General features: G+C 48.1%; 3 protein-coding genes and 3 long non-coding RNA genes across 26 annotated transcripts; 4 read left to right on the top strand and 2 right to left on the bottom strand.

Annotated features, from left to right (window-relative positions):
• Positions 1-10,715: 10,715 nt before the first annotated feature.
• Positions 10,716-29,435, bottom strand: RNASEH1 (ribonuclease H1). Of its 6 annotated transcripts, none has more exons than XM_055252581.2 (8): positions 29,170-29,435; positions 27,823-27,938; positions 21,747-21,917; positions 19,968-20,067; positions 18,650-18,704; positions 18,222-18,306; positions 17,501-17,625; positions 10,716-15,134 (listed from the first exon to the last, which is right to left on the bottom strand). In XM_055252581.2, exons 1-8 carry the CDS (start codon positions 29,295-29,297, stop codon positions 15,048-15,050), a joined length of 867 nt encoding a protein of 288 aa, XP_055108556.1. In that variant the 5' UTR covers positions 29,298-29,435; the 3' UTR covers positions 10,716-15,047. The 6 variants fall into 6 exon arrangements, with proteins under 6 accessions (XP_055108556.1, XP_055108560.1, XP_055108559.1 ...); XM_055252585.2 differs by having other exon boundaries at positions 10,716-15,154; positions 29,170-29,399; XM_055252584.2 differs by having other exon boundaries at positions 18,650-18,689; positions 29,170-29,399.
• A 71-nt stretch (positions 29,436-29,506) lies between these two features.
• On the top strand, positions 29,507-40,562 carry LOC129467561 (uncharacterized). 3 transcript variants are annotated; one of them, XR_010116969.1, is made up of 2 exons: positions 29,507-29,553; positions 40,425-40,562. It is a non-coding gene; the product is annotated as an uncharacterized lncRNA (long non-coding RNA). The 3 variants fall into 3 exon arrangements; XR_010116970.1 differs by lacking the exon at positions 29,507-29,553 and adding an exon at positions 33,466-33,521; XR_010116971.1 differs by lacking the exon at positions 29,507-29,553 and adding an exon at positions 39,663-39,744.
• On the top strand, positions 29,565-33,037 carry LOC134733480 (uncharacterized). Its single transcript, XR_010116966.1, has 2 exons — positions 29,565-29,785; positions 32,623-33,037. It is a non-coding gene; the product is annotated as an uncharacterized lncRNA (long non-coding RNA).
• Positions 39,973-51,200, bottom strand: LOC134733481 (uncharacterized). Of its 2 annotated transcripts, XR_010116968.1 has the most exons (4): positions 50,442-51,200; positions 47,778-48,059; positions 42,986-43,216; positions 39,973-41,958 (listed from the first exon to the last, which is right to left on the bottom strand). It is a non-coding gene; the product is annotated as an uncharacterized lncRNA (long non-coding RNA). The 2 variants fall into 2 exon arrangements; XR_010116967.1 differs by lacking the exon at positions 47,778-48,059 and having other exon boundaries at positions 50,442-50,999.
• Positions 51,201-51,281: 81 nt separating this feature from the next.
• RPS7 (ribosomal protein S7) lies at positions 51,282-57,207 on the top strand. Of its 3 annotated transcripts, none has more exons than XM_055252873.2 (7): positions 51,282-51,434; positions 51,684-51,776; positions 51,909-51,980; positions 52,586-52,729; positions 53,772-53,836; positions 56,372-56,522; positions 57,093-57,207. In XM_055252873.2, the coding sequence occupies exons 2-7, from the start codon at positions 51,702-51,704 to the stop codon at positions 57,168-57,170; spliced, it is 585 nt and encodes a 194-aa protein (XP_055108848.1). In that variant the 5' UTR covers positions 51,282-51,434; positions 51,684-51,701; the 3' UTR covers positions 57,171-57,207. The 3 variants fall into 3 exon arrangements, with proteins under 3 accessions (XP_055108848.1, XP_063478921.1, XP_063478922.1); XM_063622851.1 differs by having other exon boundaries at positions 51,403-51,532; XM_063622852.1 differs by having other exon boundaries at positions 51,428-51,582.
• An 11,557-nt stretch (positions 57,208-68,764) lies between these two features.
• On the top strand, positions 68,765-116,785 carry COLEC11 (collectin subfamily member 11). Of its 11 annotated transcripts, none has more exons than XM_063622850.1 (8): positions 68,765-68,857; positions 78,602-78,757; positions 87,321-87,392; positions 108,035-108,103; positions 108,920-108,991; positions 111,653-111,706; positions 115,491-115,586; positions 115,877-116,705. In XM_063622850.1, exons 2-8 carry the CDS (start codon positions 78,628-78,630, stop codon positions 116,266-116,268), a joined length of 885 nt encoding a protein of 294 aa, XP_063478920.1. In that variant the 5' UTR covers positions 68,765-68,857; positions 78,602-78,627; the 3' UTR covers positions 116,269-116,705. The 11 variants fall into 11 exon arrangements, with proteins under 11 accessions (XP_063478920.1, XP_055109179.2, XP_055109182.2 ...); XM_055253205.2 differs by lacking the exons at positions 68,765-68,857; positions 108,035-108,103 and adding exons at positions 89,612-89,614; positions 97,403-97,478 and having other exon boundaries at positions 78,618-78,757; XM_055253204.2 differs by lacking the exon at positions 108,035-108,103 and having other exon boundaries at positions 115,877-116,785.
• Positions 116,786-117,142: the final 357 nt, after the last annotated feature.

The raw sequence follows: 117,142 nt of genomic DNA, 5'->3' as shown, positions 1-117,142 counted from the left end.
CAAGGTCACACTGTCCCCAAAACGTTTCCCAAAATGTATGTCATGTCACCTAAGTTGTGAGATGATTAGCAAAAAGGGTTTTGAGGTTAAAAAACAAAATGTGATGTCCTAGCTTCATCCTGGGCAGCGGAAGGCTTGTGATGAAGACACTGTTTTGGGTAGCACAACTGTTGGCTCTTTGGGGAGAGGCATCTACTGACTCCGAACATGTTCCACAGAACATTCTTCCGTGAACACCAATGCTGGGGGCTGGGGAGGCCAAGGCAGGAAGCAGAAATCCAAGAAGGGCGAACGACTCGAGTCGCTTTAGGAACCAGAGAGGTTGGCCGGGCGCGGTGGCTCAAGCCTGTAATCCCAGCACTTTGGGAGGCCGAGGCGGGCGGATCACGAGGTCAGGAGATCGAGACCATCCTGGCTAACACGGTGAAACCCTGTCTCTACTAAAAATACAAAAAAAAAATTAGCCGGGCGTGTTGGCGGGCGCCTGTAGTCCCAGCTCCTCAGGAGGCTGAGGCAGGAGAATGGCCTGAACCCGGGAGGCGGAGCTTGCAGTGAGCCGAGATCGCGCCACTGCACTCCAGCCTGGGTGACACAGCAAGACTCTGTCTCAAAAAAAAAAAAAAAAAAAAAAAGGAACCAGAGAGGTGGCTCCACGCGAAGGCGGAATGACTCCAGTCGCTTTAGGAATCAGAGAGGTGGCTCCACACACCCTGACTCCGGAGCTTGGCGTCCCGGGACACAGGGAGGGCACAGGGCTCAGAGGCACCCCTCCCCCACCCAGCCTGCACTCTTCCCCCAGTCTGCAGGGCACCCCCCACCACCCCCCAACAGAGAAGAATCACACAGGGTGGGGCAGAGAGCGTGGCACAGGATGGGAGCACAGTGCTGTGTGTGCGGAAGGGGGGTTGCTGGTGTGTGGTGTGTGTATGGTGTGTGCTGTGTGTGATGTGTGTCTGTGGTGTGTGGTGTGTGTGTATACTGTGGGGTGTGTGTGGTGTGATGCCTGTTGTATATGGAATGTGTATAGTATGTTGTGTATTGAATGTGTGTGGTGTGTGTATGTTGTGTGGTGTGTGTGATGTGTGTCTGGTGTGTGTGTATACTGTGGTGTGTGGTGTGTGTAATGCCTGTTGTATGTGGTATGTGTACAGTATGTTGTGTGTTGAATGTGTGTGGTGTATGGTGGGGTGTGTATGGTATGGTGTGTTGTGTGTGTTGCGTGGTATGTGTGGTGTATGGTGTGTGTGGTGTGTGTGATGTGGGTGTGGTGTACTGTGTGGTGTGTATAGTGTGTTGTGTGTGGGGGTGTGTGTGGTATAGTGTGATGTATATGCGTAGTGTGGTGTATGTGGTATCTGTAGCGTATGGTGTGATGTGTGGTGTGTGTGGTGTATGTATGGTATGTTGTGTGGTGTGTTTATGGTATGGTGTGTTTGTGTGGTGTGTGTGTGTATGGTGTGTGGTGTGTGTTGCATGTGGTGTGTGGTGTGGTGTGTGGTATGTGTTGTGTGTGTCTATGGTGTGTGTGGTGTGTGTGCTGTGGTGTGTGTGCTGTGTGTTGTGTATGGTGTGTTGTGTTTGTGTTGTCTATGGTGTGTGGTCTGTTGTGTGTAGTATGTGTGTTTGTGTGTGTTGTCTGTGGTGTGTGTGGTGTTGTGTGTGGTGAATTGTGTGTTGTGTGTGGTGTGTTGTATATGGTGTGTTGTGTATGTGTGTGCGCGTGCGCGCTTGCGTCTGCACAGGTGCTGGAGGAGCCGTCTGCATCTGGGTAGCTTGTGGGCCGAGGCGGTGGGAGGCTGGTGGGGACGGCGCAGAGTCGGGAACCCTCGTGGGAGCTCCTGGCCAAGCGCTCCTCAGCCCGCGGGGATCCCACCCTCATCTCGAGCCTCTGGGAAGGACCGAGAGTGAAAGCGTCTCCAGCCGCGCTGCCTGGGTGCTCTCTCGGGTGTCGGGTGTCGGGCACAGCAGCCCGATGCCAAATCCCGGCCTGGCTGCTCCACCTCACGGGCCACCTCGGGGGGTGTGTCACACTGAGAAACGCCACCCGCCCGCAGAGTGACGCCTAGACCCTGGCCTCGCATCACGCTAAGATCCCCGCTGAGGCCTGCGCGCTGCTCCCTGACCATCACGCCTGTGCTAGCGTCACCCTTCCCGCGTGCGCTAGCGTGACCCTTCCTTTGTGCGCATGCCCTGCACTCTGCCCGCACGTGCAGGGGCATTCAGGACACTGGGGAGCTCTGCGCATCGCCCTCCTGGAGACTGCAGTGCACGCCCCTGGGAAGCCTGCGAGCCCCCCTCCCGTGTGCCACCTCCCTCCCTCATGCCCACCTTCCTGGGCACAGCTCTAAACGGCCTTGTCTGGGAAACTCGCTTGGCCGTATGTTGATTTCTAACACGCTGAGAGCCAAGAGCCGCATGGCCACACATGGACATCACTTCCTAGTGACCCACAGGACTCCACTGCAACACAGAGCCTTCGTTTATGTAAATACACTTCTATTGTTGCTTTTTAGATTTTTGCTGTTTGTGACTTTTATAAATAATGTTTCAAAAACATTCTTGTTCATGTTTTATCCACTCATTATTTACTTAAGATAAATTTTAAAACGCACTTACCTATACTTGTGCAAGACATTGCCCTGGGGGAGAAGTGTGTGAAGGAGACCCAGGGCCTCCTTGTACTTTTTCTGCACCTGCCTGTGAATCGATACTTATTTAAAAATACATAGTTGTAAGACATGTTAGCTTCAACAACGAATGGTGCTGGAACAAGTGAATATCCCACAAAATACGTATGCACACGAAACTTGGGTTATCTTCTTTAATTTAGCCTGAAGGAACTAATTTTCTGAATTTAAAATGCAGAAGCTGGATATGTAGCTTGAACCTGTGGTCCCTGCCACTCAGGAGGCACAGGTGGGAGGATCGCCCCCGCCCAGGAGGTCAAGGCTGCAGCGCGCCATGATCGTGCCGCTGCACTCCAGCCTGGGCCAACAACCACCACCACACCACCACCACATGTATGTACTTGTTTGCCATGACTGTTACTGTACAAATTGTGGAAGAAGGACATATGTACTAAAATCTCCAGTGGGACCTGCATGTCCCTATGTGACAGACATTTCAAGACATCTGAAACTCTGAAGCAGTCTCGTGATGGGCTCAAAAGGCCCCCATTCTGTGTGCCTCACGCAGTGCAAAGCTCTGGGCCTGGCAGCACTGGCCATCCTGCCAGCCTCAGGATCACCCAGGGCAAAGCATCGCCCTTCGCTGCCCCCGCCCTCCGTCTCCCATCTCACCTGCCTGCACTCCTCTGTGTATGGTGCCCTGGGACACAACCCCAGTGATCTCAGAACGGGCACCCATTCTTTCCCTCCAGCCCTGTCAGTCCACCTCTGTGCCCTGGCCCGGCCCTGTTGCCACCACTGCAGTGAGCCACAGGAAGGCCCCCAACCCTAGGCTGGGTGGTCCACACTGCACATGCCTCCAGCCCACTGCGGGGCTTAGGCAGGCACCATTTTCTGCTGAAATGCAAGGAATCCCTTTTCCTAAAGGCCAGAAACACATCTAACTGATGGTGCTTAGCTTGGAGGCACTCACCACCAATTTATCACCCGAATGGAAAATGTTGAGGGAGTGCTAGACGAGGCCGTGAGATGTGAGACTGTGTAAGCGACACAGTGCAGGGAAGAAGGAATGAGAGTATCAGTAGTAGTAGTATGGGGAAGAAGGAATGACAGTATTATTATTAGCAGTACGGGGAAGAAGGAATGAAAGTGTTAGTACTAGTAGTACGGGGAAGAGGGAATGAGAGTATTAGCAGTAGTAGTGCGGGGAAGAGGGAATGAGAGTATTAGCAGTAGTAGTGCGGGGAAGAGGGAATGAGAGTATTAGCAGTAGTAGTGCGGGGAAGAGGGAATGAGAGTATTAGCAGTAGTAGTGCGGGGAAGAGGGAATGAGAGTATTAGCAGTAGTAGTGCGGGGAAGAGGGAATGAGAGTATTAGCAGTAGTAGTGCGGGGAAGAGGGAATGAGAGTATTAGCAGTAGTAGTGCGGGGAAGAGGGAATGAGAGTATTAGCAGTAGTAGTGCGGGGAAGAGGGAATGAGAGTATTAGCAGTAGTAGTGCGGGGAAGAGGGAATGAGAGTATTAGCAGTAGTAGTGCGGGGAAGAGGGAATGAGAGTATTAGCAGTAGTAGTGCGGGGAAGAGGGAATGAGAGTATTAGCAGTAGTAGTGCGGGGAAGAGGGAATGAGAGTATTAGCAGTAGTAGTGCGGGGAAGAGGGAATGAGAGTATTAGCAGTAGTAGTGCGGGGAAGAGGGAATGAGAGTATTAGCAGTAGTAGTGCGGGGAAGAGGGAATGAGAGTATTAGCAGTAGTAGTGCGGGGAAGAGGGAATGAGAGTATTAGCAGTAGTAGTGCGGGGAAGAGGGAATGAGAGTATTAGCAGTAGTAGTGCGGGGAAGAGGGAATGAGAGTATTAGCAGTAGTAGTGCGGGGAAGAGGGAATGAGAGTATTAGCAGTAGTAGTGCGGGGAAGAGGGAATGAGAGTATTAGCAGTAGTAGTGCGGGGAAGAGGGAATGAGAGTATTAGCAGTAGTAGTGCGGGGAAGAGGGAATGAGAGTATTAGCAGTAGTAGTGCGGGGAAGAGGGAATGAGAGTATTAGCAGTAGTAGTGCGGGGAAGAGGGAATGAGAGTATTAGCAGTAGTAGTGCGGGGAAGAGGGAATGAGAGTATTAGCAGTAGTAGTGCGGGGAAGAGGGAATGAGAGTATTAGCAGTAGTAGTGCGGGGAAGAGGGAATGAGAGTATTAGCAGTAGTAGTGCGGGGAAGAGGGAATGAGAGTATTAGCAGTAGTAGTGCGGGGAAGAGGGAATGAGAGTATTAGTAGTAGTAGTATGGGGAAGAGGGAATGAGAGTATTAGTAGTAGTAGTGCGGGGAAGAGGGAATGAGAGTATTAGTAGTAGTAGTGCGGGGAAGAGGGAATGAGAGTATTAGTAGTAGTAGTGCGGGGAAGAGGGAATGAGAGTATTAGTAGTAGTAGTGCGGGGAAGAGGGAATGAGAGTATTAGTAGTAGTAGTGCGGGGAAGAGGGAATGAGAGTATTAGTAGTAGTAGTGCGGGGAAGAGGGAATGAGAGTATTAGTAGTAGTATGGGGAAGAGGGAATGAGAGTATTAGTAGTAGTAGTGCGGGGAAGAAGGAATGAGAGTATTAGTAGTAGTAGTACGGGGAAGAAGGAATGAGAGTATTAGCAGTAGTAGTACGGGGAAGAAGGAATGAGAGTATTAGTAGTAGTAGTACGGGGAAGAAGGAATGAGAGTATTAGCAGTAGTAGTGCGGGGAAGAAGGAATGAGAGTATTAGCAGTAGTAGTGCGGGGAAGAAGGAATGAGAGTATTAGCAGTAGTAGTACGGGGAAGAAGGAATGAGAGTATTAGTAGTAGTACGGGGAAGAAGGAATGAGAGTATTAGTAGTAGTACGGGGAAGAAGGAATGAGAGTATTAGTAGTAGTAGTATGGGGAAGAAGGAATGAGAGTATTAGTAGTAGTAGTGCGGGGAAGAAGGAATGAGAGTATTATTATTAGTAGGACGGAGAAGACGGAATGAGAGTATTAGTAGTAGGACGGAGAAGAAGGAATGAGAGTATTATTATTAGCAGATGATGGGATTGCATACCTGGAAAACTCAAGGAAATTAACTGAAGTGTTAAGACACAGTAGGAGAGTAAGCAGGTATTGTTACAAAAGACAGTGACTTTTCTGTATAAACAAGAACAGTTTCTAACAGCCTTAATAATTGCATTTAAAAGCAAATTAACTTGGAACAAACTTAATGTGCCCCAAAACTTTGCTGCCACCCTGTCCTTCCAGCATTTGCAGAAATTTGGATACAGCGGCTCTGTTCATTTTACTTTCAGTCCCTGCAAAACTCAGGGACACGCTTCCAAGGGCAGGATTTTCTAGCTCCCCATGCCTAAGGCATCATCTTTGGATCGAGTAGCGTACACTAGGATCTAGGATCCCATCGGCCCCAGCGTACACAATCACTCTGGGTGCCCTTAGGAAGGGCAAAAGCAGCTCCACAATGGGGCAGTAACAGTAATGGGTATATACGACCCAGCAATTCCTCTCTATCCCTCTCCTGGGATCTCAAAGACATCTAAGTAGGGGTCCTTCCCTCCATCTTGCTCAAAGCTTAGGGCAGATTCCATGACAACTGGTCCTCTTGCACTGTCTCCTTGTAGAAGACATGTTTTCTCACTCCCACCCCAAGATGAGAGCATCGCAGGCCTTCCTCCTGCAGGTCTTCAGGTAGGTTTGGAGGACAAGTGCACAGGGGAGGTGGCAGGAAGGGGATGCAGGACTCCCACTGCAAGCTACCCCATGGCATCACAGAGAGGTGCTGGGTGAGTCCCACCAAGGTCATTGCTACCAATGAGCCCCTCGCAGAAGCCCTTCTGAGGGGTCAACAACACTGCTATGTTTTCACACGTGCCGCACTGAATCATGACAATGTGGCAGCCAAGGAGCTATGGTTGAATGGTCCAAGAATCTTTCCCAGAGCCTTTTAGAAAAAACTTAGGGCACTGTGTTGTAGGATATGTTGTGAAGGGAACCAGGTCACCTTTCACATTCTTTCCTGTTTTGATTCATTCTCTTGTTACCAATAATCTCAATACAATACCTGCCCAGTAGACTCTAAAAAGAACAACAGGAAAACTTCTTACAATGGAAAGTGACGAACTTACACCTGCAGGCAGACCCTCAAGACACACGGGACGGTGGCAGGCTTCTGCTGAAGGTGCGTGTGAGGTTGGTAAGTGAGAAATTAGAACTGAAATTCATATTGCAATGTTCTGTCCTTTTAGAAAGTCATATAATCTTCTGTGACTCTCTAGAAACGAGTGAGCTTCTTTTGCAAAGAAAAGTTTATTTGACAATAACGTTGAATTAGAGATGAATTAGCGCATGAAGAAATAGAATAAAGCCCCTGATAGTGTTTTAGAAAATTACAAATTGAATAAAGTTATTTACAATCCTAGAACAAACCAATGTGGAGAAAGGTGACTGGATCCCTTTGTAAACAGGTGCGTTGCTTTCTCAGGGTGGAAGCACTGGGCCACCACCAGTGCCACTCAAACCCGCACTAGACAGTGGCCAGCCTTTGGCAGATATGACTTGGAATGCTGATCCCTTGGCCATCCAGGCAGCCGCACCGGGCCCGAGGTGGCCTGAGCCCCTGAACCAGGAGTAACTCTGCTCAAGACTCCCGAGAGGGAGCTGTGCAGGACAGACGGTCACTGAAGATGCGCACGTTGGGAAACAGCCAGCCACCGCATCCTGACGCACGTGCATCCTCATGTGGCCAAGGGTGCTGGCCACACCCAATTTCAGCAGCTGGCCCCAGACCATGAAGCACCTTTGGGACCAGGGCCTAGGGCTGCTGGGAGCTGGAGGTCAAGGAAGGAGGAGGAGGAGGAGGACAGCTCAGATGGGGGGCTTTGGGAGATGGCTTGGTGGGTCTCTGGGGCTCAGCTCCAGGCAGTAGCCCAAAAGCTGTGTTTTGGAGACTGTTCGAGGCTAATATGCCCTTTTAGAGACTCGTAAAGGAGTTGCAGGGTGAGTGACTAATAATGTATGTGTGTTTTGCAATGGAGAGCTTTGATGCTATGGGAAAATTCTTGATATGGAAATGTTTGAGTGGATATAAAATCTAATTTCAACTTTACATTTGTCCATAAAAAGAAAGGAAGGGCTGTTTAACATTTTCATCTATTTTTGCATACAAAGTTTCTTAACAATGGTGACTATCAAGAATTTGGGCCAGGCACGATGGCTCACGCCTGTAATCTCAGCACTTTGGGAGGCCAAAGTGGATCACCTAGGGTCTGGAGTTCGAGACCAGCCTCACCAATATGGAGAAACCCTGTCTCTACTAAAAATACAAAATCAGCTGAGCATGTTGGCACATGCCTATAACCCCAACGACTCAGGAGGCTGAGGCAGGAGAATCGCTTGAACCGAAGAAGTGGAGGCTGCAGTGAGCTGAGATGGCGCCATTACACTCCAGCCTGGGCAGCAAGAGTGAAACCCCGTCTCAAAAAGAAGAAAAGAATTTGAAGAGGCTGGGTGGGTTGCTCACACCTGTAATACCAGTGCTTTGGGAGGCCAAGGCAGGAGGATTGCGTGAGCCCAGGTGTTAGGACCAGCCTGGGCAACATAGAGAGACTCTGTCTTTACAAAACATTTAAAAATTAGCTAGGCGTGGTGGTACACACCTGTAGCTCCAGCTACTCAAGAGGCCGAGGTGGGAGGATTGCTTGAGCCCAGGAGTTCAAGGCTGCAGTGAGCTATGATTGCTCCCCTGTACTCCAGCCTGGATGACAACGTGAGGCCAAAAAGGATTTCAAGAGATCATCATTAAAAAGCTGTGGTTGGGAAGTTTACAGCTATTTTAATTATAAACCTGATAGGAAAAAGTTATGTTTCCAGAAGCTGCTCATTAAATGTTTTGAAGAGTGTTTATCTGGAAGTTGTATACAAGTTTTCTACCTATGGTTTTTGGTATTCCCTAACACTTTGTACTTTATTTGTGTTATAAGTACAGTTGTTGTAGAAGCCCAAATACCAGGTTCATGTACCTGCTGTGTAGCTGAGGCCAAACACTGCGACACAGGTGTCTGGAGACAGAGAAAGGTTTATTCCATTTGGCCAAAGCAAGAAGACAAGACAGGAAGATTTCTCAAATCCCCTTGACGAAGAGATAAAGAGAGGGTTTTTATGCAGCTGACGAGCCAGGGAGGGGGTGTTTCAGGGAACGGTGGGAAAGTCCGTGTGCCTTCCATGTCGGCTAACCCTTCCAGCAGCCAGACCTCCGGTGTCAGCACCTGGTCGCAGCACTTTCAAGGCATTTGCTCCGTCTGCAAACATTTCTTATGACCCTGACGTTATCTCCTCCCGTTTGACAAAGAAACAGTAGCTCAGCAGTTTATAATGATGATGTGGGAACAACAATAACGGGTACAAAGCGAGTGGTTCACAGGTGCCAGCCAGAGAGGGCCCGATCAGAACATTCATTATTTTAGTCACTCACTGAAACATGCTGAGTGCTGAACTCCCAAGGGGCCCCGTTACTCAGCCTCACATCCCTTGACGGGGATAGGTTCTAAGGAAGGTGTCCTTAGGTGATTTCACACCCCTACATGGTACAGCCCACTACACACCCGGGCCACGTGGTACAGCCTATGGCTTCTGGGCTATAAACCTGTACAGCAGGTCACTGCTCTGAATCCTGCAGGCAACTGTCACACAATGGTAAGGATTTGTGTGTCTAAGCATAGGAAAGTCACAGCAAAAACACGGTATTATCATCTGACGAGGCCACTGTTGAATATGCAGTGCATTGTTGACAGAAATGTTGCTATGCAGTGCATGATTGCATGTAAAGAATTTAGTGAAAGTGTTCATTGAGACCCAAAGAGATGCACCCAACAACGCCCTCCACTTGGCCCCGATGTGCTGTAGAAATCATATTTTCTAGCCATGCCCTGACATTATAAACGCTGGGAGGCACTGCACTAAGGTGCCCAACACCACACCCAGCTACTTTTTTTGTATTTTTAGTAGAGGCAGGGTTTCACCATGTTGGCCAGGCTGGTCTCCAACTCCTGACCTCATGTGATCCACCCGCCTCGGCCTCCCAAAGTGCTGGGATTACAGGTATGAGCCACTGCCCAGCCTGTATACTATCTTAAAAAAAAAAAAAAATTGCTTTAAGACAGAATTTCGCTCTTGTTGGCCAAGCTGGAGTGCAATGGTGCGATCTCAACTCACCGCAACCTCCACCTCCCGGGTTCAAGCAATTCTCCTGCCTCAGCCTCCCAAGTAGCTGGGATTACAGGCACCTGCCAAAGAGCCTGGGTAATTTTTGTATTTTTAGTAGAGATGGGGTTTTACCATCTTGGTCAGGCTGGTCTTAAACTCCTGACCTCATGATCCACTTGCTTCAGCTTCCCAAAGTGCTGGGATTACAGGCGTGAGCCACTGCGCCCAGCTAACATCATTTGTATTGTAAAAATCCCACAGACCGTAAAGTTTCTAGAGGCACAACTTTTCATCTATTTCCAATTCTGGTTCAATTTTTTTTTTTTAAATCAGATTCTCAGAAGACAGAGGCAGCACAACATGTTTTTTGAATCTTCTCAAATCCCCACCTAAAAACAGTACTAAACAGCAAAACCAAAAAACTTACGGACATTTTTAACAGAATGAGGCGACAAGTGTTGACAAGGATGTGCAGTGAACTGGAACTCTCCTGCCTGGCTGGAGGGAATGTAAAATGTGAAGTTTACACTTGGAAAAGTTGGGAGGCCGAGGCAGGCGGATCACGAGGTCAGGAGATCGAGACCATCCTGGCTAACACGGTGAAACCCCGTCTCTACTAAAAATACAAAAAAATTAGCCGGGTGTAGTGGCAGGCACCTGTAGTCCCAGCTATTTGGGAGGCTGAAGCAGGAGAATGGTGTGAACCCGGGAGGCAAAGCTTGCAGTGAGCCAAGATCAGGCCACTGCACTCCAGCCTGGGTGACAGAGTGAGGCTCCGTCTCCAAAAAAAAAAAAAAAAAAAAAAGCACACACCTGCCATATGACCCAGGCATTCCATTCCAAGACATTTACCCAAGAGAAATAGAAGACAAAGACGAGGATATAAATGTTCATGGCAGCTTTATTTGCTTTATTTTTATTTAGAAATGGGAAATAATCGAAATATCGGTCAACAGGTAAATAAACTGTGGTATATCCATGCAACACAAAATGTGGATTATTGATGTACACAAAATGGGTGAGTGCCAAAATAATTATGCTGAGTAAAAGCAGCAACTCCCCCCACAGTACTTGCTCTGCGATTCCACTCAGATAAAATTCTAGAATATATAAATTAACCTTTAGTGAGAGAGAGCAGACTAGTGGTTGCCTGAGCATGGGGGACACGAGGGACGGTTTACAAAGGGGTGTGAAAATGCTGTTGGTGGTGATGCACATGTTCTGGCCATAGCTTCACAGGCAAATGCATCGGTCACTTCACGTATGTGCAATTCATTATCTGTCAGTTACACTTCAACAAGGTGGGGCTGGGTTTGGTGGCTCACACCTGTAATCCCAGCAGTTTGGGAGGCTAAAGAAGGAGGATCACTTGAGGCCAGGAGTTTAAGACCAGCCTGGGCAACAGAGTGAGACACTGTTCCTATTTCAAATAACAAAACAAAAGTGGTACAATAACAACTTTTAAAACTCAAAAAGAAACGAAGAAAGAGATAAAAGAGATTCAAGAGACAGTGGCAAACACTGAAAACAGGCAATTTAGATTTCAACATACAGATAACAGGGATCCCCACAGAAAAAAGCCAAAGCAAGAAAAATATAACACAAAACTCCAGTTCAAGCAAATCTTCTTAAAATAACAGATGTGAAGCACACATAGAAAGAGCACACCATACACTTGCAAATATGGACCAGGACAACCAATACCCACACATGACACGTTCAAATAAAACTGCCGACTTGACAGAAAAAGGAAAAAATCCTTTAGGCATCTAAGAAAAAACAGCATATGACTGTCAGGGGAAGAAAATAAGATTCATCAGGCTTTTCATGCATCACTTTATGCTGGAAGAAAACAGAATAAAACAAGATACTCAAAGAAAATCTGGGCCAAGAATTTCGTATCCAGCAAAACTGAATTCAACATCAGAAAGTCAAGGAATACTGTCCCCAAGATGACACTGACTATAGACCGGTTATGAGAACTGAACACACAGAAATGAGTCAATGGCAGTAAAAGGGAGTGATTTTTCTGACAATGTAGACACAGTGCTGTTTTCATCATCACAATTAATGCTACGGTATTAGCATTTTTTTTAAATGCTAAAGAGGAATAAAACAAATGAGTGATTACGGGATATTCCATGCCATCGTCTTGTGTCTTGAGAAGCAGGATTCCGAGTGCAGGAGACACAGACATCATATAGAAGAGGCTACGTAAAGCCCCCGGGACCCTGAATTTGTATTGGGAATATCAATATAGGCTCAGAAAATATTTTTCCTTTAAATGTGTGTGTGCAATGGTTTTTTAAAGCTCTGTCCAAAAATCTAGAAACAATGACCAACCCGACAGCAATGAGCATCCTAAACTGGATCTGAAATACTATCTCTACCAGAGACTCTGGGAAAAATAATGGATTCCAAGTGTTAAACGGAATTAAGTTTGGCCTAAAACTGCCTCTGTACATAGTGACTTATAACCCCACTTAATGTATAAACAAACTGGGACGTGACTTGAGAGTACACTTCTGTAACAAGCAGCAGAGTCTCGCCAATCACAAGCTGAAGGCTGCCAAAACATACCTATGTGAGGTGGAGGCTGACCTGCAGTCAGTCTGGCCATGTATGTGTGTCTTTCCCTTCCTATGGCTATAAATAAATACAGCCTGCACACAACGCACAGGGGAGCGTTCTGAACCACTTTTGGTCCTGAGTGCTACCCAGCTGAAGAAACAATTTTCTGCTCAATTAAACTGCTAACTTGTCTAAAGTTTTTCTTTTAAGACAGGTTTGGAGCAGAAGCTATATAAAATGGGCCTAGAGCACCCTGACATGCCAGGCTGCAGGGAGCTATCAGTGACTGTGCATGTGGTCTGTGCACACATGTATGCACACGTGTGCACACTTATCAAAAGAAATCAAGAGCCAAGCTGAAGAGGCTCCCTCTCACTGACCGAATAAGCTAGTCTGAGCTAAAGAAAGATAAAAATCACAACGGATTGAAACCCACCAAATATGCTTAACTCCACAAATTCTTTTTTTTTTTTTTTAAGACAAGGACTTGCTGTCGCCCAGGCTGGAGTGCGGTGGCACGGTCACAGCTCATGCATCCTCGACCTCCTGGGCCCAGGCGATCCTCCCATCTCAGAGGATCCTCCCATCTCAGAGGATTGTCCAGAATAGCTGGGACAACAGGCAGGCACTACCACACCCACCTGATTTTATTGTAATTTTCTGTAGGGTATCGCTATGTTGCCCAGGCTAGTCTCAAACTCCTGGGTTCACGTGATCCTCCAGCCTCAGCCTCCCAAAGTGCTGGGATTACAGGCATAAGCCACCATGCCCAGCCCATGAATTCTTGTATATACGTAAAAACCCTTCACCACTCGCCTTCCTTGACAGACAACTAATGCGTTATCTTAAAAACTTAGTGTACAAGAGCAAAGAATCCAGCATTTATCCTGCCCTTCCTATATGAACTGTACCACTGGGTAACCAAATAAGTGTAAAAAAGAAAACACTTTCTTAGAAAACCATTCCAGCTAATAAAGGCAAGCAAAATGACAGAATGAGAATACCACCATTTTGCAACCCCAAATAATTAATGGATCTTGGCACTGAGCATCAGCTGCTATCAACATGGTACTTTCCTGAGGAAAGCTCCTAACCACCTATTCTCCTGCCAAAGGGATCAAATTTGAGGCTCATCAAGCCTCTGAACCCAGCTGCCAATGTGCAGGAAACATAGAGGGCCATGCTGAACTACACCATGACCACGTGGTCAGCAAAATCTACACTGTGGGAAGCCATGGGACAAACAGCCCAAGCTCTTCAACAGATAAACGGCAGGGAAAACAGTGAGGCAGACGGGACTGCAAATGGACACTGAAGTAGTTAAAAAAACAGACAAAAAAAAGCAGACAAGACTAAACTGCCACCAAAAAACCAAGAAAGTCATTTCTGTAAAAGTCAGGATTACTTCTAGGGGCAAGAAGGGGGAGAAGACGGAGGCTGCAGCTGGAGGGCACTTGGAGAGCCTTCTGGGGTATCTGGCAAAGTACTATTTCTTCCCCAGGTGGTGGACACAAAGGTTATTCACCTTACAATCATAATCATTCAATAAGCTATATATTTGTTTTGTGTCACTTCCTGTATGTTTTTATGATAAAAAGGTTTAAAACTAAATAAATAATCATGTCAAACTTTTATTACTTTTATTTTTTTTGAGACACAGTCTCACTCTGTTGCCCAGGCTGGAGTGCACTGGCACAATCTCGGCTCACTACAACCTCTGCCTCCTGGGTTCAAGTGATTCTTGTGCCTCAGCCTCCCAAGTAACTGGGACTACAAGCCCGTGCCACCACACCTGGATAATTTTTGTATTTTTAGTAGAGACAGGGTTTCGTCATGTTGGCCAAGTTGGTCTCAAACTCCTGACCTCAAGTGATCCGCCAACCTTGGCCTCCCAAAGTGCTGGGACTGCAGAAGTGAGCCACCATGCCCAGCCGGTGTCATTCTTTTTTTTTTTTTTTTTTTAATTTGCACAGTTTTTAACAAAGGAGCCACATAAATTTTTGAAAGTTCATGTATGCATCTTGGTCTTTACAAGTCGCCGCTGTTCTCAGAGAATGGCCTGGCAGCCAGGGTCGCCGCAGGCAGGCTTTGCCCTATACTAAGTGCCCAGCAAGCAGGCACATGGGGCTGAGACCCAGCACACATCCTGCCCACTGAGCTGCCTGCCCAGGCCCTGGGCAGCATGTTTCTCTAATGTCCCCATGGGCACAAGTCACCTACACAAGCAGGAGACTCAATTTTGTCGACTGGACGGTAAATGGATGCTTTCAGAATACTTCCAGACTTCTGAGTTGCATCTTTTAACCAATGGTTTTTTAATTTCTTATCAAAATATAAGCCACGGCATTTTAGGCCATTTGCCTTGCTTGCCTGCAATAAAACAAGCAAGGACAGTATTGAACCCAGTAAACATAATGCGGAAATCTCACATAATTCTCCAGTCTCAAAGATGTTCAATTTATTATATACTTAACCATTTTTTATAAAAACATGTCACAGAAGGCCACTGTGCCTGATTCCGTGTGAAAGACGCATCTGCCCATCACTGCAATGGTCCTACCTGCAGGCTATTTTCCACACCAGTAAGTACAAGTAGCAAGACCGCCACTGGCTCAAGTTCTCCCAAGGACTAAAGTCACATGGCTCAGTCTTCCGATTGTTTAGCTCCTTCTCTGGCCAATCTATCAGCTTCTTCATTGCCTATAAATCCCGAATGACCAGGAACATGCATCTGTTAAGATAAGTGTTTTCCTTTTATTTTTACTCATCTTTACATAAGCAACACATGACTATATTCTCATCATAAAAAACCATTCAGAACAGACTGCATAGCATAAGCTCAACTTCAACACTCCTCTCCCCAAACATGATCCTCAACAGCATGCTGTCGATTCTTCATGCGTTTACGCAATGGATGTATTTACAAACATTCCATTTTGTTTTTCCACAAATTGGATTTTACCGTTCATATTGCTATTTCCTACCCACTTATCAATGGCACTTGATAAGCTTTCCAGGCAAAACACATGTATGTGCAGATGGGTGGACGGATATGTATGCAACACACACACACGCTTCCGTTGCAGTGCTGTCAGAATGAATAATGTACTTATTTAACCACTGTCTACATTTATGTTGCCAAAGCAAATTTACACATCAGGCTACCAAACTGTTATCAGTGGTTCCGGGAAGGCAGAACAAGGCAGGGTTGAGACAATGGTTGCAGTTTAATTTGTTCTGTATTGCTTGAAAAAAACTTTTTAATAAAGATGATCTATGATTTTAAAAAATGGTCCATCTTGGAATAAAAGTTCTATTACCAAGGCTTTATCACACAACCTTACTATTGTTTAAAACAAAATACACTGATAGTTTTATTTAACATTATGATGCATTCCAAAGAAATGAACAGGGTGACATACAGCTGTCACAGTAATGCCACGTGCCCAGGTTGGGTGTTACTTCGTGGTTTTTTTTTTTTTTTTTGAGACAGAGTCTCGCTCTGTCGCCCAGGCTGGAGTGCAGTGGCGCAATCTCGGCTCACTGCAAGCTCCGCCTCCCGGGTTCACGCCATTCTCCTGCCTCAGCCTCTCCAAGCAGCTGGGACTACAGGCGCCCGCCGCCGCGCCCGGCTAATTTTTTGTATTTTTAGTAGAGACGGGCTTTCACCGTGGTCTCGATCTCCTAACCTCGTGATCCGCCCGCCTCGGCCTCCCAAAGTGCTGGGATTACAAGCGTGAGCCACCGCGCCCGGCCTTACTTCGTATTCTTAACAAAATGTAAGGATCATAGAACATCCCACAAACCACACTGCCTGTGTATTCCATGCCTAGTGATACTCTCACTAAAATTGTATTACTTGTGGTTGCAGTGAGCCAAGATTGCGCCACTGCACTCCAGCCTGGGCAACAGTGCGAGACTCCGTCTCAAAACAATAAATAAAAGTTTGACATGATTATTTATTTAGTTGTAAACCTTTTTATCATAAAACAAAAACATATAAGAAGTGACACAAAACAAATGTAATCCCAGCACTTTGAGAGGCCAAGGCAGGTGGATTGTTTGAGGTCGAGTTCAAGACCAGCCTGGGTAACATGACAAAACCCCATCGCTACTAAAAGTACAAAAATTAGCCAGGCGTGGTGGCATATGCCTGTAATTCCAGATACTTGGGAGGCTGAGGCACGAGAATCACTTGAACCCAGAAGGCAGAGGTTGCAATGAGATGACGCCATAGCATGGGGTGACAGAGTGAGACCTATCTCAAAAACCAAACCAAACCAAACCAAAAAACTGTATTACTTGTATGATAAGGAAAAGAATCAAATGTGTGTATGTGGGTGGGTTTGTTTTGTTTTGTTGAGACAGGGTCTCGCTCTGTCGCCCAGGCTAGAGTGCAGTGGTGCAATCTTGGCTCACTGCAACCTCGACCTCCTCAGCTCAAGTTATCCTCTCACCTCAGCGTCCTGAGTAACTAGACTACAGGAATGCGCCACTACACCTGGCTAATTTTTTATTTTTTCTAGAAACAGAGTCTCACCATGTTATCCAGGCTGGTCTCGAACTTCTCAGCTCAAGTAGCCCCTTTGGGCCTCCTAAAGTGGGTTACAGATGTGAACCACTGAGCCCAGGCTCAAATATGTTTTTTTTTTTTTTTTTTTTTTGAGACGGGGTCTTGGAGTCTCATATCATTGCTCAGGCTGGAGTGCAGTGGCGCGATCTCAGCTCACTGCAACTTCCGCCTCCTGGGTTCAAGTGATTCTTCCGCCTCAACCTCCTGAGTAGCTGGGACTATAGGCACACACCCCCGTGCCCGGCTAATTTTTGTATTTTTTAATAGAGATGGGGTTTCACCATACTGGCCAGGCTGGTCTTCAACTCCTGACCTCGTGGTCCACCCACCTCAGCCTCCCAAAGTGCTGGGATTACAGGCGTGAGCCACCGCACCCAGCCTCAAGTATGTTTTAATATACATTATGATATTAATTTCATGGAAATTGTTATGTCATTAAACCACTTACATAAACCATTAATCTCTAGTAAACTTAGCTTATTTGGTCATAGTAGCCATAGGACATGAACATTTAAGATACTCACCCACTGAATGTCCATCCCCTGGGTCAGCCTCTCCAGTGCCACAAAGTCCTCTTTGTTGATCACCTCTTTCCCTGCACTTGTCTTCCACCCATTTTTCTTCCAACCTTGAACCCAGTTAGTTATACCTACAAAAATGCATGATCACTGGTGAGTCAATCTTGAGTGTCCTGCCTTTTTCCACCTCCTTCGTCTTACCTCTTATAATTGATCCCACTTGTATTCTGAGTCACCATCCTTGACTATTCACTTCCTTAGCTGGCCTTAGTTGCTTTGGCCTTTAGCACAGCCTGAAATACCCCCCTCTCTTCCCTTTCCCCTAACTTGTATTCTACCTACAGCTGTCAGCTTAAGATGTCATTTCTCCCAGGAGCCTTCCCCAGCCTCGTAAGCATCCCCTACATGCTCCTATTCAGGGCATTTCCCAAAGAAGCAGTCAACACGCCGTCTTAAGTGACTTAGACACACACAGACTAGAAGTAACACTAGAGCAGAGCCACTTCCACTTCTGACTGCATCTCCAGTGCCTGGCAAAGAAATAAGCAGGTGGAAAATATCGGAGCAGCAGAAGGGAGACTCCGAAATCCTCACTCTTTGCTTGGTACCTGACAAACCAATGTCACCTTCCCTGTTCCCATTTGGGTCCTGCCCTGTTACAACACCTCCTACCAATTTCCCTTCACAGTTACTGGAAAAACAGAAGAAATCAAATGTGAAAGCTTACCATTTATTGTAAACATACTGTCTGTATACAGAACCAGTTTATTGATGTTTTGAGTCTTTGCTTGTTCAATGGCTTTGCAGGCTGCCTTGAAAAGACAAGTCGATAGTCATGCTGCAGAAAATGTTCAACTTTGACATTACTGAAGTTCAAAAGTACTTTGAAATGGAAAACATCCCCTCTGTACTGTGATGATTATATTCTCTGTAGGAAACATCACTATACATACAATTCTCCTGTGTAGACATGTATTTGAAATAAGTTTTTAGAATTTTTCTACAAAATTCCTATTTTTCAAAAATTGTTATTAAACCCAAGTCTCTTCTTCAAATATCTTATATGTATAGGTAGAAAAAAAAAGAAGCAGTTTATTTGATAATTTCATACTCAATGCTCAAAAATGAGAGGCTTAAACGTATCTGATAACTTACATGAATTTCTGCTCTTTGGTTTGTCTGCCGCCCAGGAAGTCTAATGCCTACATTTCTGTTTCAAAACAGTACAAAAGAAAATAAAAGTATAAAGTGAATTCTCAAAGTGATTCTTCTTAATGGATAATGATAAACTAGTGTGTATTCTTATTTGAAATATAAAAGCATCATATAAAAATCAAACTAACGGAGAGACTCCCAGAAGCAGAGAGGAGCACACAGGTTTCCACACTCGGGCACCTTCTGACTCTCATGGGTTCCACTAGGGCAGAGGAAGTAAAAGCTAGTTCTCTGAGGACCCCGAGTTCGGCCCTATGGCTGCAGTGGAAGAATCCCAGGAGAAAACTCAGGAAGAAGAATGGACAGAGTGAGGCTTCAGACTGAAACTACCAAAATCCTCCAGGAAGTAAAGGAGGAAAATGAAATCAAGGAACCAGAAAAACCCTCAGACGAGTTATTTAAAATCTGGGGTCACCAGGAGATCCAGAGTTTCCTAAAAGAATGAGCAATTTTTGGGCCAGGGGTGGTGGCTCATACCTGTGATCTCGGCACTTTGGGAGGACAAGGTGGGAGGATCGCGTGAGCCCAGAAATTTGAGCCCAGCCTGGGCAACGTAGTGAGACTTCAACTCTACTGAAAAAAAGACTCCTCTTGGGAGGCCGAGGTGGGCGGATCACGAGGTCAGAAGATCGAGACCATCCTGGCTAACACGGTGAAACCCCGTCTCTACTAAAAATACAAAAAATTAGCCGGGCATGGTGGCAGGCACCTGTAGTCCCAGCTACTTGGGAGGCTGAGGAAGCAGAATGGCATGAACCTGGGAAGTGGAGCTTGCAGTGAGCCGAGATCGCACCACTGCACTCTAGCCTGGGCAACAGAGAGAGACTCCGTCTCAGGGAAAAAAAAAAAAAAAAAGACTTCTCCCCAGGGCAAGAAAGAAACACCAAAGCCAGGTGCAGTAGCTGACACCCATAATCCCAACACTTTGGGAGGCCAAGGTGGGAGGATCGCTTGAGCCCAGAAGGTCAAGGCTGCAGTGAGCTGTGTTTGTGCCACTGCACTCCATCCTGGGCAACAGTGTGAGACCCTGTCTTAAAAAAAAAAAAAAAGAAAAGGAAGTAAAGCTGAGGCACCTGACGTTCTGAAAAGCAATGCCGCTTAGCCCCAACATGAACCAAAGCTGCTCCTCTGCTACCCCCTGGCAGAGCTACTTATCTGCAGGTTTTCCCAATAATCAACCAATGAGCAGATCCTGCCTCATGTTTCCACAAGTTGTGGAACATGATTCAGTAAAACTCAGCTTCCTTTGTTTACTTACAAAGGATGGCCTGGCCCCCAGTAAACGCCGATTCCTGCTCGTGGCCTTCTACGCCCATTACTGGAGCAGCAGCCATCAGTGTAGACGACGACGAAGTCTCCTGTGGGAAAAGGGAAGTAAACGCTGCTGGGCTGACCTTACTAAAAACTGAAATTCACCTCAAAAATCCACTAGGTCGACTCAGCATTTTAAACCGAGAGGGTATTTTACAATGCTGCAGACGTTGTCTCTCTAGGAAAACGTGCTCAATTCCTTACAAGGGGGCACCTATCGTTTATGCTTGGAATCCACTTACATTTTGATCTCGTAGGCCAGGCAAGTTCAGGGTGAAGGCAGTCACTTTGTAAAACTAGAGCCTGCTGCAGTAAGAACTACTGTTCACAGCCCACACCGAGGGTTCAAAGGACAATGACTGTCTCCATGGCAGGGTCACCTTCACTCCCAGGGAGCCGTCTGCCCAGAGACAAGCAGTGCCTCAGCATGACGGTGACCCTGCCTGCCAGAGGGCCCAGTCTCCTGACCAGTGCTGGTCTCATTTCTTCCCTGGCATATTTGCTGCTAGTTAAGTGTGGTTCCCGTCTTTGCTTCTTTCCCTCTAGATACAGGGTGTGATTGACACACCAAGGCTATGAAGAACAAGGTAAAAAAAGGACTGATGGGGACACTCTCAGGCCACTGGTGACCAGGACACTTCAGTAGTGTGGTGGGAGCAGAGGTCAGGTTGCAAAGTGTTAAAAGGGCTTGGCGAGAGGGCAAATAGAGGTGGTATGCGCAGGAAGTGGAAGTACTTGTCCGAAGGACGGGAGACTGAGCTCAGCGGCGGCGAAGGGGTGGAGATGGGGATGTGCTCCTCACAGGAGCGGGCCCGAGAGCCAAGGGGAGTGTGGGTGTCGGGCAAGGCTCCTCAGTTCAGCTGGAACTTGACTGTATCAGCGTGACTACAAACTTCCCGCCCAGCCACTGAACTGTCTCAGGAGCCAGCACCTGCTATCCGCCATGTTCCAGGCCACCAAGCCTCCAGCAACGGTCAGTGTCTGGAAACGGCTCATCTCCCTGTGACTCCACAAATCTTTGCTTCAATTCCTACTAGTAAATCACCAAATAAAGAATACTTGTTTGATCTTTTTTTACCTAACTGCAAAACGTATCTATAAATAATACAGCTTGGCAAAACATTTTCTACTGGTTTCCCTTGAATTAAATTAGAACCTATAAATATACTGATTTATATTTTTTAATGCTACTTATTTCTATTTTCTGCTCATATGTGTAAAAGACACAAAGGAGACTTCCATTCTGTGAGTCACTCAATACATACAACTGATTCCTGGAGTGAAAGGTAGCAGAAAAGTTCACTACTACCTTGCTTCTCAGGATAAAATAGAATCTCCTGTTTTCCAAAGATTGAGTAAGAAAGGTTAAAATGCTGGTGCTAATCAATTATAACAGGCAGCTGCGTGTGAGGTGTTTCTTATTTGAAAAAGCTGGAGTCTTCGCATTTAATCTTAACGTTAAGTACTGTATACATAGGGAATACTGGTATTTCAAAAGATTACAGTTGTTCATTTACATGTAAGGGTTTTCCTAAGAACATCCAAGTTTAATTCTGCACCACTTGATTATAAATAATGGCCTTAGTGATTTCTAAATAATCTTTACACATAAGAATGAAGATGATAAACACCAGCTCAAACTCCCCCCATTAAGTGGGAAAAACCTTTTACACATAACATTTTCATGATGGTTGTATTAAAATCTGAAACCCCAAGGAAGATGTACCCATGTAGGAAAACGTGTCTCTGCTAACTGGAGGCGCCGGCTCCACGCTCGGCTTCATGTGCTTTGCATACGGCTCTGCGCTTTCATCTCCATGTCCATCTCCATCCAGTGGCTCACGGAGTCGCTTGCTGGCTTTCGTCTCCGATTCTTGTCCATGTTGATTTTCCTGCCCTGAAAGAGAGTCCACTCGTGAGCTGGAAACAGTGAACATAATATGAAATGCTAGAGAATGAAGACATTCAGTAAATTATTTAGTATTATTAAATCAGACTTAAAAACACCCTCTGCATGTGGCCCCACAATGAGGGAAATGAGGGAATGACCCCCTCCACGCCACCTCAACCCCCTCCACGCCACCTCAACCCCCTCCACGCCACCTCAACCCCTTCCACGCCACCTCAACCGCATCCACGCCATCTCTACCCCCTCCACGCCATCTCAACCCCATCCACACCATCTCTACCCATCCACACCATCTCTACCCATCCACGCCATCTCTACCCCCTCCACGCCATCTCAACCCCATCCACACCATCTCTACCCATCCACACCATCTCTACCCATCCACGCCATCTCTACTCCATCCACGCCATCTCAACCCATCCACGCCATCTCTACCCCATCCACGCCATGTCTACCCCATCCACACCATCTCAACCCCTCCACGCCACCTCAACCCCCTCCACGCCACCTCAACCCCCTCCACGCCACCTCAACCCCCTCCACGCCATCTCTACCCCATCCACGCCATGTCTACCCCATCCACGCCATCTCAACCCCTCCACGCCATCTCAACCCCTTCTACGCCATCTCAACCCCATCCACGCCATCTCTACCCCATCCACGCCACCTCTACCCCATCCACGCCACCTCTACCCATCCACGCCATCTCAACCCCCTCCACGCCATCTCTACCCCCTCCACGCCACCTCTACCCCATCCACACCACCTCTACCCCATCCACGCCATCTCAACCCCCTCCACGCCATCTCAACCCCCTCCACGCCACCTCTACCCCATCCACGCCACCTCTACCCATCCACGCCATCTCAACCCCCTCCACGCCATCTCAACCCCCTCCACGCCATCTCAACCCCCTCCACGCCATCTCAACCCATCCACGCCATCTCAACCCCCTCCACGCCATCTCAACCCCCTCCACGCCATCTCGACCCCCCTCTATGCCATCTCCACCCCATCCATGCCGTCTTGACCCCCTCTAGACCACCTCAACCCCCTCCACACCACCTCAAGCCATCCACACCATCTCAACCCCATCCACACCATCTCAACCCCATCCATACCATCTCAACCCCATCCACACCATCTCAACCCATCCACACCATCTCAACCCATCCACACCATCTCAACCCATCCACACCATCTCAACCCCATCCACACCATCTCAGACTTACAAGGGAATGACCCCATCCACACCATCTCAGACTCTGATACTCTGTGAAATAATTCTAAATTTTTCAAGATAAGTTTGATAAAGACAATGTGAAGACAATAGCAAGGCTTCTGTTGAAAGTAAAATCTGGTTGGGCGGGCGTGGTGGCTCACGCCTGTAATCCAAGCACTTTGGGAGGCCGAGGTGTGTGGATCACCTGAGGTTGGGAGTTCGAGACCAGCCTGACCAATATGGAGAAACCCTGTCTCTACTAAAAATACAAAATTAGCTGGGAGTGGTGGCGCATGCCTGTAGTTCCAGCTACTTGGGAGGCTGAGGCAGGAGAATCGCTTGAACCCGGGAGGCAGACATTGTGGTGAGCCAATATCGTGCCATCACACTCCAGCCTGGGCAACAAGAGTGAAACTCCGTTTCAAAGAAAAAAAAGAAAAAAAAAAAAAAGAAAGTAAAATGTGGTGTTGATGGAGATAATGATACCAACGGTTTGTGACCCTTTAGGGATCATGGACAGTTTGAAATCAAAGGGGTTCTTTCTCCAGGAAAAACATGGCCCAAAATTGTGTATATAACATCAGTGGTGTTGCTGGGCGCAGTCATGCGTACCTATAGTTCCAGCTACTCAGGAGGCTGACATACGAGTATCACTTGAGCCCGGGTTTGAATCCAACCTGGCCAACATAGCAAGACCCCTTTGCTTAAAAATAAATAAATCTAAAAAAAGATGAGTTGTGTCCATGGTTCAGCCCCTCCCTGCCTCAAATACAACTACATGGACACTAAGTTAAGAAGCCCTAGGAGGGCTTGGAGGGTGCAGGTTAGTCTAGCTTGAATAAACAGATAATGGGACATATTAAGAAAGGGAAACAGGGCTGGGAAGCCGAGGCGGGCAGATCATTTGAGCTCAGGAGTTCAAGACCAGCCTGGTCAACATGGTGAAACCCCGTCTCTACTAAAAATACAAAAATTAGCCAGGCGTGGTGGCGGGCGCCTGTAATCCCAGCTACTCGGGAGGCTGAGGCAGGAGAATGGCGTGAACCCAGGAAGCGGAGCTTGCAGTGAGCAGAGATCGTGCCACTGCACTCCAGCCTGGGCGACAGCGAGACTCCGTCTCAAAAAAAAAAAAAAAAAAAAACAAAAAAACAAAAGGAAACAGAAACCAGAAACTAAAACGAAGCAACTGGGCCCCTTCGGGGGCAGTACTCTTGCAGTTTTTCTTTTGCAACGAAGTTTGTCTTCAGGGGGAACTCAAGGTTAATCCCAAATAGATTTTTTTTTTTTTTTTTTTGAGACAGAGTCTCGCTCTGTGCCCAGGCTGGAGTACAGTGGCACAATCGCGGCTCACTGCAACTTCCACCTCCCTGGTTCAAGCAGTTCTCTGCCGCAGCCTCCCAAGTAGCTGGGATTACAGGCACCCACCACCACACCCGGCTATTTTTTTGTATTTTTAGTAGAGATGGGGTTTCACCATCTTGGCCAGGCTGGTCTTGAACTCCTGACCTCGTGATTCACCCGCCTTGGCCTCCCACAGTGCTGGGATCACAGGCGTGAGCCACTGCGCCCGGCCCCAAGGAGATTCTTAATATCATCTCAGGGTTATCTGGGAAGGGCCCATATCTCACTCACTGGGTAATATTACGGCAGCTGAAGTAGAACAGCTAAATTAGACCAGGACTCAAAAAACCAGTTTCAATTTGTGCTATACCTTTTATCAGCTGCGAACTCCATCAACTGAATTAAACCCTCTGGGCTTCTGTAAAATGAGGCCCTGGGCTAGACGATCTGAAACGACTTTTCCTTAAACTATCATTTTATGGAGTGAAAATAAGGACACAGGAGCAACCAACTACCTGCAAACTAACAACCCTAACCCAACACTACAGGATTCACCTCCAGCTCTCAACTCCTAAACCAGGGATGGAGAAATGGGGCACGAACGTCACAGAACACCTACTAGAAAGGAACAAGAAAATCTCTGGAGCTTCTCAACCCACACCTCTCGGAACGCTAAGGGAGCCGGGCAAACTTGACCAGCATGACGTCAGCAACGGCTGGCGTTTCCACTGCCAGATTTTGTTTTCACACACTCATCTCCAAAACGTTCCTCTAGGTACTCTACTGAAGTAAATGCAAATACTCTGGTCCAGGTTAAAGTGTCATTTTGTAGAACCTTAACACTGATATAAATACTGGTTTTACTTACTATAACAGAGATGGACACTTTTTACAGAACCGATAAGACTCGGAAGGAGGAAAAAACCACACTTGTCAGTTAAGGTTTACTTCACAAAATAGTGGTTTTTAAGCAAATTAACCTTAAATCAGCTTATATAAACCATAAGAACCAATAAATAGCTCAATAATTCTAAAATAAGGATAAATGTAATATTAAAAAACAAAAAACTGTAAAGGCGGCTAACACTTTTTCTTTGATACAGATCTGAATCATTAAAGGCATTAAATCTCGATTTATAGAAGTCAGTCACTGACTAGGAGGTCTCTAAAGTTTAAAGAAGTAGATTCACAAAGAACTAGCTTGCTTTAAGATTTACAGTACTTAATAAAAACAGAAATACTTACATTGGAAGAACTGAGATACAAATAAATTACTGATTGGTTAAAAACAAAAAATTTGTGAAAAGGAAAATTATGAAAAGGAAGTATCAAGAACCCAGCAAAGAAGGAAAGAGCCATATTTTCAAACCTGCTTTCTGTCTCAAACTGATTTTTCCATCTGGGTAGAAAAATGAACAGCTGTAACAGTGAGGAGGCGGCTCAGCATTACTGCCTCCATTCTCCCCTAACATCCCCGTAGTGGTATCGTATAGGCCGAGTGAACTATGGGAAGAATTTATAGTTTAAAGCAAGGATGACAGTGGTCTGTTCCCAAAACTAACTCCCAAGGAGATAAAGAGGGAGTACACACAAGTAACAATGTTATGTTGAAGACTTATAGGAGGAGCATCATGGCCTGACCAAGGACAGAGAAGTTTCACAATCCCCTTGGACCCTCACTGCCATCCAGATGTCTGTGCTCATCGGTCACCTCCTGATCTCACCTCCGCCTTTCTTTCCCCCTCCCTTAACATAAAAGAAGTCTCAAGTTCTATTAACTTAAGATGGTTCTTCAGGACATTAGTCCACCATCTTCTTGGCTTGTTGGCTCTCGGAAAAAAGTCGCCTTCCTTGCCCCAACACCTTGTCTCTCAGCTTATTGGCTGTCATGCAGTCAGCAGTAAGAACTGTCACATCGATGAGCCTTTTTCATGTGTCCTCATTGTGAAACAGAACCTCCTTTAAAAGCTATTGAAGAGAGAGAGGGTGAAGCAGATGCACTGAGTGAGGGTCGACCCTGCTTTGCAAACTAACTCTTCAGGGTTCCATTCTGGACACCACCTGCCTCGCTCTAAATTGCGCTTTGTCCAGGATTGTTATGATGATTCAAAGGAGCAGTTGTTCAGGTTCAAGCATCTCAATGGCCTCTAGAGAGGCTGTTCAAGATACGGTAATTAAAACCATGCTCTGCTCAGTCTTAATTTGCTGTAGTAAAAAATTTGTAAGTAACATTTATGTAATATCACCTCCTCAGTGTAGATCCAGAAATATTTGTAAAATCTTGTGCTCTAAAGTTGTCCCTGCTCATCTGAGTCTGCATAATGGGCTTTAAACTTCAAATTATATTGGGCATTAATCTTATATTGGGCTTTAAACTTTGAATAACCATACTTTCTATAACACATACAATTGGAAGAAATTGGCCAGGTGTGGTGGCTCATGCCTGGAATCCTAACACTTTGGGAGGCCAAGGCAGGTGAATCATTTGAGGTCAGGAGTTCAAGACCAGCCTAGCCAATATGGTGAAATCCCATCTCTACTAAAAAAAAATACAAAAATTAGCCGGGTATGGTGGCATGCACCTGTAATCCCAGCTACTCAGGAAGCTGAAGCACGAGAATCACTTGAACCCAGGAGGCAGAGATTGCAGTGAGCCAAGATTGTGCCACTGCACTCCAGCCTGGGCAACAGAGACTTTGTCTCAAGGAAAAAAAAAAAAAGAAGAAATTCAGATTGTGTGACTCTGTCCTCAATAAAAAGGAAACACCACAAAGGGGCATGCCATGGAAAGAACCACACTCATTCCTGTAAACTGTAGCCCATTCAGTCCAATAACTATGCAAGTATTTTTTTTATTTTTATTTTTTTTGACGAGTCTTGCCCTGTCACCCAAGCTGGAGTGCAGTGGTGCAATCTCGGCTCACTGCAGCCTCCACTTCCCAGGTTCAAGCAATTCTCCTGCCTCAGCCTCCCAAGTAGCTGGGATTACAGGCGTGCACCACCACGCCCAGCTAATTTTTGTATTTTAGTAGAGACGGAGTTTCATCACGTTGGTCAGGCTGGACAAGCATTTTTTTTTTAAAGACAAGGAATTATGGCATAAAAGGCTGAATGGAACAGGAGAGCTGAGTCCTGGCTTATCCCTAATACTGTAAGTAATATGAACCACTATTTGTAACTGCTTTCAGCCTGTTCCTTAACTTGTAAAATGAAAACAATCACACAAGGTTCTCTACATGCCTAGAGGGTAGCTATACAGATCAAATGCCATCTGGCATATGAGAGCCTTTGAATAGGTTAAAATGTCACACTGACATGAGAGGTGACTACCTTCTGAAACTTCCAGGATTGCAGATTTCCTGACAAAGGCCCAGGCCTCATCCTCTGTGGCAAACTTCTTAAATCTGGCAGCAGGGAACCGGTCCACCTGTGCTTTGCACTCAGTCCTGGAAAAGATGTGCAATGTTATTTCCTTCTTCCCTCTCTAACCTATCCCTTTATTACGATTCTTAAGGTTGGAAATACAGTTGTCCCTTGGTATCTGAGGGAGACTAATTCCAGGAAGTCCTCCACCCCCATCATAGATACCAACATCAGAGGATACTTAAGTCCTTTGTATAAAATGGTGTATTTGCACATAACCTACACACATCTTCTTGTATGCTTTAAATCATCTCGAGTTTATAATACCTAACATAATGTATATAGTTCTTGTATTGTCTTTTTATGCGTATTTTAAAACTGTATTCTATTGTAATTTTTTCCAAATATTTTTGATCTATGGTTAGCTGAAACTGAGCATGCAAACTGGATATGGAGGACCAATTTTAGCGTGAAAAGGGCAGAGTCGCACCTTATAGTTTTATCCTGCACGTCAGACTCTACACCTGTGTTCTACTGTATGCCAGCCAGCCAGCACACCAGCACCATAAGGCTTTCGTCAAACTCAAAGCATAACAAAATACTGGGGTCTTTGAAAAAAATATTAACCATTTCATTACAACAAAAAGGTCAACTTCTGAGATGCTTCTTCCTCAATACTATAGCTGCCGTGCATGGGGAAACACAGGTAACGAACTTTGGGATCTTGTGGTGGAAGAATTCTGGTGGTAGAGTCGGAACAGCTGGGCTCAAGTCCTTTCTCTGTCAGTTACGTGCCCTGGGAACTTCCTGACCACAGGAACAACACCTGAAAGTGAGAATAATGCCTCTCACCTCCAAGGGTTGTTACAAGGATCCAACTGCAATATTGGCTTATTAGAATTTACCTTTTTAAAAAGGGAAGATTAGATGAGGTACTGAGTTCTAGTCCCAATTTAGCTGGTACGGAAAATCTTCTGGTAATGGGGGTTAGTTCTGATTACGTGTTACTTTTTGTTGCACTTTAACTGCAACAAAGATGAAGGATTAAACTTGGGGTTTATTAGGCCACCCCTAACCTTTACTCGACGTTTCTGGTATTTCAAACAAGTCTTCGGCGCAGTCCAGTCCCCGGCCGTGAGCCTCCTGGAACCCCGCCGGCCGAGCAGGAAAACGAGGCGGTCCCCCGACCACCCACAGCCACAGCTCGCGTCACAGACTCGGACCGCCAGGCTCCCGCCGCCGGGGTTAGCCGAGCTCCGGCCTCCCTCGACCCGGATGCCGGCAGGGAGGCGCCTCGGCGGGCGGGCCACTCACCAGGTCAGAAAGACCCCGGTCTTGCGGCCCCTCCTCACGGCATAGAACATCCCGAACCCGCGAGTGCCGCGGCGGCAGGGCACGGCGGCCAAGGCGACTCTGTGGGCCAGGAACAGAAGCCAGCTCATCACTTACTCCCGGCACCGGGAAGCATTTCGACTCCCGGCCCAGCGTGGGCGCGACCCGCCAGCGGTCACCACCGCACTTCCGTCGCCGGCGCGGGAAGATGACGCACGTCTGGGCGGAGTCCTGATGAGGGCACGGACCTAACGAGGGGCGGGGTAGTAGGGCGGAGTCCGGAGCCCAGCCCCTGACGAGCCCGAGTTCGTCAACTTCCTGTCGGTACTTGAAGAAGCGGAGCCAGGGCTGAGGTCCCGAAGGCGGGTGAGGTCTGGGATGGGGCGGGGCCTATGGGAGAGGGGCCTTAGGCGCACCTGGCCGGGCGGAAGCCCTGGGCCCGGCAGAGGAAGGTCGAGGTGGACCGTGTGGGGCCCCTTCTCTCCCTGCCCCCAGGCCGCAGTTCGGGTCATCTCGGGAAGCCCTCGAACCCCCTGGCGCCCGGCACCCACGTGCGGTAACCGCGGCTCCTCGAGAGCTCCAGGGATGCGGATCTACAGTAAGGGCTGTGGCCAAATGAATGAATGCACATTTTTTAGTGGGCAGAAAGATGTTAGGATTCATGAGTTAGAATAAGCACAAAGGAGGGCGAGAGGGGAAGCCGTAGAAGCCGCATTCCTCCCCTTGCCTTGGGCGCCCACCCCCGAAGGGGCGTGTCCCCTCCCGGCTCCACTGCACGTGGGTGTTTAACCAGGGGATGTCCAGTGCCTCAAGCACCACGACCCGGGAGAAAACTGAGCTGAGAAAGCAACTTTTAGAATTCTCCCTATTTGACCTTTTGCTCTGTAAGCAAATCAAGTTATTTTAAAAGTCTCTATGGGTTGGAGGGGCGCGGTGGCTTACGCCTGTAATCTCAGCACTTTGGGAGGCCAAGGCGGGTGGATCACCAGGTCAGGAGATCGAGACCATCCTGGCCAATATGATGAAACCCTGTCTCTACTAAAAAATACCAAAATTAGCCGGGCGTGGTCGCCTGCGCCTGTAATCCCAGCTACTCAGGAGGCTGAAGCAGGAGAAGCGCTTGAACTCGAGAGGTGGAGGTTGCATCTGGGCGACAGAGCGAAAGTCCGTCTCAAAAAAAAAAAGTCTCCATTGGCAAACATTGTTATTAGAATTATTTTTAAACCACTTTAATTTTCTTAAGGTCTTCTAACAAGCCTTTTGAACACCTGCCATGTATTTTGTCAGGCCCTGGGGATGAAAGTGAGAAAGTCGAGAATCCCCGGAGATAACACATCAGCAAATAGTGCGCAGGCAGAACAAGCTGTTGGAGGAGACAGAGACACAGAGCAGAGAAGCAACCACACCTGGAGGGTCAGGAGGGCCTCACATCAGAACCCCTGAGCAAATACAGTTTTGAAGGATACTAATTTTTTAAAAAGTTCATTCACATGAATTAGACAGAAAGAAGCAGGACATTCTAGGAAGAAGGAACGGCCCAGGCAAAAGCAACGCGTACATTGGCGTGGTCAGTTGTGTTCCTCTGTGAAATCAAAGAACATCTTTTTTTTTTTTTTTTTTTTTTTTTTTTTTTAAATAGAGTCTTGCTGTGTCGCCCAGGCTGGAGTGCAGTGGCACGATGCACAGTTGGGGCTCACTGCAACCTCCACCTCCCGGGTTCAAGTATTTCTCCTGCCTCAGCCTCCCAAGTAGCTGGGATTACAGGCACCCGCCACCACGCCTGGCTAATTTTTATGTATTTTTAGTAGAGACAGAGTTTCACCATGTTGGGCAGGCTGGTTTCGAACTCCTGACCTCCAGTGATCCACCTGTCTCAGCCTCCCAAAGTGCTAAGATTACAGGCATTAGCCACTGTGCCTGGCCAAAGAACATCAATTTTAAACATTTCAGCTTTCCTAATTTTAATTTAAATTGGCCATAGCTTTCATTCCTCATTCCTACCTATTGCACTTCAAGACGGATTCTTATTTTAAAATAAAAAGACACACACAGCTGTCCCTAAAGTCCATTGATGACTGATCATCCTACCCTTGTGTAGATATCTGAGGAAGCCCAGAGATGCCCGGGAAGGCTCTCAGGATGACCTGACAGCTGCCCCACCTCGCCAGCATATCTGGGGGTTGACCTACCGAGGGCTTGCTTTTCTGTGCCCACTGGCTGGTCCTGTATCACAAGGACTCATCTTCCCTGAGAAGTCCTAGGTTGGAATTACCTGAGGACGTTTGCAGGATCATCCACATGACTTTCCATAGTGCCAAAACCCTCTCTCTTCCTTCTCCTTCCTTCCTTCTTTCCTTCCTTCCTTCGTCTTTCCTTCTCTTTTCTTCCTTTGTTCTCTTTTCTCCTTTCCTTTTTTTCCTTTTCTTTCTTTTCTTCTTTCCCTTCTTTCTTTTCTTTCCTTTTCTTTTTTTTCAGGGTCCTACTCCAACGCCCAGGCTAGAGTGCAGTGGTGTGATCTTGGCTCACTGCAACCTCTGCCTCCTGGGTTCAAGCGATTCTCCTGCCTCAGCCTCCCAAGTAGCTGGGATTACAGGCATACGCCACCACGCCCAGCTAATTTTTGTATTTTTACAGACAAGGTTTCACCATGTTGGCCGGGCTGGTCTTAAACTCCTTGACCTCAAGTGATGTGCCCACCTCAGCCTCCCAAAGTGTTGGGATTACAGGCATGAGCCACCACGCCCAGCTGCCAAAACTATTTATTTTGACTTTTCATTGACTGCTTACTCCTGAAAATCTTTTTTTATCTTAATCTCTGGCTCAAAGAAATATAGGACATTTCTTATCCTGAGCAAACACTGGATCAGAAATCAGAAGATGAAGGCTGGGCACGGTGGCTCACGCTTGTAATCCCAGCACTTTGGGAGGCCGAGGCGGGCGGATCACGAGGTCAGGAGATCGAGACCACGGTGAAACCCTGTCTCTACTAAAAATACAAAAAAATTAGCCGGGCATGGTGGCGGGCGCCTGTAGTCCCAGCTGCTCGGAGAGGCTGAGGCGGGAGAATGGCGTGAACCCAGGAGGCGGAGCTTGCAGTGAGCCGAGATTGCGCCACTGCACTCCAGCCTGGGCAACAGAGCAAGACTCCGTCTCAGAAAAAAAAAAAAAAAAAAAAGAAATCAGAAGATGAGTGTATATGTGGTCTCAGTCACTTAGCTCCTTTGAAACTTAATTTTCTCTACTGAAAAAAAAAATGGGAATGATAATTCCCACTGCAAAAGGCTTTTGTTTTGAGGATGAGATTTTAGATGAAATAATAAATGTATGCATAGCCTATTCCTGACACGACATAAACTCAAATAAAAGTCGCTATTGCCATTATCTGTTATACTCTGTAAATCAGGAATAACAAAACCATTTCTGCTTATTTCTCAGGGTCCATTCAAGAATTGTGCCCACAATATACCAGGCACTTGTCCAGACCTGCGTTGTCCAATGCCCACCTCGGCCTCCCAAAGTGTCAGCATTACAGGCGTGAGCCACCGCGCCCTGCCTGCACGTGGCTATTGAGATGTGCTGTATGATATACACCGGACTTTGAAGACTCAGTGTGAAAAATAAAACGAATTTTAAGAGGGGTGGGGGTCGAGGGGAGGCAGAGCAGTAGGACAAATAGCTAATGCATGCAGGGCTTAAAACCTAGACAACAGGTTGATGGGTGCAGCAAACCACCATAACATGTTTATATAACACCTACATGTTCTACACTTGTGTCCTGGAACTTAAAATTAGAAAAAAAGTAATAATAAAAGCCAACATGGCATTCATTACTGCCAAAAAAAAATTAAAACATATTGTTAATTTTGTATATTGATTACAGGTTGAACTGATAATATTTTGAATATATTGGGTTAAAGAAATACATTTAAAATTAGTGGCTGGGCACAGTGGCTCATGCCTGTAACCCCAGCACTTTGGGAGGCTGAGGCAGGTGGATCACCTGAGGTCAGGAGTTCGAGATGAGCCTGGCCAACATGGTGAAAGCCCATTTCTACTAAAAATACAAATATCAGCTGGGGGTGGTGGTGGGTGCCTGTAATCCCAACTACTCGGGAGGCTGAGGCAGGAGAATCGCTTGAACCCGGGAGACGGAGGTTACAGTGAGCCAAGATCGTGCCACTGCACTCTAGCCTGGGTGACAGAGTGAGACTCCATCTTAATAATAATAATGATAATAAAATTATTTGTTGCTGTTTTACTTTTCAAATGTGACCACCAGAAAAGTTTAAATGGCTTGTGTGACTCATCATTGAACGGAGCTGTTCTAAACACGGGTAAGACAACGCAGAGCTTCGGTTGCAGGACAGAGAATGAAATAATAGACCCATAAGACAGATAAGTGACTGACTGTGACTGCTAGGGTGTTTAAGCATAGGCCGGTGACGGGAACGAGGAGTGTGAGGATGAGAGCCGACATGGGCGAGAGTGCATGCAATGCAGGGTCAGGCGTTGGATTCATCTCCCAGGAGTTGAAAAAGGTGGCGTTCCTGTTCTTTATTGGCATTGCGTGTGACACCAAGGATTGCCCCTCTTCCTGAAGAGGTTGGTCAGGAAAATTTTTTGTTAACTTTTATTTTAGATTTGAGAGGTTTGAGGGTCCATGTGCAGGTTTATGAGTAAACTCGTGTCATGGGGGATGGATGTACAGATAATTTCATCACCCAGTAATAAGCCTAGTACCCGACAGGTGTTTTTTCGGATCTTCTCTCTCCTCCCATCCTCCACCCTTAGGGAGGCCCCAGTGCCCACCGTTCCCCTCCTAGTAGCCCTGTGTTCTCGCTGTGGAGCTCCCACGTATAAGTGAGAACACGCGGTGTTTGGTTTTCTGTTTCTGCCTTAGTTTGCCTCCAGCTCTATCCATGGTGCTGCAAAGGACATGATCTCGTTCCTTTTTATGGCTTCATGGTATTCCACGATGTATATGTACCACATTTGCTTTATCAAGTCTACTGTGGATGGGCGTTTATGTTGATTCCACGTCTTTGCCATCATGAATAGTGCTGTGGTGAATATATACCTGCATATGTCTTTATGGTAGAACGATTTAGATTCCTCTGGGTATACACCCAGTCATGGGATTGCTGGGTTGAATGGCAGTTCTGTTTTAAGTTCTTTGCAGAATCACTATGCTGCTTTCTGCAATGGTTGAACTAATTTGCACTCCCAATATTATATTGTCTATAGCTGAGAAAGCTGAAATGTAAAGATCAAGTAACTTGCCCTCAGACATGTAGACAGGAAGTGGTACAGCCAGGACTCAAACCTGCCTCCAGAGCCCATCCTCCTAAACCTAAGTCATGGTTTTCAAAGTGTGGTCCTTGGACCAGCAGCAAAAGCACCACCTGGGCACTCATTAGACATGGAAATTCTGGGCCTCAACCCGGACCTCAGCATGGGAATCCCTGGGGGTGGAGCCCAGCGGTTTGTCTTCGGGCAGCCCCAGCTGACTCTGACGCACCATCAGGTTGGAGGCCACAGTGGGTGATGGTCCCTGCCCTGTGGCAGCCGGCCTCCCTCCTTCATTTCTGTTATTCCATCTCCTTCTTACAACAACCCTGTGAGGCCGGCAGGGCAGATGTTGATTTTATTTAACAGATGAAGAAACTGAGCCTTGAGGTTTTTATGACATACCCAAAGTCATCGCATTAGTTTTGGAACTGAAACTTCAATGGCAGATCTTCCGGCTTTTAGTCTGAGGCTGTAACTGGTACCCACAAGGACTCTGGGAATAGTAAGGTCAGAGCAGGAGCTAGTGCTTCATTTCACTGCCTCTAGTGAAGGAGGAGGGGGTTTCCCAGAGCACGGCTTCTTCTCCATGGGTCTAGCCCATTATAGCTGGTTGCTTACCCTGATGTGCTGATTAGATTCCACCTTATCTCCTGCAAGCCATTTGTGCTGTGCTAGGATTAAACGGTACAGTTTGGAACCTTAGCTTCCCATACCCTGAGAGCCAATCACGCAGAACCCACAGGAAATCTCCGGGCAGAAGTAGTTTGCCATAAATGTCCATTTCCTCATTTTTTGTTGTCGTGAGGGGATCTTGCTCTGTCGCCGAGGCTGGAGTGCATTGGCGCAATCATAGCGCACTGCAGCCTCAACCTCCTGGGCTCAAGTCATCTTTCCACCTCAACCTCCAAAATAGCTGGTGTTACAGGTGTGCACCTCCTGTATAATTAAAAAAAAAAAACATGTTTTGAGGCCGGGTGTGGTGGCTCATGCCTGTAATCCCAGCACTTTGGGAGGCCGAGGCGGGTGGATCAAGAGGTCAAGAGATTGAGAGCATCCTGGCCAACACAGTGAACCCATCTCTACTAAAAATACAAAAAATTAGCCGGGTGTGGTGGCAGGCACCTGTAATCCCAGCTACTTGGGAGGGTGAGGCAGGAGAATCGCTTGAACCTGGGAGGTGAAGCTTGCAGTGAGCTGAGATCATGCCATTGCACTCCAGCCTGGGCAAAAAGAGTGAAACTCTGTCTCTAAAAAAAAAATGTTTTGAGGTTACAGGGAGCTATGATCACACTACTGCACTCCAGTCTAGACAACAGAGCGAGACTCTATCTCTGAAAAAAAAGAAAAAATATTCTTTGTAGAGACAAGGTTTCACTATATTGCTCAGGCTGGAATCAAACTCCTGGCCTCAAGCAATCCTCCTGTACTGACCTCTCAAAGGGCTGGGATTACAGGCGGGAGCCACTGTGCTCAGCCTGCAACTCGCTCACATTCCATCCATTATTCAACAATCCCCACACCTTCACCTCCTGCCATGGATGCCTAAGGTTGGGGAGGGGGAACTTCACTCTGGTGTAGGTAATGTGGGCGTCACCTTAGTCATAGAGAACCTAAAAAGAAGGCTGGGCGCGGTGGCTCAAGCCTGTAATCCCAGCACTTTGGGAGGCCGAGGCGGGCGGATCACGAGGTCAGGAGATCGAGACCATCCTGGCTAACACGGTGAAACCCTGTCTCTACTAAAAATACAAAAAATTAGCCAGGCGAGGTGGCGGGCGCCTGTAGTCCCAGCTACTTGGGAGGCTGAGGCAGGAGAATGGCGTGAACCCGGGAGGCGGGGCTTGCAGTGAGCCGAGATCGCGCCACTGCACTCCAGCCTGGGGGACAGAGAAAGACTCCGTCTCAAAAAAAAAAGAGAGACAGAGAGAACCTAAAAAGAGTGATCAAGCCTCACTTGAGGTTGGGAGTTCGAGGACAGCCTGACCAACATGGTGAAACCCCATATCTACTAAAAATACAAAATTAGCCAGGTGGGGTGGCGCATGCCTGTAATCCCAGCTGCACGGGAGTCTGAGGCAGGAGAATCGCTTGAATCCGGGAGGCAGAGGTTGTGGTGAGCCGAGATCGCGCCATTGCACTCCAGCCTGGGCAACGAGAGTGAAACTCCGTCTCGAAAAAAAAAACAAAAGAGCGATCAAGCCGACTGAAAGTCAGAGTGCTCTGTTACTATAAGTGAGCACCGGGAATTCTTTTTTTTTTTTTTTTTTTTGAGACGGAGTCTCGCTCTGTCGCCCAGGCTGGAGTGCAGTGGCGCATTCTCGGCTCACTGCAAGCTCCGCCTCCTGGGTTCACGCCATTCTCCTGCCTCAGCCTCTCCGAGTAGCTGGGACTACAGGCGCCCGCCACCACGCCCGGCTAATTTTTTTTTTTTTGTATTTTTAGTAGAGACGGGGTTTCACCGTGGTCTCGATCTCCTGACCTCGTGATCCGCCCGCCTCGGCCTCCCGAAGTGCTGGGATTACAAGCGTGAGCCACCACGCCCGGCCGAGCACCGGGAATTCTAAACACTGTCGTGATAAATACTCTTCCCAGAAAAAAAACTCTCTTGTAATTGTATGTGTATAATTCCATTTTTATTCCTAATCTTTTAACAAACACGTCTTATATGGGAGTTAATCCTAAGGGCTCCCAGCTATGCACTTGGTTCCAACACGTCTTCGTTCAGCCAGAAGAAGTTTATTTGGTTCAGAAGCAGAGTGCTAGCTTCAGGCACAGTGTGATCCAACTCGTGGGCACTGCAACCTCCTGCATTTAAACAGCAGGTTTGAAGTAAACCGTGGTAGCACTATGACTATAAAGATAAACAAGGAGAACTTGCTTTACTTCACTTCATTCTATGGGATCACTTGTGCTTAAAATTTGAATCAGTAAAACAGGGCAGTGGGAACTGCAAGGTGAAATATTTTTGTTATAATGTGGATTTTAGCTCATATATTACACATTTTACTGAATTTGAATAATGTCTTTAAAATTGAAATTTAGCCAGAAGCAGTGGCTCACGCCTGTAATCCCAGCACTTTGGGAGGTCGAGGCGGGATTTCGAGACCAGCCTGGCCAATATGGTGAAAACCTATCTCTACTAAAATTACAAAAATTAGCCGGGCGTGGTGGTGCGGGCCTGTAGTCCCAGCTACTCAGGAGGGTGAGGCAGAAGAATCGCTAGAACCCAGGGAGCCGAGATCGCACCACTGTACTCCAGCCTAGGCAACAGGGTAACACTCTGTCTCAAAAAAATATTAAATAAATAAACAAATAAAATAAAATTGAAATTTATTTTTTTTGGCCAGGTACGTTGGTTGATGCTTTGGGAGGTCAACGGAGGAGGATTACTCGAAGCCAAGAGTTTGAGACTAGCCTAGGCAACATAGCGAGATCCTGTCTCTACAAAAAAATTTAGAAATTAGCCAAGCGTGCCTGTGGTCCTAACTTCTTGGGAGGCTGAGGTGGGATGATTGCTTAAGCCTGGGAGGCTAAGGCTGCAGAGCCGTGATTGCACTACTGTACTCCAGCCCAGGCGAAAGAAATTTATTGTTTTTTAAAAGTGTAATTGTTGGTTTTTTTTTTTTTTTGAGATAGAGTTTTGCTCTTGTCACCCAGGCTGGCGTGCAGTGGCACGATCTCGGCTCACTGCAACCTCCACCTCCCGTGTTCAAGCGATTCTCCTGCCTCAGCCTCCCCAGTAGCTGGGATTACAAGCGCACGCCATCACGCCCAGCTCATTTTTGTATTTTTAGTAGAGACGGGGTTTCGCCATGTTGGCCAGGCTAGTCTCTAACTCCTGACCTTAGGTGATCTACCTGAGGCCTCCCAAAGTGCTGAGAGTGCAGGCCTGAGCCACCATGCCCTGCCAATTTTTGGTTTTAAAACCAAAGAATAGCCGGGCACGGTGGCTCACGCTTGTAATCCCAGCACTTTGGGAGGCCGAGGCAGGCGGATCACAAGGTCAGGAGATCGAGACCACGGTGAAACCCCGTCTCTACTAAAAAAATACAAAAAATTAGCCGGGCGTGTTGGCGGGCGCCTGTAGTCCCAGCTACTCGGAGAGGCTGAGGCAGGAGAATGGTGTGAACCCAGGAGGCGGAGCTTGCAGTGAGCCGAGATCGCGCCACTGCACTCCAGCCTGGGTGACAGAGCGAGACTCCGTCTCAAAAAATAAATAAATAAAAAAAAATAAAACCAAAGAATAATTAGGAAAATGACGATTATTCCTATTACATGATTATAATTAAAAATACTTTCTATCAGGAAGCCTGCCCTGATAATCACATAGGTTCTTTTCTATTTTCCTAAGCGTTGGCTGGCTTGAGAAATAAAAGGACAGAGTACAGGCCGGGCACGGTGGCTCACGCCTGTAATCCCAGCACTTTGGGAGGCCGAGACGGGTGGATCACGAGGTCAGGAGATCGAGACCATCCTGGCTAACACGGTGAAACCCCGTCTCTACTAAAAAAAATACAAGAAATTAGCCAGGCGCGGTGGCAGGCGCCTGTAGTCCCAGCTACTCAGGAGGCTGAGGCAGGAGAATGGCGTGAACCTGGGAGGCGGAGCTTGCAGTGAGCCGAGGTCGCGCCACTGCACTCCAGCCTGGGCGACAGAGCGAGACTCTGTCTCAAAAAAAAAAAAAAAAAAAAAAAAGGACAGAGTACAAAAGAGAGAAATTTTAAAGCTGGGCATCCAGGGGAGACATCACACATTGGTAGGATCCGTGATGCCCCACAAGCCACAAAAACCAGCAAGTTTTTATTAGGGAGTTTCAAAAGGAGAGGGAGTATACGAATAGGTGTGGGTGACAGACATCAAGTACTTAACAGGGTAATAGAATATCACAAGGCAAGTGGAGGCAGGGCGAGATCATAGGACTGAGGCGAAATTAAAATTGCTGATGAAGTTTTGGGCACCACTGTCATTGATAACATCTCATCAGGAGACAGGGTTTTGAGATCAACCGGTCTGACCAAAATTTATTAGGTGGGAATTTCCTCTTCCTAATAAGCCTGGGAGCGCTACGGGAGACTGGAGTTTATTTCACCTCTGCAATCTCAACCATAAGAGACAGGTATGCCCCCGGGGGGCCAGTTCAGAGACCTACCCCTAGGTGCGCATTCTCTTTCTCAGGGACGTTCCATGCTGAGAAAAGGAATTCAGCGATATTTCTCCCATTTGCTTTTGAAAGAAGAGAAATATGGCTCTGTTCTGCCCGGCTCACCGGCGGTCAGTATCTCTCTTATTCCCTGAACAATTGCTGTTATCCTGTTCTTTTTTCAGGGTGCCCACATTTCATATTGCTCAAACACACATGCTGTACAATTTTTGTAGTTAATGCAATTATTACAGGGTCCTGGAACGATATACATCCTCCTCAACTGACAGAATTAAGAGATTAAAGACAGGCATAGGAATTCACAAGGGTATCGATTGGGGAAGTGATAAGTGTCCATGAAATCTTTACAATTTATGTTTAGAGATTGCAGTAAAGACAGGTGTAAGAAATTACAAAAGTATTAATTTGGGGAACTAATAAATGTCCATAAAATCTTCACAATCCACGTTCTTCTGCCATGGCTTCAGCCGGTCCCTCCGTTTGGGGTCCCTGACTTCCCGCGACAACTTTCGTTGAATGGATATGGGTGCTGAAATAATGCATTCTGGGTGTCAAATGGAGGCTTGGAGTGGATGGATAGATTGGATACCTGGTCCCTCCAAATCTCATATTGAAATCTGATTCCTGGTGTTGGTGGTGGAGCCTATTGGGAGTCTTGGGGTCATGTGCCTCTTGGTGCCATCCTCTTGTCCCCTCGGGAAGGAGTTCTTGCTCTGTTAGTTTTTGCCAGAGCTGATGTTGAAACTAGCCTGGCACCTCCCACACTCCTCTCTTCCTTCCTCTCTTGCAGTCTGATGCCAGCTCCCCTTCCCCTTCTGCCATGAGTGGAAGCTCCCCGAGGGCATTACCAGAAGCAGATGCTGGCACCATGCTTCTTGTACAGCCTGCAGAACCTTGAGCCAAATAAACCTCTTTTCTTTATAAGTTACCCAGCCTCGAGTATTCCTTTATAGCAACACAAACAGGCTCGGACAGAACGCCACTGCTGCCTTCCCAACCCATGTGACTCCTTCCATGTACACACCCCCCTCGGAATCTGCTCATTGTGGGAGGACTCTCCAGTTTACCCACTGAGACTGAATAGCAGTAGACATGCCCCCTTGCAGTCCAAGGAATGACTGGTTGGTACATTACTGTGCTAATGGCACTTTAATTGCAGTCTTTCGGGGACAAGGAACTTTTGTGTTTCACCCCAGTAAATGACAGGCCCTAAAGTAAACTGTGAAGGACAATGCCAGCAAAAGTTTGAGGCCTGGTGCTCTTTTCAGCAAGGCTTTGTGCGGTGATTTACCCATTCCAAACCTAAGTTTCCTCGCTGGCAAAATAGGGATAAAGTTCCTGGTGCACAAACGCCACAGAATCGCTGTGGAGGTCAAGTGGCATAGTCCATATGACACCCTGGAGAACTAAATGATGAAGACAAAGGTGTGTGTGTGAGCCATTTTCACCCAGTCCTCTCCTGCTCACCGCCTCTCTCTGAGCTGGGACGTTCACATGCATTGACTTCGGATTCCAGCTCTACATTTGCTGGTTGTGTGCATCTGGTGCATTGCCCCAGTTCTGTTCTCTCCTGTGAAAAATGGAGATAATTGGCCAGGCGCAGTGGCTCACACCTGTAATCCCAGCACTTTGGGAGGCCAAGGCAGGCAGATCGTCTGAGGTCAGGAGTTTGAGACCAGTCTGGCCAACATGGTGAAACCCTGTCTCTACTAAAAATATAAAAATTATCTTTTCATCCTGTACATATTTTGTTACAATTAATGGTAAGAATAGTGTTTCTTCTGATGAAATATATCAAAGGTAAGCAAATTATCAATTTATGATAAAAATCATGAGTGCGACTATTTCTATATTTTAAATATTAATATATGAGCAATTACCTTCCATACACCCACAGGTCGCCCATGTCTAGAGATGGTTTACTGCCATACAGGAAAAGTGGCCTTGACTTTACAGAGCAAGCCCATGACCTTGCTTCAGTTAAGCGTGTGCTAACCCAGGAGTTCACCCTCATTACAGCCTTGCACATTCATCTCACTTGCACTGGTCCACGGATGATGACAATAATAAAGGCTCTGCCAGCTGGAAGTGGAGGGGAGCGAAAGGACCTTCTGTTAAATGCAATCCATTAATTCTTGATCAGGCAGACAGGTCCAGAAATTCATCTCACATGCAAGGACTCGTTAGTAACTTTCCTTCTGTCACTCCATTATTAACATTAAGATTCGGAGGGGAAGAATGACTTTGAAGCCTGTGGCCTCCCTCACCTATGTGACCTCTAGGCTTTCTGTAGTACAGAGATTAGACATTCCAGGCACAGGATCCTGCATAATAGAGAAGAAATTATATATATAATATACACATTTTTTAATAAGGAAAAGAATATATATTTTAGCAGGTAAACAGATCTTGGCTTTTTAACTGCCACCCTCCAAATCCCCAGCAGTATTCTGTCCTGGGCCAACTATCCAGGGTCTCTTGGTCCCTCCAGGATGACACTGTATTGGAGGTACTGTGATGAGTTTCCTTGGCACTGGAAGGAATCTTTCTTCCTTAATGCTACATCTATGAATTCCTCTTTGTGGCTATCTGGTTTGTTGCTACTCAAAGTGTGGTCCCTGGACCAGTATCATCAGCACTGCCTGTGAGCTAATTAGAAATGCAACATATTGGAGCTGCTGTGAACTGAATATGTGTGTCCCCCTAAAGTGCATATGTTAAATCCTAACCCCCAAAGTGATGGTCTTTGGGAGGTGATGAGGTCGTGAGAGCGGAGTCCCACGATGGCATGAGTGCCCTTATGAAGGAGGACCCTGGAGAGCTCCCTCAGCCCTTCTGCGAGGACACAGCGAGAAGAGGCTTGAGCAAGGAAACAGTTCCTTTTCGGACATGACATTTTCTGCCACCTTGATCTTGGGCTTCCAGTCTCCAGAGAGTGAGAAATGTGCGTCTGTTGTTCATAAGCCACTTTGTCTGTGGCACTCTGTATAGCAGCCCAGATGAACTGAGACAGCGCCCACCCCCACCGAGTCCACAACTGCGGAATCAGCTTCTGCATCCCACCACAATCCCTGGGTGATCTGCTGTTTGTACACTGAAGTTGGAGACACACTGATTCTTAGAGAACATTTAACTCATGGATTTAATCTTCTCATTAACAGAAGACTAAGTTGAGGATCTGAAAGGTTAGATGATTGATCCAATTATAGTTATGCTTGTTTTATAAAAATAATATTCAGAGATAGCAGGACCTTAAGAATCATTTATTTGGAAAAGTGTCCTCTAATTAAAAAAATCTGTGGTGGGGGGTGGAGAAGACCAAATCTCAATAGAAAAATGGTTGTTAAATACCTATACTCCCAGCTACTTAGGATGCGAGGTGGGAGGATGGATTGAGCCTGGGAGGTTGAGGCTGCAGCGAGGTACGAATGTGCCACTGAACTCCAGTCTGGGTGACAGTGAAAGGTTGTCTCAAAAAAAGAAAAAGAAAAAGAAAAAAGAGGGCAACCCATTTCTCCACAACCCTTCTCTGCAGCAAATAGCTCTTCTCTTTCTTTTGCCTATTACAATTCTGCTCTCAACCTAAATAAAAAGAAAAAAAAAGAAGGAAAAAAGAAAAATGGTTAAAATATCAGCAAAAAAAAATCACACAAAAAGGTATAAAACGCTTTAAAATGGTTCTTAAACATACGACACACATAGAAAGATGCCAACTTCACTCCAAATTAGAGAATGCAAATTAAATTACACTGCGGTCTCATTTTTCACCTGTCAGATAGACACGAATTAAAAAGTATGACACATTCTGTTGGGAACGCTGTGGAAAAACAAGAATTCCCATATGACGCACAATGCTTTTCCAAGGGAAGGTGGCAATGCATAACAAAATTACCTATGCCTTTACCTTTTGAGGCTGAGATACCACTTCTAGAAATTTATCCCACAGGGGCTGCTCCAAAAGCATCCTAACGCATATGCGCAAGTTTATTTGTGGGGGCATTGTTTAAGATTACAAAATGTTGAGTATGACTCGGATGCAGTCCAAGTGTCTCCACAGAACACGGGCGGGGTGAAAGTGGTCTAACTGCCCCAGTGGAGAGCGATGCCGCTGTAAAAAAGCATAAGGGAGGTCTCCTGAACTGACACGGAGGGATTTCCAGGAAATATGTTTAGGCGAACACAAAATGCAGAAATCAAATGCTGCTTTTGTGTAAGAATGAAGGGGAGGTAAGAAAATATACATTCAAGCAAAAAGAAACTCAGGAATGATGAACCAGAAAGCAAGGTTAGGTGGAGGAGGGAAGATGGAGGCCGGTGGGGTGTGGCCTTCTCAAGGGAGTGACCTCCTTAGATGGCTTTGACTTTCAGAAGCAGAGTGTTTCACATATTCAAAAGTCAACAAGGGTTAGGCATGGTGGCTCACACCCGTAATCCCAGCACTTTGGGATGCCAGGGTGGGCAGATCACATGAGGTCAGGAGTTTGAGACCAGCCTGGCCGACATGGAGAAATCCTCTCTACCAAAAATACAAAAATTAGCCAGGTGTGGTGGCGCACGCCTGTAATCCTAGCTACTCGGGAAGCTGAGGCAGGACAATAGCTTCAACCTGGGAGGCGGAGGTTGCAGTGAGCCGAGATCAATCATGCCTCTGCACTCCAGCCTGGGCAACAGAGCTAAACTCCGTCTCAAAAAAAAAAAAAAAAAGTCAACAAGGATGGGGGAGAAAACCAAAATGGAGTAAAAACTTAATTCAACAAATATATCTGGATTTCAAATGAATCACATGCCCACACAGGGCAGGGGATGGGAGGTGCCTTGAAGTAATTGTAGTAAGTCAGGTCAGTCTTAATCATATGATTGTGACTGTGTCAGGTGAAAGTCACAGAGAACCCCCAGTACTGAACTGCAGAGGGCGAGTCCCCAGTACTGAACTGCCAAGGGTATGTCCCCAGTACTGAACTGCAGAGGGCGAGTCCCCAGTACTGAACTGCAGAGGGCGAGTCCCCAGTACTGAACTGCAGAAGGTGAGTGTGTCCCCAGTACTGAACTGCAGAGGGTGAGTCCCCAGTACTGAAATGCAGAGGGTGAGTCCCCAGTACTGAAATGCAGAGGGTGAGTCCCCAGTACTGAACTGCTGAAGGTGAGTGTGTCCCCAGTACTGAAATGCAGAGGGCGAGTCCCCAGTACTGAATTGCAGAGGGCGAGTCCCCAGTACTGAACTGCAGAAGGTGTGTCCCCAGTACTGAACTGCAGAGGGTGAGTCCCCAGTACTGAACTGCTGAAGGTGAGTGTGTCCCCAGTACTGAACTGCCGAGGGTGAGTGTGTTTTCACAGCACACAGTTAGCAACACTGAAGCTCCCTGTTGTGCATTCCAGGACTGAGCAAGTAAACACACTGTGGAAACAGGTGGGAGCCTGATTCTCGCTGTTGAAGGAGGAAATTACAAATATGGGAAGAAGGAAGGTGAGACCACACACTGGGTGCTGGAGAACCGGGGCTATCAGACTGAATGCGTGATTGCTTTCTATTGTTTTAAATTTAACAAAACAAAAAATAAAAACCACAACACCCACCTTGACTGAGCTAAAATTTATATACCATAAAATTCACCCCTGGGCCAGGCGAGGTGGCACATGCCTGTAATTCCAGCACTTAGGGAGGCCAAGGTGGGCAGATGGCTTGAGCCCAGGAGTTCAAGACCAGCCTGGGCAACAGAGTGAGACCCCATCTCCACCAAAAAATACAAAAATTAGCTGTCATAGTGGTGCACACATGTAGTTCCAGCTACTGGGGAAGCTGAGGTGGGAGAATCGCTTGAGCCCAGTAGGTTGAGGCTGCAGCGAGCTGTGATCATACCACTGCACTCCAGCCTGGGTGACAGAGCGAAACCCTGTCTCAAAAACAAAACAAAACAAAAACCACCCCTGTGTGTATACAGTTCAATGGCTTTCAGTAAAGCCACGGAGCAGTGCAGTCATCCCTACCACACGGCTCAGAACACCTCCACCATCCCCCAAATGTGCCCTCTCCTGGGCACCATCACTCCACCGCGGGCCCTGGGGACTTCTGTTCTGCTTTCCCTTACGTATTTGCCTTTTCTAGATTTCCTGGAGGGAAATTATTGTAGGTAGAATCTTACAGTATGAGGTCTTCTGTGTCTGGTTTCTTTCACTTTGTATAATGTTTTCGAGGTTCGTGGTGCTGTAATTTATATTAGTAGATTGTCTATCTTTATTGCTGAATAGCATTCCATCGTATGGCTGTACCACACTTGTTTGTTTATTGATCCATTGATAGACATTTGGGTTGGTCCCTATTTTTGGCTATTATGAGTAATGATGCTATAAACATTCACATACACGTTTTGTGTGAACATAAATTTTAATTTCTCTTAGCTAGATATATAGGAATGGATTACATAATATCCTATTGGCTTTAGGAAGTTGGAATTTGATTAGCGTGAAGGTAGTGAATACGCGTGTGTATCCACAGTCTTCTGAGAAGCTGAGCTCTACATTTATGTTTTCTCTAATAAGAATAAGAATACCAGTGATATACATATATAAATTCTGAATTCAGGCTGGGCCTGGTGGCTCATGTCTGTAATCCCAGCACTTGGAGAGGCCGAGGCGGGTGGATCATCTGAGGTCAGGAGTTCAAGACTGGCCTGGCCAATGTGGCGAAACCCTGTCTCTACTAAAAATACAAAAAAAAAAAAAAAAAAATTAGCGGGGCCTGGTGGGCACCTGTAGTCCCAGCTACCTGAGAGGCTCAGGCAGGAGAATTGCTTGAACCTGGGAGGCAGAGGTTGCAGTGAGCCAAGATTGCACCACTGCATTCCAGCCTGGGTGACAGAGCGAGACTCCATCTCTAAATAAATAAATAAATAAATAAATAAAATAAATTCTGAGTTGTGACTCATAAGTCAGAAGATGATTTGGCGCAAAATTCAAGGCTCTATATTCATGAATTCTTTGCTAATCATGTGAAATTCTAATGTACTTGATGACTCTTTGAGCCTTCTGCCGGAAAATGAAAAATTTTGGCTGGTACTGGGCAAAAAGAGAAAAGTGGTCTCTGACTTCCAGCAGCCACGTGGAGTATCAGCTGGCCTTGGGGTTGCGACAGCTGGCCTAGCACCCCAGCAGTCCTGGCTTTCCTGTTGAACATAAATGATTTAAGAGAACGCCAAGGCCGGGCGCGATGGCTCAGCCTGTAATCCCAGCACTTTGGGAGGCCGAGGCGGGCGGATCACAAGGTCAGGAGTTAGAGACCAGCCTGGCCAACATAGTGAAACACCGTCTCTACCAAAAATACAAAAAACTTAGCCAGACGTGGTGGCGGGTGCCTGTAATCCCAGCTACTTGGGAGACTGAGGCAGAAGAATCTCTTGAACCCGGGAGGTGAAGGTTGCAGTGAGCCGAGATGGCGCCACTGCACCCCAGCCCAGGCGACAGTGTGAGACTCCATCTTAAAAAAAAAAAAAAAAAAAAAAAGGTCAAAATCAGATAAGGCTACATTAACCCATGACTGACGAAGACAAAAACAAGACCACTGCGAAATCACATCCGAATCCAGGCAAAATATGAACACTGACGAGGCCACAAAAACACCAAACATCCTACTCTCCTGGTTAGCAGGAGTGATGGCTGCTTCCTTAGCAACTGCAGCTGAGGACTGGCGCTCGTCTGCTCTCACTAGAAATGAAACTTAAGACACCCAACCACAGAATTACTCCAGCTTTGTGACAGCATCCAATGCTAAGCAAAGTCCCCCTTCCTCAGGCCCTCCCCCAAATTCCTGACACAAAACCGAATCCTATTCGTGTTTCCTAACACCTCCGTAGCAGACACCCCATGGCTGCTCAGGGTGTGTTTTCCTCCCTACAATGAGTACCTTGCTCAATTACAGGTGTGTCCACGGTGGAGTTTGGAATTATCAAGATCAAAACATTAGGCGAATCATTTGGCTGGCACACTGCAGACCTTGGTACGACCATATATGTTAGACTGGAAAGGAACATTGTATGGTATAAAGTGAAAGACAATTTGTAGCTTATGCGAACATCAAGAAAACTATAAAGCTTGAAAGATCAAAACAGGAATTAGGATATTTAGAGATTTTTATGAATATGTGAAATACCTGAGTTCTGATCATCCTAGAAATGTAGAAGCAGGAGGCAGTGAGCTGTTCAGCTAGCAGTTATTTCTGTGGCTCTTGTGCGGCTATGTACTGGGTTATTGTGGCTGGTTAACTCCAGATGGTAGCCAAATGAATCCATTTAAATAATTTTGGAGATTGAGCTGTCGAGTCTTTCCATCATCGAAAGGTAGAATAGCACCTTCTCTCTTCTAGTAGCTGAAAGCCATCCGCTTTCGCAAACTTAATCCTCAAACTGAAAACGAGCTGAACTCTTGACCCAAACTATCAGAGAACCAACAGACAGCAGAGTGATGATGACTAAACTGTGGAAAATGCAAACAGACTGCAGATCTCACTAGAAAGTTTCAAATTTTATTAAGTAATGGTATGGGTTATATTAATGTTGAATTGTTAGGCTGGGTGTGGTGACTCATGCCTGTAATCCCAGCACTTTGAGAGGCTGAGGTGGGTGGATAGCTTGAGCTTAGGAGTTCGAGACCAGCCTGGGCAATAGGGTGAAACCCCACTCCACAAAAAATACAGAAGATTAGCTGAGCCTCATGGCACACACCTGTAATCCCAGCTACTTGGGAGGCTGGGATGGGAGGATCGCCTGAGCCTGGGGAGGTTGAGGCCACAGTGAGCAGTGATCATGCCACTGCCCTCCAGCCTGGGCAACACAGCAAGACTCTGTCTCAGAAAATATATATATTGATTTTTTTTTTTTTTTTTTTGAGACAAAGTCTTGCTCTGTTGCCCAGACTGGAGTGCAGTGGTGCCATCCCCACTCACCGCAACCTCTGCCTCCCGGGTTCAAGCGATTCTCATGCCTCAGCTTCCCAAGTAGCTGGGATTACAGGCGCCCACCACCAGGCCTGGCTAATTTTTGTATTTTTAGTAGAGACAGGGCTTCACTGTGTTGGCCAGGCTGATCTCCTGACCTAAGTGATCCACCCACCCTGGGTGGATCATCCTAAAGTGCTGGGATTACAAGTGTGAGCCACTGCAGCCCGCCTGAATTGTTATTTTGAATGTATTCTCTCATAGTGTCAGATAAAGCAAGTAATTGTATTTTTGTGTTTAGGAATCAAGGTTTTTATTACAGGAGAAAAGGAGATGCTATGATAGAATCAAGGATTTCAGAAGGAATTGTTCTGTTAGAAGTGGATTCAGAATGTCAATGTGAACTTGTATCTTTTATGAAAAATTATTTTAAATGCATCTTTTTAAGCTCTATCTGCTGAAACGGCTTATGAGGATCCCCACGATGCTTCCTGCTGCCAAAATTCTGGTCTCCAGTACTATTTTTCCAAAAAAAAAAAAAAAGTATCAGCTTATTCTATGTCTCAGGCAGAAAATTACAAGAGGAGCCTGGAATATCTTGTGCCAGAAAACAAGAAGATGTTCAGACATTCATAGAGACGACAAGCAAGACTCGGTTACTTATCTAAGAGGGGCCCCTCCTGGTCACAATTGAGACAATTTGAGGATCAAAGGAGAATGCTGGCTGAGACTGACTGATGTACAGCAAATCTGAAATGTCACATGTCCATAATGATACATAAAAGAGTTAAAGTGTTCTAAAAGTAAGTGGATTGGATAGATGATATTTCTGTTTGTTGTCAATCATGTTGGTATTATCGACTCACTTATTGTATGGTTAAATAATAAAGAAGCTAGTACTAGTAAAACTAGGAAAAAAAATCTAATGTAATGATTAGTAGTCATTTCCTAACATAAAATTAGCAGAATGATCCTCTAAGTTGTAATTATGATCCTGAAACTACCTATTAAAAATACATGTGCAACCTCTATCTTCTATCAGGTTCTAAGTTTTAAAAATCAAATTTCTTAGGATCTCATGAGGCTTAAAGCTAAAGAAGTAGAAAGGAAAAGCATTTATGTATATTAACAGCACATTAACAGGCTAAGAAGAAAAACTCAATCATATTAGTTCATAGAAACAATGCATGTGACATACTCCAACATCCATTCATGATTTTTAAAAAACCCCTCAGAAATAGAAATAGAGGGAACTTCCTGAATTTGATTAAAAATATCTGCAAAATCCTAGAGCTAATATTATACTTAATGGTGAAAGACTGAATGGTTTTCCCCTAAGACGGAGAACAATGCACGGATGTCCTTGCTCACCACTCCTATTCAACAAAGGACTGGAAACCAGAAATAACTTTAATTTTTTTTTCTCAAGTGATAGGTTCACAGAGAAAAAGCTTTACTGGATGAACTTTTAGATTACTACTTTCATAGAGCAGCAGAGATAAAAGCCAGGTCGAAAAGTGCATGTGGAGTAAGGAAATGGACCTAGTTCGACAATGGGGCTCCGAACGACTGCCCATATGAGATTGTAGACGCCGCTGTGGTTTACTTTCTATTTGGAAAAAACTTCAAGTTATCCTTAATTTTCCAAGGAGATAGTCACTTGCCTTTTAAAAAACATTATTAGAGAAGCACCGGGCAGGAGCATATCTAGCATTAAAAATGTGAGATGAATACCATCTCTGCTTAGTAAAGGTGGTTGGGAATCCTGAGAGAGGGCACCTAGTGTGGCTTCTGCATTTTTCACAGTGCCTGGTCCATGGCTGAAAGTAACTTGTGCATGACATTTGACAGACGAGGAAACTGAAGCTCAGATTAAATTACCTGTCCACAGCGGGATCATTCGGCATGAGTTCCTCCCTGTCTGGAATGCTCTTCCCCAGCGATAGATCCTGCGGCTCTTCCGTGTCTCAGTCTAATGCCATTCCGTTCCAGAATTCCCGACTTCATAAAGCATAAATAATCCCTCCCCAACCTCTCATTTTACTGTAAGTTATTACAATATGTCATTATATATTTAGTCACACTGTTTAGGTAATGTCTTCTCCACTAAACGGTAAGCTCCGTGAGGGCAAGAGTTCAGTCGGTTTTACTTAGTAATTAGCACCTAGTACAGTACTAGCACAGAATGAAGGCCTCACAATTTTTTTAAAATTTATTTTTAGGGTCTTGCGCTGTCGCCCAGGCTGGAGTGCAGTGGTACAACCTCCGCTCACGGCAGCCTCGACCTTTCGGCTCCAGCGATCCTCCCGCGTCGGCCTCCGGGGTAGCTGGGACTGCAGGCGCGCGCCACCATGACTGGCTAATTTTTTTTTTTTTTTTTTTTTTTGTAGACATGGGGTCTCGCCATGTTGCCCAGGCTGGTTCCTGAGCTCAAGTGATCCTCCTGCCTCGGCCTCCCAAAGTGCTGGGATTACAGGCGTGAGCCTCAGCGCCCAGCCAAATTAGCCTTTTTTAAACGTCCTGTCTCCGGAGGTTGCCGAAGTTGGTTTTCTTCGGCCTCCTTCTCTCACCCAGGCCCAGGGCTGGGACGAGGCCGGTTCCCGCCTGCAACCTGCACTGAAGACAGGAACCTTGGAAGCCGGTACCGGAACGCTCGGAAACGGCACCAAAGTACGAATCCTAGGGCGGAAAAGCGTTACCAAGACACTCGTCCCCAGAGCCGCTTCCTGGGACTCTCTAGCCTCCTACCGCTTCTCGGTGATGTTCCGGTTTCCGCCCTCCTCCTTGCGCTGTTTCCGCCTCTTCCCTTCGGCCGCCGGATTTTGACGTGCTCTCGCGAGATTTGGGTCTCTTCCTAAGCCGGCGCTCGGCAAGGTAGGTTGGCGGCTTGCTCTCGGACGGAACTTTTTTTCTTGGGTTGAGGAAAACGCTTTTTGGAGTCAGGCGCTGGAGCGGCGGGCCTTGCTCACCTGGTGGGGATACAACCGATTACCCGCCCTGTGCCCTCCGATGGCTTCTGCGGGTCTGCGGGGCGAGCGGGGCCTGGCCTGGGGGTGCGGGCGGGAGGGCGAGCCGGCGGCGGCTGCAGCTCCGGCCGCGTAGCGCTGACCGCTGTGCCTTTAGTTCTCCCAGGAGAAGGCCATGTTCAGTTCGAGCGCCAAGATCGTGAAGCCCAATGGCGAGAAGCCGGACGAGTTCGAGTCCGGCATCTCCCAGGTGAGAGGGTTTCCCTGGGATCTGGGATGGGGGGAGGCGCCCCGCTCGGGAGGGAAGGCGGCCGCGGGTGTGCTGGACCCGGGATGCTCGGACGCGCGCTGAGGGTCGGCCCTGCTGTTCGTTGCTTCTTAGGCTCTTCTGGAGCTGGAGATGAACTCGGACCTCAAGGCTCAGCTCAGGGAGCTGAATATTACGGCAGCCAAGGTAAGCTGGCGCTCCCTCGGCTGGGAGGGAGGTTGCGGCGCGTCTCCCCGCGCAGTGCCTGGGAGGGTTGTTAGATGACCTGGGTTACGGTTGATGATGACTTGCCGCCTGGCCGCCTAACCTGAACCCAGGTTCGGCCGTGTTGTTTGGGAGTGATGCCGCCCAGGTGCAGGGAGTGGGGTTGCAGGTACCCTGCAGCTTAAGCTGTCCACGTGCGGGCGGTGGAGAGACGTGGAGTAGGGAGGGCCTGGGCCGGTTTCGGACCTTATTTGCCCTTACTTAGTTATAGATACAGCAAAGAGCTGTGGGGAGCCCAGGATGAGACTTTTTACACTTAGCCCGGAGTTGCCGCAGGCGGGGGTGCAGAAGTGGCAGTGATTGGCCTCCTGGCCTGGACAGTCTCCCTTCCTGGAATAAGGAAATGTGAAGGTTGGAGAGAGATGAGAGCATCTCCGAAGGGTGCATTTATCATTAACTCAAAACTAGTATTCGTTTGTAATGCAGCTACGGTGTTAGTGATAAGATCTTATCCTCTAATTTGACCACAACGTTTACTTTCACTTTCTGAAGCAGTTAACAAAGTGGATTTTTGTTTTTTTCTTTAGGAAATTGAAGTTGGTGGTGGTCGGAAAGCTATCATAATCTTTGTTCCCGTTCCTCAACTGAAATCTTTCCAGAAAATCCAAGTCCGGCTAGTACGCGAATTGGAGAAAAAGTTCAGTGGGAAGCATGTCGTCTTTATCGCTCAGGTATCTGTTCTGTTGCAGCACGTTTCTGTTGGTGAATTTTGCTAAAATTGCTTGTAGTTAGACTGAATTAATAGTTGGAATCATGAAAACAATCCTTTTATGAATCCAATTGGGTAGAAAGATAAAGTACAGGCGGAACGCGGTGGCTTAGGCCTGTAATCCCAGCACGGGAGGTGGAGGCGGGTGGATCACTTTAGAGACCAGCCTGGGCAACATGGTTAGACCCTGTCTACAAAAAATAGAAAAATAAATTTTAAAAAGAAAGACAAAGTACACTCTTTAGGAGTTGAAACAAATCTGTAAAGTGACAGACTGCTGTTTTGAATTATGAAAATGATTTCGCATATTTAAATTTCCACAAGTCTAGTGGGTTGCTTACAGAGATGATCAAACTAAGAAATCTGTTACAAGCCGGGCACGGTGGCTCATGCCTGTAATCCCAGCACGTTGGGAGGCTGAGGCAGGCGGATCACGAGGTCAGGAAATTGACACCATCCTGGCTAACACTGTGAAAACCTGCCTCTACGAAAAAATACCAAAAATTAGCCGGGTGTGGTGGCACGCGCCTGTAGTCCCAGCTACTCGGGAGGCTGAGGCTGTAGAATGGCCTGAACCAGCAAGGCGGAGCTTGCAGTGAGCCGAGATAGCCCACTGAACTTCAGCCTGGGCGACAGAGCGAGACTCCATCTCAAAAAAAAAAAAAAAGAAACCTGTTACAGTTCGGATCGGGGATTGGTGCGAACTGAAGTCTGGGGAATGAAGTTCCAGGATAAAAGTAGTATTCTGGGTCATAGGCATGGGGAAAGGCGTATCTGGGAGATTTTTTCCCACTGGCGTATTAGTAGAGGCTGTGGATTCTGAATGAGTTATTCAAGAATCAGGAAATAACTCCATAGAAGGGTTCCCTCAGTCAATTGTTGGTCTAAGTTGTTTAGCCTTCTCGAACTTTGAACTTACCCTTGCTTTTAAAGCAGTATGATAGAGCTTTTTGTCAATTTAAGGTCTTTTTTCATTTTGTTGCATGTTAATTTTTACCTTACAGAGGAGAATTCTGCCTAAGCCAACTCGAAAAAGCCGTACAAAAAATAAGCAAAAACGTCCCAGGAGGTGAGTATTTTAGTAGTTTCAGAAGTGCGTGTACCCCTCTTATTAACAACTCTTAATTTGTGTAAGTTGTAGTTTATGAAAACAGATGTTCAAGTGAGATTTTTTGAGCAGCAGCATTTAAATGGTTTCCTGTATAGTTGCACATGATATGTTTTAGAATTCTAGATGTAAAACATACATGTATTCAAGTAGCCATTGTGTGTCTATTAGGTCAGTGCTGTCACAAGATGAGATGATTTCCTCCGATTATTTGTGCACAGGCTAGGAATGATGAGAAGGAAAAGTGATATAGCATGCTAGACATAGTTGACGTGGGCTTGGATTTATCTTGTATGTTTATTTTTGCTGTGGGTTGGAGTTAAAAAAAAATGTAGGATTTTGGTGATAACATTACAGGTTAAAATCACTGCAGTTGAAGATGCTGATGGGAAATGATTCATGAACTTGATTGACTTACAGGTTATCGCATAAACTCAAATATTGGTAGTTGTCTTCTTGAACTAGATATTTTGGTATTTTGTTAGTCTCTGATTAGTATGTTGTTTTACAAATGAGAATTATTAAATCCCTGTGGACTTTTCCCTAGGGATGAGTTTAAGAAAAAAAAAATTCTAGTTATGCCTGTACCCTATAACATGTATAATTTGTATTGTTATCCTCAGTGGATGAGAAAACTGATCTAAGGCTGGGATAACTTGCTCATTGCAGCTAATACTAGTAATGCTAAGAATTTTTTTTAAACTCAGTCTTGTTCTGAAAACTGCTAGAAAATAGTGTGGGAATCTAGTATAATGTGTTATTGTATCGAACTGTGGTATGTGGAAAGGTAGGTGCCAGGTTTTCTAGAACTTGAATTCTGTGGCTTAGTACTTTGAAAAACTTTTATAGGCAGAGTGGCATAAGAACTTAGGATTTTTTTTTTTTCCCTAAATCATGGCACTTGAAGAGGGTTTTGGAAACTCAGTTCTGAGAACCTGAGTTAGGAAATAAGAACAGTCCCTGTGCTTTCTACACAGCAAAAGGACTGTCCCTCAAACCCATAGCTTTAGTTCCCCTCAGTACAAACCTCTGTTTTCCAAATTTTCTCAGACAGTGGCTTCACAGTGTTTCTGGTGGGACCTAGTTAGTTTGTACATTGAAAGCCTTCCCCCCTTCACACTAAGCCTAGCTGGTAGGTCATAGTGATTCTATCACTTTTCCAATCTGGCTTCCTGCTTTCAGATTTATCTTCCCTATTCAGTAGAGCTATCTATCTAACTCAGGTGAAATGCTGAAATGGATAGTTTTTGGGTATAGCAGGGTTTTTCCTCTGAAGCGCTGCAGTCCCTGTGGTTTGTGATGATTGAGTTGTGGTGCCATTGCTCTCCATTTTAAAAGATTATAGATGACATTGGAATCTAATTTCCGTATTTGGGTGCTTTCCTAGTATTGTAAGAATATGCTTAATGAGTCGCAATGAATAATGCATTTGTCTTGATTTGCTTTCTGAAAGGTGATGAGGGTTTTGGGAAATGGACTTTCTTCAGGCTTTTGCCCTTTGTGGCTGTGGCATATTAAGATGTTGGCAGTAAAATTGAGAGCCACCAGAAGATGTTAACTGTGTATATGGGCGCTGCCAGATAGGAAATCCAAGTGAGTAGACTGTAGTGTTATTGTTAGCTACCGTGGGGTGAGACCTAGACAGATGACCATATGTAAGGCAGCTCCGTAAATGCTGAAACAAAGAACCATTTCTTGACTTAATCCTGATGTCTTGTGGTACGTGGTAGCTGCCCCAAAAGCTTGCAGTTAATTGAAACTTCTCATTTGTTAGGTGGCAGGTAGGTAGGTTTTGAACTTGCTAGTGATATTCAGATGAGAGGAGCAAGATTGCACTGGCAGTTTTTGTGACACTGATGGGTTGGAAATCAAAGACCCACATGTGTGGGGAGGGGCAGCTATCCTAGAGCTGGTGATAGAACAGTGCCTTGGGGTGGAAGATTGCCTCATTTGATCTTAGAGAACAAGGAGTTTGGATGATATCTGGGAGGTCTAGGAGAGCTCTTGAAGGTCTTTTATAAGTAAATTATGTGATCATATCAGTTTTTTAGAAAGATCATCTCGACATTGGAAGGGGGGTGGTTTTGGAGATGAGCAAGAGTATTAAACGTTGTTGTAGTGATTTAGTTGAGAAATGATGCAAGTGAAAAAAGATGTGTAAGAGTCCTCACTAATCTCACATTCTCTAGAGATGGTCACTCATTGCCTTGGTGAGTTTGCAGTTTACCCCAGAGTAACATTTAAAATTGACTGAGCTTTTGAAATAAATAAGCTATTACCCTATTCTAGGTAGGTAAAAGCTATTACTCTATTACCCTATTCTAGGTACGCTTTAGTTTGGTATGTGAAATATAGCAAGCTTATTTGAAAATGAGTGTTAATTTGACTTCAGGAACCTGGGATTTGCATTTTCATTTTGACTTAAAGAGGTGCCCTCTGGAGTTCACCAGAGGGCAGGCGTTGCTAGGTTGCTTACCTTTTTAACTATTCTTTTAGCCGTACTCTGACAGCTGTGCACGATGCCATCCTTGAGGACTTGGTCTTCCCAAGCGAAATTGTGGGCAAGAGAATCCGCGTCAAACTAGATGGCAGCCGGCTCATAAAGGTTCATTTGGACAAAGCACAGCAGAACAATGTGGAACACAAGGTAATAGGTCAACATTTTATCATGGACAAGTTCAGCCACAGTGAGAGTGGATTTTAGTGTAACCAGTCTCCATGCGCCACCATAGCAATGACGATAGTAAACTCAGGACTAGTTCTTTTACCTGCACTTCAGCCCGCTCCCCTTTGGATTATGTGTCAGGTGTTAAATGGAGATGTTTCAAGAATTGAACACTTGAAATTCTCTGAACCTTTTGGAAGTAGACTCATTCTGTGGTCTGACTTTTAGTTAGGCTGTATATTCTTGGTGAGTTAGGGGTGGGTGGTGATGGCATCAGTGTCTTGGGAGGACATAACCATGTGGGTGACTGCTGGGGTCCCCTGATGGCTTCCCCGGTGCCGTGATGTACAGTCCTGTCCCACAACATTGGAGAGGAGCTTGTCCCCGGTCACAAGACTGCTGCGGACATGTTGTGTGTGCGCCTTATCTTCTCAGTACTTAGTTGCTGAGGAGAAAAACCATACAGGGCACCAAGTAATTTCACGAAGCTATTAGGTTTTAAGCTGAGTGTGTATTTCGAAGTTTTGTGATGAATTCCTTCTTTTCTTGTAGGTTGAAACTTTTTCTGGTGTCTATAAGAAGCTCACGGGCAAGGATGTTAATTTTGAATTCCCAGAGTTTCAGTTGTAAACAAAAATGACTAAATAAAAAATATATATTCACAGTACACTGTTTCAGTTATGTTTTTCAAAATTCCAAACTCACGGATATGCAGCTGTCTTCATTATCAGTGGCGTCCTGTGGGCCAGAGGATTTCACCAGGAGGGGTGTCTGTGCCAGAAAGCTTGATGCCTGTGAGGTTCTGCTTGTATTCAGGGGTCCAGATGTCATCACATGATGCTGCAGAAATAACTGAATATTGGCACTTTTGCATGGTTCAAACTAAAAATATACCAGGTATTTTTTTATTGTGATATACGTGAAATTTACCATATTACCCATTTTTAACTTTACAGCTCAGTAGCCTTAAGTATATCTACAAAGTTGGGAAGCAGAACTCTGGAACTTTTTTATTCATGTTGTAGAACTGAAATTACCCATTAAACCAACACCTCCACTTCTCATTCCGTCAGATTTGTTGAATTTTTTTATACATAAATTCATGTTAGGTGTTAAATGGACTTTCACAAGTTAAATGTCAGAGTCTGATTAATAGATTTTAGTAGATGCTAAGTGGTGTGTAAACTTGGGTATTCCAATTCCCCACTTCCTTAGTTTTCCAGTTCATCAAACGAAGGCCCTGGGTGAAATGAAAGCTCTGAAGTGAAGACCCTGGTGTGGTGTCAGGTGACTAGTTGGACCAGGTCTTTGTAGAGTGGAGCAGATGTCTTACTAGAGAATTATTTCCTCAGTTTTGGCTTTGTGCCAGATTGCTTTCAGGTATTGATAAGCCTTAAAATGACCTTGCAAAATTTACCTTCCTGCTTCTATAGGGTGAAGATACAATCAGTGAACAACCCCCCAGATAACATGTTTTACATCAAATTATTCCCACAGGTAGACTCATTCCAGGAAGCCTCTGAAGCGACACAATAGTATTTTCCCATTTTGCAGATGAGGGTCAGGCCTCTTAGGAGTAGAACTGTCAGGCTCCTGAGGCTGTTGTCCAGGCCGAATTCACGTGGCGGTGCAGGCACACAGGATGTTTTCAAAGCTTTGGCAAGTGCTCTTGATCATACTTGGCTGACGCCTTTGTAGATGAGTGGGTAGTGAGGGAGATGCCTGTTAAGCAGTCAGTTACCGAGGCTGGCCCTTTATCCTCAGTAGTCCATGGGTCCCTTCCCCATTTCTGCTGTCTTTGCGCTGTCCCTGTTGGGGTCGCCCTGGTTTCTCTGGAATGAGGTATTCACTTAGGCCCAGGGTGCTGCAAACCTATTCTCACTCTTCTCCAGCACGAAGCACCCTTCTCCCCCCATCCCCACATTCCCTGGCGATCTGTGTTTAGTGGCTTTTTGGGAGGCTTCATCTCTGTCATCTCAAACATTTAGTGTATTGGAATTCGCAGATTCACTGGTTTGGGAAACAAGATTTACACAGGCTGTCCTAGAATGTTATGCATTTTCCTTTTAAAAAATGTTATGGGCCGGGCGTGGTGGTTCACTCATCCCTGTAATCCCAGCACTTGGGGAGGCCGAGGCAGGCACATCAGCTGAGGTCAGGAGTTCGAGACCAGCCTGGCCAACATGGTAAAACCCCGTCTCTATTAAAAATACAAAAATTACTGGGGAGGCTGAGGAGGAGAATTGCTTGAGCCCAGGAGGTGGAGTTTGCAGTGAGCCAAGATGTCGCCACTGCACTCCAGCATGGGCGATAAGAGCGAGACTCTGTATCAAAAAAAAAAAAGTTCTGAATTTCTTGATTTTCCTATGATGCCAGTGGCTATCAGTAGCATACCTGGTAGACATTAAAAAACGCATCTCCAGGAAAAGAAGAAACTTTAACATTATGTGAGAAAACAATTGTTTTTTGAAATTAGTATAAAGAATGAGCTTATATTAAGATGTCCATTGGGAAAGGCTTCCCTTTTAGGGGAAAGCTACGTTGACCTGTAAGGTATCAATAACATAAAAACTCAGAAATATTCTTACCTATTTAAGATGCTTATGAAGAGTCTCAGTTGGCTTTGAATCTATTTGTTAATAATCCCTTCTGATTACTTGGCAAGAACAAAGATGAGCAGAATACCAAGAAAGATGGAAAGTTTTGGTTGATTTTTTCAACAAAAACTTCTCATTTGCCAGATGGGAAGCATAGCCAAAGATAGGCTTCTGTCCGCATCTGTCTTTGTAAGGGGTCTTAAAAAAAAAAAACCCTCGTAATGGAAGTTTTGTATCATACTCAAAAGTATAACAGAATCAGTAGTGGGCCTCTGTCCCATCACCCAGCTTGAGCAAGTACTGATACGTTGCTAATCTTGTTTAATCTATTCTTACCCTTTTTTTGCTGGAGATTTTTGAAGCAAATTCTAAACATATCATTTAGGAACCTTTTAGCTGTGATAATTATTAAAATCAAGTGCCAAACTTAAAACTAGATTTTAAATTGTTACATCAAAGTATAACAATCATTGCTTTCACTAAAATTAATACCTTGGTGAACAAAAAGACTTAGATATCATTACTATTGTTACTCATTTAAAACCTCTGTGTTTTTATAACCTACATAACCTATTAGTACTGTGGTGCATTCTGTATTAGCTACGCATTGGGGGTGCTCAAAAATTTTACTTGGAGTGCACAATAGAAGAGTTGGGGGCCCAGTGTGCTAAACACGCACAATTTTCATCGGTAAACTTTGTCAAGTAAGCTTAAGTATATCTTTTTTTGTCAAGGAAGCTTAAATATATCAAGTATTTTTGAAAGGTAAATACAAACTTTTTCATGATTTTGTTAAACAAAGATTAGACGGTAAACCTGCAGGCATGAATGTGTGCATTTGCTATGGAAAGTAATGGTGGTTTTAAAAAATCCTTTTCCCTTCTAGTTAATGCAGCCTTTTCTCCGTGATTCATACAACATAGTAAAGGAACCAGTGAAGGTACACAAAGTCACACAGTTTTAGTACAGCATCTTTTTTTTTTTTTGAGATGGAGTCTGGCTCTGTCACCCAGGCTGGAGTGCAGTGGCGCGATCTCGGCTCACTGCAAGCTCTGCCTCCCGAGTTCACGCCATTCTCCTGCCTCAGCCTCTCCGAGTAGCTGGGACTACAGGCGCCCGCCACCACGCCCGGCTAATTTTTTGTATTTTTAGTAGAGACGGGGTTTCACCGTGGTCTCGATCTCCTGACCTCGTGATCCGCCCGCCTCGGCCTCCTGAGTAGCTGCTACTACAGGCGCACACCCAGCTAATTAAAAAAAAATTTTTTTTTTGTAAAGATGGGGGTGTTGCTAGGTTGCCCAGGCTGATTTTGAACTCCTGGGTTCAAGTGAGCCTCCCTCCTTGGCCTCCCAAAGTGCTGGAATTACAGGCATGAGCCAGCATGCCTGGCCTGGGGTTAACTTGATTTTCAGTTTTAAGGCCTGTGCTGGAGCAGGAGCGTCTAGTGTGGCAGACAGTTGGGGGTGAGTAGGATGGTGTTTGGGGACACCAGGACAGCTCCTATGTCTTCACTGAGTGTCGGTCCATGTGGGTCAGACACCGGGGTAGACTCTTGAAGGATTAGCTCAAATCCTTACAAGGACCCTGGGAGGTAGGCAGTGGTTTCCAACGCTTGGAAAGTTTTAAAAACAAGAACACTGAGGTCCCACCAGCAGCGTATCACATCAGCAGCTTTAGGGTGGGGCCCAGCCATGTGTTTTAAGAAGTTTTCCAGTCGATTCTGATGCAAGCTCAGGTTTGAGGACCTCTGATAGTTGAATCCCTAATAGTCTCTGATGATACAGCGGTGGGGCCCCGCCCTCATGCGCCCAGGCAGGGAGGCTGTGCTCCTGGATCTCACGTTTGTGCTCCTGATCTCATGCCTGTGCTCCTGGATCTCATGCCTGTGCTCCTGGACAGCTGTGCGCTGCCGGACTGGCACGGTCAGAGGGAAGCGCCGGGGAGAAGACGGAGGCCCAACCGCACACTGCTGAGGCGGGAGGCCAGCGGGGCTCCACTCTGTCAGGGAACTCAAGGACGGGGAGAGGTGGCTGCCGTTAATGTCCTCATGGACAATGTCCCAGAGATTTGGCAGCACGCACTGTGTGACCCCAGTGAGAATTCCCATCCAGAGACAAGCAGGCTTTTCATCCGGCTCCTGCCGTCCAGATTCCTGAGTTATCTCTGAGAAATGTAAATACTATTTGGGATTTGTGCCAGAGTCTTTTCCTGGCCCCGTGGCGTGGACCCGCTCCATGAGAGGGTCAGGGTTCACGAGGCAAAAGGCTGTTCCCAGCAGCCACGACTTAAACACTTTCAAGAAAAAGCTGCGGGCAGGAGAGGAAAAAGGAGGGGGAAGGCCTCCTGGCCCTTCTGTTCCCAGTGCAGGTGTGAACACGGTTTATAGCCCAACTGTGCTTCCAATAGAGTGTACTTGAAATAGGAAGTTAAATGATCACTTTTTTATGTAACAGAGTAATTATCAGCTTATTGGCATTTTTTTTTTTTATAAAGCCCTTAATGTTTCAGGAACACAAAAACAAATGGAAAACACCCGCGTCAGCTCTGAAACAGAAGCTGGGCAGTTGGGTCTTGGGGGGTCCTGTGGGCCTTGCTGACTTGCTCTGTGACAAGTGCAGCTTTAGTGCGCCCGGCCCAGACTCTGACTGGCACGTTCTTTGTGAACCGTGATCTTGGGCAAGGTCTCTCATTCTTGAACTCTGAAACGGGGGTGACAACTCCTTGCTCTGAGGGTAGCTGTGAGGCCTCCATTAATGAGTGGTCGTGAATGATCCTAGCTGGCACCGGGTTCTACACACGGTTCTGTTCTCTTCACCCCAGTTTGCGTCCTGCACAGGCAGAGGGGATAGCTGCCCAAAGGACGTGATGTGATGGGCCTGACCTGGGACACTGTGCTATGCACCCCACTTCAGACAATAGAGGCAGATTCACCATGAGGCCAATAAAGATCCGGCTGGAGAGGCCTTAGCATTGAGTTCTGTGGTCATATATTTTTATAAAATTAGCACAAATAAAATATTAAGCACAATGGGCCGGGCGCTGTGATCCCAGCACTTTGGGAGGCCGAGGCGGGTGGATCACGAGGTCAGGAGATAGAGACCATCCTGGCTAACACGGTGAAACCCCGTCTCTACTAAAAATACAAAAAATTAGCCGGGCGTGGTGGCGGGTGCCTGTAGTCCCAGCTACTTGGGAGGCTGAGGCAGGAGAATGACGTAAACCCAGGAGGCGGAGCTTGCAGTGAGCCGAGATCGCGCCACTGCACTCCAGCCTGGGTGACAGAGCGAGACTCCGTCTCAAAAATAAATAAATAAATAAAATAAGCACAATGAGTGAAGACTGCTGTCTGGTTCCTCCGTCACAGCCTCCTGCTGAGTGGTGCCGATGCGGCCCAGGCATCTTTGCATCCCATTGAGGGTTTCCCCACCTCGGCACTGTTAGCTTTTAGGGCTGGAGAGCTCTGTGCTGTGGGGCCATCTCATGCATTGTAGGATGTTTAGCAGCATCCCTGGCCTCTCCCACTAGAAGCCAGTACCATGTCCCCAGTTGTGACAACTAAAAATGTTTCCCACACATTGTCAAATGTCCCTGAGCCCGAGGGGTGGGGAGAGCAAACTGGAGTTGAGTTGGGGTTATATCATTTTGGATTTTAGCTGGATATGCTCGGTGGTTCATGGTGTAGGAGGAGGTCATGAGCTACAAATTGGTCAGCAGTGTGGTCATTTCAAAGACCAGGATGACTCTGCACAAAACAAACCAAAACCCAATCATCGAAATGCCTGAAATCAAACACCCAGTATATGAAAGAAAACTGATAGAGGTTTCCCCAGACTTGACAACCATCCAAAAAATGTTCATGATGTTACTGATAAAGGCTTGTGGAGCTGAAGTAAACTGTTTTGAAGCTACCAATAATAAGTTTAAATAACCATGCAAGATAGAGCAAATACTGAGTCATCTTCTGTTCTTTCTATAGAAATTTGTGTTCATGGGAGCAGGCAATGAAAGAATATACAGCCAAATAATATAGGAACATAAGGGCTGGGCCGGGCGCGGTGGCTCACACCTGTACTCCCAGCACTTGGGGAGGCGGAGGTGGGTGGATCATGAAGTCAGAAGATCGAGACCATCCTGGCTAACATGGTGAAACCCCGTCTCTACTAAAATACAAAAAATTAGCCAGGCCTGGTGGCGGGTGCCTGTAGTCCCAGCTACCAGGAGGCTGAGGCAGGAGACTCGCTTGAACCCGGGAGGCAGAGCTTGCAGTGAGCTGAGATCGCCCCATTGCACTCCAGCCTGGGCAATGGAGCGAGACTCCAACTCAAAAAAAAAAAAAAAACCCACGACCCCCCCCCAAAAAAAAAAAACCACAAACAAAAACATAAGGGCTGTCAGGCAGCTTTTTAAAAACTAAACTTTTATTAATATCTAGAGATAATTATAGGTTCACATGCAGTTGTAACAGAGAAGCTGTGTACTTAATTTCCCCGAGGGCAGCACCTTGTGAAACTGCAGGACAATCTCCTAGCCAGATATAGGGACGTGTCTCACTGCAGTCACCACAGGGACCCTGCACGGCACCCTCCTACAGCACCCCCTTCCCTCTGCCCTGCTTCCTCCTGAATCCCTGGCAGCCGTGAGTCTCTTCTCAGTTTCTGTAGTTTGGCCATCTCAAGAGAGTTGTATAAAGACAATCATACAGTAAGGAGCCTTTTGGGGCTGGTATTTTTCAGTGAGTAGAGTCCCTAGTTCCTACAAGGTGCTACGTGGGTCCATGGTGGGTTCCTCTTTGCGACTAAGTCGCGTTCCATGGCGGGCATGTGCTACAGTCTGTTTAACCATTCACCTGTTGAAGGATGTCCAGGCTGATTCCTGTTTTCGGACATTACAAATAAAGCTGCTTGGTGTACAGCAAGCTTGTCCAACCCGCAGCCCGGGGGCTCATGTGGCCCAGGATGACTTGAATGTGGCCCTACACAAATTCGTAAGCTTTCTTAAAACATCGTGAGATTTTTTTGCATTTTTTTTTTTTTTTTTTTTTTGCTCATCAGCTATTGTTAGTGTGTTTTATGTGTGGTCCAAGGCAATTCTTCTTGCAATGTGGCCCAGGGAAACCAAAAGACTGGACAGCCCTGGTGCATGTGAACACAGCTTTCCACTTCTCTGGAATAATTCCTGGAGTGCAGCTGCTGGGTGGTAGTATGGTTGTACGTCTAGCTTTTAGAGGCACCCCCAGACTTTTCCAGCATGGCTGCACCATTTCTTTCTTCTTTCTTTTTTTTTTTTTTTTTTTGAGACAGAGTCTCACTCTGTCGTCCAGGCTGGAGTGCAGTGGTGTGATCTCGGCTCACTGCAACCTCCGCCTCCTGGGCTCAAGCGATTCTCCTGCCTCAGCCTCTGGAGTAGCTGGGACTACAGGTATGCGCCACCACAACTGGCTAATTTTTTATTTTTAGCAGAGTTGGGGCTTCACCATGTTGGCCAGGATTGTCTCTATCTCTTGCCCTCGTGATCCGCCCGCCTCGGCCTCCCAGAGTGCTGGGATCACAGGCCTGAGCGACCACACCCAGCTGGCTGCACCATTTCCCATTGCCCCGTTTCCCCTCATGCCAGCAATTGGTGTTGGGATTTTGTTTTAGCCACCTCGATAGACATGTTGTGATAGTTCACTGTGGGTTTTGTTTGCATTTCTCTAATGGCTAATGGCGTTGAACATCTTTTCATGTGCTTATATGCTGACTGTGTATCCTCTTTGGTGAAATGTCTCTTCATGTTTTTGCCCATTTCTACTTGGGCAGTTTGTTATTTTCCTGTTAAGTTGGGAGAGTTCTTTCTGTATTCCTGACACTCTCCTTTGCTGGATTTGTGGCTGACAGATGCTTCCTCCCATCCTGTAGCTTGTCTTTGCATCTTCTTCACGGGGTCTTCTGCAGAGCAAAAGGTTTTAATTTTGGTGAAGTTGCATTGATCAGTTATTGCTTTTATAGATTGTACTTTGATGTTAGAATATCAAAGAACGATTTGCCTAGCCTTAGATCCTGAGGATTTTCTTCCGTTTTTTCGAAAAGTTTTGTAAGTTTACATTTTACATTGAAGCCCATGATCTATTTTGAGATAGTTTTTGTATGAGGTGTGGGGCTTATACTGGGGTTCATCTTTTTTGCCTATGGACATCCTGTTGCTGCACACTGTTCATGGCACATGCTGTCTTCCCTCCACTGAATTGCTTTTGTACTTTTGTGAGAAAGCAGTTGAGTGTATCGGTGTAGATCTAGTTTCGGGTTCTCTGTTCTGTTCCATTGTATAATGTCTTAGAATTGGGTAGATTGATTCCTCCTATTTTATTCTTTTTCAAAATTGTTTTAGCTATTCTAGTTCCTTTCTCTTTTCATATACATTTTAGAATAGCCTTGTCTATATCTACAAAAATTATTGTTACGATTTTGATAGAAATTGTGTTACGCTTGTACTGTGTATTAACTTGGGGGAGAATTGACATTTTTACTCTGTTGAGTCTCCTAATCTATACTTTTTAATTTTTATTTTATTATTTTTGAAACAGGGTCCCACTCTGTCACCCAGGCTGGGGTGCAGTGGTGCAATCTCAGCTAACTGCAACATCCACCTCCCAGGCTCAAGTGATCCTTCCACCTCAGCCTCCTGAGTAGCTGGGACCATGCTACTATGCCCGGCTAATTTTTGTATTGTTTTTGTTAGAGACAGGGTTTCACCATGTTTCCCAAGCTGGTCTTGAACTCCTGGACTTAAGTGATCCTCCCACTTCAGCCCCGCAAAATGCTGGGATTACAGGCATGAGCCACCGTGGTTGGGTGAGTCTCCTAATCTATAAAGACAATGTGTTTCTTTGTTTATTCAGATATTTTTTGAGGTTTTCAGCAGCATTTTGTAATTTTCAGCATGTAAGTTCTATATATGTTTTGTTAGATTTACACCTAAGTATTCCTTTTTTAAAGCGATTGTAAATGATATTATTTTGAATTTTGGTGTCTATGAGTTCATTGTTATTTTATAGAAATCTGCTTGGTTTTTCATAGTTTATTTTTATTATTTTTTTGAGACAGAGTCTCGCTCTGTCACCCAGGCTGGAGTGCAATGGCACAACCTCAACTCACTGCACCCTCTGCCTCCCGGAGTCAAGCGATTCTCCTGCCTCAGCCTTCCGAGTAGCTGGGATTGCAGGCATGTACCACCATGCCCAGCTGATTTTTGTATTTTTAGTAGAGACGGGGTTTTGCCTTGTTGGCCAGGCTGGTCCCGAACTCCTGACCTCAGATGATCCTCCCACCTTGGCCTCCCAAAGTGCTGGGATTACAAGTGTGAGCCACCATGCCTGGCCTACTTGGTTTTTTAAATGTTTGTCTTGTATCCTGTCACCTGTTGCACTGATTTAATAGTTTCCAGGAGCTCTTTTGTACACTCTGGGATTTTCTAAGTAGACAACCATGTCATCTGCAACAAGGGACACAGTTAATTTATTTTTCGAATCTACACGCTGTTTATTTCCTTTTCGTGCCCTGCTGGTGTGCCTAGAACTTTAGCACTGCATTGAGTAAGAGGTAAGAGTGGACACCCTTGTCTTGTCTTGATCTCAGGAAGGAAACATTCCATTTTTGCCCATGAAGTATGATGTTAGCTGTGGCTTTGCCTTTAAAAGATGCTCTTTTTTTTTTTTGAGACGGAGTCTCGCTCTGTCACCCAGGCTGGAGTGTAGTGGCGCGATCTTGGCTCACTGCAAGCTCCGCCTCCCGGGGTCACGCCATTCTCCTGCCTCAGCCTCCGGAGTAGCTGGGACTACAGGCGCCCGCCACCGCGCCCGGCTAATTTTTTGTATTTTTAGTAGAGACAGGGTTTCACCGTGGTCTCGATCTCCTGACCTCGTGATCCACCCACCTCGGCCTCCCAAAGTGCCGGGCCTAAAAGATGCTCTTTATCAAGTTGAGGAAGGTCCCCTGCACCTATTTTTCTGAGAGTTTTTATCATGAAAGGTGTTGGTTTATGCCAAATGCTGTTTCTATATAAATTGACATATTCATTTGATTTTCTTTGTTAGCTTGTTAATGGGTTTTTATCAAAGGAGCTTTGAATATTGACATAGTCTCACATTCCTGGATGAAACCCCATTTGGTCATAGTTGATAAATCTTTTTCTATATTGCTGAATTCTGTCTGTTAATATTTTATTAAGGATTTTCTCATCTATATTCATGAGGGTTATTGGTCTATAGTTTTTTTGTGCTGTCTTTGTCTGGTTTTGGTATCAGGGTAATAATCAACTTTATCAAATGAATTGGTAAATATTCCCTCCTCCTCTATTTTCTGGAAGAGGATGTGTAGAATTGGTGTTAATTTTTCTTTAAACGTTTTGTAGACTCTCCTGTGAAACCATCTGGCCCTTAAATGTCTTTCTGGGGAGTGTTTAAATTGCAAGTTCAATTCTCTTCCTTGGTATAGGGCTGTTGAATTATCTGTTTCATGCTGGGCATGTTGTAGTTTGTGTTTTCAAGAAGTGGTTCATTTTGTCTAAGTTGTCAAATTTATGTATAACTTCAATAATACTTTTTAAATAAAGAATCCGTTATTTTTCCTGAATTTTATTATGTGTATGAAATTCGTCTGTTTTTACATTTTTATTTTATGATTTTTGAGTCTAAATAAATATTCACTTTTGATCCTAGCTTCTTATGATTGCAATTTTATATGTATGTTTTTCTTTTTTTTTTTTTTTGAGACAGAGTCTCGCTCTGTCGCCCAGGCTGGAGTGCAGTGGCACAATCTCGGCTCACTGCAAGTTCCGCCTCCCGGGTTCATGCCATTCTCCTGCCTCAGCCTCTCCGAGTAGCTGGGACTACAGGCGCCCGCCACCACGCCCGGCTATTTTTTTTTTTTGTATTTTTAGTAGAGACGGGGTTTCACCGTGGTCTCGATCTCCTGACCTTGTGATCCGCCCGCCTCGGCCTCCCAAAGTGCTGGGATTACAAGCGTGAGCCACCGCGCCCGGCCCTTAAAGAATGTTCCTCTATTCCCCAAAACATGCAAGATTCAGGCTGCACAGAAGCTGGGTCTGTCTAGCCCCTGACTAAGATTTGTTTCTGGCATTAAATGAAACTTGCCTTTAAATGAAACTTAAATGCGTGGAGTGAGTTTCGGGACTCACGTGTGGCCAGGTCTCCACAGGCCATGGTCAAGCTCTTGCTGACTTTTGAAGCGAAATCTCATATGAACAAAGGAAGATCAGTCAGCTGCCCTGGTTTCTGTCTGATTGGTGCCAGGTGATGAGCGTCCCTCCTCTTTATGCTCTTCTGAATTTCCTCAGTAGTCATGCTTATTTTCTCAAAAAACGAAAAGAAAGAAGAGAAAGCCAAAAAAGAAACAAAATTGGGGTGTTGGGGTTGGAGAGTTAGCAGGGGCATCTCCAGGGGGAGGGTCCTGCCCCCCACCCCAAAGCCGGCCTCAGGGAGTTCCAGGCGTTCCCACACTCCCCATGCAGAACGGTGGGCGCAGCGCAGACAGGAAGCTGCCCGAGATAACGCTGCGGCCGGGCGGCCTGATTTGCTGGGCTGTCTGATGGCCCAGGCCGAGGCTTCTCCCTGCGCCTGGGACTGCGGCCGCCTCTCTAAATAGCAGCCATGAGGCGCCTGGGGGCAGTGTCCTCGCCGGCCAGCGACGGGCAGGACGCCCCGTTCGCCTCGCGCGTGCTCAGGTAGGAGACGCTGCCCCGGGCTGCCCCTGAGGGTTTGACGGGGCCTAAGACAGTGGAGAGGGGAGGCAGGCAGGGTTCCAAACGGGGCGCGAGGTGGGCTCCGGCTGAGCGAGGAGGATGGGAATCTGTCCCTAGATCCAGGCAAAAGATTGAGTCTCAATAAATCTGGCACCAGAGTTCCAAAGTTTGATTAGTTCATGGCGGAAATTTGTCATGAACTAATTCTATTGATGAGATGGGTTCAGACCCATGAGAGTTGCTGGATGATGAAGTCACCCTCTTGGGTGGCAGATTTCAAGCGGCCCAAGGCCCAGAGGGCGAAACAGTCTTTGCTAATTCCAAACCGCAGTGCGGCACCTGGTCGCACAACCTGACGATTGCTTCTGAGCTGAGCAGCGTCTGAGGGGCCAGGCGGACAGCAGCCACGACCGCTCCCAGGGACCAGCGGCTCTGTGTTGGGCTCAGGAACGGGGATCAGAGAGCTGGGGGAAAGGTGGGCCTTGCATTGGCAACTTTCAAGGGAGAGACTTTGAGTTCAGATGGGGTCATCTAAAACCACGTGGGGTCATCTTGTCTCCAGAAGTGGAAAGGAGGAAAGTTTCCTAGGGCCCCTGCCTCCTACCTGGATGCCTTGCGCTAGGAACTGGCGGTCTTTTTAGAGCTGAGGTGATGTGGTCCTTCTCAATTTAAAGATGAACGTTTAAAGCCATCGCACGTGCATAGCTGGAATTTTGGTTTGATGAGAGGCACTTTGCCTGTGGTAGGCAGAGCACCGCCCCAATCTTTCACAGCTGTTCGATTTTGTTTACAATTTTGAAAAATCCATGTACCGGAGAAGAGAGTACACTGGTAATGTGCTGACTGCTGGGGGAAGATAAGAGGGGAGAGGTCCCTTCTTACTCTGTGCTCTTGGTAAGAAGCTCAGAGGAGCGTGTGCTGTTGTGGGGTGGAATCCAAGCCGCCCCAGAAGGTGCTCTGTCACTGTAGGGAGGGAAACGGTACGGCAGGGTTGGGGCAGCCGCCAGTGAGAGGAGCCTCCTCATGCTTCAGGTATGTGGTTCTCAGGAGGCATTTGTGGTGCCTGTAAGATGCTGGGCATTGCTGTAGATACTTAATGAAAAAGTAGAATAGCATGTTTGGCAACTGAAGCCATGATTTTTTCTCATTGTCTATTTCATTCTTTTTTTTTTTTTTTTGAGTTGGAGTCTGGCTCTGTCACCCAGGCTGGAGTGCAATGGCACCATCTTGGCTCACTGCAACCTCCGCCTCCCAAGTTCAAGCGATTATCCCGCCTCAGCCTCCTGAGTAGCTGGGACTACAGGTGTGCATCACGGCGCCCAGCTAATTTTTGTATTTTTTAGTGGAGAGGGGGTTTCACCATATTGGCCAGGCTGGTCTCAAACTCCTAACCAGTTGATCTGCCCACCTTGGCCTCCCAAAGTGCTAGGATTATAGGCATGAGCCACCGGGCCTGGCCCCATTGTTTACTTCATTCGTAACATGTATTTCTTCTCAGGATTCCACATTTAACCCCCTCTCTCCTGCTTGTCAAGTCTGCCCCTTCCACTGATGGGAGGGCCCTAACCGTCTTGGGCCCTGGCTGGGAGGTAAGGATGTTGTTCTTAAAGAGGTCCTGGGTGTAGCTGTGGCTTCTCCGTTTACAAAATGGAATTCCTCTTTTAAGAAGGCAGTCAGAGGGCGAGACCTCTAGGAAGCAGACTCCTTCGGGGGCCTGGGTGCCCTCACCCTGTGCCTACCTGCCCTGGTTCCTGCTGTGCGTCTGAGAGTGCCCCGATGCAGGGCCTGTGCCTCCTCTGTGCCCACAGGCCTAGATGGGACCTGTCACAGGAAAGTGGACAGAAACTCTGTGAATGGGCAGCGGGCTCAGTGAATGAGTGGAGTGAGTGAAGGCATGAGAAATGCTGGCCTGGGCTGCTCTGGGGATCAGTGGATGACTGAAGTGAGGGAAGGCACGAGAAATCCCGCCTAGGCTGCTCCGGGGTCAGTGAATGAATGGAGTGAAGGCACGAGAAATCCCGCCTGGGCTACTCCGGGGTCAGTGAATGAATGGAGTGAGTGAAGGCACGAGAAATCCCGCCTGGGCTGCTCTGGGTTTCTCTGCTCACTACTCACCCCTTTTCTTGGGAGATGGAGGCTGATCTTTGTTGAAGCCACTCTTGGGACATCTGCGGAGTGAGGGCAGTAAAAGCCTTGCTGAACACCTGGTTATACCTGAACAGAATCATTTCTAGCTAGAGAGGAAATTCCCATGTCAGCCTTTGATTCCTGAGACATTAAAAAAAAGAAAATCTAAACCCAGTTTGCATCCAACAAACACTGAGAAGTGAGGTTTGACTTGCGCACTGAGTGGGTGGGGAGCAAGAGTTTATTACTGCTTTCAGAAGCCACATATCAGAAGGAGCCAAAATACTGCTGCTCAGGCAGCAGCCAGGGATACTACGGCTATGAGCCCAGTGGACCAGCATGTCTGGCTACAAACCTTGTGGTGCCCCTTGTTTTGACATTATTTTTGTATTTTTTATTTTTATTTTATTTATTTCATTTTTTTGAGACTGTCACTCTATCGCTCAGGCTAGAGGGCAGTGGTGTGATCTCGACTCACTGCAACCTCCACCTCCCAGGTTCAAGCGATTCTCCTGCCTCAGCCTCCCGCGTAGCTGGAATTCCAGGCACCCGCCACCACGCCCAGCTAACTTTTGTATCTTTAGTAGAGATGGGTTTTCACCATGTTGGCCAGGCTGGTCTCGAACTCCTGACCTCAGGTGATCCACCCGCCTTGGCCTCCCAAAGTGGTGGGATTACAAACGTGAGCCACTAGGCCGGGCGCGGTGGCTCACGCTTGTAATCCCTGCACTTTGGGAGGCCGAGGCGGGCGGATCACGAGGTCAGGAGATCGAGACCATGGTGAAACCCCGTCTCTACTAAAAATACAAAAAAAAAAAAAAAAAATTAGCCGGGCGTGGTGACGGGCGCCTGTAGTCCCAGCTACTGGGGAGGCTGAGGCAGGAGAATGGCATGAACCCAGGAGGCGGAGCTTGCAGTGAGCCGAGATCGAGCCATTGCACTCCAGCCTGGGTGACAGAGCGAGACTCTGTCTCAAAAAAAAAAACAAAAAAAAAAAAACAAAAAAAACAAACGTGAGCCACTGTGTTTGGCCCATTTCAACATTATTAGGAATTTCAGGACAATGACAGCAGGGCAGTAACCCATGTCTGCAGACTGCCTGCCCTGGAAATACTGCATAGACATTAGATATAATAAAGATTTGGAAACACGGAAACACCACGAGGAGAAGAGCAGAAGGCTCTATTTGCGACGCAATTGTGAACTTTCATTCTGTTGTTTGCTCCTTTATTTACTCATTCATTTGTTCACTCGGTTTGGTGCCTGCTAATATGCAGGCTTCTGCGTGCCCAGAGACCTTTACGAAGCTGTAGTTTGCACAGATCACTCGCACGTGGACCCAAGCCTGCAGGGAACAAGGAAGGTGGGAGAAGTGAAGTCAGCTGCTGGGGTCCTGGGTTTCCGCTTTTCAGTTGCCCTTATTGTTCTAATATCCACGTGAGTGCAGGGGAGAAGGGTGTGGGCAGAGGCAGCGGGTGCGGGGTGTGGAGAGGAGGCTGCAGGCGGGCCATGGGTGAGGGTGTGGAGAGGAGGCTGGAGGCAGACTGTGTGTGCGGGTTATGGAGAGGAGGCTGCAGGCGGGCCGGGGGTGCGCGGTGTGGAGAGGAGGCTGGAGGCGGGCAGCGGGTGCGGGGTGTGGAGAGGAGGCTGCAGGCGGAGTGCGCAGCTGCATGGCCTGGTGGTGGAGTTGGCGCCGATTGTTCAACTCTCCATATTGCATTGGCTTTAGCGTGAGGAACTGTAATAATGTACCAGGTTGTTTTGGGAATTAAATCAGGTATGTGTCCAAATTTGGTATACAATGTATATTGGCTCCTTGTTCTCTCCATCAAAAACCTATTTTTAAAAATCCCTTACATCACGACTGAAGGAGGAAGGTGAGCCCTTCCTTTGATGCATGGGGAGAGGGTAGTCGGGCAGAAAGAGGAAAGCAGCCAACAGTGCTGGGCAGCCCTGGATTGCAGTCCCACCCTCGCCACACGCTGGTTGCGCAATGCTGGGCAGCCCTGGATTCCAGTCCCACCGTTGCCACACGCTGGTTGCACGATGCTGGGCAGCCCTGGATTCCAGTCCCACCCTCACCACACGCTGGTTGCGCAATGCTGGGCAGTGTTCTTCATTTTTCTTTTCTTTGGCTTCCTCATCTGTGACGAGCGCGTGATGGTGCTGATCTCTGTGCAGTGTATGGGAGTTATTTTCCTCCAACCCAGTGGACATTCTGCACCCCTGTCCTTTAGAAAGTCATTTCCGCAAGGGGCTCTGCAGGAAGAAGCCAGGTCTTCATTTGGTGCATGATGACCCACGCTGCAGGATGGCACTGAATGGAAGCGGATTTCCCTGTACCCATTCTGTGGGAGCACTGACTGATGCAGAGGCACTGTGCGGGGGACAGGCATTCTCAGATGAGGAACCCTGGCTTCTAGCCCTTTCCCTGGACTGGGAGCTCACGCATGTGATCACAGTAGGATCAGGAGCTGCCATTTGGTGAGCATTTGCTATATGCCACACTGGGTCACGGTGCCACACGCATTAATTACCTCTGTTATCCCTTCAAACAGCCTATTTCCATATTAAGAGAAGGGCAGGGGCTCGCAAAGGGCATGTGGTGTGGCCAAGGTGCTGGTAAGTGGTTCAGCGGATTTGTAGCTGTCCCTCACCCACTGCCCTCAGGATGCCAAGTCCTGGGAGGTCTCTGGGCAGTGCCATGGCCCCTCCATGGCCCAGGGAGGCAAGCACTGGCCTACAGGCCCCACAGTCATGAGGGTGAGCTCCACGCCACCAGCTGTGCCCTTCCTCTCCCAGCACCTCTCCCTGCATGTCAGTGGCATGCAGTCTGCCTTAATAAGATTAGATAATCCATAAGCTACAACTACATACAGTTGACTATAAAGACACTGAAGACTATGGATACTGTGCTGTGATATCTTATAAAACTCAAAAGTGGCCGGGCACGGTGGCTCACGCTTATAATCCCAGCACTTTGGGAGGCCGAGGTGGGTGGATCATGAGGTCAGGAGATTGAGACTATCCTGGCTAACACGGTGAAACCCCTTCTCTACTAAAAATACACAAAATTAGCCAGGCGTGGTGGCGGGCACCTGTAGTCCCAGCTACTTGCAAAACTGAGGCAGGAGAATGGCGTGAATCCGGGAGACGGAGCTTGCAGTGAGCTGAGATCGCGCCACTGCACTCCAGCCTGGGCAACAGTGTGAGACTCTGTCTCAAAAAAAAAAAAAAAAAAGCAACCAAGGCTGGGCACAGTGGCTCACGCCGGTAATCCCAGCACCTTGGGAGGCCGAGGCGAGCAGATCACTTCAGCCCAGGAGTTTGAGACCAGCCTGGGCAACATGGCGAGAATCCGTCTTTCCAAAAAAGACAAAAATTGGCCAGGCATGGTGGTACATGCCTGTAGTCTCAGCTACCAGGGAGGCTGAGGTGGGAGGATCCCCGAGCCCAGGAAACTGAGGCTGCAGTGAGCCAAGATGAAACCACCGCACTCCAGTCCTGTCCCAAAACCAAAAACAAGCAAAACGTGACAGAATATGGTGTAAGAATGCATGATGTGGCCGGGCGTGGTGGCTCACGCTTGTAATCCCAGCACTTTGGGAGGCTGAGGCGGGCGGATCACGAGGTCAGGAGATCGAGACCACGGTGAAATCCCGTCTCTACTAAAAAATACAAAAAATTAGCCGGGCATGGTGGCGGGCGCCTGTAGTCCCAGCTACTCGGAGAGGCTGAGGCAGGAGAATGGCGTGAACCCCGGAGGCGGAGCTTGCAGTGAGCCGAGATTGCGCCACTGCACTCCAGCCTGGGCGACAGAGTGAGACTCCATCTCAAAAAAAAAAAAAAAAAAAAAAAAAGAATGCATGATGTGTAGCAATGCTGCTTAAACCCCACCAGAGGAGAAGTTCACGTTCGGGATGGTGTCCCCCAGGGGAGGGTGCGTGGATGGGAGCGGGGCTGGGGCTTCGGGGCTGGCGAGGCAGGTGTGCTCACCAGTGTCTGCTGTGTGGTTAGACCTCGTCATCGTGTAGTTGTATACACACATTGGGACTCCTAATGAACTAGAAAGTGGACATCAAAAATGACACTTCGAGATATTAATAATTGTTGAAGCTGGGCAACGGGTACGTGGAAGTTCATAGTACTGGTTTTGTGTATATCTGACATTTTCCATCATAAATGTTAATAATGATGAGAGCCTCAGCAGGACAATGCCGGGCCCCATGATGGCTGCGTCACTGCACGGGGCGGGATGCTCCCACCCATGCCCCTTCTCAGCAGAGCTGGGAGCCCCCACTTTCCTCCTGGCCTTCCCACTTCTATGCTTTGTTAAGTCACCTCTACTTCTGATTCCTCATGGATTCTTGTAGGATGTTTGAAGAAAGGGGTGTGGGCAGTTTCTGAATTAACCCCCTTTTCCACCACCCTTCCCACAAGGGCAGGGGTCCCCGGAGTGGTGGGAGTGGAGCCGGGGTTTGAGTAGGGTCTCTGTGGACAGGGCGGCATGTGGACTACGTAGACCGTTGTGATGTAGCTGAAGCTCATGGGTTTACTTTTTGTAACTTTGAGCTTTTTGTTTTTTCTTTTCTTTTCTTTTTTTTTTGAGATGGGGTCTCACTCTGACTGCCCAGGTTGGAGTGCAGTGGTGCGATCACGGCTCACTGCAGCCTCAACCTCCCGGGCTCAGGTGATGCTCCCAGTTCAGCCTCTCCAGTAGCTGGGTCTACAGGTGCGTGTCACTACACCTGGCTAATTTTTTGTAGAGATGGGGTTTAGCCATGTTGCCCAGGCTGATCTCAAACTCCTGGACTCAAGCAATCTGCTGGTCTTTGCCTTCCAAAGTGCTGGGATTACAGGTGTGAGCCACCGTGACATTGAGCTTTATAGTACCTTTTTTCCCGAGCCATTCTTGGACATCTGGGATGAGAGGCGGCTTCAGCTTTAAGGTCTGTAGGTTTTCACAGAGGTAGGATTTAAGTTTTGTCATCTTCGGCAAGTGAAGCTCTCCCACCCACAAGCCCAAGCTATGGCTCTGCTCTAACTCTAACCCTCTCTCCCTTCCCACCCCGCCCCTTCATCAACCCTTGCCTCAGTGGAAATGGACATTTAACATGGAATGTTCATGGCGGTAATGCTAGCTGTTTCCACTTCTTTTTGTCTGTTACCATTAGCGGGGACTTTTTTCAGATTTGGGAGAAGGATTTCAAATGACTTCCCTTCAAGCTGCAGGGCTGTCTTGGGCATCTTGACCTCCACACATTTCTGGGAGAACTCCTCGTGCAGCAGGATGTCAGGTGGTAAAGGTGGCCTCTTGCCAGCCAGAGGCGGGGGCTCTGTAGACTCCGTGGGGCCCTGGCTTTCGGGATCTGTCCGGACCACCCTCCCCTGGCTTTTGTAGCAGGGCTCTCATGGGGCTATTGATGTGGGAATCCCCCCACCACAGATGGCCTTTCTCTAGCAGCTAAGGTAACCTTCATTTTGTGCCTGAGAGGGCCAGCTGGCCTGGAATTGAGGGAGAGAAAATGCAGGGTGCCCTGACCCCCAAGCCTTGCAAACCGAACCACTGCTCCACCCACCGGGTCACACAGGAGTCTATAGGTGTCTCAGACTCAGAAAGTTGAACCTGAGCCCCTGACTTCACCTCACCTCCTCAGTTCTGTTTCTCAGCAGCTGGCTGCACTGTTCACCCGGCTGCTCAGAACAAAAGCTTTAACCTTTGACTTCTCTGTCATTTCCCACATAACTGATCAGCAAAACCTGTCAGCTTTGCTTCCAGACTGCATCCCAGACCTCTGTCATCACCTCCACCCACGCGTGGGGTCCAGCTGCCGTCCTCGCCCACTGTGCTGTTGTGGTCACCCTTGCTTGGTCTCCTTGCTTCTGTTGCTGTTTCCCTAAGTCCTGTCTCAAGAGCAAGGTGACCCTTTTGTAAAGCTGCTCCCCGATCCAGACCCTCTGTCTCATACAGAGCAACCCCCAAAGCTTCTGGGTGCCGGCTCCTGTCTCCTGCTCTCTGCTTCCTCTGTGCCCACCAGGCCAGCCCACCTCTCCCTGCACTGTCCAGCGTGCACTGCCTCAGGGCTTTCTCTGAGCTGCCCTCACCCACCTGTCAGCGAGGCTTCCCTGGCAACCGTCCTAAACAGCAGCATGTGTCCTGGCCACCGTACTCTGCCTCACTCTTCCCCACGGCGCTTACCCGTGCCTTTGTCTGTCTCTGTCTGTCTGTCTGTCTCTTCCAGTAGGAATAAAAACATAAATGTTTTTGCTCTACTCCTGGTGCCTAGAGCTGTGCCTGACATTTGGTCGGCATCCACAGATGTTTTTGAACGAATGATTAACCAAACGAAAGGCTGCCAGGAAGTATCCGGAAGCATGGCCTTTGGGATGGACAGATGCTCCTGTGGCATCGATGCTCTGCGGAGCCCCAGTCCCAGCTCGCCATGGCTCTTTATCGGCTGTGCTCCGGGGCTTCCGTCTGCACTCTGCCCTTCTGGCCTGTCCCTCTCTCCCCTCCCGTCCCTTTCCCTCTGTTTCCCGGGCCTCTCCCTTCAAGTTTAGTAGTTTCCATTGCCCTCTTTGTTTTCCGAGTTTTATTTATTTATTATATTTTATTTTTTTTGGGACGGAGTCTCGCGGTCATGCAGGCTGGAGTATAGTGGCATGATCTCAGGTCACTGCAACCTCCGCCTCCTGGGTTCAAGCAGTTCTCCTGCCTCATCCTCCCAAGTAGCTGGGATTACAGGTGCCCACTACCACACCTGGCTAATTTTTGTATTTTTAGAACATATGGGGTTTCACCATGTTGTCCAGGCTGGTCTTGAACTCCCGACCTTAGGTAATCTGCCCACCTCGGCCTCCCAAAGTGCTGGGATTACAGGTGTGAGCCACTGCGCCTGGCCTTGTTTTCCAAGTTTTAATGCCCTTCACGATGAAGAAACAAAGAGGTCAGCATATACCCGCCCCTCCTGGGATGGTCAGAGGTCCATGACACCCCTCTTCCTGTGGGCTCGGCCCCCACCTCCCCAGGCACCTGGGTTCCTAAGGCCGGGGCTCCTCTCTCCTTACTGATCTCACTGAGGAAGTCCAGGTGCCTGTCTCCTGCCACCTAAGGAGATGTGGGGCGTGGATTCCTTGTCTGTGAATGGAGCCGCTAAGCTTGGGGCTCCTCAGGCGCCTTGGCTGTTTCCTTTAGCTGTATCTCAGCCTCCCTCCACTGTGCCCAGCTCTGCAGAGGCTCCATGTCTGTGGCTGGCTATGCTGTACGGAGACCCCTACTCCACTCTGTGTAGGAATCGTTTGTCCCAGAGATCAGATGGAACTCCTTGGGGTGGGCGAGCCGTAGGCCTTCAATCAAGGCTCACTGACCGGGGCTGGCATGCACTTGGTGCCTGGTGCTGACCCTGGGGCTGCTGTGGAAGCTTCTCAGTGGAGGCTCATGATTGGTGCTTGAGTGAGTGAGGAGCACCCGCCATGGGGGCCCAGACAGCCCTTCCAGACACCAGGAGGGCTACACCCCTTTCCTCCGAGGCCTGCTCACTGTCACTGGCTGCCTGGCTGTTGCAGTTCCCATCACTGTTTATTCCTTCCTCTGTGTAGGAGTTGGTGTCCTGCCTGCGCTCAGGATGAGGGGGAATCTGGCCCTGGTGGGCGTTCTAATCAGCCTGGCCTTCCTGTCACTGCTGCCATCTGGACATCCTCAGCCGGCTGGCGATGACGCCTGCTCTGTGCAGATCCTCGTCCCTGGCCTCAAAGGTAACTGCTTCCTGGACTCTGGGCTGCTGGGCAGTGGCCTCCGGGCCAGCTGAGAGACTCTCATGCAACTGGGCAGTTCCACAGAAAAGTACAAAGCCCGAGCAAATCTGCTCACCCCATTGGGTCTCAGTTTCCCCATCTGGAAATCAAGGGTTGGGCGACATGATGTCTAAACTGTCTTCGGCCATGGAATTCCTAATTCTGAAGATAGCAATTTATTTGCAACTCAGCCCTCTCCAGGGGGACCTTGCTGCAAGGCACCTGGCTTTGCGTCAGACTCTGCACAAATGGCCTCGTGTGATCCTCCCCATGAGATGATCTCATGTGGACCATTTTACAGATAAGGAAATTTGACGGTCAGAGAAAATTTGCAACTTGTGTAAGTTCCCAAAGTGTGCTTCTACATTGCTTCCTGAGACCTCTTAATATTATATTTTAAAAATTAAAAAATCCCTGGTGGTCTAGTGGTTAGGGGAAAAAAAAAGAAACTTTTTGTTCTTGTTGCTTTGCCCTGTAATCTCCCGGATAGAGAGAGTTCTGCAGGTCAGGCCTGGGTGAGAAAGTCCCTGAGGCTGTGGTATCTGAAGCCTCCCCAGCAGCATCTTCAAGTAAGAAAATCACCAGCTTCTACAAAGCAGAGGCAACAGGTCCCCAAGCCTGGGGGATCCCGGCGTGAAATGAAAATGCGGGCCCCTTGTTCAAAATTACAGAACCCAAGAAGGGACAGCAGAGTGTGTGCCAGTGTCAGGTGGCAGGGCCGGGGCAGCACTGGCGGCAGCAGAGTCCAGGCCACTGCTGAGGGGAGTCACGTGGGTGCTGAGGAGGGGAGGGGGTCACGTGGGTGCTGAGGAGGGGGAGTCGCGTGGGTACTGGGGGGGCATATTGACGTTCTGCAACCTGAATCAGGTCCGCCCCCTCCTCATCCCCTCGCGGGCTGCTTGGGCCTTCAGCTTCTCTTGTGGAGCGTCTGCAGCTCTTTTTATTGAAACATTAGAGAAAAGTGGATTCAAACCCATGATCAAAGCAGTCACCACGAAAGACAAACCCTGCTGGCCCGTCTTGGACAAAATGAAAAGATCAGCCCTCTCCCGGGGCACAGGGTCCGGATAGCTCGGGGCCACCCTGCCAGGCTGCGCAGCAATGGCGGGGGGCTCTTTTCCGGCTATGTTCACCCTGCTGTTGGAAACCAAGTGGACCGTCCTGCAGCCCAGACAAGCCCAGTGGCCTTTGTGCTTTTAATTCTGATAAATGTGCTTGCTTTAGAAAATGTTTAATTCTGTTGGAAGCAACTTAAACTGTTGGACGCGTAGGGCTTTCTTAGAAGTGTTGGTGAAAGTGCCTTTGGCCTTGACTTTGTGGTGGCGTGTGTGGGTTTGTGAGTGGAACCTCTAGCTTTAGGTCCAAAACCGTGGCTGTGGAGGGCTGGACTTTTAGCTGTGGAGGTCACGTCCCTGCCCGATGTGGTGGGTGCCTCCGAGTCCCTACCGTTCTCTTCCCTGCGCCCTGCCAGTTCTGTGGCCCGCACTGGTGGGGGCTGTGGAGTGGGCTCCAGGGTCCTTTCTGGATGCTGCCTTTCCCAGGTGCTGTTGGGAGGGTCCTTCCTAGCCGTTCACGTCCTGGGTCCCCTGGATGTGCTGTCATTTCCCACATGGGTAGGGTCCCTTCCCAACCTTCACAGGCTGGGAAGTGGGGCAGGTCTGAGTGTCCTGTGGGTCAGCCGTGCTGCGTGACGGGTCACCTGTCCTCCCAAGCCTCGGCCTCCTGGTCCATGAGGTTGGGGAGGCGATGCCAGCTTTGGGCTCTGTGGGGATACAGTGGTGGCACCAGGAGTGGGCACAGAGTGACGGGGGACCCAGCCCCTGCTCCCTGCTCTGGGACAGTGACTTACAAAGCACTAACCCTGTGCAGGCAGCGAGCCCGACCAGGGAGCAGATCAGGTGTCCGTCCAGCACACGCCCCGCGAGTCCGCAAGCAAGAGGCGAGCACCAGGGGCAAGGAACGGTTTAAAAGGATTCAGGATACCCGGCATGTCAGGAATTGGGTTACTCAATAGAGAAAATGGTGTGTGCCAGCAAACTTCATCCCTGCCGGCCACAGCATGTGCCATAGCACCCCAGGGTCGCTGGAGGTCAAAGAGGAGAGGCAGCGTGCGGCGCAGTGCCAGCTTCTAAGGAAACAGACACACACGCAGTCACCATTCATTCATTAGACAAATGCCCTTTGAGAATCTACCAGGCAGGCTCAGGGCTGGGATGAAGAAGCCACGGCCTGTCTCCTCACAGTCCCGCCATTCAGCCCCGGACGTGGGGTGGCATCTGGTCTGCGAAACATGGCACGCACCACCCCCCAACCCCCACAACCCCTTGTGTTTTGGATCCTGAAACCTCTGCCAACTCCACATTTGGCTGAAGAATCTTCCTGGGCACACGTGCCAGGCTGCTGCTGACTGCTGGTGGTGTTTGAGATGACATTTATTTGCCATTCCAGGCCATTCCAGATAATGATAATATATTATCTTTACATTTAGAGGGAATAATATATTATCTTTACATTTAGAGAGAATGACAACTTCTTTTAATGGGAAAAATGTCTTTTTTTAATGGTTAAAAAAATGGCTGTAGGTGAGAAAACATTTATCTGTATTAACAAATGTGTTTTCCAGAAATATGAAAGGTCGTAGTTCTTCTTGAAGGCTTTATCAAATTAATTTTTTATTTTTTTGAGATGGAGTTTCTCTCTTGTTGCCCAGGCTGGAGTGCAATGATGCGACCTTGGCTCACTGCAACCTCCGCCTCTCAGGTTCAAGCGATTCTCCTGCCTCAGCCTCCCAAGCAGCTGGGACTATAGGCACGCACCATCACGCCCTGGTAATTTTTGTATTTTTAGTAGAGACGGGGTTTCACCATGTTGTCCAGGCTGTTCTCGAACTCCTGACCTCAGGTAATCTACCCGCTTCGGCCTCCCAAAGTGCTGGGATTACAGGTGTGAGCCACCACGCCTGGCCTATCAAATTAATTTTAAAATCATTTACTGCCATTCTTTAAAACAACATTGATAAAACCAGTAATGGGGCCTGAATAACATGCGCTGTGGGAGGTTTGCTCTTCTGACACCTGACAGCCTGTCTGTGCCGTCTCCCTTGTGTAGAACAAGCCAGGCAGGCTGAGGTCCTGGCTTTCTCCTCTCTGACTTCCCATGGCCCTGGGGTGCTGTGGCACTTGCTGTGGCCAGCAGGGATGTGAAGTCGCTGGCACACGAGTTTGTTCAGCTTCTAAGCAGGTGGCATGACAGTCAAGCACTGTCCACCGATCTTCCTCAACTGGCTATAAATATGTCGAAGTATCTTAGGTTCTCAATAAAATAACTGACGTGCGCCTTCCTAGCTGGGTTGGAAATGACCCCAAATGCAATCAAGGTAAAAGATTTTTGTTTGTAGATTTGTACATGATTTGCGGGGAAGCCAAGCAAATAGTAAATGCCAGCCACGTTTTGTTTCTTTGAGCGAGGAGAGAGCTGTGTTGTGACGATGGTGGAAGTGAGCCAGCAGTTGAAATGTTAGCCTCTCCTGGTAGAGAATAACTTGTCATTAGAACTTTATGTAGTCAATCATCCTGAAAATGAAAAGGATGTGGGAAAAATGTCATTGTGCTCGCTGGGTCTACATTACAAAATGCATGGAGTGTTGAGCGGGGAGGTGTATAGAAACCCTGCTCTGCAGTCATTACCTGCAGGGACACGCATCTTTATGACCCCTGGGACCAGTGGACAATGAACACTTCAAACCTTGCCAAATTGGCCAGGTGCAGCGGGTCACGCCTGGGATCCCGGCACTTTGGGAAGCCGAGGTGGGAGGATGACTTGAGCCCAGGAGTTTGAGGCTACCCAGGGCAACATAGTAAGACCCCATCTCTGGAAAACAAACAACAACCCTGCCAAACTGTGAACAGCGCTTGAAAACAGCCTTGGTTCTTAAGATGCATGGACAGGGCAAGTCTACAAGGCACAGGTGACGGGGACCGCAGAGAAACCAGGGCAGCCCCGCCGTGGATGGGCCTCTGTACTTTCTGGTCTTCAGTGCTGCTGGTCCTGAACCAGGGATTAAAATACTTTTTCTCGTGACAACCAGCACGGTGTCTTCCAGGGCATATTTTGTTCAATCCTCATCAGAGCTGAGGAGGACCAGGCTGGGAGGGCTTGCGCTGGGTTTTGCACGGGGAGGAAAGCAGTTTCTGACTCCAGGTTCGGGTTCCCCACACTGCAGGCACAGCCATGAGGTATTTGGGGTACCTCCTGCCCAGCGCTGTCTGAAATGCGCCTGGCCCTGTACAACTACAGACACAGGCCCATTAAGCAGAGCCCTTGGGAGATGGCGTGTAAGTGGATTTTGTGATTAGCTGAGAGATACAGAGAAAACCTATGTTAAATCCTCTTCTTTAGAAAGTCTTGCTGTTTTTAATGACTTATTATTCTTTCCTGCTTTAGTAACGAGAGTTTGTGGGACACAGTGTAATGTGTGGTGCTTTTCAGGGTCTTTCCGTGCCTCCAGTTGTTACTATGAACTATTTTGCTTTTCTTTGATTTTTTTTTTTTTTTTTTGGAGACAGGATCTTGCTCTGTCACTCAGGCTGGAGGGCAGTGGTGCAATTATAGCTAACTGCAGCCTCCAACTCCTGGGCGGAAGAGCTTCTCCCACATCAGCTTCCTGAATGGCTGGGACTACAGGTGCACAGCAACACAGCCTGCTAATTTTTTTTTTTTTTTTGAAATGGAGTTTTGCTCTTGTTGCCCAGGCCGGAGTGCAATAGTGTGATCTTGGCTCATTGCAACCTCTGCCTCCTGGGTTCAAGTGATTCTCCTGCCTCAGCCTCCAGAGTAGCTGAGATTATAGGCACCCGATACACGCCTGGCTAATTTTTGTATTTTTAGTAGAGACGGGGTTTCCCCATGTTGACCAGGCTGGTCTCGAACTCTTGACCTCAGGTGATCCACCCGCCTTGGCCTCCCAAAGTTCTGGGATTACAGGTGTGAGCCACCACGCCCAGCCCTTGCTAATTTTTTTGTAGAGATGGGGTCTTGCTATGTTGCCCAGGCTGTTCTCAAACTCCTGCCTTTAAATGATCCTCCTGCCTTGGCCTCCCAAAGTGCCGGGATCACAGGCATGAGCCACTGCACCTGGCCAACCAGTTTTTAAAAGTCAGATTAGAGACAGGCAGATGGATGCAGGTGGAGGTTGGTCAGAAGCTATCATGACAAACTTGTCCTTACTGCTTTCTCTTTAGGAGGAGAGGAGACGAGGGTGAGTAGTCCTGCTGGTTAGTGAGTCTCGCTCTGAGGTTTTGAAGCCTGAGCAAGGCGTGGTAAAGACACACTGGTGTGCCAGCACATCCCAGCTTGGACATGTCACTTTATTCTTGTCGCTGTGTCTTCACCTGTAGAGTGGACATAGTGCCCGCCCCACGCAGGGGGAGAGGTGAAATTATTATGCAAATAAGTATGCCATGTACAAACTCCAGGAGCTTTCTTAAGCAGTATGAGAAGAGCTGGCAGACCTGCTTAGTGTTAATTCTTTACGAGTACTGATGGAGCACCCGCCTTCTTCCTGGTGCTCTGAGGGACCGAGGGTTGGGTGAGATGGAGCTGTGTCTTCTCAGAGCTTTCAGCCCGTGGGAGAAAGAGAAGACTGCTGTCATGTAGGTGGTGTGAAATGCTTTATGAAGGAAGCATTCTTCTGCCCTCATCTCAGCCACGATCACCGTTGGCCTGGACCGCGGCATGGGTGGTCAGGTTATCCCCATGAGTTCCAGGCCTGAAGTCCCTGGGCCGTCTGCTGCCTCAGGCTCGTGGCTTGCTCTGCCCAACGACCTGGCTTCCCGTCATCCCCTCCAGCCCTTCCCCCTTGTCTGTGCACCTGCTGACCCTGTCCTCAGAACACTTCTTACTCTATGCCTGGCTACCCCTGCTCAGAAGCTCAGCCTGAGAACCACCCCTCAGAGGGACTTTTCAGATCTTGCCGTCTAAATTATGGCTCCTTTGTTGAGGTTATCGCTTCATTTTATTCTTGCGTCTGGTGTTGCTAATGAGAATTCTTATGTCAGTCTGATTCTCATTCATAGGTATGCAGTCTTTAAAACTGTTTTTCCCTCCTGGGTAGCTGACGGCATTTTCTCTTTATTCTTGGTGTTCTGCGGTGTCGCTCTGACATGTCTGAGTTACTTTTCTCTGATTTTCCCCGTGTGGTTCTCCGCAGACCCTTTCACAGAGTTCTTTCATGGCTTTCCTTAGTACTGGGAAATTGCAGCTACTAAATCTTCACAGCCATGAAGGCTTTGTTCCTCTCTTTCCAGAACTGCTGTAAGACAGGCATTGGCATTTGTGAGTTTTTCCTTCAACTCTCAACTTCATAACTTCAAAAGAAACAAACAAAGCCTGCATTTCCTATTAGTGCTGCCCTGTGAACAATGCTTCCTCCTCACCCTTGGCTCCACGAGGCCTCTTCACCCTTGGCCACTGGGGACTGACCTTTCTGCCAAGTGGCTCCCGCACAGCGTCTCTGCTCGGCTCTTTCCACTGCAGTGCGCTGTTGTTCACGGACTGGCCTCTCCCATGTCATGAGGACCTGAGTTCACTGATTGCACAGTCAGCGTCCGGCTGCTTCACCGTTCCATCTTCTCTGTTCTTTCTTCTGCACCATGCTGGTGCCCCTGAAACCTCTGGGGATTCTTAATGCTGAGTTTATCTTGTTAGTGGATATTTCTTGCTAAACTGTCAATACTTCTTTCTTCTTACAAGATAGGAAAGCAAACTTGAGGACTACCTGGAGCCTCACAGCAGCATGTGAGTGTGAACCCTGAGTCAGCCCAGGGGCAGCCCCCAGGCTTTTCAGCAGGTGGCCCTGCGGGGCTGGGGCTGGGGCACGGGGGTGATGTGGGGATGGGCCTGCTGCCGTCGCTGTGCTTTTCTCTTTGTTACTTGGATTTAAATGGAATGCCTCCTCTGTGAGGCCAGATAATCAGCTTTGGGGATTTTGTGGAGGGATCTGTAATCTCAACTGAAGCTCTCTCCAAGACAAGGTGTGTGGGCGGCAAGGTGTGCAGGCGGCAAGCCATCCAGGTGCCAAGGCAAGAGACCGAGGGCACGAGCTGTTCCAGTATAATAAAATATATAAAACAACAAGAGTTATACTAGAGTATATATACTCTCTCTATATATATATAGAGTTGTTTTATATATTTTATTATACTGGAACAGCTCGTGCCCTTGGTCTCGTGCCTCGGCACCTGGATGGCTTGCCGCCCACAAAGGTGCAAATGGAGAGTTACAGAGAACTAAAGTTTATGTGAATGCTGGCACGATTGTGCAGAGAGGGAAGGTGAACTTGTAGCATATCAGTGCACACACACGCACACACATGCACACACACACATGCACACCTATGCACATGCGGACACACGCATACACATGCACATGTACACATGCACACCTATGCACACGCACACACACGCACACATGCACACATGCACACACATGCACACACACTCCCTCTCTGCAACCATTCAGAGGAAGGATAGTGCAACAGGTAAGAAATGTGGCCTTATAAAAATGACTACAGAGCCGAGTCCCAGCCAGCAGAGTGGCCCTGTTGAGAGAATCCGGAAGAGCCTCCTGGAGAACCAGGTGAGAAGGTGGACCCTGGACAGGAGCCCGCTGACCAGGCAGGCTGGGTAGAGGGCACAGAGTAGGGAAAGACCGGGGTCCAATGTAGAGACCACATTGAGGAGAGGCCCAAGTACTGGACGTCATTTATGGCTGAATCTAGAGCCATAATAGAATTCCATTTGTTTCAGGACAATCATTTTGGTGTGGATTAGAGTGGGAGGAGCAGACTGGAGTGGAGGTGTTGGTGTCCACAGGCCTTCCTGAGGCCCCTGGCCTCACTGCGCACATCTCTGAACTGTGCCTTGTAGGGTGTCTCCACCAGTGATTCACCCTCTGTCTCCTGCACCTGCTGAGCCCTGGAAGCGGGTGGATGTGCCCACCTGGTCACAGGCAGCCCCCATGGTGGAGGCCCTGGCTGAGCAGGAGCCTGTGCCCTGGGGGGCTCACACTGACGGGGCCAGAGGGATGCTGACATATTTCATCCTTCCCTGAGTACCAAGCAGATGAAGCTCAGGGAGAGGTCGGGGTGACGCTTCTCATTGGGGGGCGCCTGGAGACGGTGCCGCCCTTCTCGTTGGTGTTAGGGTTGGGGAGAGCCAGCATTTAGATGAGGCACTGTGTGCCCAGGAACAGACTAGGAGACCGCCAAGAGGGGTAAGTGGTGAGAGAAACACAGGCCCTTTCTAAGAGAGAAGGTAGGGCCGGGAGAGAAATAGCCCTAAAAGCAGAATCAGGGGCACCCAGGGTAGGGGCTGGGCTGCAGGCAGGGAGGGAGGTGGGGAGAGAAGGGGCTTGGCCACCTGCAGGGACCCGGGGAGAGCCCTTCTAACTGTTCTTCCTCCACACATCACTCTGGGACGCTGTGCTGGCCAGACGAGCTGCTAAATGGATGTGACTTCTTCCACAGGGGATGCGGGAGAGAAGGGAGACAAAGGCGCCCCAGGACGGCCTGGAAGAGTCGGCCCCACGGGAGAAAAAGGTACCTGCAGCCCTGGGCCGGCCCTCAGAGCTCTGAGGATGGAGGCACCGCTCCTGCTAGAGCCGGGTGGGGAGGTGGGGGTGGTGGTTCCAGAGAGGACAGGCCCTGCCCTCTGGGTCCCAGGGAGGCAGACGGCATGGGACTCGGCTTGGGAGCAGGGAGGGGAGAATGCTCCTTCAACAGTGCTCCTTGTGCTGACCTGTGGGGCCCTAGGAAAGAAAGTGTGTCCTGGAACTCAGCAGAGGCTCCTGGCCCCTCTAAGCCTCTCTGTAAGGCGGGAATAACAGCTTCCAGATCATTTGTGAGCGCTAAGTGAGTCAGTGTCGTTATGAAGGCGGCGTGGCAGGGTACACAGACAGGACCCTCATCATTTTGCGTCTGTCTCCTCCGTAAAGTCGCGTGATTCTGCCTGCCCCGTGGGACTGTGCCGAGGCTCATGGGAGCTAGATCATACATGTAAGGGAAATGTATCATGTGTAAGGTAGCTGCACAGTACATGGCAGGGGTTAAATATATGGTGGCTGTTATCTTTATATACTCCTTGTTACTGCTTAAAATTTTTTAAGTGTTTTTTTCTTTTTCTTTTCTTTTTTTTTTTTTTTTTTTTTGAGACAGAGTCTTGCTCTGTTGCCCAGGCTGGAGTGCAGTGGTACAGTCTTGGCTCACCGTAACCTCCTCCTCCTAGGTTCAAGCTATTCTCCTGCCTCAACCTGTTGAGTAGCTGGCATGTGCTATCACGCTCAGCATTTTTTTTTTTTTTTTGGGTATTTTTAGTAGAGACAAGGTTTCACCATGTTGGCCAGGCTGGTCTCGAAATCCTGGCCTCAAGTAATACATTTTTTTCCAAGTCATTAAAGATTGTCTCTAGAAATGCTTTCTCAGTATGTACACATCATTTTATGAGAACATATACTACAGTTAGCCAACCCCCCAACCAATCTTTTAACATTGGAGAGTTAAGTTGTTTCCAATTAAAAAAAATATTATAACAACACAAAGATAATTAAATACATATTTAAGCCCATACACTGTTTTTTGAAACGTTTTTGAGGTATAATTTATGGACATTCTCATTTTGAGATTACCATGCAATCAGTTTTGACCATTGCACTCGCCTGTACCCTCGTCCTAAGCAAGAGCTGGAACATTCTTATTTCACTTAGCGTAATGCCCTCCAGGTTCATCCAGGTCACAAATGCTAGGATTTTCTTATATTTCAAGATTGAATAATACTCCGTTATATATATGCCATGTTTTCTTTATCCACTGATTGGTCAACAGATGCTTAGGTTGTTTTCATGTGATGGCCGTTGTGAATAATGCTGCAGTCAGCATGAAACTGTAGGGATCTCTTCAAGATCCGATTTCATTCCTTTGGCTATGAACCCAGTAGTGACATTTCTGGATCATGTGGTAGTTCTGCTTCTGATTTTTTCAAGGAGCCTCTGTACTGTTTTCCATTCCCACCAGCTATGTCTAAGGGCTCGCCTTTCTCCACATCTTCTCCAATGCTTACTCTCTTGTGACTTTTTGATACCAGCCATCCTAACAGGTGTGAGGTAATGTCTCATTGTGGCTTTAGTTTCTATTTTCCTGATGATTGATGACGTTGAGCACCTTTCCATATACCTGTTGGACATTTGTATGTCTCCCATAGAAAAAATGTCTATTCAGCTTCTTTGCCCATTTTTAAATTGGGTTCTTTGTTTTTTGGCTATTGAGTTGTACGAGTTCTTTATATATTTTGTATATTAACCTCTTATCAGATATATGGTTTGCAAATACTATCTTCCATTTCATAGGTGCCTTTCCATTTTGTTGATTGCTTTCTTTGCTGTGCAGAAACTTGTTAGTTGGATAGGTTAGTCCCACTTGTTTATTTTTGCTTTTGTTGCCTGTGCTTTTGGAGTCATATCCAAAAAAAATCATTGCCAAGACCAATGTCAAGGAACTTTTCCCTTACATTTTCTTTTAGGAGTTCTGTGATTTCAGGTATTACATTTAAGTCTTCTATTTTGAGCTGATTTTTATGTATGGTATAAGACAGGATTCAGTTTTGTTTTTTGCATGTGAATATTCAGTTTTCCCAATAGCATTGTGTATCCTTTGTGCCTTTGTTGAAGGTTAGTTGACTGTATATGCACTCATGGGCTTATTTCTGTGCTTTCTATTCTGCTCTATTGTCTTTGTGTCTGTTTTTATGCCAGCGCTTGTTTGAGCAAGTATACTGGTTTGATTACCATCTATCTGTAATATAATTTGAAATCAGGAAGTGTGATGCCTTCAGCTTTGTTTTTCTTGCTCAAGGCTGCTTTGGCTATACATGACCTTTCATGGTTTCACATGAATTTTAGGATTTTTTTTTCCATTTCTGTGAAAAGTGCCTTTGGAATTTTGATAGGGATTGCAGTGAATCTGTAGATTGCTTTGAGTAGTATGGACATTTTGAAATATTAATTCTTTTGATCCATGAACATGAGATTTTTTTCCATTTATTTGTGTCTTCAATGTTTCATAGTTCTCAGTGTACAGGTACACAACACTTCCTTGGTTAAATTTATTCCTAAATATGTCATTCTGTTTGGTGCTAGAGTCAAGGAGACTGTTTCCTTAATTTTTTTCAGGTAGCTCATTGTTAGTGTATAGAAATGCTGCTGATTTTCATATGTTGATTTTTTATCCTGCAACTTTACTGAATTTGTTTATTAGTGCTAACCAGTTTTTAGTGGAGTCTTCAGGGTTTTATTTATATAAGATTATGCCATCTGCAAACAGAGCCAGCTTTACCTCTCCCTTTCCAATTTGGATGGCCCCTCCCTCCCTCCCCTCTTCCTCCCTTCCTTCCTTTCTTCCTTCCTTCCTCTCCCTTTCTCTTCCTTTCTTTCTCTCTCTTTCTCCCTTTTCTTTTCTTTCCTTTCCCCTTTCCTTTTCTTTCCTTTCCCCTTTCCTTTTCTCTTTCTTATCTAATTGTTCTGGCTAGGACTTCCAGCACTATATTGAATACAAGAGGTGAGGATGGGCATCCTTGTCTGGTTTCTGATTTTAGAGTAAAGCTTTCAGCTTTTCACCAGTGAGTATGATGTTAGCTGTGGGCTTCTCACATATGGCCTTTATTGTGTTGAGGTGCATTCTTTGTATATGTGCTTTCTTGAGAACTTTTATCATGAAACAACATTGAGTTTTGTCAAATGTTCTTTCTGCATCTCCTGATGGTAATATGATGTTTATTCTTCATTCTGTTAGTGTGGTATATCACATTTATTGATTTATGTATGTTGAATCATCCCAGGCATAAATTTTGCTTGATCATGGTGTGTAATACTTTTTTTTTTTTTTTTTGAGACGGAGTCTTTCTCTGTCCCCCAGGCTGGAGTGCAGTGGCGCGATCTCGGCTCACCACAACCTCCACCTCCTGGGTTCACGCCATTCTCCTGCCTCAGCCTCCCGAGTAGCTGGGACCACAGGCGCCCGCCAACACGCCCGGCTAATTTTTTATATTTTTTAGTAGAGACGGAGTTTCACTGTGTTAGCCAGGATGGTCTCGATCTCCTGACCTCGTGATCCACCCGCCTCGGCCTCCCAAAGTGCTGGGATTACAGGCTTGAGCCACCGCGCCCGGCCCTTTTTTTTTTTTTTTTTGAGATGGAGTCTCGCTCTGTTGCCCAGGCTGGAGTGCAATGGCGTGATCTCGGCTCACTGCAACCTCCGCCTCCTGAGTTCAAGTGATTCTCCTGCCTCAGCCTCCTGAGTAGCTGGTTACAGGCATGCACCACCATGCCCGGCTAATTTTTGTATATTTAGTAGAGGTGAGGTTTTGCCTTGTTGGCCAGGCTGGTCTTGAACTCCTGACCTCAGGTGATCCACTGCCTCGGCCTCCCAAAGTGCTGGGATTACAGGTGTGAGCCACCATGCCCGACCGTGTATAATCCTTGTAATGGGCTGTTAAATTTAGTTTGCTGATATTGTGATGAGGATTTTTGCAGCTATGTTCATCAGGGATGTTGGCCTATAATTTTTTTTTCTTGTCCTGTCTTTGTCTGACTTTGGTATCAGGGTAATGCTGGCTTTGTAAAGCTAGTTCAGAAGTGTTCTCTCCTCTTCAATTTTTTGTAAGATTTTAGAAGGATTGGTATTAATTCTTATTTAAATTTTTGGTAAAGTTTGGCATGAGGATACCAGGTCCTGGGCTTTTATTTGATTGGAGATTTTTGACTACGGAATCAGTCTCGTTACTGATCTGTTCAAATTTATTATTTTTTCATTATTCAGTCTTGGTGGGTTGTATGTTTCTAGGAATTTATCCATTTCTTCTAGGTTACTCAAATTTTTGAGGTATAATTATTCATAATACTCTCTTATGACCCTTCATATTTCTGTGGTATCAGTTGTAATTTCTCCATTGCATTTCTGATTTTATTTGCGTTATCTCTTTTTTCTTAGTCTAACTAAAGGTTTGTCAGTTTTTTTTTTTGCCTTTTCAAAAAGCAACCCTTAGTTTTGTCACTTTGCTATAGCTTTTCTAGTCTCTATTTGGTTATTTCTACTCTGATCTTTGTTATTTCCTTACTTCTGCTAACTTTGGGCTTCATTTGTTTGTTTTTTTCTAATCCCTTATGGTGTAAAGTTAGATTGTTTATTTGTATTCTTTATTTTCCCTCCATGTAGGTATTTGTTATAAACTTTCCTCTTAGAATATCTTTTTGCTGTATCCCATAAGTTTTTGTATGTTGTGTTTTCATTTTCATTTGTTTCAAGATATTTTTTGATTTCTTTTTTGACTCATGGGTTGTTCAGGAATGTGTTGTTTAATTTTCTCGTATTTGTGAATTTTCCAGTTTTCCTCCTCTTGCTGATTCCTAGTTTTATACTGTTGTGGTTAGAAGAGATGCTGGATATGATTTCAGTCTCCTTGAATTTGTTAAGACTTGTTTTGTGGCCTAACGTATGATCTATCTCGAAGAATGTTCTGTGTGCACTGGAGAGGAATGTGTTTCCTGCTGCTGTTGGGTGGAATGTTCTCTGTATGTCTGTTAGCTCTGTTCGGTCTAAAGTGTGGCTGATGTACAGTGTTTTCTTATTGATTTTCTGTCTGGGTGATCTTCCCATTGTTGAAAGTGAGGTATTGAAGTCCCCTATTAGTGTATTCTATCTATTTCCCCTTCAGATCTGTTAATATTTGCTTTACATATTTAGGTGCTCCAATGTTGAATGTGTATGTGTTTGTAATGATTACATTTTCTTGATGAATTGACCTTTTATCATTATATAAAAACCTTTTTTTACTCTTGGGTACAGTTTTTGACACAGTCTATTTTGTCTGATATAAAATAAATATAGCTACTCCTGTTTTGGTTTCAATTTGTGTGGAATATCTTTTTCCATCCCTTCATTTTTAGTCTATGTGTGATCTTAAAGCTGAAGTGTGTCTTTTGTAGGCAGTGTATATAGTTGGGTCTTCTTTTTATTCTTTTTTATTAAGCTACTCTGTGTCTTTTGATTGGATAATTTAATCTATTTACATTTAAAGTAATTATTGATAGTTAAGGATTTGCCATTGCCATTTTGTTAATTGTTTTCTGGTCACTTGGTAGATCCTTTGTTTGTTTCTTCCTCTCTTGCTCTTTTCCTTTGTGGTTTGATAATTTTCTGTGGTAGTATGCTTTGATTCCTTGTTCTTTCTTTTGTTGTGTATGTACTAGGTTTTTTATTTGTGGTTACCACAAGGCTTACATAAAACATTTTATAGTTATAACAGTCTATGCTAAACTGATAACAACTTAACTTTGATCACACACAAAACTCTACAATTTTACACTCACCCCCCATTTTTTGTTTTTGATATCACAATTTACATCTTTTTTATTGTACATCTATTAACAAATTATTGGGCCAGGTGCAGTGGCTCACACCTGTAATCCTGGCACTTTGGGAGGCTGAGGTGGGTGTATCACGAGGTCAGGAGTTCAAGACCAGCCTGGCCAGCATGGTGAAACCTTGTCTCTGCTAAAAATACAAAAATTAGCCGGGCGTGGTGGTGCTTGCCTGTAGTCCCAGGAGGCTGAGGCAGGAGAATTGCTTGAACCCGGGAGGTGGAGCTTGCAGTGAGCTGACATTGTGCCACTGCACTCCAGCCTCAGTGACAGAGTGAGACTCCATCTCAAGAAAAAAAAAAGTAGAATATATTAGCTGGTTGTGATGGCACGTGCCTGTAGTCACGTCTGAGGCAGGAGGATTGCTTGAGCCCAGTATCTGGAGGCTGCAGTGAGCTATGATGATGTCACTGCACTCCAGCCTGGGTGAGAGAGTGATACCCTGTCTCTAAAAACAAACAACAACAACAACAAATTATTGTGGCTATAGTTATTTTTAATATCTTTGTCTTTTAACCTTTATACTAGAGTTATATATGACTTACGCATAACCATTACACCATCAGAGTATTCTGAATTTGACTATTGCTATCATTTGAGTGTTTGCCCCCTCCAAAACTCACGTTGAAACTTGATCTTTAATGTAATAGTATTGAGAGATTGGGCCTTTAGGAGGTGATTGGATCATGAGTTCTCTGACATTATGAATGGATTGCTCCTTTTATGAGTTAATAGATTAATGGGTTATTACAGGAGTGGGTTAGTTATGATGAGAGTGGGACTATTATAAAAGCCAGGTGGCCTCTCTCGTGAGCCCCCTTACTGTGTGATGCCCGGTGCTACCTCAAGACTCTGTGGAGAGTCCTCATCAAATGTGGCCTCTTGACCTTGGATTTCCCAGCCTCTAGAACTGTAAAAAATAATTTCTTTTCTTTATAAATTACCCAATTGCAGAAATTCAGTAATGGCAACAGAAAACAGACAAAGACAAGTATATAGTTTTATCAGTTATCTCTACACTTTTAAATATTTTCATGTTACTAATTAGCATCCTTTTGTTTCAGCTTGAAGAACTTTCCTTTACATTTCTTGTAAGGGAAGTCTAGTGGTGGGGAACTTCTTTAGCTTTTGTGCATCTGGGAGACTGTTTATGTTTCCTTCATTTTTGAAGGATGGCTTTGCGAGTACATAATCTTATTGCCAGTTTTTTTCTTTCAGTACTTTGAATATATGATCTCACTTTCTCCTGGTCTGCAAGTTTTCTGCTGAGAAGTCTGCTGATAGCCTTATAAGGGTTCTCTTGTATGTGATGAGTTTATTTTCTCTTTCTGTTTTCAAAATCCTCTTCTTGTCTTTGATTTATGGTAGTTTGATTATAATGTATCTTGCTGAAGTTTTCTGTGGGTTGAACCTATTTGGAGACTTTAAGCTTCGTGTACCTTGATGTCCACATCACTCCCAAGTTTGGAAAGCTTTTAAGGCATTAATTCTTTAAATAAGCTTTCTATTACCTTCTCTCTGTATTCTCCTCATGCAACTTCCATAATGTGAACGTTAGCTTTCTTGATGGCGTCCTTTAGATCTCATAGGCTTTCTTAATTTCTTTTAATGCCTTTTTTCTCTTTTCTTCTCTGATTGGATATTTTTAAATGACCTGTCATCAAGCTCACATATTCTTTCTTTTCTTTTGTTTGATCAATTCTGCAGTTGATGCTCTCTACTGCATTTTAAATTTTATTCATTCTGTTCTTCAGCTTTAGAGTTTCTGTTTGGTCCTTTTTGTAAAAAAAAAAAAATCTCTATCTCTTCATTGAATTCCTCATTTTTAATGTATTGTTTTTCTGATTTTGTTGAGTTGTGTGTCTATGTTCTCTTGTATCTCATTGAGCTTCCTTAAAATGATTATTCCGAGTTCTTTGTTAGGCAATTTGTAGATCTCCATTTCTTTGGGATTGGTTTACTAGAGTATTATTGTGTTTGTTTGGTAATGTCATGTTTCCTTGATACTTTATATTCCTTGAAGTCTTGCATTGCTGTTTTCTCATTTGCAAAAGTAGTCACCTCCTCTAGTCTTTATGGACTTTTTTTGGGAGAGAAATTTCTTTACGAAACAGCCTGGCTAGGGATTCTGAGGCTCTCTCAGACCATTTCTATGGATGCACCTGCTCCACACCTTCTCCTTCTCTTGGAGAGGGGTGAATTTTTAAAGAGTATATGCCTTTTCTTGATCCCACAAAGGCAGTCTAGGTGCCACAAGCCTCTCATTAGTTTCCCCTAGGGCAGTGCTCTGAAGCTCAAGTTCTTGTGCCTTCTCCCTCCCCATCCCACACAGTCAAGCTATCTGTCTGTGTGAGATGCTTGCACTTGCCATCTGTGGGGGTGCCTTTGGGGAGCTGGCAGAGTGTTGTGTGAAGCATGTGAGCATTTGGGTGCCCATGGTCCAGTTGAGATGGTTCACAGGAAAGGCATCTCAATTGGCTTGTTGGGGGTGCTTCCTAATACAATCTGCAGAGCAATTATTAGGGTCCATAGCCTTTCTTCCCAGCTCCCAGTCTCTCCCAACTTCTCCTCCATGTCAGTCACCTCGGTATTGTAGGTGAGACAAGAAAGAAGCAGGCCATTTTTGGGCAGCATCCTGCATGGCTGGGGAAGCTGGAAGCTCACTTACTATACTTTCACTTACTCCAGTGGGAAAAATCATGGGACAAGGGGGTTTCCCTGGGCGCGGAGCTGTGTTGCTCAGCTCACAGTTGCTCAGCTCACAGTTGTGGGAAAGGGTCACATGGGTAAAATGAAACTGTTCTTACTCTCATCAGTGCATCTATTCTTGGATTTTTTTTTCTCTAACAGTGTGCTAGAACATCTCCACTGGACTTTCAGACTCCTACAAAGACACTCTTGTTCGTGGGGAGTTGTCAGAATGGAAGCTTCTTTGGGGGGACTATGGTAGAAAGCTCCTTTTCTGCCATCCTCCTAACATCACCCATGCGTGCATGTCTTGTCTTCCTAATTAGATTATACATTCCTCAAGGGTAGGGATTTGTGGACCACACTCTGCCATCCTGCAAGTAAGTGCTTCAAAGTCCCTGACATAGTAGTTATTCCTAAGTATTAGATTGATAGATTTACAGAGGGTCATAAAACATACATTTACTACCCCAGAGATATGGGGTTAAAGTCTGATAGACTCTTTTCATTTCTACCTTTCAAAGAATCTTAATAAAACGATCCACAAACACAATGGCTTGCTGATCCAAGGCTGCAAGGATTCTCTATTAAAACCTCTGAGGAATTCCCTTCTCCCTCCCTCCTTTCTTACTTCCTTCTCCCACTCGGAAGTGGCAGCAGGCTTTTTCAGGCTCCGAGGCCTGTCCCCACTGATGTTCAGGTGTGGGCCAGGCTTCCATGCTCAAGCAGGGCTCAGGTCCCTGCTGAGGGGTGGGCATGGATGGAGGGTGAGCCGGAGGCAGGATGTGCAGGACGGCGACTGCTGAGACAGCGTTCTTGGCTGCCTTGTGGTGGGTGTGGGGCCATGGACCCAGCCCAGGGTGGGGGTTAGGGAAGGCATTCGGGAGGCTACTGGTAATTCAAGGTTTCCGAAATCTGGAAACGGGGAGGGCTGCTAGGAGCCCATAAATGGATGTGGCATTTGGCATCTCAGGGAATCAGCTTAGGGGAGGGACATTTAGCACTCAAGGGTCTACGCTGTGCCTCAGCTTGGACTCATGATTTTGAAAAGTTTTTTTCTTTTTTTCTTTTTTTTTTTTTGAGACAGAGTCTTGCTCTCGCTCTGTTGCCCAGGCTGGAGTACAGTGGCATAATCTTGGCTCACTACAACCTCTGCCTCCCGGGTTCAAGTGATTCTCCTGCCTCAGCCTCCTGAGTAGCTGGGATTACAGGCACCCGCCACTACGTCCAGCTAATTTTTGTATTTTTAGTGGAGACGGGGTTTCACCACATTCGCCAGGCTGGTCTCGAACTCCTGACCTCAAGAGATCCGCCCACCTTGGCCTCCCAAAGTGCTGGGATTACAGGCATAAGCCACCATACCTGGCAGACTTTGCAAAGTTATTTAACATCTCTATTATCTGAGTTGTCAAGCAGGGATAGTCATAACATTGTATTTACTTTTTCCAACAGTCACAGCCAGTCGTGGCAGCTTCTGACATCTCCAAAAGGAAGCACACCTCGTCCTTTGTAGAAATGGGATCACAGGGTAATGGATCTGGAAATCCCACCTTCACACTTAAGTTGGACCCTGAGATGCAGAGAATAGGCAACCACCCTGCCCATGGCCACATGGCTTGGACAGAACTGGAGCAGAAGCCCCATCTCCAGATGGACATGGTTTGCTGGGAGGGAGGAATATTGTTAGGCACAATGTGGTCCTAGCCTCAGCTGAGCAGTGCGGAGACCACAGACGCAGAGCCAGACGGTCCTGGGCACACTGGGCCTGTCTGTATCGTGGCTCCACCATCTGTCAGTCATGTCAGCTTCTGGAATCCGCTTCGTCTTCCCAAGCCCCCTTTTTCGGTAACTGTAAAATGGAGGGTGGGGGGGCAGGAATCTACCTCCCAGCACTCCCAGAAGGGTTAAATGGAAGGATAGACCCACAGTGTCTCGGATGCGGCAGTTGCCCGGTGCCTGGTGGCCTGGTGGTTGCTGCTATTATTCTCTGTTTGCACAGAAGAAAGTCTGGGCCCTGGTGCTTCTGTTCATGGGAACTCACTAGGGAATGAGCATGACTTCCGGGCTCTGCAATAACCAACTGACATTCTTTCTGATAATCCTGGCTGTTTCTGTCAGCTATAAGTGCTCTGTTCTAGATAATGTTTATTCTCAAGGACATGAGGTCAAAGAGAGAATGGAATATGTTTACAAGGACATTAGGTCAAAGAGAGAATGGAATAAACTTAGGACTTTTTATACACAACCTGGAATGAATCTCCTCCCTGAGACGTAGGACACCCTGGGCGCTCTGCCTGTGTGGTAGGTGGTGCCCGGGCCCCAGGGGGCGCAGATGTGCTGGGAACCAGGACCTCAGCCACCACCACCCTCCGCACACTCTCCCTGGAGTCTCACTCTCCAGTGGGACACAGCCTTGCCAGCTCCCGTGGCCCACTGGCTCTTCTGCTCGTGGGCTTGCTAGCTGGGTGCTAGTGGATAGCTTTCTAGCTCATTGCAGCGGGGGCACAGTGGCAGTTCCCTGATGTCCGGTCACTGACATCTGTGGCTTCCATGGCATTACGCTGCAGAGACTCACCTGGAGAAAAACAGTGACCTCTGCGGGAACTTGGGGGCCAAGACTTCCTGGTTTCTAGGGTCCTAGGAACCATTGCAGTCCTGGGCACACTGGGGGCTGCAACTCAACTTCCCCTGGGCACAATGACGCTGGGCACAATGATACTGTGCACAATGACACTGGGCACGATGATGGGGGCATGATGATGGGGGGCATGACGATGGGGTGGATCTGGGCATGATGACGCTGGGCACGATGCTGTGCACGATGACACTGGGCACGATGATGGGGGCATGATGATGGGGGGCATGACGATGGGGTGGATCTGGGCATGATGATGCTGGGCATGATGACGGCCATGATGATGCTGGGCACAACGCTGGGCATGATGATGGGGTTGATCTGGGCATGATGGGGGCATGATGATGCTGGGCATGACAGTGGGGTGAATCTGGGCATGACGCTGGGCATGATGACGGCCATGATGATGCTGGGCACGACAACGCTGGGCATGACGACGGGGGGCACGACGAGCATGATGATGGGGTAGATCTGGGCACAATGACACTGGGCATGATGATGGAGGGCATGACGACAGGGTGGATCTGGGCATAATGACAGGGTAGATCTGGGCACGACAATGCTGGGCATGATGACACTGGGCATGATGATGGGCTGCATCTGGGCATGATGGCTCTGGGCACTATGACACTGGACATGAACACAGGGGACACGATGATGGGGTGGATCTGGGCACAATGACTCGGCATGATGACGCTGAGCACAGTGATGCTGGGCATGATGGTGGTGGATCTAGGTACGACGACACTGGGCATGACAGTGCTGGGCATGACAACAGCGTGGATCTGGGCACGACGACGCTGGGCACAATGCTGCACACGATGATGCTGGGCATAACGCTGGGCATGATGACAAAGTGGGTCTCAGCACCTGTCCCAGTGCTTCTTGAAGGGGCTCCTGAAGGGGAGGAGCATGCCTGGGAAGAGTGGGGCCTGGGTGTGACAGCCCTGCTCCCATGCCAGTCCTGCTGTTGCCCAGCCTGTGACCACTCTAAACCATTGTTTTCAACTTCTGACATCAAAATCACAGCCTTCACAGCACATTGCTGCCATGAGTGGGCCTGGGGTCTGCAGTTCCGCTCTCATCCTTGCGTCTTCAGGTCCTAGCACGAAACCTGGCGTTCGGAAGGCCCTCCGTCCACTGTTGGAAAAATATCCTGAGGTTTCATATCTTCAAATACCTCTGCAATCTGTGGGTGATCTCAGTCTATGGCCAAGGGCCCCCCATCTGTGTCATCCTCCCTTCCCCAGGTGAAGCGGCTGCCCCGCCGGGTTCTAGAGAGCTGGTCTGTGGGACGAGGCTTCCGGCCATGCCGGGCGGGGGCTGTGTTCTCTGCTTGTCTATGGAGGCGGGGCTCTGCTTCAGGTTTCCCCAGGGTCTCTTGTTTAAATGCAGCTCCTGGCCCAGGAGGGCGGCCTGAGACCCTGCACTGATCTTAGCAGCACCCAGGTGCTGCTGCTGCAGGCCTGGGCTGTCCCCATTGGTGGGGGTCCAGATGCCTCTGCTTCCACAAAGTGCATGCTCTGCACATGGGGAGCTGGCTGCAGTGGGGGCTGCCCTGAACAGGCCGGCTGAGTGTGCGCTGGGGGCATTGAGGGCGTGTCCTGTTGGGAAAGTGAGACCCCCCCACCCCCCACTCGGGGAGGTGGTGCAGTTGGATGGCCTGTTCTGAGATAAAAAGCCAGGCCATGGCACAGAGAAAGCCCAGCTGTTAAAAATCACCGAGGAAGCTGAATTTCAAATGCTCTTTTTGCCTCTTCTCCACTTCAGAGGACTGTGTGTTCATTAAAATTAATAAGAACTCTGCACCTGCTTTGAGCTGCCCTCAATCCTCATGCGTGTCCAGAGGACAGATGGGAGGCACAGCACTGCTCACAATGGTGATGAGATGTAGGATGGGCTGTGGCGTTCGTGCCCAGTGCACTGGGTGCCGCAGCCAGAAGCTCCTATGGCAGAGAGGGAAGGGATCCAGGGGCATCAGGTGCATTCCTGTTGTCTCACGCAGCCAGTGGGAGGGGGCGTTGCTTGCCTCTTGCAAAAAGCTTTCTGTCACTTGGAGGTGCACGAGGCCTTGGGAGAGGGAAAAAGGTGTTAGGGCTCTTGTTCTAATCTGCTCTCCTTAGAGAACCTCTGGGTTTGTAACCACACTACTGTTCTGCCCAAGGATTAGTTTCCAAGAAATGTCTTCAAGTTGAAACAAGTCGGCTACAAAAAAGGTTGTGGTATGAAGTAGAGAATGTGTTGACAATCTCAGTGGATTTTAAGGGTTCGCACCTTTTCTTCTTCCTCCAGACACCCCAAAATAGAATATTTCTGTCAGAAACAACAGCTCACAGCAATAGGTTCCAGTGTGTGTGGCTGGTATGTTGAGGTTGGGGTGTAGTGAGGATCTCCTAGGTGCTTCTGGGGTTCTCAGTTTAAGCCTAAGTGCTGACCAGCTGTACAATCTTGAGTTGTGTGAGGATAAAAGTAGGCTTATGTACATGCACTCATGTACACACGTGTATATAGTGTGTGCATGCATACATGTGCACATAGCATGTATGTTTGTGCATGTATAGTTGTATGTATGGACACATACATATATGTATATATTTGCTTGCATGCGTGCATATGTATATGTACATGTGTGTATGTGCATATGAACATTTGTGTGTATGTGCACACAGCATGTGTGTGAATAGTATGTATGTGTATGTGTGTTCCTATAGTATGCATGGGTATGTCATGTGAGTATGCCTTTGTCTATGTATGTGCTGCTGGATGCCCTGTTTTGAGATAACAAAGCCAGGCCATGGGTCCAGAGAAAGCCCAGCTGTTAAAAATCGCTGAGGAAGCTGAATTCCAAGTGCTCTTACATATGTATGTATATGTATTCATGTATGTATGTTTGTGTGTGTACACATGTATCCATGTATGTAGGTTTGTAAGTTTTATGTATGTGTATATGGGTATGTTTATATGTACATATATATGATGTGCAGATACATGCTATGTGTGGTTGTATTTATACATGCATATTTGCAGGAATGTATGTGCATGCATCATGCATATGTGTATGTATGTGTGTATTTATGTGTGCATGTTATGTGTTTGCATATTGCATATCTCTGTTAATATGTGTATGTTTGCATGCACATGTATGTATGTGGAGGTGAATATGCACATCTCTGTATGTGTATATGCATGTGCATGTGTGTGTATGCATGCACGTGTGTGTATGTATGCATGTAGATGTCTGCATGCATGTGTATAGTATGTATGTGTGCATATGTATGTGTATGCATATCAGTGTAGTATGTATATGTGTACATGAATGTATGTGTGTATATGTGCACATGTCTGTATATAATGTGTGAGGGGACTTCAAAAAGTTTGTGGAAAAATGGGAATTAAAAATAAAAATAAATATATCAACTTTATTTCTCAACATGAGCACCATCAAGTTCAAGATACTTTTGTAAGTAATTATACCAGCCATTTAGTCCATCCCTAAAGAACTGAGGGTCCTGGGAATTTCACCATGTCAATGTAGTCTTTTTTACATTGTTTACTGAAGAAAAATGAGTGCCCTTCACAGATTTTTTAAGATTAGGAAACAAAAAGAAGTCAGAAAGGGCCAAACTGGGCAATGTGGATGCTTAATGATTTCCAACAGAAACTCTTGCAAAATTGTCCTTGTTTTATAAGAAGAATGGGCAGGAGCATTGTTGGGGTGAGGAGGGCTCTGGTGAAGCTTCCTGGGCATTTTTCTGCTAAGGCTTTGGCCAACTTTCTCAAAACCCTCTGATAGTAGGCCCATGTTATTGTTCTTTGGCCCTCCACAAAGAGAACTAGCAAAATGCCTTGAGCATCCGAAAAGCCTGTTGCCATGAGCTTCGCTCTCAGCCAGTCTGCTTTGCTTTCCTGGACCACTTCCACCTCTTGGTAGCCATTGCTTTGATTGTTTTGTCGTTAGGATTGTACTGGTAAAGCCACGTTTCATCTTCTGTTACAATTTTGAAGAAATGCAATACAATACACGCCCGTAATCTCAGCACTTTGGGAGGCAGAGGTGGGTGGATCACCTGAGGTCAGGAGTTCGAGACCAGCCTGGCCAACATGGTGAAACCTCGTCTCTACTAAAAATACAAAAATTAGCCAGACATGGTGGTGTACGCCTGTAATCCCAACTACTCAGGAGACTGAGGCAGGAGAATCACTTGAACCTGGGAGGCAGAGGTTGCAGTGAGCCAAGATTGCACTACTGCACTCCAGCCTGCGCAACAGAGCAAGACTCTGTATCAAAAAAAAAAGTTAAGAAAAAATTTTAAAAAATGGTTCTGAGGCATTCTTCAAAGAATTGTAACAGTAAAGCAAAGCAGACTGGCCGAGAACAAAGGTCACGGCAACAGGTTTTTTGGATGCTCAAGGCATTTTGCTTGTTCTCTTTCTGGAGGGCCAAAGAACAATAACATCTGCCTGCTATCAGAGTGTTTACAGAAAGTTGGCACTGGCTCATTTGGTGGAGGGAGTGTTTCTCCACCCCCAGGCCCAGCTGTGCCCAGTGCCTGGCCCTTCCCCCAAAGGCCTCCCTGCAAGGCTGAGGGGACTGTGGAGGGGGGTCTGGTGGTCCCAGCTATGGGTTTAGGGCAGAAGGGAATAAGGAGGGACGGGAGGGTTTGGGCCACCTGTAACCACCCCAACTCCCCACCAGCCGAGTGCGCTAGGTCACGGCTGACACAGGTGAAAGGGCTCGGAGGGGGCTCTGCTCGGAGGGCTCTGCTAGGAGGGCTCTGCCTGCAGCTTTGCACACTCCGGTCTCTCGGTCTCTGTCTCCTGCCCCCCGGGCGTGGGAGTGGGGCACTGGTTGTCCTCCCACAGGAGCACAAACCTGCGCCATGCGTCCAGCCCCTGGCTCTTAGAAATGCAGGCTTCCCGCAGTTCCTGGCCCGTGGAGGGTGGCTTTGGCTGTACCCAGGGGTGGAAGTCCCACAGGCTAGGGCCTGCCCACAGTGGAGGTGCAGGGTTAGGAGGCCTTGGTCTGAGTGAAATCCACACCATCAGTGTGCGCTCCTGCTCCTGATGCTCGCTGTGACCCGAGGCACGGAATGCCCTGAGGTGCCACTTGAAAGACAGGGAAACTGAGGCTTACAGAGGGCTGTAACTTGTGCACGGTTTCATGGGTGGAGCACTGGGATTTGGGGCCAGGCCTGTCTGATCACAGAGGCTGTGCTCTGAATCACGGGGCACTGTGTTCTTTCCTGGCTCACTGTGTGACCTGTGGTGGTCACCTGACTCTCTGAACTCCTCTTCTGGAGCGGAGGACAGTGTCTCCGTCTCTCAGTACCACACAGTGGGCAGCTTCAAGGACAGAGATGATTTCCTCCCGGCTGTGGAGGCTGGAAGTCAGGGATCTGGGTGCCGGCAGGGCTGCTTCTCCCAAGGCTGCTCTCCGGGGCTTATAGGCGGTGTCTTCCAGCTATGTCTCATGCGGCCTTTCCTCTGTGCATGCACAATCCTGGCCTCTCTTTCTCTTCGTGTAAAGCCACAGTCCTGTTGGACCAGGGCCCACCTGTGTGACCTCTTTAACCACCCTGATTCTAGTAGGAGTCACACAGGGGTTAGGGCTCCATCGTCGGAATTTTGGAGGATGTAATTCAGCCCTAACAGATGGTGCTCCTAGGAACGTTGTGAAGCTGAAATCAGCATGTACGTGTGGATGTGCTTTCCTGGCACACAGTCTACCTGGGAGTATTCTAATTTATTTCTGAAAGATGGAAAAATGAGCAGAATCCCGGGACCCCCACCGAGTCCCCACTTGGAAAGGGGCAGCATCAGAGCACAGGAAAGAAAACCAAAGTCCCAGCCTCAGGAATATCACCTTCCCGTGAAAAAGCTCAAACACCACAGGGGGCTGGGGAGCGACGTGGCAGAGGCGGATTGTGACCCTTCAGCTGAATGAAGAGCCAACTATTTGCTAAGAAGCTTCCACCTGGAAAAGATGGGGCGGGCGCAAGGTGCTTCCTCCCCACCTGGGAGCTGTTTCTCCCTGAGACCCCTGAGAGATGAGATGTGAAGCTGTTCAAGGACAGTGATGGGGAGAGAGAAGCGGCCCGCAGACCCCGCCTTCCTGTCTTCCCACCCACACAGCTCCTCCCTGGAGGACGGGGCCAGGCCCCCAGGCTGACAAGTAGACCAGGAGGGTGAGGCCCAGGAGACGGTGGAGAAGCCCTTGGGCGCAGATGCACTTGGGGAGGCTCCTCCCACCTTTGAGAAAGACTTATTAGTGGTTCAGTCCATCAGCTGGGGGAGGCACGCGGCCTGCTGCTGTAGACAAGTTAAAACCTGAGAGTGAGTTGAGAGCATTTGGCCTTTAGCCATCTCTGAATCACACGGCCAGATGTTAATACAAATCCAAGGTCACAGCTGACACTTGGCACCTGTCTCCGGTGAGTAACGCTCAGCTCCTGCCCTTGGAGAAGTGTGGGACCCAGTCCCTGCCATAGGGGGTTCTGAGAAACCCCTGCTCTGGCTGCTTGCCGGTTGTGAGGGTGCTGTGAGTGCGTCCAGCCTGATCTGGCAGCCTGAACCTCCTCGCAAGGGGACAGAGCGGGGACCACAGCTGACCGACGGGGGAGCAGCGTGAAGACGTGGAGGGGGAAATAAGAAGCATAAACACTGAGGCTGCCCCGACCTTCCTCCTCATGGGCAGCACAGAACCTCAGGACCGGCGCGGTGGAGAGCTGGGTACCGGAGGCCTGAGGACGTCACATGTTCCCTATGGTGTGCAGACAGGGCCTGGGACAACACAAAACAGCAGATGTGCGCTTTCAGGGAACATTAGCTTTTCTGTAGGACTCTCTGTGGGAGGCCGAGCAGAAGCACGGGGCTCACCTTTCAGCTTCAGACCACGGTGAGGGACACCTGCCCTCACAAACTCATCTTGCCCTAACTCTCTCCCAAAGGCCCTGTCTCCAAATACCGGCACCCTGGGGCCAGGGCTTCAACAGAGGAATTTGGTGGGGGACACAGTTCCATCCACTGCAGGAGATGACGGTGCTCAGGCCGTGACTGGGCACTCAGTGTGGGTGTCTGTGTCCATCCTTCCGAGGAACCAAGACACTCCAGGGTTATGTCCTGGGGAAAGGCAGCCAGGACAGGGCAGGGACTGAGGGTTTCTAGCTGGGTGAAGGGAAGATTTCAGACAGATAACAGTTTTTAAATGTTTGGGGGACTCTTGGAGAAGGTGAATTCAACTAGCTTTGCATTTCTATGGGTGCAAAACCAGGCTGGCTGGGCGGACCCAGCAGAGCGGTAACTTCCCAGCTCCTCTAGCCGTGAGAACTGACCTTACCGTGCCTCCTCCTGCAGCACAGTACGGCCCCTCAGGCATATTCCAGGGAGAATTGCAAATTGCTTCCCTTGCAGCGAGTTTTGGGCATGTATAATGGGTTGGCTGGTTGATTGAAGCTGTTTGTTCCAGTTGCCCTTCTCTCTCCTTGCTCTGGCATTTTACTGTTACAGAAATCTTCAGGTTGAAATTGTCATGACTCAGAACAGCAGGAACGGGTACCTGGCACCTGCCGTCGGGAAGAGCAGGCCAGGTGGCTCCAGCAGGCGCTGGACTTACAGGCTGCCGTGGAGAGGGATTCAGAGGAGGGCAGGGCTGGCCCCCTGACGATGAAGGCAACACACTGAGCGCTCTGGCGGGGCCCCCTCCCGTGAGACCTCCTGGCTGTCCACCTGGTCCCGGCCCTGCCCATGTCTTGGGCCCTGTCCTCACTGGGTGCCCCCCAGCGACAGTGCCTCTCACCGCCTTGCTGTGCCCCTGCCTGCCCCGCTGCCCTCGGGGTCCTCCCCGAGCTCCTCTTCCTCACGTGGGCCCCTGCCTCCCACTGGACACTTCTCTCAGGTGCCCTCCTGGCCCATGCCACCATCACATGATGACCCCTCTCCCCTGCCTGTCCCCCTCTACCCACGTGCCCCGTGGCATCCTCCTCTGGCCTTTCCAGAGCTGTGTCTCCCTGCCCCCGCCTCGGGGAAGGCTTGCCACCCAGTGCCAGCTGTGTGCACCTCATCCACATGTCCCATCATGCACGAGGTTCTGCCAACACTGCCTCCTGGGTGTCTCCCCGATCTGGGCATTTTTCTTATCCTCCCAGACCCCGCCTGCCATGACCGCCTTCACCCCCGGCCTGCTCTGCCCTTGGCCTCCTTTTGCAGCTTTCAGTCTTTCCAGCAAGTGCTGCCAGATGCTTCCTGAACACAAGTCTGATCTCGCCGCCCTCTTCACCAACCCTCCGCATCTCCCACAGCACGGAGCACGCACCACACCCTCTCCGATGCTCTTCTAGGCTCTGAGGACGGACAAGGAAGCGGTGTCCTCGTTGCCCCTTTTCTATTCCCTTCCTCTCGCATGCACTGCAGTTGCTGGACCGCTGTCCCGATTTACCAGCAGACCCTGAGCTCTGACTCCTGCAGCCAGCGCCCTGCACAGCTGGCGACACACAGTGCCTAGTGTGCAAAGCAAAGTCGCCTCTGTCCTGGCTGTCCAGCTCCAGCCTAGGTGCCATTAGGGTCTCCGCCTGCCTCCCTCATCCCCGCATCGTCCCCCAGGCTGGATGTGGCCCCCAGGTGCCAGCATCAGGAGAGCAGCCTGGGCCTCACAGCAGCAGAGTGTGGCTGTTGTCCTGGCTCTGCCATGCCAGGCCATGTCATTTTTGCAGCCAGATAAGAGAATGCATGTGAATGTGCTTTGTGAATCAAGGCTGCGTTTTATTGCAATGTAAGCCACTCTGCAGGGGCGTGTGTGAGCAAAGCTCACTGAAGTCTGTGTTCCGTCCTCTGGTTTCTATCTATTCTGAATTGGGGGAACGTTACGTCTACTTCACAAAACAAGACTAGGAGTTCCTGGCAGGGAAGTCCTTGGTTCTAAGGAGGCAGGTGGCATCACTGCGGGACAGAGCGTTATCTGAGTGCAATAGAAAGTCCTTCCCGTCGCCACCGCTGGGCGCATTGGCTCACGCCTGTAATCCCAGCACTTTGGGAGGCTGAGGCAGGCGGATCACGAGGTCAGGAGATCGAGACCATCCTGGCTAACATGGTGAAACCCCGTCTCTACTAAAAATACAAAAATTAGCTGGGCGTGGTGGCAGGTGCCTATAGTCCCAGCTACTTGGGAGGCTGAGGCAGGAGAATGGCGTGAACCCGGGAGGCAGAGCTTGCAGTGAGCTGAGATTGTGCCACTGCACTCCAGCCTGGGTGACAGAGTAAGACTCCATCTCAAAAAAAAAAAAAAAAAAAAAAGCCCTTCCCACCACCCGCTGTCTTGCAGGATTGCCCACATTGAATTTCATTTAGTTCCTGCAACGGTGGGTTATAACTGATCATGAAGTCCTAATAGTGTGTAAACATGTCCATGAAAAAGAATTACTGAGTTAAATCAGGTTGCCTGTTTCTTTTCCCAGTTTTTCCCTGTGTACTTGTTTGCTGTTTGATGGTTGGGTTGGTGGTCAGTGGTGATCACCAGCAGACAGGTAGGAGCAGTTGCTGAGGGCTTATCACTTTGCGGGAGGGAGCACTGAGGAACTCCACCCTCTGGCTTAATTTGTTTTAGGGACTGGGTGACAGCGGCATTCTTCCGGCTTGGTCCAGTGATCAGAGAGACATCCCGTGGGATCTTGGTGTCTCTCTTGCTATGAATGAGAGAAGGGTGGGAGACACACACCACCCACCACCGCTGCACACACCCAATCTGGGGACAGAGGCCAGCAGGTCACGGGGATCAGGCATTCTGCTGTAGAGCAGGTCAAGTCGGGAGGCATCTGATGAAGTGTCCTAGGACCCTCCTCCCTGGCTCAAGTTCACACACCCGAGAGGAGCCAGGGGCTTTGCCACCTGCCACCCACCCACCAGACCGTGTTCCTGACGGTGCCGGTTATGTCCATTCTTACAGAGTTGTGGGTGCGTGATTTGGTGGGGTGCAGGAGTGAGAGCTGGGAGGCACTGCCTTGCTGGGATGGAGGAAAGACAAGTTCTCCTCTCACACAGGCACGGACGGGATGGACCGTGGTTGAGTTTGGAACTTGGGGATGTCCCGCTTGGCCCGTCCATTCTATAGTGTGTATGACTTCTGGGGGAAGTGCATCTTCCTTTGGAAGCTGTATCAACAGGCGACCTGCCTGTGACAGTCACATACGTGACCTTGAAGAGATTTAGAGCTGTCTTAGTCTCTTCTATGTGCCTGTGATGTTAGGAAGGAGGGTGGTCGGGTCACCCATGCACATGTGTGATGGAGGAGGCCACGGTGTCACCTGTGCATCAACCAACTTTGCTCTTATTGTTTTCTACAGGAGACATGGGGGACAAAGGACAGAAAGGCAGTGTGGGTCGTCATGGAAAAATCGGTCCCATTGGCTCTAAAGGTATTTGCGACGTGATTCTTGCCTCATTTTCCCCCCACCCCCGCCCCTAGGGTCAGTGTCTGCATACCCTGAGAAAAACTGTAGCCTGAATTGTCTCGTCGGGTGCTCTTATTTATGTTCTGTGCATGGCAGATAAGAAGTCTACTGCAGTGCTTCCATTTTTGGGGTGCTTGGAGCTAGTTGCTGGCTCTGTGCTTACAGGGTGCAGTGAAGTGCTCCCCGTTCTGTGGGATTTTCACAGCGCCCCAGGATGGAGGGGCTGCAGCTAGTGTGCTTGGGCAAGACTCTGGCTGTGTAGCCACAACATCCTTAACAGGTTTGGTAACAGACTTAGAGCCTCACGTAAGGAGCGGACGGACCCTGCTCTGGAGGCGTCTGTTCCCCCAGCTCAGGTCTCAGGCATTTCAAGGTGATGGGATGATTCTTGGTGAGAACAGGGTGTGGGATGGCAGCAGCAGGTGTGAGCAGCAACTATGGTGCCAACACCTGGGCTCAGTCTACACCTGCGGGTTCTAATTGCACTGTCTCCGCTGCTGCACTTGGCTACACAGCCTTGGTAAGGTGGGCAGATCAGCCGTGCCTCCCATGATGAGAGACTGAGGCCAGGACAGCCAAAGGGTTGCTCAGAAGGTGCTGCTCCTATGCCCCCGCCAGCCAGCTGGTCAGTGGATGTCTTTGGAGCGCCTGGCTTGTTCCAGGTCTATGCTGGGCTCTGGGGGACGGAGCCGTGGGAGGGCAAGGAGCTGGCCGTCCCTGAGCTCTGCAGGTGTGGACTCATGAAGTCTCCTTGGGGTCCTGCACGGTGCAGCAATGCGGCTGAGCTGCCCTGAGCACTGGCGGAGGAGGGAGTCTGCTGTGGTCTGACCAATTCTGGGGCCAGGTTCTTCTACCTCATTCATCTGCCTCGGAGCAGGTTGGCCCAGGTACCAAGAGGCTACGGTCTGGGGTTTGAGCTGTGAGGGGGTTCTCATGGTTTGTTCTATCCATGGTCACAGACCTCCCCCTTGCCCAGCCCGTACCTGGTAGAAAGGGCTCTGTGGCCAGGAGAGCGATGGGGAGGGGCCTAGCTCAGCTGTGGGCCTCCTCCTGGAAAACCCGTGAGAGGCACCTTCCCTGCCACGGCCAATCCAGTGAAGAGTATGCAGAGAACCACGGGATCCGGAGGGAGGCGCAGGCTTCACAAACCCGAATAACATCACGGTAAAATACTTACATCCCCAAACTTGCCATTTTAAGTATTTTAAGTGTACAATTCAGGGACATTGAGTACATTTGCAATGGTGTACAGCCATTACCACTATTTCCAAACCCTTTTCATCTCTCCAAAGAGAGACTCTGTTCCCACTAAGCAATGGCTCCCCATTCCTCCTCCTCCCAGCCCCGGTAACCTCCAATCTGCTTTCTGTCTCTGAATTTGCCTATTCTAGATATTTCACATGTGTGGAATAACAATGTTTGTCCTTCTGTGTCTAGTTGATTTCACTTGGTGTAGTGTTTTCTACTGTGTGGTAGCGTGGGTCAGAATCCCCTGCCTTTTTAGGGAATAATATTCCACCGTACGGATGGACCACAATTGTTATCCATTCACCTGTCGATGGACACATGGGTTCTTTCCACCTGTTGCCTTTTGTGAATAACGCCACATTGCGTATTGACTCACACATGGGAATGTGTATACTTTTACCATGCAGTGTGTGCTCTGGGCAGATTCTGGCGTCTCCTAAGGGGCAGCTGGTCCAGGCTGGCCTTGTTTGGCTTTGCTTATTTGATTTGCTTCGTGTCTGAGATTGTCATCCTGGGTTCTGGTCAAACTGTGCTTTCATTTCCAAGCTCCTGATGCTGATAAAGGAACATAAAGATCAGGTGGGTGGAGATTGCATCACTCCTTCCCTCCTTATGCGAATGGAATCGGAATCTACACAAGTCTTTGCAGAGGCATTTGGGGCCTCTCTGTGAGAATAAAGAGAATGCATTAGAACTTATTTCTATTAAGTCACATGACTTAATTTTAGAGCAGCTAGAAAGCCCTGTTGCCATCATTTTGTTCAACCCCCTTGTTTTGTATGTTGAGGAAGACTGACGGGCAGGGTGGTGAGGTGGCTTGTCCCATCTAACCGGAGGTTGGGTCCAGGCCAGGATGGAGCCCAGGGATCCTGGCATCTGGGCCCTCCAGGACACCAGGCTGCCACGAGCGGGGACAGGAAGGACCTTGAGCCAGGGCAGGAAGGAGCGCGCTGACTCTTGGATTAGATGAGCTCTCAGGCCTGCGCGGCGCTCACATCATGCTCGATCTGGATTTTCCTGCTGTCGTGAGAGATGTCGGGCGCTGCTGTTGGGAGAAGTGGCCACTCACTCATGGCACCAGGGGTTCATGAGGCGATGTCTGCAGAGTGTTCTATCAGATATCCTGGATTTTCCAGAACTGATTTAAAGCATGATCACCCGATAATCCCTGTCTCCCCATGACATGTATACGGTTTGTATCACATAAACAGTGCGGGAAGCAGGAATTACCTGCCAAATGGAGCTCTGCTACTTCATAGCAACAAGAGGGCCTGGGAGAAATCCGTGAGACAAATCACATTTTCAGTCTTGATGTTTTTAACTCATAGAACACGTCCACCTCTGCCTGGTGACTTGGACCTTGTTTTTCATTTTCAGGTGAGAAAGGAGATTCTGGTGACATAGGACCCCCTGGTCCTAATGGAGAACCAGGTATGGCATAAAGGGTCCAAGGATTTTTAATAAAATGTATTACAAATTGCACTTTTGAAAATGACGTAGATCATTAAATGGAACTGCGGTGGGCTGGGGAACAGAGCGCGTATGCCGGCCATGTGGTCCCTGTGTCAGTGATACTCTCAGAGATGCTGCAGCGTTTGATTTCCTTCTACCTGAATGTTAATGACCTCTTAGGAATGTCATCTCCCTGTCCACTGTGTTATTCTATCTGTGTGCGTAGCTGGGCTCAGTGACACCCGTCCTGGGGTGAGCATTCTCCACTTCACCTCTGTGGGCACTAGGGGTCTCCTCTTACCTCCAGACTTCTCAGAAAGCACATCTGGACTTTGTGGCTCTTTCCCTGGTTTCAGACGTCCTTGCATCCGACTCCCACAATGGTGCTCCACCGACACGGCTCCCCTCGGAGGTCCCAGGGTGCTCGGATCCAGCCCAGGTGGATGTGGCTTCCCTGTGGGGCACCTGCTTCCCGCCACCAAGTCACCAGGACACGTCGTGCCCTGTCCTCTGCCCCTGCCCTCTGCCCGCCTTCATGTCCCCCACTCTGCTCTCTTCCTCCCAAAGCTCCTTCTGCAGCCCTTCTGCTCCCTACCCAGAACGGTGACCTCCTCTGAGCCCTGGTACAGCCCTCACCCCCATGCCCCTACACAGTGGCCCTCATGAGGTCAAGCCCCAAAGGACCCATGTCTGGTGGGCGTCTCCACTGGGGGCCTCATGGTCCCCATCTGTCTCACTGGAGCCCTTCCCTCACACCCTGGATTACCCACACTGGACACTCGTCCACCATGTACATCCACACTGCACGCCCACCCCCGTCACATCCACAGTGGACATCCACCCGCCATATAGATCCCACAGTGGACACCCACCCACCATAGAGATCCCACAGTGGACACCCACCCGCCACGTGGATCGCACACTGCACGCCCACCCCCATGCACATTTCACACAATACTCCCGTCCCCACCACCCCCCCACCCGCCGACCAACTCCTAAGCTGCTCACTCATCCCCCATGACAATGTCAGGCGTCTAATCTTCCTTCTCCTGCTTCAGCGCCTCCAGGCGGGGGTTGTTGCTGCCCCCCAGGCTGCCCCCCTCTCACCCCACCCCCGCCTTCATTCAGGCCTCATTGCTTTCCAGCTGAATTCCTGAAATAACATGCTGATGGGGCTCTGTGCCCTCCAGTCCTTTTTTACTGACCACAAAAGATGCTTAAGAGATACTAGATTTAGGTGGAAGATAGTGTTTAAGTAACTAGAATATTCTTTCAGTCAGACTCCAACATTCCCCTTCTCCCTCAACCAAGAAGCTCGACAGCTGGACCTCGGAAGAGAATTCGGTGCGTCCAGTGTGTTCACGGGGTGGCGGGGAGCGTCCCTTCCGCAGGCGTCTGCTTGCTGGAGCCGGCCTTTCTCCCCCAGACGCGCTGTATCTCTGTGATCTCACTCGCTCCACAGCACCATTCAGAAGGTGCTCTCCGAGGAGGATCTGACCCTTGGAAACTGGGAAGAAAAGAGAGGGGCTAGATTTCTGAATCAAAGTCCTTGTTTTAAAAGCTCCTCCAGCACCACAGAGATGAGGAGGAACAGCTGCTTGGAAGGTGTCCTTGACCGTGTGACTTTGTTCAGTATGAGTGCGCTGAGATCAGCGTCACTGAGTGGCCAAGCACCATCTGCTCGGGGCACCTCCAGGCCCTCAGCCAACCTGAGGGGCCTGGACAAAGCCTCTGGGAGACAGAAGGACCTGGAGGCAGGTGAGGGCGGGGCAAGGAGAGGGGACGTCCCATCCGGCTGAGCTGCTACCATCAGGCCTAGCGTGGTCAGAGAGTTTGGAGGTTAAATGAGGAGAGGAATCCGTCCACTTCCCCTGACAGGGGTCTCTGCAGAAAGCCTCTATTACCTCAAACCTCAGTGAGCTTGAAGATAAAATATATTTTAAAAATTTTATCTTAGATAAAACTTCCATTAAAAAAACCCCCAAAGCCAAGTCAAACCCTAAGAAAGATCGAGTTTCAAATGTGCAAGTGTGAGTGGGGGGGTCTCACGTATGACGGCGAGGAAGGTGGTTTGGGCTCTGCTCTATGTGATTGCTGACGTCCAGGAAGAGGGGATTGAACTTCTGCAGGATATGCCAGACTGCAGGGTGGGCTGAGACTCTGCACATTGGAAACTGTGGGAAAAGGTGTAAAGCCACCAGCACGCCACAGCGATGGGGGTGGATGGTGGGGTGCTGGGCAGGCCCAGGCTCCAATCCTGGGGAAAGGCAGAGGTGGCTGGGCCATGGGGAGCCCCAGCACCATGGAGGCGATGACCAGGTGTCACTCTTCACAGGAGGAAGGCTAGGGTCCGTCCAGGAACTAGGAACAAACTCGCAGCCTGAGGGAATGGCTGGCAGAACTGGGAGGGCAGAGTGTAGCTCAGTTGATTAGCCAGAGAGGACTTAGGACAGCTCCGTATTCTGGGCACTGTGCCATCTGCCAGGCATCAGAGGGACTTCCCGCCTAGCCGCAGGGGCACAGATACTCGATTTTGGAGCCCAGACTGTCTGCCTGGGCCCAGATCTCAGGCTCTCCATGCCCCGTGGCTCTCGGTGACGTCAGATGTGATGCAGGGATAGGAGCAGCACGCGGTCACAGGCGTGTGGGAACGGAATGAGCTCATTGAGAATGAGATCTGTTGCCAGAAAGGCCTGTGAGGTGTTCCCTGTTATTTCAGTGCGGGAGGTGGCTTCCCACCACGGCTCTGCGTCCCACCCATGTCCCCCTCATCAGGCCACGTGTGTTGCTCCCTCTTGTGTGTCAGGACAGACACCGGCTTCATCCCTCCCTCCCTATCAACTCCCTTTCACCACTGTTTCAATACATGCGAGCAATTCCTGTCTTAAAGCAAAATGGCTTAAAGCAAAGCCCCAGAGCCCCTCTCTGGCGGCTGCATGTCTGCAGCTCCCCAGAGTTCTGTACTCCGGACCTCTGTGCCTCCCTCCGCATTCCTGCCCCATCGTCCAGCTGGGACAGCCCCTGACCCCTAGGTGGTCAGTCCGAGGGCTGCTCCAGCTGTCTTCTCACCAGACCACGGCAACGCCTGTCCTGTGGGCACGGCCTACCCTCCTCGCTTCCTCCCAGGCCTCACCCACGGCCTGCAGGTGCTGCAGTGATGCTGCCCTGTCCTCCCTCCCTGAGCCGTCCCTCACGCCCTGTGTGTGCCCACGATGCCCAGCTCTGCCCTGGCCCCCACTCCCCACCGGACGTGCCACAGGCACCTGAGTGTAGGCAGATTCCACCTCCTGTGCCCAGCCAGGAATGGAATGGCCCCAACGCCTCTTCCATTCCTGACAGATGCTGCTGCCCCCTTCAGCTCCCCTCAGCCTTGCAGTGCCCCCAAGCCATGGAGGCCTGCTGGCCATCCCCACTGTCTTCCTCAGATGTTCTAGCTTTTCTCACTGCATGCCCTCAGCCAGACCCACTTCCCTGGGTCCCAACTCTGCCCTGGGCTGCTTCCCACTCCCTGCACCTCCATTTCTCTTCCCCCTACAGCTGGCGAGGTTTGAAATACACGTGTCTGCCCTCCCTCCCCTCCTGTGGAGGTCTTTCCCTGCTCCCCCTGCCTTTAGGATGAAATGGGAGATGGTTATTGCGGCCTCAAAGGCCCATGGGGCATGTTTGTTGAGTAAAATGTGTGTTTCCGGGGAGGGGTCCTCGTCTCTCTTCTGAGGTCGAGTCCTCGTCCAGCCTTTGTAACGCGCGGGCCCGGCCCCCACAGGCCTCCCGTGTGAGTGCAGCCAGCTGCGCAAGGCCATCGGGGAGATGGACAACCAGGTCTCTCAGCTGACCAGCGAGCTCAAGTTCATCAAGAATGGTATGTGGCTCCCGGCGCCGCCCTCACTCCCTCCCACCTCCTGGCCCTGTCTGAAGCCCCCCAGCAAGGGCTCTGCCGTGCCCACGCCTGCCCTGCCGGCCCCTGCTGCCCTGCCGGCCCCTGCTGCCCTGCCGTGCCCATGCCTGCCCTGCCGGCCCCTGCTGCCCTGCCGTGCCCACGCCTGCCCTGCCGGCCCCTGCTGCCCTGCCGGCCCGTGCTGTGCGTGGCTGTGCCTTAAGTTTGTTGCAGAGATACAAGTGCTCGCTTTTCAACCCTGCCTTACCCCACAGCTGTCGCCGGTGTGCGCGAGACGGACAGCAAGATCTACCTGCTGGTGAAGGAGGAGAAGCGCTACGCGGACGCGCAGCTGTCCTGCCAGGGCCGTGGGGGCACGCTGAGCATGCCCAAGGACGAGGCTGCCAACGGCCTGATGGCCGCGTACCTGGCGCAAGCCGGCCTGGCCCGCGTCTTCATCGGCATCAACGACCTGGAGAGGGAGGGCGCCTTCGTGTACTCGGACCGCTCCCCCATGCGTACCTTCAACAAGTGGCGCAGCGGTGAGCCCAACAACGCCTACGACGAGGAGGACTGCGTGGAGATGGTGGCCTCGGGCGGCTGGAACGACGTGGCCTGCCACACCACCATGTACTTCATGTGTGAGTTCGACAAGGAGAACATGTGAGCCTCAGGCTGGGGCTGCCCATTGGGGGGGCCCCACGTGTCCCCGCAGGGTTGGCAGGGACAGCGCCCAGCCCCCGGTGCCAGCCGGGGAGCTGTCCCTCTGTGAAGGGCGGAGGCTCACTGAGTAGAAGGCTGTTGTCTAAACTGAGAGAACGGCCTGTGCTTAAGAGGAAGGAGAACGTGTTCCTGGGGTGCTGTTTCTGAAGAAGCAGTTTCATTACCTGTATTGTAGCCCAATGTCATTATGTAATTATTACCCAGAATTGCTCTTCCAGAAAGCTCTTGCCTTTGTCCAAGCCATACAATAAAATCTTTAAGTAGTGCAGTAGTTAAGTCCAAATAGTGGCAATGGGGTCTTGAATTACTACCTTTTAATTTCTATATGGAAAAGAACTCACTTTGACCAACGCTTCTGTAAATTACATTAAAATATAGGTTCCTTCACACTGTTATCCATGTTGCTTTGCTTCAAACCCAGATTTCAGGAAAACAACGACAACAAAATTCTCCAAACTTTACTACTAAATGTGTGGAGTTATTTTGTTCTCTTAATTTTTTCAATAGCTGTATTAGTTATCTTTTTTATTTTAATTAATTTTTGTAGAGGTGAGGTCTTGTTTTGTGGCCCAGGCTGGCCTTGAACTCTTGGGCTCAAGCGATCCTCCCACCTTGGCCTCCTGAATAGCTGAGACTGCAGGCAGGAGCCACCACACCCGGCTGGTATGAGTTATCTATTGCTGCCTAACAAATTACCCCAAAACTCAGTGGCCTAAGACAGAAAGATTAATTACCTCCCAGATCAGGAATCAGCACAGGGCTTAGCTCGGACTTCTACTTCAGGGCCTCTCCCAAGCTGGAAGCAAGGTCACTCCTCG

Source organism: Symphalangus syndactylus, chromosome 18 (genome assembly GCF_028878055.3).
Source record: "Symphalangus syndactylus isolate Jambi chromosome 18, NHGRI_mSymSyn1-v2.1_pri, whole genome shotgun sequence".
Taxonomy (NCBI): Eukaryota; Metazoa; Chordata; class Mammalia; order Primates; family Hylobatidae; genus Symphalangus; species Symphalangus syndactylus.
This window is presented reverse-complemented; position numbering and strand designations above follow the sequence as displayed.

Excerpts from the sequence above, each read along its gene's own strand:
- RNASEH1 (XM_055252581.2), bottom strand. The coding sequence starts at position 29,297 with ATGAGCTGGCTTCTGTTCCTGGCCCACAGAGTCGCCTTGGCCGCCGTG. Across the intron at positions 17,626-18,221 it reads CAGTATGTTTACAATAAATG|GTATAACTAACTGGGTTCAA; the intron begins GTAAGCTTTCAC and ends GCATTTTTGTAG. Across the intron at positions 15,135-17,500 it reads AGGGGATGGACATTCAGTGG|ATGCATGTTCCTGGTCATTC; the intron begins GTGAGTATCTTA and ends TTATCTTAACAG.
- COLEC11 (XM_063622850.1), top strand. The coding sequence starts at position 78,628 with ATGAGGGGGAATCTGGCCCTGGTGGGCGTTCTAATCAGCCTGGCCTTC. Across the intron at positions 78,758-87,320 it reads CCTCGTCCCTGGCCTCAAAG|GGGATGCGGGAGAGAAGGGA; the intron begins GTAACTGCTTCC and ends CTTCTTCCACAG. Across the intron at positions 108,992-111,652 it reads CGGTCCCATTGGCTCTAAAG|GTGAGAAAGGAGATTCTGGT; the intron begins GTATTTGCGACG and ends TTTCATTTTCAG.
- RPS7 (XM_055252873.2), top strand. The coding sequence starts at position 51,702 with ATGTTCAGTTCGAGCGCCAAGATCGTGAAGCCCAATGGCGAGAAGCCG. Across the intron at positions 51,981-52,585 it reads TGAATATTACGGCAGCCAAG|GAAATTGAAGTTGGTGGTGG; the intron begins GTAAGCTGGCGC and ends TTTTTTCTTTAG. Across the intron at positions 56,523-57,092 it reads AGAACAATGTGGAACACAAG|GTTGAAACTTTTTCTGGTGT; the intron begins GTAATAGGTCAA and ends CTTTTCTTGTAG.